The sequence below is a fragment of the Malaclemys terrapin genome, chromosome 2 (assembly GCF_027887155.1).
Source record: "Malaclemys terrapin pileata isolate rMalTer1 chromosome 2, rMalTer1.hap1, whole genome shotgun sequence".
Classification (NCBI taxonomy): domain Eukaryota; kingdom Metazoa; phylum Chordata; order Testudines; family Emydidae; genus Malaclemys; species Malaclemys terrapin.
Genome location: NC_071506.1, coordinates 264,004,791 through 264,145,439, shown reverse-complemented (window position 1 = coordinate 264,145,439; position 140,649 = coordinate 264,004,791). Strand labels below are relative to the sequence as shown.

At 43.0% G+C, this 140,649-nt stretch overlaps 3 protein-coding genes across 8 annotated transcripts; 2 read left to right on the top strand and 1 right to left on the bottom strand.

Moving 5' to 3' along the window:
* The first annotated feature begins 12,916 nt into the window (after nucleotides 1-12,916).
* GTPBP4 (GTP binding protein 4) lies at nucleotides 12,917-33,614 on the top strand. The gene is made up of 17 exons (XM_054021025.1): nucleotides 12,917-13,023; nucleotides 15,503-15,673; nucleotides 17,370-17,473; nucleotides 17,553-17,689; nucleotides 19,087-19,187; nucleotides 19,560-19,652; nucleotides 21,991-22,182; nucleotides 22,272-22,337; nucleotides 23,359-23,448; nucleotides 25,078-25,188; nucleotides 26,609-26,686; nucleotides 26,811-26,862; nucleotides 27,492-27,592; nucleotides 29,556-29,753; nucleotides 31,008-31,073; nucleotides 32,517-32,660; nucleotides 33,439-33,614. The coding sequence occupies exons 1-17, from the start codon at nucleotides 12,976-12,978 to the stop codon at nucleotides 33,589-33,591; spliced, it is 1,905 nt and encodes a 634-aa protein (XP_053877000.1). The 5' UTR covers nucleotides 12,917-12,975; the 3' UTR covers nucleotides 33,592-33,614.
* A 1,452-nt stretch (nucleotides 33,615-35,066) lies between these two features.
* On the bottom strand, nucleotides 35,067-61,544 carry IDI1 (isopentenyl-diphosphate delta isomerase 1). Of its 3 annotated transcripts, none has more exons than XM_054021029.1 (5): nucleotides 61,475-61,544; nucleotides 43,531-43,694; nucleotides 42,387-42,479; nucleotides 38,387-38,517; nucleotides 35,067-37,512 (listed from the first exon to the last, which is right to left on the bottom strand). In XM_054021029.1, the coding sequence occupies exons 2-5, from the start codon at nucleotides 43,670-43,672 to the stop codon at nucleotides 37,195-37,197; spliced, it is 684 nt and encodes a 227-aa protein (XP_053877004.1). In that variant the 5' UTR covers nucleotides 43,673-43,694; nucleotides 61,475-61,544; the 3' UTR covers nucleotides 35,067-37,194. The 3 variants fall into 3 exon arrangements, with proteins under 3 accessions (XP_053877004.1, XP_053877001.1, XP_053877003.1); XM_054021026.1 differs by lacking the exon at nucleotides 61,475-61,544 and adding an exon at nucleotides 46,614-46,798; XM_054021028.1 differs by lacking the exon at nucleotides 61,475-61,544 and adding an exon at nucleotides 45,928-45,983.
* A 12,926-nt stretch (nucleotides 61,545-74,470) lies between these two features.
* WDR37 (WD repeat domain 37) lies at nucleotides 74,471-138,626 on the top strand. Of its 4 annotated transcripts, XM_054021022.1 has the most exons (15): nucleotides 74,473-74,677; nucleotides 81,568-81,599; nucleotides 84,540-84,717; nucleotides 90,652-90,748; nucleotides 94,433-94,528; nucleotides 94,689-94,753; nucleotides 99,934-100,069; nucleotides 101,716-101,787; nucleotides 103,902-103,946; nucleotides 106,735-106,811; nucleotides 113,082-113,319; nucleotides 113,908-114,049; nucleotides 131,229-131,363; nucleotides 131,725-131,839; nucleotides 135,328-138,626. In XM_054021022.1, exons 3-15 carry the CDS (start codon nucleotides 84,580-84,582, stop codon nucleotides 135,457-135,459), a joined length of 1,488 nt encoding a protein of 495 aa, XP_053876997.1. In that variant the 5' UTR covers nucleotides 74,473-74,677; nucleotides 81,568-81,599; nucleotides 84,540-84,579; the 3' UTR covers nucleotides 135,460-138,626. The 4 variants fall into 4 exon arrangements, 3 of the variants coding, with proteins under 3 accessions (XP_053876997.1, XP_053876998.1, XP_053876999.1); XR_008444112.1 differs by lacking the exons at nucleotides 131,725-131,839; nucleotides 135,328-138,626 and adding an exon at nucleotides 118,540-118,659 and having other exon boundaries at nucleotides 74,471-74,677; nucleotides 131,229-131,319; XM_054021023.1 differs by lacking the exon at nucleotides 81,568-81,599.
* Nucleotides 138,627-140,649: the final 2,023 nt, after the last annotated feature.

The window sequence follows — 140,649 nt, the reverse complement described above, 5'->3', positions numbered from 1 at the left end:
GGGGTGTAACGCTTGTGCCAGGTGGTATTGGCCGTGACAAGGACGAGAATCAGGATCTCGGGGTTCCTCTTAGCATTGCAAAGCAGAACCAGCTGGAGCGTCCCGCACAGAAATCTGGGAAACTGACCAGCACGCCCCAAACAGGCAGCTTTTCCCCCGTCGCGAGCACTGAGTCTGAGTCTAACACACGAGAACTTTTATTTAGAGGAGAAAGAAACGCAGCATGAACTGGGGAAACCACCACAAGAGTGACTCAGCAGTATGTGAACTCTGAGTGAAACGCCCGCTCTACAATCCATTGGGCAGCAGCCCCTTGCCTCAGTTTCCCAGCTTGGGATGAGAGAGTCCAATGGACGAATGTCCCTTTGGCACACCCCTCCCATTTTCCCTCTGCTGTCCCCTTACCCGGTTTACGGGCCCAGCTCAGCAGAGTTTGAGAGTTCAGGGGGCGTTCGGGGGGGGGGGGTTCGCCTCCTGCCCCAGGGAGAGAAGGGGTGGGCCAGGGATGCCTCTGCCTCTGCTCTGCACCGCTGCTGCTCCATGCTGCCGTCTCTGCCTGGAGCTGCGATGCCATGCTGTGAGGGGCCTCCAGCCTGGAGTGAGTCCAGCTCTTAGTGACTTCCCTGGCTAGGGGGAACCTCGCTGCTGCTCCCCCCTGTACTGTCTTTCACCACAGCACCAGCTCTATGGTGCCCACGCAAACCGGCTTCACAGTGTTTTCAGCTCGAGGGATCACTGAGAAGAAACCAGGACTTCCAGCTGAGTCCAGTCAGCTCTGTCTTTAAGCACTGGGCAGACCCAACGTTTTGTAGGCGCCTTTCACCAAACCCACACACCCCATAAGTCTGGCTGCCCCAACAAACTGGTAAAGCAGCTTCCAGTGGATTCTGGCTGATTCATAGAATCATAGAATATCAGGGTTGGAAGGGACCTCAAGAGGTCATCTAGTCCAACCCCCTGCTCAAAGCAGGACCAATTCCCAACTAAATCATCCCAGCCAAGGCTTTGTCAAGCCGGGCCTTAAAAACCTCCAAGGAAGGAGACTCCACCACCTCCCTAGGTAACGCATTCCAGTGTTTCACCACCCTCCTAGTGAAATAGTTTTTTCCTAATATCCAACCTGGACCTCCCCCACTGCAACTTGAGACCATTGCTCCTTGTTCTGTCATCTGCCACCACTGAGAACAGCTGAGCTCCATCCTCTTTGAAACCCTCCTTCAGGTAGTTGAAGGCTGCTATCAAATCCCCCCTCATTCTTCTCTTCTGGAGACTAAACAATCCCAGTTCCCTCAGCCTCTCCTCATAAGTCATGTGCTCCAGACCCCTAATCATTTTTGTTGCCCTCCGTTGGACTCTTTCCAATTTTTCCACATCCTTCTTGTAGTGTGGGGCCCAAAACTGGACACAGTACTCCAGATGAGGCCTCACCAATGTCGAATAAAGGGGAACGATCACGTTCCTCGATCTGCTGGCAATGCCCCTACTTATACCAAAATGCTACCAAAATGCCGTTAGCCTTCTTGGCAACAAGAACACACTGTTGACTCATATCCAGCTTCTCATCCACTGTGACCCCTAGGTCCTTTTCTGCAGAACTGCTACCTAGCCTTTCGGTCCCTAGTCTGTAGCAGTGCATGGGATTCTTCCGTCCTAAGTGCAGGACTCTGCAATTGTCCTTGTTGAACCTCATCAGGTTTTTTTTGGCTCAATCCTCTAATTTGTCTAGGTCCCTCTGTATCCTATCCCTACCCTCTAGTGTATCTACCACGCCTCCTAGTTTAGTGTTATCCGCAAACTTGCTGAGAGTGCAGTCCACACCATCCTCCAGATCATTAATAAAGATATTAAACAAAACCGGCCCCAGGACCGATCCTTGGGGCACTCCGCTCGAAACCGGCTGCCAACTAGACATGGAGCCATTGATCACTACCCGTTGAGCCCGACGATCTAGCCAGCTTTCTATCCACCTTACAGTCCATTCATCCAGCCCATACTTCTTTAACTTGGCGGCAAGAATACTGTGGGAGACCGTATCAAAAGCTTTGCTAAAGTCAAGGAATAACACATCCACTGCTTTCCCCTCATCCACAGAGCCAGTTATCTCATCATAGAAGGCAATTAGGTTAGTCAGGCACGACTTCCCCTTCGTGAATCCATGCTGACCATTCCTGATCACTTTCCTGGCTACGCATCTGTGACGAACTGGGACTGTTCTTACTGTGGTCTTTGAATGCTGACAGGGGAGTGTGGCTAGGATAGTCTGCATTGGGGGATGGGAGATTGACCGGAGAATACCTGAGCATGTAACATGAGAACCCAGGAAGGGGTTAGAGGCCAGGTGACACCTTTGCCCAGGAAACTGAACAAAGGCTGTGGGAGGGGTCGCTGAAGGGAGAGTTTCAGGAGCTGGCTGGTGGAATGGCTGGGAGGCAGACAGGGCTCTGACCTCCCAAGGGGGCTGGGGTGCCCGAGGACCCCAAGATGGACCTAACTGAGGGGGTCCTGTTTTCTGTGCCTGCGGGACCTGTCTTGAACTGTGTCCCTGTCGTCTAAATAAACCTTCTGCTTTACTGGCTGGCTGAGAGTCATGGTGAATCGCAGGAAGCCAGGGGTGCAGGACCCTGAGTCCCCCCACACTACGTGACAGGATCACCCCCATCAGCTGGGCGTGCTGGGCCGACCCCATGCACAACAGGGGCAGCAGCGCGGCCACCCTCACGCTCTGATTGTGACTCGGGATTGTGGGGGCTTCTCACCTGTCCCATGGAAACGTGGCCAAAGGCGCCAATTGTCCCTTCATCAAAATGGCGCCATCTCCCACTGCTGCCAGCGGGGCTGAGGCCTGTGCGAGGGCCGCCCCGTCCCCACGCTCTGTCTGCATGTGGCAGGCAGGCTGCCCTCCTGACGCTGGCTGCCACCTCCCGCTGGGCTCCAGGAGGCTGAAGCCGAGCCCACAGGCAGACTGGCTGAGGCCATGGTTCAGGGCCTGGACAGCGCATGGGGACTGTGAGGGGATGTGGGGGGAAGGCTGAGCGGGTTGCAGGGGGATGTGGGGGCAGGGATAGGGGGCAGGCTGAGGGGGACAGAGGGATATGGGCATGAGGGAGACAGAGTGTGCAGGGGGAACGCTGACAGGGGTAGTGGGTGTGGGGGGCAGGGAGAAGGCTGAGGGGGCCGGGGAGTGTGGGGGGCAGGGGGAAGGCTGAGGGGGGCATGGGGATGGGGCAGAGGGGAGGCTGAGGGGGTTGGAGGTGATCATGTGGGATATAAGAGCGGCTGAGGGAGGTGCAGGGGCATGTGGGGGCAGGGGGCAGAAGAATGTGGGAAGTTTGAGGGGGCCGGGATGTGGGGAGCTGAGGGAGGCTGAGGGGGGTACAGGGGGATGGGGACAGGAAGGAGGCTAAGGGAGGCAGGAGGGAGGCTCAGGGAGATGTGGGGGGCAGGGGAGAGGCTAGGGTTTGTGCGCAGAGGACAGTGCTGGGGCTGGCAGATGGGGGGATCATGGCAGCTCTCCCAGCCAGGGAGGTGGGGTGGCCTTCCTCTCCCAGCAGCCGGGGCTGGGCTGTGCTGCAACGTTCCCAACTCTCAGGCAGGGCTGGCTCTAACTTTTTTGCCGCCCCAAGCAAAAAAAAAGAGTGCCGCCCTCCATAGCGCCGCCATAACACATGCCCTCAGCACTGCGACGCCACCCCACCCCACCTCCGCGGAGCGCTGCGGAGCCGAACACCCCGCCCCCCGCGAAGCGCCGCTGAACACAACCCCCTCCCACGGAGCGCTGCCGAACACCCCCCCCGCTGCTGAACACACCCCACCCCCGCGGAGCGCCACACCGCCAAACCCCTCAGCCCCCCGAGGAGCGCCGCGCATCCAAACACCACCCCCCCCGCGGAGCGCCGCCGAACACCCCCGCCCCCTGCAGAGCGCTGCCGAACACACCCCACCCCCGCGGAGCGCCACACCGCCAAACCCCTCAGCCCCCCGAGGAGCGCCACGCATCCAAACACCCCCCTCCCGCAGAGCGCCGCCAAACACCCACCCCTCGCGGAGCGCCGCGTAGCCAAACACCCCCCACCCCGCGGAGCGCCGCCAAATGCCGTGCCGTCGAACCCCCCCACCGAGCGCCACCGAACACCCCCCTGCAGAGCGCCGCGCCGTGCTGCTGAACCCTCCCACCGCCACACATATCTCCCGCCAAGCGCTGCGCCGCCAAACACCCCACCACCGAGCCGCGCTGCCAAACAGCGCCCCCGCCCCGTGGAGCGCGCTGCCATGCCGCCACCCCCCCCCGCCCGGAGCACTGCTGCCGAATCCCACCCCCCCAGTGCCCCCTACACACCCAGCCGACAAAACAAAAACAACCCACCCCACCCCCAGCGACCAAACTCCCCCTCCCCCCAAAAAACCCCACCACCCCAAGATTGGCCGCCCCTTACCAGGTGCCGCCCCAAGCACGTGCTTGGTCGGCTGGTGCCTGGAGCCGGCCCTGCTTTCAGGGCCTGAGTGCGAGTCCCGGGCTTTGGGCACCAACAGGAGGAGCTGCCGTGATAGTGGGAGAAGCTCCTTTGACACCGTGATGTTCAGGGCTGGGCCTGCGGGCAGAGCTCTGTGCGAGAGCCCCAAGGCTGAGGGCACAGACCTGCCCTGCTCTCCCCGCGTGTCTGACCCCATAGCAGAGAGGGTGCCAGGGCAGGGCACGGGGGACCTCAGCAGAGGAGAGGGCGGCAGGAGGCAGAGGAGTGTTGCTGCTGGGTGCAGACAGTACCAGGCAGTGGCTGGCAGTTCCCCTGCCTTACCGGGAGGAGAGGGGAAGTGGAGTCTCCATCGGAGCAGCCAGCAGGAGCCGGGCATTACAGGCTGACTTTTCTACCTGGGATGATCACACCCATTGGCCGGGGAGTCAAAAGCCGGATGTAAAAACATGCTCTGATTTGTTTTCTTTTTAGAAGAAGGAACCCACCAACCTCACTGTTCCTTCTCCCCCCTCTGGTGAATACTGGGTCAGCCGCACGGACAAGCCAGTCTGCTGCCTTGTTTCAGGGCTCAGTTTCTTCTTCAGCTGAGGAGAAAGGAACCATGGAACAGCAACGTAACGTCACAGTCCCCTTCCCCACCTGTCCCGTGGGGACTTCTGGCCTTTAGAGCTACTGGTCAGGGCCTCCCCCAGTCTGCGGGGGGCCCCAGGGCCTGCTGGCCTCCTCGCAGCCTCTGCTGAGGCTACAGGAGAGAGGCCTCTTCAGTTTGCAGAAAGAAAGAAATCTCTGGGGTGAGCACACAGCAGATGTCTGTTTTCCCAGGGCCAGATGCTGCCACCTTGTCAGTGGAAGGGCCCGTGTGACCTCTGACCACAGATGAGGGAGGACGCCCAGCCTGGCTAGACAGATTCCTTCGTGCCATGGCTGGGGACAGAAGCCTGCAGCCAAAGCTCACACTGCAGGAAACAACCTGCAGAGGCCTTTCATCTCCCCAGGGTCAGACGTCACCACTAGGAGAATGTGAGCGCCGGAGCACTGGGGGAGCTGGGCTGAGATAGCATCCCAGGGCACAAACACCTGTGTCAAGTCCATTCGGATTCCACGCTCAGCAAAGATGCAGGGAGCTGTGCGGTCAGGAGAGGCGCTGGTCAGAATTTGCCAGTGGAACTGTTTTTCCATCAGAAATTGCCAGCTTGTCAAAATCCAAACGTTTTGTGGGAACACGTCGATTTGGAAAACCTTCAGACAGGAAGCAGGCAGGTTTCGCACGGAAAGCTGCTTGGCTCCCTGCCAGCTCACCCGCCTGCCTACCTGCTTGACAGGCTGATGGGGGGCCTGGGCTTCCAGGCTGCTGAGAGAAGCCCTGGCTCCCAAGATCCCAGGGTCCCCGAAACCCTCTCCTCGCAGGGGTAATGTTCTGGTTACTGCACAGCTCTAGGAGGAGGGGAGGTATCCGATGCCCCACAAGCCACCAATCCTCCCTGCCAAGGTCCCAGTAACTACGATAGCCTGTGAGAACATCCTAACCTTTAGGTCACTTTCCCTGCCAGGTGAAAGGGTGCGAGCTGGACCCCTCCCTGCCACCAGAGTCCAGCACTGCCGAGAAAGCCAAGTGTGGACTAAACTAAGCCCCTGGTTAACTCTTTCCCAGAGGAATCCAGAAGCCACTGATGATTGCAGGCTACATGGTGACCTCTCTCTCAGGTCACTCCCCCATCCTGGAATAGGGGTCGGTGAGTCCTGGACGAACGCCGTTCAGCTGGGAACATGCTCCCCCTTCTCGTGCCGAGGACTACATGAGATGGGTGTAGTGGGCACTCCCGATAAAGGGGACAGTGTGACAGCTGCCTTTCAAATAGGCCCCAGGCATGGGGGGGCCACAGCACCCAATTCCTCTGCCCCCCCCAACTTTCTTCGCTGCTTTAACGTACAATCACAACCTGCTTCGCGGACACCTCTGAATCCTGAAAGCCCTAACGCTCCAGGGGAGCAGGCCATGCCCTGCCCTGCCCTGGCTGCCCTGGGTGTTACCTCGGAGGGAATCGTTCCAGATTCCAATGGGTGGCAGGTCCAGGGAAGAGCCTTATCTGGGGGGAGGCTGTACCAGACCCGCCCGACCCAGGCAGGCTCCCAGGTACTCTCTGCTCGGGGCTGATAAGGCTCCTTAGCAGTTTCTCTCCAAACAAATTCCAGTTCAAGACACCTGAGAGCTCCACAGCAGGGCAGCATCCCCAGAGCGCAGCAGGGCGGGGGTTAGGGGGAGCAGTCGGTAGCAGCACCTGCCCCTCGTACGGCAGGAGCGAGAAGTGCCAGCCTCTCTGCACAGAGGAGCAGCGTTCAGCCTGAGCCAGACGTGCTGCGGTGATGGGTAAGAGCGGGCTCGGAGAGCCAGAGGGTCTGTGGGGCAGCGCTGGGCCCTTCTGCTCCGCACTAGGGCCGGGTGGGCGTGTTCAGCTGGGATTGGAACCCACTAGCACTTGTGGGTGTGAATGTGGGGCTGGAACGCAACGTGGGGCGCTCCCCCCTTGCCCGGGGGTGACTTGGGGGAAGGGCAGAGAGACACCTGGGCTGAGACCCCAGCTCCAGGGAGACAGTCACCCCGGCCCAGCCGGGTTAAATTGCCCAGCTGTGTGACAGCCCCCCCATCCCCAAGGGGTCCCGTCCCCCCCCCCCAGTATGTCACAGCAGGGTAATGTGCGTATTGAACGGCAGGGGTTGCCAGAGACTGGCTGGGAGAGGCCTTTGGGGATGGAGGAAGCAGCACTAAGGTACATGCCAACCTCCCTACAGAGGAGGGGCCGTGCCCCGCAGGTGTGGGGCAGGGAGCTGGGACACTGCGCGGTGGGTCATTGTCTGGCCCAGGCCCTTCCTAGCCGGAGGCCGAGGTCGAGGCATTCCTTCAGGTCACCTTCCGCTGCAGCTTGGCCACGGGCCCCCATAGCCACTAGCCCAGCCAGGGATCCCAAGTGGGGATTGTCACGGCTGGCTCCTCCCTGCCGCCAGTAGCTCTTCACTGCCAGGAAATTCCTGAAATCCTGTGTGCCCCTCCCCCACCCATCTCCTGGGGCTGTGAGTGCCCCCCCGGACAGCCCCTCCCCCCCGAGCTCTGAGTGCCCCTGGCCAGTCCCTCCCCTCAGCCCCCCCCAACTTCCTGGGGCTCTGAGTGCCCTCAGCCAGTCCCCCTCCCACACCCCGGGGCTGAGTGACCTTGGCCAACCCCCATCCCTTCAGGAGGAACTCCCAGTACCCACCCAGCCCCCACACCTCAGGGTTCCCCTCCCTGCGGCTCTGTGGCCATACCCCGAAAGGGTGGGGACAGGTGTTTTGCTTGATGGTCTGCCTGAGTCACAAATACTATTTGACCTGCCCCTCTCCACTGTTTAAAGACAGAGCTGATTAGGCTCCATAGATAGTCTTTTGTTTTGTTTAGTGACCACTACAGCTGAAATCACTGATAATCAGGTCTAAGTGCTTAGACCTGCGGTGGGACAGTGTTTCTGTGGAAGAGATGGCCCAGACTGCACTAGCAACGAGGTTACCCCACTGAGAGCTCAGCTGAAATCACTGAGAGCTGGGTGGAACCTCAAGAGACCAACTCGCAGAGGTCACAGTGGCAGGTGGCAGCAGAAGGTGACGGCACAGGGCCATTGGCAACAGAGTGATGGAGTGAACGGTGGCACAACAAACAGCAGTGGCCAGAGTGAATAGTGAGCAGCTGAAGGAACGAGCAAGATGCCTTCTTGCTCCCCCACCTGGAAGGTGAACTCATATGAAAGCACCTCTGAACTCTGAGTCTCCACTGACCAAGGACAACACTGGTGGCTGTTAAGAATGCTGGAGATACAACACAGTTCTTGCGAAAAAACATGGCTGTGGCATCATACTTTCTATTTAAGTAAGAGATACCACACACTACAAACTGGAGGCCAATGTTAAGTGCATTGTCACTTGTTCATCCTGAAGCTCAACACTGGTTCTGAACAAGACCAGCAAATGCTCACTATCTTTCTGGCAACTGACTGGCTAGAAGCACGTTGTGCAATAGTGAAAGACTCAACAGTTGAAAAAGTGAAGAACTCTCTCACCACATTCAAAAAATTTGCATACATGGCTGATGAATGCACCGATGCAAATGGGCATCAAGTATTAAGTCACTGTGTACATTATCTTGATGTCAGTGGTAGGCCAGTAGATGCATTTCTAGATGTTCAAGTTATAGAAGACACATCAGCTGCATCTGTGACAACCCACATCTTAGAAGAGTTAAATGCTTGTCAATTGGTCCCCAAACAGATGGCTGCTTGTGCATTTGATGGAGCTGCAAACTTCTCTGGAAGATATGGTGGAGTACAAGCTTTTCTCAGAGAAAAGTGTAACCCTAATCTCTCCAATACACACTGCAGAGGCCATCTATTCCAACTAGCACTAGTACGAGCTGCAGACTCTTCAAAAGACATTAAAAAAGCTATAAATGTAATGTCTTCATTATATTCGTTGTTCAGCAAGAGTCCAAAAAGACTGAATATCTTGAAAAATATAGAAGATACACTGGGACTGAAGTTCAAATTAGTCCAACCTGGGAAAACCCTCTGGCTTTCTCATGAGGATCCTTGGCTGTTGTCTTAAAATTACTCCAGCCGTTATTACTGGCTTTGGAAAGTATCTACCAAGATGGGATGGATCTAAGTAGTGAGGCTGGCGGATTACTTTTGCTACTACGTTCAGAGAAGACTATTGCCATTTTCTCTCTTGTAAGTCTACTGTTGAAACCACTTGAGTCATTAAACAATGCCATCCAGGCATCTGCTACAACAAGTAGTAGATCTTTGTCCAGCAATAGAAGCTACATTTGGATCAATCAGAGAGCTATCAATTGAAAAAGTACTGGAAGAAGCAAAGACTTCAGTCCAGAAGTTGACTAATGAAGGCATTTATATTGAATCCTTAAGGGAAGAGGACAAGGAGTGTTTGTTAAGACAACTGAAAAAGTACACAGACTTGATTTTTAAAAATCTACAATAGCGACTTCTAGATTCTACTCAACCTCTTTGTAGCTTTTACAGATCCCTGTCTTATAAAACACCAACAGTTGAGTGGAGTGAGGTACTACCAGCAATGGGGATGCCATGTGCTCAGGACAGAATAGAGAATTTGAATACAAATTGACAAATGAATGAAGATTTTACTTCAACTTCTTTTTTATCATCATTTGTGGCTCGACCCAATCTTTATGCTATGTTTCCTGGGATGAAAGAAGTACAAATTCATCTCTTGCTACTTCTAGTCACAACAGCTACAGTTAAGCATTCTTTTTCATCATTGAATAGAATTTTGTGTTCTGAAAGAAGTCGCCTTCTGCCGGATCATGTGAATGAACTAAAGAACATATCCATTGAAGGAATGGAGGTACTGGCCACATGAGAAGCCACCAAAGATAAACGCATTGCATTCAAGAATTTCATTAACAGAGTTGTGCAAAATTATAACAAGAAACCAAGAAGGTTGTAGATGTAGATGTAGTGCTTCATAGAAGGCTTGTGTAGCCAACTTTAATTTGTGTGATGATTTTAAAACGCGAGTTAAATCTAATAAAATGGTCATGAAAAAGTTTTCAGCTTTTACTATGGTGCCGTACAGCCCACCTTCACCCTTACAGTCTCACCCCTCATTGGCCCTGACCCTCCCTCTCCCCGTAAATTTGAACACCCGCACTAATTTCAATTCCTGGGGAAAACACTGCATCCCATTAACTTACATCCAAGAGTTTTAAAAGAGCAGGAGCTTGCTGGACAATCAATGTAATTTTTCAATAAATCTCGGACTACTGCAGAAGTTCCAGAAGACTGGAAGAAAGCTAATGTTGAGCCAGTATTGAAAAAGGGTAAACAGGATGACTTGCATAATTATAAGACCGACACTGATCAAGGGCAAAATAATGGAACAGCTGATATGAAAGGAGAGCAATATAATGCCAGTCAACCTGAGTTTATGGAAAATAGATTTTGTTAGGCTAACTTTATTTTTGATGAGATTACAGGTTTGATTGATAAAGATATTAGTGCTGATGTAATTATATTTAGATTTCTGTAAGGCATTTGACTTAGTGCCATGTGACATTTTTAGCAAAAACCTAGAATGAGCCAAAATGTACATGGCACACATTAAATGGTTTAAAAATGACTAACTGGTCTCTAAATGTAATTGTAAATGGGGAATTATCAAGGTGCAGGTGTGTGTTTAGTGAGGTCCTATAGGTCTTGGTTCTTGGCCCTACACTAATTAACAATTTTATCAATGACCAGGAAGTAAACATAAAATCATCACTGATCAAGTTTGCAAAGGACCCAAACAATGGGAGAAGGGTAAGTTATGAAGATAGGTCACTGATACAGGGCAATCTGGATCAGGGGCGGCTCTAGCTTTTTTGCCCCCCCAAGCACCGCAGTCAGGCAGCTTTCGGCGGCACGCCTGCAGGACGTCTCTGGTCCCGCGGCTTTGGCGTACTCGCCGCCGAATTGCCACCGAATCCACGGGACCGGCGGACCTCCCGCAGGCATGCAGCCGAAGGCTGCCTGACTGCCACCCTCACGGCGACTGGCAGGGCGCCCCCTCCAGCTTGCCGCCCCAGGCATGCGCTTGGAGTGCTGGTGCCTGGAGCCGCCGCTGATCTGGATTGCTTGGTAAACCAGGCACAAAGCAACCAAAATATGCCTTTTTATATGGTTAACAGTAAAGTCATTCATCTAGGGAACAAAGAATGTAAGCCCTACATACAGCAGGTGGGACTTGATCTTGGGAAACTGTCATAGTTAGGGTTACCATACGTCCGGATTTTCCCGGACATGTCTGGCTTTTGGGGGCTCAAATCCCCGTCCGGGGGGAAATCCCCAAAAGCCGGGCATGTCCGGGAAAATCGGGAGGGAGGGAGGGCTCGGCCGGGGCCTCTTTGGCCGGGGCCGGTGCGGGGCCGGGGGCATGGTGCCGGGCCGGGCGCGCGGTGCCGGGCCGGGCTGGGCGCGGGGCCGGGCGGGGAGCCGGGCGGGGAGCCGGGGGCGTGGGGCCGGGCCGGGGGCCGGGCCGCCGGGGGGTGCGCTGGGCCGCGGGGCTGGGAGCCGGGCCGGGAGCCGGTCCGGGGTCGCGGGGCCGGGGAGCCGGGGGGTGCGCTGGGCCGCAGGGCCGGGATCCGGGGGGTGCGCTGGGCCGCGGGGCCGGGAGCCGGGGGGCCGGGCCGGGAGCCGGGCCGGGGTCGCGGGGCCGGGCCGCCGGGGGGTGCGCCGGGCCGCCGGGGGCCGGCAGTGCTGGGTGGGCCGGGGGTGGTCGGCCGGGGGCCGGCACCCCAGGGCCCGAGCCGACCCAGGCTGGAGCCGCCGGGGGGGCCAGCCTGGGCCGCGCCTCCTCCCCCCACACCCCCCCTTACCTGCTTCAGGCTTCCAGCGAATTAAATGTTCGTGGGAAGCAGGGGAGGGGGCGGAGACTTTGGGGAGGGGGCGGAGTTGGGGCATGGGCGGGGCTGGGGGCGGGGCCCCGTGGAGTGTCCTCCTTTCGGAGGCACAAAATATGGTAACCCTAGTCATAGTAGATAATCAGCTGACCATGTCTGTGACCAAAAGTGCAGTTAATGCAATCCTTAGCTGTTTAAACAGCTGGATCTCGGGTAGGAGTAGAGAGGTTATTTCACCTGGTGTGCCCACGGCTGGAATGCTGTGTCTGAGGCTGGGGTCAGCAGCTGCAGAAGGAGGGTGATCAAGTGGAGAGGGGGCAGAGAAGCACCAGCAGGGTGTGACTAAAGGATCAGAAAACATCTCCAGGCAGGAGCTCGATGGTTAACCCAAGCGAGGGTTCAGACGTGACTGGACCCGCGCTGGCCAAGGGGCGGCGGCAAGTGGGGCAAATTGGCCCAGGCCCCGGGCCCCGCAGAGGCCCCCAGGAGAATATAGTATTCTATAGTATTGCAACTTTTTTTTCTGGAAGGGGCCCCCGAAATTGCTTTGCCCCAGGCCCCCTGAATCCTGTGGGCAGCCCTGCGCTAGCCTGGCAGAGAACGGTGGGACACGCGTGGGGCTGAAGCCAGACCCATGCAGTGTGGCACCCAGGCGCACAGTTAACAGCAGGGTGCTGGGCCCGGGGGGGGGTTGTTTTACACGGGGATGGGGGGCTCCATCCTTCCCAAGGGTTCGAGCCAGCTGGACCGCCTCAGTCGAGGCAGGCGCTGAGACAAGGCGGCTGCGGCCAACTGTAGGCATCAGGTCAGACTAGATGCTCCCGCAGCTTCTTTCTGCTTCACCGCCCCCCGTTCCGGCCCCATTCCCGGCCGCACAGTCTGGCCGCTGCAGTTCAGACCGCCACGGCAGGGGGCGCTGTGCCCAAGGCGCGCGGCTGACAAAGGGCTGATATTTTACCTCTTGGCCCGGGCTGAGTATCTCGTCGGAAGTCTCGCGAGACTGTACGCGGTTGTTCCGGCCCCGGCCAGCCAGGCAGGCAGACACGCGCGGAGGTTGCGGCCATGGCGCTCTACAACTTTAAGAAGATTATGGTGGTTCCTTCCGCCAAGGTGAAGCTCTTCTTCCATCCCCCGTCAGCGCCATCGCAGTGGTAGCGGCGGGGGGCGCGCGCCTTTTTTCTCTTACCGGCCGCTGGGCGGCAGCTCGTGCTGAGCTGGAGCCATGTGCCGGGAGCGCTGCCCCGTCCCCAGCGCGTGGGACCTTCAGTGCCTCGTGCCGCCTCCGGCCGTGTACACGGGGGGCGGAGGGACTGGGACGGGGGAGCGTGATGGACACGGGGAGCCGGGGGAGGAGTTGAGGGGACCGGCACAGGCCCGGGGCCCAGCAGAGGGGTGGGAATTGAGGTGGTGGGGGCTGGGGCCCAGCAGAGGAGTGGGAATTGAGGTGGTGGGGGCTGGGGCCCAGCAGAGGAGTGGGGTGGGGGAGGAGGAGTGGAGTATTGGGCTGCGTGCATGTCACAGGCACCCCTGCTCAGTGAAACTAACACAAGAGCGGGGTGTCTCTCTGGTGTGGGTAGATCCAGCCACCCCACCCCCCCCCCCCATCCCTGAGTGCAGTTCTATTCCAGTTGTGATAGAAAACCACCTCAGCCCAACAGCCGGTCTAGTCCTTGGCTTGTCGTGGTGGCTTCAGGCTGATTTCACAGAAGCAATGTTTGCACTGAACACGTGTGATGGTTATCAAATATCACTGTCTTGTGCTTTTCTAGGGAGCTAGCAAAGTCTTCGTCAAATTTAAACATAAGTACACATTTTCTGTAACAGTCTCTCCTACATTGCAGAAACTTGGAGCTTGTTAGTCTTTAAACCAAACTACAGTTTGACAGGCAGGAATTTTCTAAATTGTAATCCTGACTGTTACTGACTTACTGTCTGGCCTTAAACAAATCCTTGTCTGTACCTCAGTTTCCCTTTCTGTAATATTTAGTTACCTGACAAAGATTAATTACTCTATTTAATATTTATATACTGTTTTTAGTATGTAAGTGCTCAGTATTAACTTACAGGGAGAGAAATTAAACAATGAAAATCTGCAACACAAAGGGTAAAGGACTGAACATAAGGTACTATCACAAGTAGTGGTTATAAGAAATTCATTGTCTTATGATAATCTAAGTTATCATCACTGCTATGTGTGTAATCTTGAATATGCAGGAGAACTCCCTTAATGGGACCTATTATTCATGTTTGAAATGTGAATAAAATTGTCCTAGTTAAAAAAAGACTTGAACAAATTTAAGATTAAAAGAGGTAAATTCTTGTGACTTAACATAGCAAGTCTCTCTCTAAAGGCTCTGTGGGGGATAGCAATATAAAGTGGTTACATCCAAGAGAGCTTATAAATTTTGGTTTTCTCAGGACAGTCACCTTTTGTTTTTCTTTCTGGCCATCTCTTTTCTAAATTCAGAACAGGCCTGCTTTCAATCATTATTTTGAGCTTCAGAAGTTCTGTGCCATTTTCAGAGGCATATGTAAATACCGATGACAATGCTGATGAGTGTCTGCCTCCCTCTTCTCCCAACCTTTCATTACCCCCTCTTCAGAGACAGTTGCTTAAAATCTGTGAAAATGGTTTGAAATTGGCTTTGGAGTTTCATCAGGCTTCAAAGCCTGAGTGGGGTGGTCAGATTGTTGGAGAAAGGACAGTAATGTGCATATTATAAGGAATTGCCCCAACAGGAAAATATAGAGAAATGTTTATATTAACAATAACTTATTGTTTCATACAGTATCTGTTGTGAGAGTATGCAGGTGCTGCACACACATAACTCAGTACACAACTCAGTGTGGGTCAATAAAATACCTGGACAAAAACCAAACAACTCCTCTCCCCCTATTTAACATTGTCAAAAGTTGAGTGGGGGGAGGAAATGAAGCCTTTCATTATGATCTGTGCCTCACCAAACTGGGCCTCTGACAAGCCAGCAGAGAGGGAGGGAGCTGTAGAGATTTGGGCCTTCAACTGAACACCTTATTGCCCACCCCAATCAGTTGAGATCTAGCACTGATAGTGGATACATTGCAATTCCCTGAAAGAATGTAGGAAAAGGAGGCTGTCTCTTAAAATAGCTGAAATGAACACTGGATAAAAGAATGAAAGGTTCTGCTTACAAACTTGTGGGTGGTGCATGGGACTGGAGGTCTGAACTTAATTTAAATGGAAGGACTTGTTTAGATATTTTAAAATTGGAGTGACATGCTATCCATGTTTTTTTACTGATGCCTCTGAAGCTCCACAACAGCTTTTTTCTTTCAAAAAACTTGGTTATCCTACACAATGTGCAAAATTCTTTACTTCTACAACAATGATAGAAAGTGGCTGCATTGTATTCCATCAGCCTAATTGCAGGTAAAAGTGCGATGTGATATATGAAGTGTGTACTGATTCTTTCAATAACTACTTAAGTGTCATTTTAAAACACTTAACTGCTCTGTTTTTCTTTTCTAAATAACTTTCATATTAGAATATGGGTTCTTAGTAATAAGTAATACAGTCTTTGCTGATAATTGTACTTTTCTTTAACTGCAGGACTTCATCGATCTGACATTGTCGAAGACTCAGCGAAAGACTCCGACAGTCATTCATAAGCATTATCAAATCCACCGCATTCGACAGTTTTACATGAGAAAAGTTAAATACACCCAGCAAAATTACCATGACAGACTCACCCAAATCTTAACAGATTTCCCAAAATTAGATGTAAGTGACTTTGGCAATTGATAAGTGAAAGAAAATGTACCTTAAATTCATCAGATCTAACGCTGTGACTGTAAATTGTGGTCTTGTGAGGTTTTGTTGGCTATGCAAAATCAGGCTGACTTATTACTTGGATAGGAGACTTCGTAAGAAAAAATTTTATCTGCAGGAAGAGGTATTGATAACCCAGGTGGCTCTATTTCTTTTGAGTAAAGTTCTGAATCAGGGCTCGAACAGGGTTCTAGGGCAACTTTTTCCAGGAGCTCACGTCTTGTAGACGAGAGGTAAAATCAAAGTCTTAACAGCTAGTGGTGATTAAAGGTCTCACAGCACTTTTTCCAGGAGTGGGAGTTTTAGCACTAACTTCTAGATACATTTAAATTTGATAGAAACTTCAGTTGAATGGTGGGTAAAGAAATATAGGCTGTTAAAGGACTTTGACCTCCTATTTCTAGTGAAAGGTGCTAAAGGCTTGGTCTACACTACCCCCCTAATTCGAACTAAGGTACGCAACTTCAGCTACGTGAATAACGTAGCTGAAGTCGAAGTACCTTAGTTCGAACTTACCTTGGTCCACACTCGGCAGGCAGGCTCCCCCGTCGACTCCGCGGTACTCCTCTCGCCGAGCTGGAGTACCGCAGTCGACGGCAAGCACTTCCGGGTTCGACTTATCGCGTCCAGACTAGACGCGATAAGTCGAACCCAGAACTTCGATTTCCAGCCGTCGAACTAGCTGGTAAGTGTAGCCAAGGCCAAAGAAACATAAGATATTATTATTTTCACAGTTATTGCCATCCAAATGTTTTGTAGGAAAGAATGAGCATCCAAATATAGGTCTGATCAGTGTGTTTACAGTCTAATGCACTGGTCTTGCAGTTGGAGCTGTGCAGTCTTCAGTGACTTCAGTTGGGCTTTGTGTGTGCACATGAATCTGCCTGTACTTAATCCGATCCAGAATTGAGACCTTAGTTTGCGTGGGTTTTTTTCTGACTTCTATTTCTAATGGCTGATCTCCATTACAAAGTTCTGAAGTACAGCTTCTGTATTTGCCTAACTAGTTTGGCATCTATGTCATGTGGTTAAGTTTCTAAAAATAAAGCACGTAGATGGGTAAAATATTCTCTGATTCTTTTACACAGAGATGAAGGGATGTGTTGTAAACTCTCTTCAAAAAGAATTGATGTGAAGAAGGTGCACTCTTCAAATGCTGATGAGTTTATTCAGGCATGAAAAATTGTCTGCCTAAAGAAAGATGAATCTTACGGAATTTAGGGTTCAGTGAAAGAGAGGAATTACTTTGCTGTGTTCCCACAATAGCAGAAGAATGTTAGAAAAAAGGCTGGCACTATACAGTATGCTTGCAGTTTCCCTCTATACAATATAATCTTGCATTTTTTTTTCCTTTTTAACAAAAAATATTCTTACAAAGGAACAGGCACAAGCAGAACTTTAGCTTCAGTCCAATGAAATATAAAGCAGGAAATCAAAGTTATGGAAAAAAACATTCAAATGTACGGATAAGCAGATTTTCTTTAGAGAATTTTAAGATATGGAGAATTGTCTTCAGTTTGTACTTGTCAGCTGTACCACTGGCTTCTTGTATCTATAAAAAAGTTGAAATTAGTAGTAAGAAGTCTTTACGTTCACGAAAGAAAACATCCAGAAAAGGTTTTGATTGATTGATTTTATGCTTTTTTAGGATATCCATCCTTTTTATGCAGATTTGATGAATGTTCTGTATGACAAAGATCATTACAAGTTGGCCTTAGGACAGATTAATATTGCCAAGAATCTGATTGACAAGTAAGATATCTTAACTTATTTTTCAGTGGCTTGTTTTTGTCATAACAACAGATTAACCTTTTCTTTCCTTCCGCAATAGTGTTTCTAAAGATTATGTGCGCCTGATGAAATACGGTGATTCCCTTTATCGATGCAAACAGTTGAAACGGGCAGCTCTGGGACGTATGTGTACAATTATCAAAAGGCAGAAGCAAAGTTTAGAATATTTGGAACAAGGTACGTATTGCAAATATGGTAAAATGAAGCATTTTGAAGAGAGAATTTAAAATACAGACTTATGCATGAAGACTTTTTACCAATTGTTTTTATAAATAGCATCTAACCTTACTTTAACTGAAAGAGGTTTGAGGAAAATTTTTTTTTCTTTTTTCAATTTATTTACTTTGGGAAATTATCAACATTTTGTGGCTAGTTAGTTTCACTATTTCTCCTGAATAGTTAATCTAATACACTGCTTTTTCTGAGATTTTTTTGCATAGCAAGAGGGGAGGGAAAAACATTTTTAAAAAACAGGAAAATATAATTGGCAAAAGTAATTGGTGCAGGAGCCTTTGAAAGATTAAGTACCTTGAAGTACTCTTAGCTTGTTTCTAAAACTGACTAGATTTCTTGTTATTTGTAGTGGTGTTGTAGCACTGTTGGTCCCAGGATATTAGAGAGGTGAGGTGAGGTAAAATCTTTTATTTGGCCATCTTTTGTTGGTGAGAGAGTCAAGCTTTTGAGCTTACTTGGAGCTCTTCAGGTCTAGGAAAGGTACTCGGAGTGTCATAGCTAAATGCAAGGTGGAACAGATTGTTTAGCATAATGATCCCCTGAAATGTGTTAACTACATTTGCTAAACAGTCTGTTCTACCTTTTATTTAGCCGAGACACTCTGAATACATTTCCCAAACCTGAAAGAGAGCTCTGCGTAAGCTCAAAAGCTTGTTTGTCTGCAACAGATGATGGTCCAATAAAAGATATTATCTCACCCACCTTGTTGACCATGTCTTAAATATTGCATTCACAGTTAATTACGTTTGTACAGTGCATTTTTCCTAGTATTTGATTTACTTTGACTAAATGATATAGGCTGTCATCATTTATCTGTATCAATTCCCTGTGTCTGATTTAATAGAGGCCAAATATTTTTTTATACGTTCTTCTCTGTAATCCTCTTTGCCTCTTGTTCACATTATATCTAATTGAGGGGGTGATGTGTTAATTAAAATATAATATTTACAAGAAACAGTCACACTTTATATTAAGGTTCCATTTGTAAATAGATTATCCAGGTTAATAAATGTTTTCATAAATGGTTAATTGTTAAAGGTCCAATTAGGTTGTTTATAACCATCTAGAACACCTTCTACTGATGTACGTATAACTATAACATATTCAACTCATTCTTGTAACATGCTTTTTTAATAATTTATTAACACTTTATGAACCACTTACAAACGGAAACTTAATGCAAAAATATGTCCAAATTAAATGTGGTTTCTGAATAATGTTGTTTCTGAATAAAATCAGAAGCTTTCCCATCTACAAAGAAAGATCTTCCCTTCTATTTTAGTACATTTGAACTTTATTTTATCACCATGTAATTCAGTAAAGCTTTTTAAACTTTTCAGTGCGACAACATTTGTCCCGGTTGCCAACTATTGATCCCAATACACGAACTCTTCTGTTGTGTGGCTACCCAAATGTTGGAAAATCGAGCTTTATAAATAAGGTTTGTGAGTTTGTTGTAAAAAATATTACTTTAAAGTTTAAATAATTTGAAATATTGGGACTCTTCCCAAGGATCTTAGCTAGCAGGTCTCTGTACAAGGTTAGGGATTTAGTATGAATCTCAGGGCTGTAGAAGGAAATGGAAAAACAGATTTATTTTTAAATCAATTTATTGTATCATAAGCTTCCCCAGCGTTGTGAAATCTTTCTCCCAGATAGATCAAAAAGTGTATCAACCTTCTATAGAAAACCATTGAGAATAACCACTTTGATGTAGGAAAGGAAGTGCATTATAATTGATATGCTGCTGTCAGGAAAATAATTGTCTCAGTAAATGAAAAAATCTTTATTTGGGGATTTTTCTTGTTTTAAGGTGACAAGAGCAGATGTGGAAGTGCAGCCTTATGCCTTTACCACAAAATCCCTCTTTGTGGGACACATGGATTATAGGTATCTGCGTTGGCAGGTAAGAGCTATTGCTAACTTACTGCTCTGTTTCCACAGGACTGAATTGGTTAGGATCCTGTTGCTGTTGAGAATACCATTTTACTTGCTGATGGCTGTTTCTAAAGTACTGTACCTAGAGAACTGCTGTGTAAGAGCTCTCTTTACATAATGTGCTGAGTAAGGTCAGCTATCAGAAGCTATTCTAAAAATGTAGATCCTGGGGTTTTTCAGTTGCTGGGAGGGACAGGGCACTTGAATAACTCCTGAGGAGTAATGGAAAGTGATTCATCTCCAGACTGGATCAGGTCAGGGCAGGTCTCCCTCCCTCTGATTCAGTCCAAGTGAAAATGCACACAAACTACAGGTAGTCTTTCCTTGTATTACTTTTTTTCTCTGACTATAATTTGAAGTACTCAGTCTCATCTTATTTTAACATGAATACTATTGTCTTCTTACTCATTTTTCATGTTCTTACTTCGAATGAATTTACCAACTCGTGGCTGAAAGGAAACAATATGTATAGTTGCTATTGTCAGCGTCTATTCTTTTAGGTTTTTATACCAGTATCTGAGCACCTTCTAGTAGTATATTAAGCCACATAACTACACATCTGTCATACGTTGTTCTCACATTCTTTCCCCAGCGTGAGAAGCATGTGCAGTAGAATGTCTTGTTTTGGTAGTCTCTCTCTCTCTCTCAATATACTTGTTGCTATGTGTTTCTGTTAGAGAAGGCAGGTCAAAGAAATGTGCTTTGCACTTGAAGCAGAAAATGGTGAGGTTCCTAAGTCCTTGGAAGTGTTCATTCCACAGTCTCGGACTGCCCCCAGAGAAAGTGCACACTCATGCACATACAAGCTTTACTCTTATTGTTAAGAGTTCCATTGTGCCAGAAGAGCATGGGTTACTCCTGGGGGAATTCTGCACCACCACTCGCGCGTAGAATTCATGTCCCCTGCAGATTTCTTTGCTTCCCTGCAGAAAATGATGTGGAAGCATAGGTAAGCTGTAAGAGTGGTCACGTGCTCCACCCCAGCAGCGCTGACGTGTCATTTTGGGTGCCCGGAGCAGCGGGTGGAGAGGTAAATCACTGCGGGGCTGGGGATGCTCCGGCCGGTGGCTCCTACCCTGCGCCGGGCTCACTTGCTAGTCCCAGCTGGGCTGGGGGTGGAGAAGGATGGGACTGTCTCTTCCCCCTGCTAGGAGTAGCTGGGGCTATGTCAGACCCACCCCTAGACTCTTTCCCTGCAGGAAACTCCGTACCCCCCCTCCCACCATTTCCTGGCCCCATCACTCCCCAGTCTTGGGGGGGACAGGTCACTATGCGGGGAGCTGCTCTCCCATCCGCTCAATCCCATGCATCTGGACCCCCTATATCCAGACCCTCACCCTGCCAAGCCCACCCCCCTGCATCTGTACCCCCACCCCTGCACTCAGACAGCCTGCCCACACTTGAAGCCCCATCCCACTAAGCCCCACTTCCCCAGCACCTGGAACCCCCTGCTGAACCCCATCTCCCCACACCCAGACCCCTCTGCTGAGCCCCAGCCACCTTCACCTGAACTCCCCACCTAGACGCCTGCACACAGATTGCCCCACACAGAACCCTCTCATCCCACACCTGTATCCCCCCACATGGAGCCCCTCCACACTTGAATCTTCCTGGGCTGAGCCTGCTCTCCCCACATCTGGATTGGGGGCCAGGGCTGAGTGTGCATGAGAGACTCTATTCCTCTCGCTTACTATCTTGGTGCAGCAGGTGTGGAGGGGCAGGGCCCCGGAGTGTTTTTGGGGCAGGCCCAGCCCTTGTGCTCTGTCAGGGTTGGATGCAGCCTCACCACTAAGTCCATGTCCTGGGGGGAAGGGAGGGCTGCAAGGGTGATCCTCCACCTCTGTGCAGCCAATGGCCTGTGCTCCCCACTAGCATGCTTGGAGCATCCACATTTATTTATTGACAAATAAAATATGCAGAATTTTAACATATTATGTGCAGAATTTTTATTTTTTTGGTGCAGAATTCTCTCAGGAGTAATAGTTGTTGATCACGGTCTTTGTCCTGTAGCTTTAGATGTTTGTTTAGATATTCTGGGGCCTGGTCATGGGGGGCTGTGAAAATAAGGACTGAGACCTTGCACTTGATTTGATATTCTGTGGGAAGCCAGTGTAGATTGCAGAGGACAGGTTTGATATGTTCCTGCTTTGCTTCTTTCCTAACCAATAAGCACAAACATACTGTGAAAGATTGATTGGTCCATATCACTTTTCTCCCTTCATCTCTAACCCCCACAATCGTATTACTTCTGTGGCTAATATATGTTATGTTAAGGTGTGAGCTAATTATGTTAATCTGAATTTTAGGTGGTAGATACCCCTGGTATTTTGGATCATCCTTTGGAAGAGAGGAATACCATTGAGATGCAGGCTATAACAGCGCTTGCACATCTTCGTGCTGCTGTGCTTTTTGTAATGGATGTGTCTGAGCAGTGCGGGCATAGTCTGGAGGAGCAGCTAGAACTCTTCAGAAATATTAAACCTCTATTCGCTAATAAGGTAGACCTGATTTACAACATTAGTCAAATCTAATTTTTCACAATATGAAACAGTAAGCTGAATAATATTGTTTACTTTCTTTCTATTAGCCTCTTATAATTGTAGTGAACAAGTGTGATGTGAAGAGGATTTCTGAACTTCCTGAAGAAAATCAGGTTAGAAGGCCTTTTCTTCTTTTCATAATTTACAAAAGCATTTTATGCCTCTTTCGTGGAATAATATAAATTATAATGTGCACAGGTGAATTTCGTTGTATAACTTGTTAATTGGACAGTTTAATAACCCGATGAAGAGTAAGTAGGTCTTTAAGTCTTGATTTTTGTTTTGTTTTTTAATCGTGAATACTTCCGGTGGCTGTGTGTGTGTGTGTGTGTAAGAGAGATTAGCCTGATTTTTTTCATAAGTGCAAAGCACCCAGAGCTCCTGTTGATTTCATAGATAGTAAGGCCAGAAAGGGTCATCTGATCTGAACTCTTGCATAACACTGGCCAATGAACCTCACCCAACAGTTTCTGGGTAGAGACAACTGAGTACTAGTGTGAGGCACACTGTCTTGAACTGTCTGAATGGAAGTTATGGATGAAGCAGTATCTGCACACACAGGCCTGATTTTTCATATGCACACAGGTTACCCTGATTTTCACAAGTTCTGAGCACGTATCTAATGTATATTTTTTTCTATTTGTTACTTAACTTATTATTTACATCTGATCTCCATAAAGTATTTATGTATAAAAGATGGTCTATGTATAAAAGTTTCTGTAGTTCCTCTTTAGGAAAACATCAATTAATACAATTGTTCAATAATGTCAGAAGAAATTTTTATTTTGAGATGAGATTAGACATTTGACTTTGGTTAATGAGATGGAAACTCTGATCTTTAATAAATAATCAGAACATACTTTATTTTTGTTTCAGAGTAGCAGCCGTGTTAGTCTGTATCCGCAAAAAGAAGAACAGGAGTACTTGTGGCACCTTAGAGACTAACAAATTTATTAGAGCATAAGCTTTCGTGGACTACAGCCCACTTCTTCGGATGCATATAGAATTCTATATGCATCCGAAGAAGTGGGCTGTAGTCCACGAAAGCTTATGCTCTAATAAATTTGTTAGTCTCTAAGGTGCCACAAGTACTCCTGTTCTTCTTTTTATTTTTGTGTTCTGTTTGTTTCTCAGAAAATGTTTGAAAATTTAGAAACAGAAGGATTTCCTGTCATAGAGACAAGTACTCTAACAGAAGAAGGTGTGATTAAAGTTAAAACAGAGGTGAGTTTCTTCTTTCACTTACACAAATTTTGTTCCGAATAGATACTTAACTTTTGTTTTACTGCTTGTGAATCTAGTCTTTACTAAAGTAGTGGACTGGTGCTCTGGCTTGAGACAGATATAGCAAGTTTTTCTGTGTATCTGAGGAACTATGACACTCGAATGTTCAAGTTTTGGGTTTCCCCTGGGACAGATACTGCCAGATGAGCAAAATTGTTCTAACTTTCTATGATGTGTATAAATGGAGATTAGGATGAGACAAGCAAGCATGATTTTTACTTCTGGCATATTTATTGTACAGTTTTGCTTACTGAAATGGCTTTATGAAAATTATTGCATTTTTTGAGGATCTCAGGGGGATGATAGCCACCCTCTCTTATCCCAGCATATAACAAAGCAGTAGAAGTAAAATAGATTGTAGGTCACGAAATCTAAAAGGGCAGAAAAAACTATGCATATTAAAATGAAAACCCTGGATCTAGATTTGGACTGAAGAGTTACTGTTTGAAAATTGTTAACTCCAATCCAGCAGTTCTCAAACTGTGGGTCGGGACCCCAAAGTGGGCTGCGACCCCATTTTAATGGGGTCACCAGGGCCAGCATTAGACTTGCTGTGACCCAGGGCTGAAGCTGAAGCCTGAGCTCCACCCCCACCCGGGTTGATGGGGCTCGGGCTCCTCCCCTCCGCTTCTGGGGTCATATAGTAATTTTGTTGTCAGTAGGGGGTCTTGGTGCAATGAAGTTTGAGAACCCCTTCGAATCATTGGTTAGATTTATATAAATTCTATGTAGTGTCTTTAATCATGGTGAAATTGCTATGTACTGGGAACTTCTCCACTGTCTTTCAGATATTAATCTTAAATTGACTACTTGTTCAGATGCTGTTTGGTCATTTCTTAGACCAATGTATCTCTTGCTACACAGAAATAACACATGAGGAAATCCCATCTACTTTGAACTCTTGTCCCATCAGTCTTTTTGTTAGCAGGGATAAAAAAAGATAGTCATTAATTTGGCCCTGCTTTTGGTCTGGGCAAGCAGAGAATTGTTCTCAGCTAAAAATGAAACACTCCCACTAGGTATTACATAATAGCAAAAGCTCAATTTTGAAAAGGTCCTGTGTATCTCTAGAAATAAATCTGAAGACAGTTTGTTTTTTGGGAACCATTTTCCAGACATTACTCATGCCTTACATTGGAAACTATTTTCAAATTCCATATCCAAGATTGAACAAATATGACAATCAGATCCTTAACTATAATTCATCACACTTCCTTGGCATGATTTTCCAGATTTCTTAAAAAAAAAAAAAAAAAAAATCTTGACTGAGATTTTTTTTCTTCTATAAGCCTTTGTTGCTCTGATTTTTCTTTCTGTATTGCTTGTAGATTCTTATTATAGGAGATTCCATTCCCATTTAGTTATGGCTTAAATATGAATATTGTTACATAACTGCTCTTGATATTTTTTTATTTTAAAACTCAATACAAGCATTTTGGGGGGACGGGGACGACTGTGTCTTAAAATGGGATTTGAACTGGGTCTCCATAGGTGAAAAGCCAGTGCATTAAATCAGGCTGCCTTCTCTCCGTCCCTGACAATAATTAATGACACTTTGTACATTTTTAGGCCTGTGACAGACTGTTGTCCCATCGTGTTGATACCAAAATGAAAGGAAATAAGGTGAATGAAGTGCTGAACCGACTACATTTAGCTGTACCAAGCAAAAGAGATAATAAGGTAGGTTATTAAAATTTTGATATAGTTTTCAGTAGTCTTTGAAAATCCTTCTTTGCTGACTTACTGTGGGGATTCATTTTGTTGGAATCCGGTGAATTTCAGGATTTCAGTTAATGTATTGGCATAGTGAATTAGTGTGACATTACCCAGGGTACAATCTGGACTGATGGATAGCTGTCCCCCCTCAATTCTCAAACCTGAGGTGTCTTTTACGCTGCTTTGCTGTAAGAGCAACCACTCCTGGTCTTCTCCCACACAGCCTCCAGCATGTAAATCACTCCCAGCTATACTGTATGAGTGCTATAGCCAGCCACTGATGAATTACACTGCAGGGCAACACCAGCAAACTCCCAGTGCCAGACTTTCCACCCAGAAATGTGCATAGTGTACTGACCAGTACTCCTGGACAATACAAATTAATTTAAAGTCCGTCATTTTGTTAATAGAAAATAATATGCACGAATCTTGTTATCCCAAATGAAGTTTTCCAAACACTTCAATCCAAATACGTACTGGTTCAAATAAAACAATAAGAAAAGTTTATTAACTACAGAAAGATAGATTTTAAGTGATTACAAGTAATGATGCATAAAAGTCGGTGTTGGTTGCAAAGAAATAAAAGGTAGAACATAACTCCTAACTTAAGCTAAATGAATTAAAGAGAAACCTTTGCTTTACCACATGCTTTCTAAGTCTTACTGTCTGGAATCCTTTCAGGCAGGACCCCTCCCCCAGTTCAGTGTTAATTTCCTTGTCCTTCAGGTGGTGTTGATGCCTTGAGTAGAGATGAAGGAAGAGATAATTGGGGGCATCTGTTCCCCTTTTTTCTATCTTTTCATCCTCTTTGAGAATCATCTCCAGCTGGGATTCAAGAGACAAAGTCTGTGGGACGGGAACTTCTAGCTGTTTTGTTTGTTTGTTTGTTTTTGTTTTGCCAAGATGTACATTTCTCACTCACGCCCTTTTTCCTGCCAAAGAATGGCCGCTTCACCAGGGATAGTCCATTTAATTTTGTTGAAACCTGGCTGAGGCATCAGTTTGCCTTTTGATTTTGAGGAAGCAGTTTGTGCCTGCTTTTCTAAACTTGGAATATGTCTCAATGTTATGCAGTAGAATCTTATAACTTTACATACAATATTGCCACACACATTTTATCAGGATAAAATGATCGGCACACTGAGTTTTCAAATGATATCGCTCAAGGCATATTTTGTAAAAATCCATTATAGTTTTTGTAAGAAGCGTGAACATAAGGATACAGACTGTCACAATCAGTGAAGATTATTGAAAATTTTTCTTACAGAGAAATGTATAGTGACAATGTTTTATTTGCATTACAGAAAATTTGGGATTCCCACATTATATTAAAAAAGAAAAGAATCACATGCTTTTGTGATCATGTTTATTGCATTAATTTCAGGAAAGGCCACCTTTCATTCCTGAGGGAGCAATAACACGTAAGAAACGCATGGAAGTAGATGCACCTAAAAAGAGGAGGGTAAGTGGCTTATAGAACAGATTTGACACCCTTGAATTGAGGAATTAGTAGTGAAATTAAAAAAATCAAAACAAAAGAGTGATAATTGAAAAGTACAATATTTATGCTATGTATGTCTTTTCAGGAGAGAGATCTTGAAGTGGAAATGGGAGATGATTATGTTTTGGATCTTCAGAGTAAGTGTTGTTCAAGTCTCAGTATAATTATTTTAAGAATGAAATTGGGCTGAAGTTGTCTTTCTGTGTTTGTAGCAGAAAGTTTCAAGCAGGAAAATCTTATCCTAACTATTTCCACCTTAAGTGTCCTTGCTGATATTTTAGTGAACACTACCAGACTTTTTCTCTAATTCCAAATTTGTAAAAATTGGCTTTCTGCTCTCACTTGTGTTGTGATGTAATTTGGAGTGTCTTCCAGTTTGTAGAATTACTGAAACAGAATGAATGGCTTGATGACTCAGCTCTTCTGTTTCTTTTGTCCTGCTTGGACATATCTGATACATATTCAAGCATGATCCTTGACTTAAGGGAAATAATTGATTTGTGGAGAGAATAATTTGGTGTATGCTTTTTCACTTGTATTACTATTGCTCATTATTTGTGTTCACATGCATCATGACTCTTTGACAAGACTTCCAGTGTAAAGTTCTGTGTGGCACAGATTCTGTATGTTATCAAATTCTTACTTTTTAGAGAGAGATTTGTATTTTATATTATGATGCAAATCTTTTCTCCCATCACAGATTTTTCTATAAAATGTTTCAACGGGTTACAGTATTGGTTAATTTTTGCTTAATTTCTTTTTTTAGAATACTGGGATCTAATGAATTCATCTGAAAAATATGATAAGATACCTGAGATCTGGGAAGGACATAATATAGCTGATTATATTGATCCAGATATCATGAGGGTGAGCTTTACGCTGTTTGTTTTACACTGTTGAGGATATTCTCTCCTGTTTTCATTGAATTTAATTTTTCTGTCTTCAAGAGGTCTGAATCAACAGATTGTATAAAGTTAGTAAAACTTTAGTTTATTTCTCTTCTGTTTTGCATGCATAACTGATAAATTTTCTTGAATTCATAAATAACAAACTATAGTTTTGTAACTTTTCTTAGTGTATTCTTGGAAGGAACACAATATTTATCATAGGTCAAGATGATATTTTCATACTGAGTGGCAGTTTTGTCTATAGTGACTCAGCAAATAGTTTGCTTTGCCTTGCCATCAGAATCAATGGAGATATCCCATCTCCTAGAACTGGAAGGGACCTTGAAGGTCATCAAGTCCAGCCCCCTGCCTTCACTAGCAGGACCAAGTACTGATTTTGCCCCAGATCCCCAAGTGGCCCCCTCAAGGATTGAACTCACAAGCCTGGGTTTAGCAGGCCAATGCTCAAACCACTGAGCTTGTTGTTCTCTTTTTCATTATAACATCTTAAAAAATAAGGTTTGTTAGAGAACTTGCATTCCTGACTCTGCAGTGACAGAGGAAACAGAGTGATCATAATTTTTGTAGTGAATTATTACTATTATTATTATGCATTCACTGCCGGAATATACTGTTAAAGTAGTTTGAGTGTTAATCCTAAAGTGTTTGACGGCATCCTTTTAATTTGACTAAGCAGTAGAGAACTCTGGCTGTTTTCGTTTCTGTTTCATGATGATCTTGTTGAGCCAAGGAGAAATAACAGAGAACTGACTCTCTGGAGCTTAGATTGGTTAGAAGGATCATCATATAGTAACATGAGTTGCTCCCTTCTTCAAGAGCTGTGTGCGCTGCCCTCTAGCGCCCTCTGGCCCAGAGGGTGAGACTGACATTTGGAAATTGAATCAGGGTTTTTTTACATTGAAACAGTCTGACCACAAGATTGTGATAGTGTCCCGTTTAAAGGTAAACACTATAAACAAGATGTTTCTGATCCTAAATATGGACTGTGACAGACTGAGGATATCCTGCAGTATCCTGGACAAGCCTTATGGAATTAAGATCAACTTTAATGAATTAAGTTAAACCTTGCTGAATTAGGTTTAATATCTTTCAAGTCCATTGTATTAAAAATGCAAGAGTGTGTGTGTGTGGTTGTGGAATTGTATGTAACTCCTAGAGGAGGAGGATGCTAATATAATTCCTCCAGTTATCAGCCCTTTGAAGTCCACCCCCTTGGACAGGTTCACATATATTAGTTCAAACTGGATACTCCAGGGAACAACAGACAGAGGATGGATTTTTGGATAAATAACCTAGTTTTAAATAGGCTCATGGCCTTCTTTCTGATCCAGCAAATGGACAAGACCACTGGTCCACAGAAGGCCCCAATCCTTAGGGAAGGATTGGAAGGACTGCACCTTCTAAGGCTACATAAGACGGTGTGCTTGTTCTGAGCTGAAATGGTGATGAACTTGAAACTACAAGGAAACCTCTTGGGTGGGGTTTGGAAGGGCTGCTTCTGCTGGAGCCAATATTAGGTTGCGGTGATCTCTGATAAGCTTATTAGTATGCATGCAAGTTTTTATTTTTAATGTTTTCTCTGTAGTGCTTGCTACTTTAAGAATAAAATAGACTTGCATTAAAAGAGCTGTGTGGTAACTGTAACAAACTGGCAGTCCCACTTTTAGCCATCTCTGAAGAGAAAGCGAGCAGGTCTGTTTGGACAGCCTGTCTCTGCTGAGATAACACGATATTGTCGGACTGTGCAGCCTGGAAATATTCTGATCAGACGGGAGTCAGACACAGGCCTCCAGCAATGGCTGGGGAGCTGAAAGCTTGAGAGTGGGTTCCCTTCATGGGTCACTGCAGGGAAATACAGGTGCAGTTGCCTTGAACTGTGACACGAACAACTGGTTTTTCATTTGATCTCTTTACATTTTAAGAAACTGGAAGAGTTGGAGAAAGAGGAAGAGCTGAAGCAAGCTGCTGGGGAATATGACAGTGAACCAGAAAGTGAAGATGAGGAAATGATGGAAATCAGACAACTGGCACAACAGATTCGAGAAAAAAAGAAACTAAAAATTCTGGAATCCAAGGAAAAAGATACTCAGGGTCCAAAAATGCCTAGGACAGCTAGAAGGGTAAGTGTAAAATACCTTCAGTAATATAGTCTTGTTCATGGATAATATGCAAATGGAAAATTAGGGTGTGATTTCAGTTACAAGATTCTACCGATCAATGTAGCACTTTCTCCTGTACCCTACCCTACCCCGCCTTTTCTTGCCAAAAACAGGTTCAGAGAATGCCACTAGAGCTCTAGGAATAGCTACTGTGGTGGTAGGTAGAGATGTGGAAATATGAGGGAAAGGGTGGGAGCCTCCATGGATCTGGCAAACTATATAATAGAGCTGTAATTCCATTAAGGGGATCTGGTGATGTCATAAAAACACTGAAAACCTAAAACAGAATTATGGCAGCATAAACCTAAATTTGTCTGTTTTATAAGAAGTGGAACTGATCTCCCCCATGGCTTCTTCCCTGTTGTTCTGCCCCCCTCACTTCTTTCCTGCTGCTCACTCCCTACCTTCTCACCTCTATATTACCTCTGGGCCTGTTGTGTCCAAAACTCTACAGTGAGTTATGTAGGTCATGCCAGTCGTACCGTCACATTATGATATATATGTTATAGGAATTTATTTACAATTTTTGTAGTGGGTTTGGTTTTCCCTCTTCACCTGCAAACCCAGTGTTCTTTAGTTGTCATGAGTCTAACTGTATGTGGCTTACAGAGAGCCATGAAAACCTCTTGCAATTATATAAAATAGCAATGTATACATAAAAATGTCACTAACTTAAAGTCTATTATTTTAGACCATTCCTGGGCTGGAAGTGATTGCTAGTTCCCTTTAGGAAGTTTGTGAAACTGCCTTTCCAATTATATAAAGCAGCTGTGTCTAGCCCAACAGGGTAGCAAGAAGTCATATTGTAAAGCTGTGACATTTTTAGAAAACTCTTACTGTCCTACGTTAGAATGTTGCCAATAGTGGGTATGTAATTTTGGTAAAAGAGGGGAATTTTGCACACTTTGGGAAGAGAAGGAAATATTTATGTAACAAGTTGATTTAAAAAACAAACAAACAGCAAAACCTGGCAGCTATTTGAAGTTGCTGTAGAGTTTGGAATATTAAAATAATCCCATGAAGATGCATTAGTGGGCAGAGAGCCAGTAAAGTGATCAAAAGTGCATGATAAATCACATGGCTCTTCAATTTGTCGTATATGTCCACATCATGGTGTGTGTATGTATAATATATAGACGTTTTGTTTGATCAAGAAAACATACAGAAACACCTTTTTAAAAGAAACATTTTCTTTATTATCTTTTTTTTTTTTAGGTCCAACGGAAGATACTAGAGAAGGAGATGAGCACCCTTGGTCTTGACATGGCTGGTAAAGATGAAGTAAGACTTTTGCTAATTAAGTATTACAAATGTATGAAGAGTGAGGGTTTGAAAATCCATTGGAGTTGGTTGCTGAACTCCTTTTGTATGCCTTTGAAAATCCCCCTAAAACCTCAGTCACATCTGCAGTTGATAAACTGAGTGAACGGAACCATTAATTCATGTGTAGACATGCAGATGATCTGTTGTTGCTTTATCTGGCTTGAGTGATCTATACAGTTATGCCATGCTAGTTAACTAGAAAAGATTTCTTTGCCATCTTTATTCAGAATGATATACTTGTATTGGCACTGCTGTCTTATACTAGAACACTCCATGTTGATTTGGGTGGGATTCCAGCTCTCCAGAATAAGCTTAATGTACGAGAGTCAACTCTGGGGATACAGAATTAAAGAGCAACAGTTTTTAGTATGTTTAATTTTTGAGGACATAATATTTATTAGGATAAATGCCCATTAAAAATGTGGCTTAAAGACATTGACAGATTGAACACGCTCATCACACATCAGCACCATAAATTACTGGGTTTTAAGTAAGACAAGGTGGGTGAGGTAATATCTTTCATTGGATCAGTGTGTGCTGGGGAAAGAAGACAAGCTTTCAAGCATACACAGAGCTCGTCTTTAGGCCTGATGTTAAGTTCCTGACTAGCACTTAGCAGGTAATGCAGTCATGGAGTAAATTATCCATCCCTGGATTTTGGGGTCCACTTTATTGTATCACAAGATCCCACCACCCCTTTTTATACTTCTGATATAGCACAACCATATACAGAGGTCTCACATGAGACCCAAAGCCTTCAGATAATGAGGGGTTGAGATGTTAGGAATAATTAGTGGTGCCATTATACATTTGAAGCAAATACTCAGGGTCTGCAGAGCTTGGAATCCAGGTTTATTTAGCAGCCATATTTCCCAAAGGCCTGCGGTCTCAGCCAGACTCTATAGGGGAAGGAGCTTAAGACTTGTGTGGAGTGATGCTGGTCGTAGTGACTTTGAACTATCACTGCTCTATCTATGTGCTCTATCACATAAAGCTACCAGTAGCTACCTTAGTCTGGGTTTCCCCACTGTGTAAAGTAAATTTATTTTGTTTTTGCTGAGCTGCTGTAAGCTTTAAAATATATCATTCAGAAAAGTGATCAGATAATAGTCATCTACCTCAAAAGTCTGGTGCAGAAAGCTAGACACCGTGGTATTTTAGGGGAATCAGTATGAGAATGTTGAATGTATCATACTAAGTGCATGTTGGTGATCTTTTGCATAAGAATTGTTGGAAATACAGCAGAGAACTTTGATCAACAGTTGACTTAAGGACTTATCCAATGGTCTTTAGCTTAATGAGGAAGAGCCAAAGCCACAGGATGTCTTTTTACAATGATTTTTAAATTATTCTACTTGAAGTAGACAATAGCATCTCTAATGCTTCCTTTGTGAATTTCAGGCACATTACATGATCCAAGCAAGAAGATCCAGGAGTGTTACTAGGAAACGTAAACGTGAAGAATCTGAACCCCCTAAGTCTGCAGCACGCAGTCGCAGTTCCTCTCGCACACCACGTGACACTTCCGGTCTGCGAGATGCAAAGGTTTGTTTTAGTTCATTAACGTTATCTAAACTTGACAGTAACTGCTACAATACATGGTCACATTTACAGATATTTTTAATAGAATATAGATGAGGATTTACTATTTGTACAAAGTTTCAAATGATCTTCAGTGAAACTTTGCTCTGGTCTCTTTTCAGTATATATTTTGTGGAGGGATACGTCTTCTCCATGATTTAAAGTCAGATATTGATCTGATTCCTTATGCACACTGAAAACTGACAACATATAAAGATAAAATGTAGTAATACAAAAAGGTTTAAAACTGTTTTTCACAAAACGTATTTGGTAATGCTCCGATTTTAATAAATTTATTTTTAGACACCTGAGAAGGAGAGGCAATCTAAATTGAAATGGAATTCATTATTAACTTCACACATCTCAGAATCTGACACTTAAATCCTGTGTCTAAATGTTCAGATTCCCAAACCTATCATTAGGTAACTCTTAATATATTTGGAAATAGGATGCTAGCCTGAGTTTTTCTCACAGAAGGAATTTCTAACTGAAATAACTTTGTTTGGAAAGGAGATTCGTTTCCCTTTTGTCACTTTTTCTTACATGTGGCCTTTAAAACCCTCTCTTTGTCTCTAACTGCGGAGATGATGTTTGTGCTTGGCCTTGGCCTTCGTTTTGATATCTCCTTCCTGACATTCTGCAATTTGGGTTTGCTAGACTTTTAAATAGAATTTTGTTTCAAGTTTCTTGCTTAGGAGAAGAAAGAGAATCTCTCTTAAATGTTTATTTCTGTTTCAAATAGATGGTGAAGAAGGTTAAGACTATCATGAAGAATTCTCAAAAGAAAATGAATCGCTTGGGCAAGAAAGGAGAGGCAGATAGGCATGTATTTGACCTTAAACCCAAACATTTACTGTCTGGGAAAAGGAAATCTGGTACAACACAGAGAAGATAAAACATTTTTCTGAATTAAAACTACTTTGCTGTCCTGTTTTTTTTTCCCCTAATAAAAACTAGACCATATAATCTGGAAACAAAAATAATTATTAAAGAAATGCAGAAATCTTTCCTTGGGTAACTATTTAGATCTAAATGTACAGAGGGAGAGTTTGACATTTTGGTTCCATAGTCCAAAGTGGGTTAGTAGAACCATGGGAAATTGATATGACTATCACCACTAGAACCAGAGTTTTGAATGGACGTCAGGTTGGCATCAGTCCAGATGAACCGTCTGAATAACTACAGAAGTTGAGGATATTAAACCCAAATGGACTTGAGATGTTGTCATAAGAAAATAACCGTAACGAGAAACTTCACATTAGCTTGGCCAATTAAAATGGTCTTAAGGATATTTTACATCACAGTGGTTCCAAAAAATACATTATTAACAATAACAAAATAACAGTAATATTTAGCATTTTGCCACATGCACAGTATTACAAATAGCTTGTTATATGAGATTACATACTTATTCAGCACATGCAAAGCTGGAGATTTTAATACTATCTTAAATTTAAAAAAAATCCAATGCTATTGAGCACTTAGTTTTTTTAATGATCATGATTGAAACATTTGCTTGTTTCTGTACTAATTTGCATATGACTTGTTAAATGAAAAATAGGAAAGAATACATGTTCTTTAGTAAATCAATAGGGTCTGTTATCTTTGTTCTCAGCTCAGCAGGAGCTTGTTTCATTTATTGTGTTAGGGCACTTAATTTACACTGTAAGGCAGAGGTGGTTTTTTAAATGAGGTACTTTTTGCAGTAATAGACGTAAAACAAACTCTTAAAGACTTCACGTTGGGGAGCTTATGCTTAGACTTTCCAAACTATAGCGGAGCACAGTGCTAATTCTCTACAATCCTAAAATAAAATAGCAAGTATATTTTCTCCTGGCTCTGGGAAAACTGTTGCTGGTCAGAAGGGCTGAGTGATACTGGCTATCTCTATCTGACAACCAAGCCCCTCTTCCCCACCACGTCCCCAAACACACACACACTAGCCTCATTATGTATAGTATAAAGTAAGAAAAAAGCAGATGTTAAAACCTCCAGCACTAGTATAAGGAAATATTTTGGCATAAGAATTTGATTAAAAAGTATGTAATAATTTAAAACTTGCAAGAGTATAATGTTTAGAAAGGGGGGACTAGAACTTTGCCTTTTCTACTCTGGCCAAAATCAGGGCAAGTTTAGCTATAGTACTTTGGTTTCGACATGTTGAAACTTTGCTTGTTGGCTTTCAGTATTTGTTCCAGGCAAGGTGTACTCTCCCAGTTGCTGAATCTGCCACTTTTTATGCCAAAGAGGTAATCTTGTCTTGGGTAATGCAACTGGCAATTGCATAAACTGTCACTTTTATCCTAGAGTGGTTGCCAAGAGTTTTACCCAATGTGACCATCAGAGTCGGACAGAGAAAAGACACAGTGATAACTTGTGAAATTTTATTTTCGTACGTTCCTACAACTACATTGACTTCATTGAAGCAGAATGGATTTTACAGAAGGCAGAATTTAGCATTCAGTTTTCAATGCCTTTAGAGCTCTTACACTTAAATGTCTCAATTCAGATCACACAGAGCAAAAAAGCTTATCGTCTTCTAGTTTTGGTTTGAAAAAACTAGTACCTGAATAAACAATATTTTGGTTCAAACGCTTTTAATATACACATCTTTATAGCAACATGCCTCTATTTTAGTGTACAGTATCAGCCAAAACAGCTGTCCTTAGAATCTCTCAATAATTCAAATCATACGTGTTTTGATATTCCACCATGATCCACTTGTATGAAGTGTGAGACTTACGTAACCACAGTAGGCTCAGTTTTGTGGGGTGGCAGTTCCATTTTGGTGTCCACAATGTAAACTGAAGGGGGGGAAGAGGAGGAAACTAAAAAACCAGGAAAACAGTTGGCTAAAATTAGAAGTGAAGAACAGTGTCAATGGTGGCTTGACCCACAACACAAATCACTCTAAGGTTCATGTAAAGGACAATGTTTATTTTTGTCATCAGAAGAATTTCAGAAATGAAGCTACTTAATTTTCTACAACACTTCCAGGGTGCTTCATTAACGATAAGGGAAAAGATGTCACGTGGTCACAAGGTGTTACCTTTAACTAAACCTTTCAAGAAAAGGGTAATAGCGCTTTCCTTGTGCTCTGATTCTAATGGAGAACCCTCAACATATTTTTACTATCTTACACTGTACAAGACTCCCATCACATTACCAAGAGTAATTTTAAGTGCATTAAAGTTCAAAGAACGTGGTGAATTACTAAGGTTCTTATATTTGCATTCTAACAATGGTTACGTTTCACTTCTTTCTGTGCTTTTAAGGACTGCAGTTAACAGCCTTGTCATTCACTTTTTTTAGGCAAGAACAAACATTTCCATTTTAGTTGTAGTTGCCTTGTATGAAAACATTTAAGTTGAAATTCCATTTTTTGCTTTATAATACCAAAAAAATGTTAAGTTATTAAACTTAGTGGAAGTCTTCACTGATATTAGTATTCTACTTCAAACTTATACAAAAGAGCACAGGAACCAGTCACTCCAGGTGATTTTCATTTAACTTAGCTAGGAGTTTATGTAACTTACATTTTCAAAGGAACACACACTTTAAATTTTCATTACAACTTCTAAATATTACTGAGACTGGCATAGTTGTGAAGTTTGTGATCTGTTTACTTTGTGCATTTGATGGCATTTACCTAGTAAATCAGCTCTCTCCCCTCCCCCCCCCTCAATGAAAGATGAAGAAATGCTAGTTATACTGTGTCCTTGAACTAGTATAAATACAAGTTGATAAAATTCCTTTAATTAACCTAACTACCGAAAGCCTCTGGAAGGAGAAGTCTCAGATTAACTGCCAGTGGATGGGTGTTTACATCAGAAGTGGCACTTATTTACAGTCACAATGGAGACAACTAAATGGAGTTAGAGACTAGATTATCCTCCATTCATTGCAGAGAATCACTCCCGGTCAGGTTATAGGCACCACACTGGAAGGCAATGCAGGGAAGCTTACTTTGCTGTTGCCTATTTGTGTCTATCTCCTTGTACAAAACTCATGTCTGCTAATAAACCTCATTAAATGTATTTCAGTGCCCCTCAAAATAAAGGCTTACAATTTCTTTTCTACATGGGCTTTCTTAGCCCCAAACAAGTTCATACTATATCTTCTGTTATTTACTTATCATCAAGGTTGGCTTTACACTTGAAACTTTTTTCAGCACTTGGGTAACACCACAGTTTGCCTGCCCTGAAAAGATGACTTAAGTTTCCTATGCTGTCAGGCCAGCACCATTCAGCAGCTGTAAATTAACTAAAAAAAAAAAAAAAAAAAAAAAAAAAAAAAACCAACCCCCACCTCCAACCCAAAAAAACCCCAACCCAACTGCCACATCATCACTATGCATAGGTACAGAAATTCCTACAACAGGTACTGCTGATGTACCATTTTTGTCAGTATTCAAAACCTTAAGGATTAAAAGTTACCTTACTGCTTTTAAGACAGCATCCTACTGTTACCCCTCACCACTACATTCACTTAGAGCTTTTTACATTCTGTGTATTTTTTCATGATCCACAAATCTATTTAAATTATGCAGGTTATCCCACCATTTAAAAAGAAAAGTCTCTGCAATTAATTTGAACCAAGGAGTAATCTTGATTTCATTTTTTGATGCTTTTTCCAAGAGTTGTTTTAGTTCTTCCTGTGTCACATAACAGTAGCTTTTGATCTCATTTGGATCAGGATTCAGTGTTACATTCTTCTGCACAAACAAGATGTAATCAATTTCATGTTCTCCCCAGATCCCATCAGAGCGGGCCTTGTAGTGAATTCGCGTTAGATAGAAGATTTCTTCTGGAGTTACCTACAACCAAAATCCTTAATTAACTAATCAGTAAGAGATAGGGAGATACAGCCAAGATATTTTAATGAATATATTTTGGAAGTGGAAAAAAACAAAACAGTTATGGATCACCTTTCTGAAGGGACACTGTCAGTTTAAAAACCACTCCAACATATATTTTTGGTCTGGAAAAAAGTTTGAAGCTTATTTCTAATACACAAATACAGAGAAAAATGCATAACTTTTTTTTGTCCAACTTGGTGCATGTGACAGCATGCCTGTTGAGTTGGCTTCACTGTTTCCCTATACAGCCGTATGCTTTCTCGTTTTGTGTGGGTTTTTCTACATGGAAACAATAAATATTTTTAAATAGTTAAGTAATTAAAAAAATCCAACACTGCCATGGGACTCAGGGACAGGCATCCTACTTGTTATTCCTTTTATCTTTCATAATTGAGTAGGTACAGCAGCCCTACCCCTCATTGCCAATTTGTATTTTTAAAATCACTGAAATATTGTTGGGTGACTAAGGTTGGTGATTAAATGTCCTTTCCCATGTTAGTAAACAGAGGATTTAAACTGAAATGAGGAAGTCTTACTTTGCACCATGTTATTTACTTTTTGCCTTATATTTAGGTTGAAGGAAGAAGTACTCCTGAAGGATCCTTTAGTAGGCAGTTAGACAAGACTTTTAAAATCTGTGCCAATTGTCTCACCAATATTTACATCTATCCCTAACCAACTGGACCTACAAGGTTAAAAAATTCCTCTTCAGTGTAAGCTTTTGCATACAAGTCATAGCTGGTAGTTATTTTGTGCCAAATTCAAAAGTCTATTTACTGTTCAACAATTTTTCTTCAGGTAAATTATAATCTGTAGCAACACCCTCTATTACCTGTTCCAGGGGAATGCCTAACTCTGCTCTTAATCGCCTCTGTGCTGCTTGCCGAACACCCTGGGCATTATTTTCTTGCAGTTCTAGTGGGGTGCTCAGTGGATGGCTGCAACAAGTGTTGGTAAAACAATCTGTAAAAAGTTGGTGTACAGTCAATGTTCAGAACAGTAATATATGTTGCAGAAATCCAGTAAAGAACTAATGCATCACCAGTCAGCATGTTTTTAAAAAGATGTCTGCAATACCCTCCACCTTAAACCCTGAGCATCTATTCCTGCTCCCTTTGTTTGTATTTGACAAAAAACAGAAACAGATTTCCCCATATCAAATATTTCTAACAGAAGTTAAAATTAACCTGACTTTGCATGTTAGTGCCTTATTTGTGCTGCAGTATCACCTTGGATAACAAATGTTGTCCCCCCTGAGGATCTCATCCACTGTTGCAAGATCAGCAGGCAAAATCCTGTAGACTTTACCTGGAGTGTTTGAAAGTTTGATAAGCAACAGAATCCAAAGGATACTCTCCAGCAGATGGTGCAAATCAGCTCTGAAGAGGCAGGACAAGTGAGTATAAACTGCAAATGCTGCTTGCTTATTTAGGGCTTTCCTATACAAAACTTAGGGCTTGCTTGTCTTCACTACTGGCTGATCAATATCGATTTAGCAGGTCTTCTAGTGAAGACCTGCTAAATCGACAGCAACGCACTCTCTGGTCAACTCCTGTACTTCAGCTTCCCGAGAAGACTAAGGTAAATCGACCGGAGAGTGAAAACACCGAGGTAAGTTATTCATGTAGCTGGAATAGCGTAACTTAGGTCAACTTATCCCAGTAATGAAGACAAGTCCTTAGCTTGCTGCAAGCTGGGGGGTAAATATACCCCATACTAGCCTGCTGCCGCACACTGAAATTTCCCCAGTGCATTTTAATTTACTCTAGTTTCAAAGGGAGTTAGATCAAGGTGCCCCAGGGTCCATATAGATACTTAATCCATGGCAGGAGTAGAGTCACACCCTAGCTTGCTGCAAACTAAGCAGATGCATAGACAAGCACTTAGATTGGTAGAAAAGAGCATCCACCCACGGCACTGAATGTTTTCACATTAATTACAGATATTGGAGCATGGTAAATGCTTCTAGTTTACCAAACCAGTCTAAATAATCATTACAACCCAGGTGCAAAGCACTTAAACACATGCTTAAATCCTACTGACCTGAATGGGATTTAAAGCACATGCCTGAGTGCTTTGACTGAAGCAGCAGTCTCATAATACAATGAGATTTTTCTGGAGCAGACAAGATTTAGACATTTTCAAGTCTAAGATGAATTTCAGAGTTCTAAATGGAAACAGGCATATTTAGGTTTCTCTGTAAGTTGTCTTGCCTATTGTTTTGACATTAGTAAAGAACTAGACTGTGAGAAAACAGACCAAAACCGAATTTTTTTAGTAAAAAAAGGGAAGCACCAGAGAAGGGGGTTGACTTATGAACAGGTATAGAGAGGGAGAGGTGGGAAACAGCCCCTCCCCCCAACAGAGGGAGCAAGGAGAGGTAGCAGAGCCAGAAGGGAAGAGGCGGGGCCAGAATCTCTCCCCTTCTGGCCACGCTGCTCTGCCCCCAGCCTCCGAAGCAGCTGCAGCTCAGGGGCTGGCAGACTGCAGCTGTGCCGCTCGGCCCCGCCCCACAGAGCAGGCTGTGGCCACGCTGCCCAGCCTGCCAGAGCAGCTCCAGCCAGGCCAGAGACATCCTCCCTTGGCCCTCCCCAAATAAGGTGGAAAGGGATGGGATGGGAAGAGTGTGGGGGCCCCGGGCTAGGGGTGGGATCATGTGGGGGGTAATCACTCCCCTGACTCCCAGCTTCTCCCCCCCAAAAAAATTTCCCCACCAGTTGCTGTCCCGGCCCATCAGGGTAAGCAGCTGGCATGCTGGGACACTTTGTTTACCTAGATTTACCTCCGTCCCTGCGGACACTAGAGGTAAACAAACCATCTCGGCTCCCCCCCAGCGGCTTATCCTGATGGCCCAGGAACCAAAGTCTGCTGACCCCTGAATTATAGGTTCGGCTTATGAACAGGTTATAAAAATTTTCCATTTTTACTTATCCATCTTGGTGCGGAGGGGGGTCAGCTTATAAACGAACTGGCTTCTGATATAGTATATACGGTATGTTTGCTTGCTTTAACCTGTCAATAATGCTTATTTCTTTTTCCCAGGTAATAAACCTTTAGTTAATTTGTTACAGAACTGCCTTCAGGGATTGTCTTTGACATGAGATCTAGAGCAGGGGTCTCAAACACGCGGCCCGCGGGGCTATTTCCTGCGGCCTGCCAAGAGGCCCCCTCCCCCCCACCTACCTCAAGGCCAGGGGTGGGCAAACTACAGCCCGTGGGCCGCATCCAGCCCACGGGATTGCCCCCCATGGCGCCGCGCCGCTCCCTGAAGTGGCTGGCATCATGTCCCTGCGGCCGGGGGAGGGGGGGGGGGGAAGCAGAGGGCTCTGTGTTGCCCTGGCTTCCAGGCACTGCCCCCCAGCAGCTCCCATTGGCCGGGAACAGGGAAGCGAGGTCAATGGGAGCTTCGGGGGAGGTACCTGGAGGAGCGGCAAGCAGCACGAGGAGCCCTGCGTTTCCCCTCCCCCAGGACATGGTTCCAGCTGCCACACCCCACACTCCCTCCTGCACCCCGCACCCCAACTCCCTGCCCTGAGCCACCTGCTGCACCCCAACCCCCACCACACCCCACACCCCTCCTGCACCCCACACCCCTCCTGCACCCCACACCCAACCCCCTGCCGAGCCCCCGCCGCACCCCTCCTGCACCCCACACCCCAACTCCCTGCCCTGAGCCCTCTGACATACCCTACACACCCTGCCCTGAGCCCCCTGTCACACCCTGCACCTCAACTCCCTGCCATGAGCCCCCACCACACCCCTCCTGCTCCCTCTGGGGGCAGGGAGGGGGCAGAGTTGGGGTGGGGACTTCGGGGAAGGGGTTGGAATGGGGGCAGGGAAGGAGTGGGAAGAGGCGGACCAGGAGCGGGTGGAAGGGGTAGAGTGGGGGCAGGGCCAGCAAGGGGTGTGTGTGTCAGTGATGTGGCCCTTGGGCCAATGAACTAGTCCTCGTGGTCATTTGAGTTTGAGACCCCGAACTAGAGTACCAATTGATCTGGGGCAAGTGACTGGCTTCTTGGAACTGGGAGCAACCTGAATATTTTAGTGTAAGTGACCATTTATCACTAAGTCCAGCTTGTCTGGACAGCAAGATAGACCGAAGAGTCTAAGGGGACTGTGACTCCATGGTAACACCGATACAGTGATTCAGGAGTTCACTTATGTTACTGGCTTGGTGAAATCTAATTATAGTACATACCAACAGTCTGGGATGTCGGTTCTATTTTTGACAATCTGCCCTGAGATAGGCCCTCTCAGTTGTGAGCCACTCTAGACAGTGTGATAGGGGCACTGTACCTTTTGATCAAAAGCAGTATTTTTGCTACCTCGTGGGTGGGGTGGGGTGGAAAGAGAACCACTAAGACAGCAGGATCAAGTAAAAGGAGTCAGTTATTAAATTCAATTCAGGATCACCTTTCAACAGCTAAATATTTTTTTCCTGAGAAACTTCAGTTGCACTTCTTTCCAAGTGGAATCTAAAGGATTAAATTCCATTTGTACAGGTAGTTGCATGGCTTTCCCACTTTGTTTCTTAGCTCTTCTCTACTGGAAAAGTTACAAGCACTCTCTGCACCTGCACAAACATGTCTGTACATGTCCTAGGACAATCTCTCCCTACAAGCCTCTAATCCATGCTATAATTATTCTCTAATGCAAGAAACTGACGTGCCTATACATTGACTTCATCCCCTGGAAAAGCCCAAAACTAATGAACTCTCTCTCCTCTCCCCAAGGAAACTGATCTTAAAGTCTGTAGAGGAAGTAATGGTGGGAAATGAGAGAGAGACACAAACACAGCTTTTTACCTTAGCATGAAATGTTTACATACTAACCTGGAAAAGTAATTTTAGCATCTGATCTCTGCTGCAATAGCAACTTATCTTCTGTATTGAATAAAAAAACACTGAAAGCTCGGTGCAATAATCCTAAAACAGAGACAAGAACCATGAATTTTAGTCTCTGAAATAAAAGATTTAAGAACTGCAAGTAGAATAGCAAAGATCACAGAACCAGAATAGGTTAATCTTTTAAAGGTTTTTTTTCTCAATCATATGTGCTAGAAACTTTTCTTAAGTAAGAAGTGGAAAAAAAGAAACACTTTCGATTTTGTATTTTGACTTATGTTAAATGTTAACTTTTCCTATTCCCAAACATGCACAAGTCTCTAAGTATCTGCTTCCAATATATTATTGCAATTAAGCTCAACATCGCTGAAGCAAGTTTATCTATGGCATGTTTGGGTAAGTCACAACCGAAGCTTAGTCCTTACCTGAGATTTTATATCAGAGAGAGAGAGAGAATGTAGAACAGGCTGTTAAAATCCCAAACTTAACTTTGGAAGACATCCAGCTCTCACAATAATGGGCATGGAATAAGAAGTAGAATTTAAAAATAGAACTTCCCCAAAAATGTTAGCTCTCCGTCCTTTTGCAGGACAAGCTCCTTACTTTTTACTGTGAGTACACAAGAGCAATCTGCAAACCCTTACATGCATACCATGTACTGGGCCACCAAAAAATATAAAGATAAGCATTCAAGAAGTATACAGACTCATGTTTCCAGTAGACACAACCAGCATATAAGATTGAGACAAATTCCCTTTTAACACCCCTCTATAAAGTGGTTACATTTTGCCATTTGAAGAAAAAAAAAAAACCCTCCTAAAATAAAAGTTAATTACTGTCTAAGACTTTTATTTTGTTATAATAGATCTATTACTTAGATTTTAACTTATAAAATATAAGCAGAGTCAAAAGCATCTAATACAGCACCTTGGCTAACGTTCATGGCCACATGTTCCTAGTACTATTGTCTTTATTCTCCCTTCCTTATTGCCTCCAATTGTTTGTTGTTCCCACTGTAGCATCTTGCTTTAAAATTAGATTGTAAACCCTTCAAGGCCAGGTTTGTGGTTTTTATATATATATATTGCACACAATTATTGTTAACATGATTTCCTATCAATTTAAACTGTACCTTTATCAATGTTTTCATTCAGATGGCAGTTTTTCTTGGTATCTGCACCAATCTGCTTGTCATTTTCATCAATAAGGATACACATCTCTGCCAAAAGCTGCACCTGCTGCTCATCAAGATTATCTGTATTTACTTCAGGCATAGCTGTGGTACTTCTCTTTCCACTGAAAACAGTGATCAAAAGAGACAGTCACTTGATGAGACTGAGAGCCAGCAAATTTAGAACAAGTTAGAAAGAATACTTCACACATCACATGTTCAGCCTTCAGAATTTGCTGTGGACTCTAATACTGTGGATAGTTTTACAAGAAGTTATATTTATCATTATTTTGTTTAGAGAAGGATAAGCAAACCTTATTCTGCTAAATGTAAATGGATTGGCACAGAGTATTGACTACCCCACAGTATGTACTGTACTGCAATATTAGCGAGATGCTTTATGGATTTTTGTCACTCTCCTCTGAAAGAGCAGGTATTAGCCCTAGAAGGAGGCTGGATATGTGATCTGATATAGGAAATCCTGCATCACATGCTACAGATCAGCTTGGCCAAACCAGAGTCAGTGAACTAATCATATGGCCTGGACCAGATGTACATATATGTATGTGAAGGGGACACAGTTGCTTCCCAGATAAAAACACCCAAGGACATACTTGAAAGACAATGGGGCAATCTATGAGGTTCAAGGACCCAGTCTCCAACAAGTTGCAAAGATTATTTTCAGGGTGGATTTGATTTAAATTTCTCACCTCTATATAGTATTTATTTATTTAAAAACATTTTTGCTGTTAACAAGCAAGTTATCTGTGGAGACACAAATCCACAGTTTGAGAGCTGCAAAACTAAGCATCTCTGATGGCATCTTCTAGACTGAGCACTGAGTCCCATTGGATAGATTGAAAGATTAACCTAAATAATCTATACAGAAGCCCCTGGAGTCCCATAAAATTGGGTTCCTAATCCATGAACTACTGGAACTCATTTACAAAACTTTTCTTAAACATTCCATGAATATATTGTCTCATACTATAGAATTAGAATTTATAATCCCTATTCCATGATGAGATATCTTAGAGCTATAATGTATCTATCTTTAGATAGATTTTTTCCTCAAAAAGCATTACCAAAAAATCTGATTTAAATAAAAAAAACAATCTTTTTTAAAATCATTTTTATCCACCCTGATTGTTTTGCCAAAGCTAGAGGTTACCAGATCAAAGGACTATAAACAGCTAAAAAGTTACATGATTCTTGCAAAGGAGGGTGGAGTTGCCAGACTGCTTAGGGCGTTGTCAGTAAGCTCTGCTAGGGAGACAAATTGAGACAGAGAGAGGCTCAATGGAAAATTCTATAGGAAGTCAGATCTACATGTGAAAGATGGTTAAAAATCTGATAAGCTACACATGTACAATCTGTTTTATTATTTTTTACGATTTTTTTTTTCTGACATGCTTGCTTTAAGGAGGTTGTTTGGTCACTGATCTACCATTGTCATTGCCCCACAGAGGGAACAGAATTGCAAAGTCTGGACATAAATCAGATCTGCTGAGATAATCAACCTAGGGTCCTGTCAGAGTGGGACAATTGCATGATTCCACCCTGAGAGACATGTGACAACTACAGGCCTGAAACCAAGAGGGCGCGTGCTTAGAGTGTACATCTACACTGTGATAAAAATAACTCACAGCACTGGGTCTCCGAGCCAAGGTCAGCTGAGTTGGGCTAACGGGACTTGAGCTGTGGGGCTAAAAATTCCAGTGTAGATGATCAGGCTTGCGCTGGAGCCAGGGCTCTGAGACCACTGTGAGATATCTTTTATCGCAGTGCAGCAATAATGAGAGAGAGCAGGAGTCTGAGGTGCAGTATGCCCAGAAACTGTAACGTGGGGCAGTGTATTCTAAACCATTTTCTAATTAAACAAATACCTTTTTCATCCTGTTTTTTTCCTATGCCCAAAGTGCTGCAAGATCTGCCCAAGATGTGACAAGTTTATACAGAGACTTTATTCTCTATACAAATCAATTTATACTTTTTAAAAAGGAATTAAAGTTAGTTATAGGTGATTTGTCTTCCCCTATGGCTCCTACAACTGACTGAGGGTTTTGCCCTCACCTTTTGCTATTTTTAAAAACGGTTTCATTTTTGCTTTGTGACAAACCCACACTCCCAAGTGGAAACAGTGATGACGACTAGACAACGAGTACCATCAAATGCATCAAGGAAATATTTTCCTTTAATCTCTCTCAGTTACAGGGACCTGCTTCTCAGTATTGCCAGCAACACTGAGAAGCAGGTCTCCGACTGAGGTATGAGTTAAGATGATGGTTAAGAGAGATGATCCGAATTCTCTATGTGAAGGTTAGTTCCACTGCAGCAGTGCTAGCCTCACGCACCAACCTACGCAACAGCATGAAAACATCCAGCACAGAAAGATACTCCTGGGCCCTCAGGCTGGGACCAGATGAAGTGGATGAGGAGTTACAGCTAAGGAGGAGATTTGCCCACATTAGAAAGAGCCAGGGGTGTAAAAAGCCCTTCCATGCAAAATCCCCTCAACCCCACCTATATCAATCTTATAACACCCCCCCTAACCTCCTGTTCCCCTTACACTCCCAACGCACCCCAGTCCCCAATACCACCCATCCTCCCTTCCCCAACACCCCATCTCAGACAGCCCAGTAGAAGACCCTATAGAAAGTCAGATATACCAGGGTCTCCCAATCCTTTGACACCCCCCATCCTATCCCGACACCCCCACTCCTGTCCCCCCCCAAATCCCCACCCCCTGACACCCCCACTCCTGTCCCCCCCAAATCCCCACCCCCCCATCCCCTGACATCCCTACTCCTGTCCCCCCCAACATCCCCTCACGGCCTCCTATCCTCTGGCGCTCCCAACCCCCCCCCCGCCCCCATCCTCCAACTCCCCCGCATACCCTACATCACCACCCCCGTCCATACCATGCCCCCGCTCTGCTCCCGTTAGCGCCCCCCCATACTGTTCCCCCGCCGCTCCGTTCCCATTACTCCCTCCCCCCGCGCCCCCGCCGGAGACGGTGCGGCAGGCGCCGCCGCTGCACTTACCCGACGGGCAGTAGCGGGGTGGGAGCGTGCAGGACCAACCTGCCAACCGTAGTGCCCCGAATCGCGCACAGCGCGCGCCACATCGCCCGTCACCCCGCTCCCGCCAATACCAGCGCCCCGAAACCCGCACGTCACCGTATCGCCCGATCGCGCCACCGCACCTCGGCTTCCGGGCTGGGCTGTGCTCCAGGTAGCCTAGCCAATCAGAGCCAGCTACCGACTAACTTGAGAGTAGAGGGAACGGGTACAGCCAATGGCGAGCGAGGGTCAGGCAGCGACTGACCAATGGGGAAGCGAGGATTAGGCTGCGCGTATGGCCGTGGAGAAGTTTGACCCTGTGTCTTTGCCGTAGGCAGGAGCTGCAGAGTCTACGGGGTTAATCATTAACCCCCGGCGGTGAAGATGAGCTGGAATGAGACTGAACTATGAGCAGTGCGGTGCTGGCCTGGCACGGCCTGGGCTGTGGGGCCTGAGCCTTTCTTCACAATGGAGCATTAACTCTGAAACCTACAGAGGGGACAGCAAACTTCAGCATTAGGAACTATCATGCCACTAACGGCCATTTTAGCAAAAACATCCAGCGAATGTATTTATTCCCCATAATCCTGATCTGTGACCATGCTTTAGGTGTCCCCCTAAAAAAATGCTGTGGGAGCTGGGGAGGTTCTTATTTGCATTGCATTAGCATGTAGGCACCCCTGATGTGGACTAGGACCTGGTTGTGTTAGGTACTGTACAAACACAAAACAAAAAGATTGTTCCTACCCCCCAAAGAATTTACAGTCTCAGACAAGAGACACCAAGGAGATACAGACATAAGAGGGTGCATAAAGAAATAGTGAAACAATGGGGCTTCCTGCAGAATTTAGTTTGATTTTGCTGCAGATATGTGAGTTCTTGGTTAGACTAACCCAGGGGTCTCAAACACGTGGCCTGCGGGTGGAGCTCTCCCCCACCCCCCCGTTATTTCCTGTCACCGCCAAACTGAACTCACCCTGCCCCCCTGAGTTATTTTCTGTGCCTGTTAAGCTGTTAAATGTTTGGGGCCACCCCCACGCGCCCCCCCCCCCGGAGTGTCTCCCGGCACCCACTTGCTGCCTCCTCACTGCCCCGGAGCCTGGAGCCTGCAGCACAAGTTGAATCCGCTCTGCTCTGCAGGCTGCCGGCTTCCAGCAGGTCCTAGTGTCCCTCTTCACTAGGGCCAGGGCAGGCTGCCCTTCCCCTGCCCTTCTGCCCTAGTCCTGAGCCTCTCTCTTCAGTGAGGTGCTGCCACCCTGGAGTCGCTCTAGGTAAGCGGCGCCAGGCCAGAGCCTGCATTCCAACCCCCTGTCCGGAGCCCCCTGCCACATCCCACACCCTCCCGCACCCCCAACTCCCTGTCCTGAGCCCCCTGCCACACCCTGCACCCCAACCCCCTGCTGCACCTCTCACCTCTTCTGCACCCCAACTCCCTGCTCTGAGCCCCCTGCCGCACCTCGCACCCCTCCTGCACCCCACACCCCGATTCCCTGCCCTGAGCCCCCTGCTGCACACCTCCTGCACCTCAACGCCCTGCCCTGAGCCCCCATCACACCCCGTACCCCTCCTGCACCGCCTGAGGGCAGAGAGGGGGCAGAGTTGGGGTGAGGACTTCGGGGAAGGGGTTGGAATGGGGGCAAGGAAGAGGTGGGGCAGGGGGCGGGGCCGGGGGCAGCAAGGGGTGGGCATCAGTGATGCGGCCCTCGGGCCAATGCACTAGTCCTCATGCGGCCCTCGTGGTCATTTGAGTTTGAGACCCCTGGACTAAGCAATACAATCATCATATGGAGTACTATAAAGCTATGAAATTAAAGCACATATAGGCCTTTGCTTATTAGAATTAGGGTTTAACATGTTTAGTTATGTGAATAGTGTAAAATATGATGTTCTTACTTGCTCATGTCCTTGTTTTTAAGTGCTTGGATTTGTAAATGACATGCTAAGTTTACTGTTGCTTAGCGATGTTAAATAATTTTGAAACTAAGAGGGTTTTTTGGGTGGGTTTCCCAGAGGGTTTATTAAATAAAATGTATTCAATAAAATGTGAAACAATTAAATGAGCTGTTCGCTAAATTAAATTAAAGGTGATGCACAAACCTCTAATGGCTCCTGAGTACCATTGTCTCATTCAGTGCACACTCACCAACAAATTCACATAGCTGCTGACATTCCAAAGAGCTCAGCGTGGACAGAGTTCACCACCACCTGTGGGCCTCTCCCCTAATTCTGTAGGTTGGAGTGTCTCACAGCTAATGCCCTGATCCTCTCATAAACTCTGCAGAGATGGACTCCTGCACTGCATGAGCCCTAATACCTTAAGGCACTTGAGACCCCAACACACATCTCTGTGGTATACGAAGTGTCCTAGTTTTTTCATTTTGAAAATCTGCCCACATTCCTCAGTTGCAAAGTGCTACAAATGGAGTGGATACCCCTTCTTAGCACCTCTCAGTTCTCAGCAAAAAATTACTATTATCTGAGAGTTGCCAATAAGCAAAAGGTAGATTTGCAGGGCTCCAGCTGCAGAAGGAAGCACTGGAATGTGTTAAGGCCTGACCCATGGTGCCAGGACAAAGTGCAGGTCAGAGAGCGCAGCAAGAGGTACCACGCAGCCCTACAGGCCCCCATTGCCCTGCTCTCCATGGAAACGCTCCACACGCGGGCTGCTGCACCCCGCCCCGCCCCCCACTGTCCTGCCTGCAGCCTTACCTCCTGTGACATTCCACTCCATATGTTTTATGAAAATATGCTTATGAATGTGAATATAATGTAACTGGAATATGCTTTATGCAAAAGATCTCTTGTAAGGTATCATAACAAAGGTTATAACCTACTGAACCATACCTATTTGTATGTATGTATCATTCTTGTATCTGAAGCTAGAAATATGAAGTATAACTCTGAGGTCCTATTGTAATTATGCAAAGTATGGGCCATTAATGGTGGTTGAGAATCTTGATGGCTCCCATCCCCTGGCTCCCAACCCCATTGACTAGGATAATTGGTTGTGAATGGGTTTATTTACCTGCAAGCCTTCCTGTGTACCTGTGGGCTAGCCTGTGGGTAATGAAGAATGCGGTCTCACAGGACATGTGACCATGTCACATGATACTGGAATCCATCTTAAATCTGGTACTTGTCCATTTAGAAGGAGGGGTGGGGACCCAGAGAAACAAAAGAGTCCCGCCTTGTGCCAAAACTATAAAAGGGGGTGGAACAGAACAAAGGGGCGGCCAGTCATGAGAAAACCCCTAGTTTCCACTTAAGATGTCTGCTGGAACTAACAAGGACTGTACCAGGGGAAAGGACTGGGCCCAGACTAGGAAGGAGTCTAGTCTGTGAAAGAAGCTTATTGGAACATCTCTGAGGATGAGATTTTATCTGTAATCTTAATGTATTAGGTTTAGATTTATGTGTTTTTGCTTTATTTTGCTTGGTAATTTATTTTGATCTGTCTGTTATTACTTGAAACCACTTAAATCCTACTTTTTATACTTAATAAAATTACTTTTGTTTATTAATGAACCCAGAGTAAGTGATTAATACCTGCGGGAGCCAACATGCGGGAGCTGTGCATATCTCTGTATCAGTGTTATAGAGGGCGGACAATTTATGAGTTTACCCTGTATAAGCTTTACACAGAGTAAAATGGATTTATTTGGGGTTTGGATCCCATTGGGAGCTGAGGGTCTGGGTGCTGGAGGCAGGTAACCTGCTAAGCTGCTTTCGTTAAGTCTGCAGCTTTGGAGGTGTGGACCAGACCTGGGTCTGTATTTGCAGCAGGCTAGTGTGTGTGGCTCAACAAGGCAGGGTTCTGGAGTCCCAAGCTGGCAGGGAAAACGGGCTGAGACGTAATCTCAGCACGTCAAGTGACAGACCCAAGGGGATCTCTGTGACCAAATCCGTCACACCTCCCAGCTTCCCTTCCTAGCCCTTAGCACCAGGACTCCAGCAGGGCTCCCCCTATGGGTGGGGATGTGGATGCCTCAGCACATTGTCTCTTGTGAGGGTGGTGGGTCCCCAAAAACAGACCAGTTAGTGGGACTGCAGCAGGGAAGGAAGCTGTGGAATGTGCTAAGCCTGAGAGCAGGATGCATCTTAAGAGCACAGGGAGAGGTATTGTGCACATCCCAGCACTTCCTTCCCTAGCTGCACCCCTGCAAAGCTGTCTGTGGCCAGGACCCTTTTTCCAAAAAGTTGTCAATAAGCAGCATGCCTGTTGCCAGTAACTGAATGCCATTAACGTGACAGTGTGATGGGGTATACAAACCCCATAGTGGCAACAAGGGATTAAGGAACTGCTCTGGACTCAGCCAGCCCCTCCCAGCTACACCTGCAAGAGATGCACAGATTGGGGGAGGAGTTAAAAGGGAGCAGAACAGCTCACTTGGTGATAGACCATGGCAGAGAGTAGACCTGTAATTGCTAAGGGAAGGCAGCTGCTCAAAGGTCCCTCCCTGAGAGAAGGGAGGATCTGTTTCAGGTACACCCTGAGAGGGAGGTACTTCCCCATTCCCCCCGCCCCCCCCGCCCCCAGTATGAACTCTGTTTGTGTTAATTCCCGTTTGTGTTGTTTATGGACTACCCTGACAGGGGAGAGACTTGGAACTGACTGGGCCAGAGGGCCAAGTCACAGGAGGAGGCAACTGCTACCCTGAGAGGGAGTGCTTCCATGCCAAGCCTGGACATGAGGAGGCATCCAGCAGTGAGCTGACCCGCTTCACACCTCCTTGCTGCAGACTGAACTTTGGACAATAGTGGGGTGGTAGGAAGTGCCCAGGGAGGGCAGCCTTAAGGTGCTCCTGGGTGTTAGACCTTACAGATCTCACAGGGCCCTGGAGGGGAGTGGGAGGGCTTGGGCTCCCCTACCAAAACCCTTACCCCTTAAGTCCTGACCACTAGGCAGTGCTCCCCATGAGCACAAACCATCACATACAGGCAATGAGAAGGGATTGGTTCCCAACAAAATGTTGCTATAAACCAAAAGTTGTTAATAAGCATTTATTTAAGCATCATCCACTTAATTAGTTCTCTTGAAGGTTGCAGAAATACATGACTGGATCCCCAGTCATAAATTCAGTTTGCTTCCTCTTGTCCAAACATAGCCTATGCTCCACTTCCTTCACCTACCCACCCGAATTATCCATCATAACCCTGCCATCTTTTCCTCATGCCTCAGCACCTCTCTGCTATGCTACTTAATCCCAATTACATGAAGTCATGGTGATTCGCCCTCCTCTTCTGCCCTAACACTCCTGGTGTTATCACTACCCTGTGGTGTAGCCTCTTAGACTAGGTGAAGACTCACATTTCACTTTAATACACAGCAAGACACATGGTCTTGTGATAAAACAAGAATAAGTTGATTGATAAGGAACAGAGATTTAAGTGCTGCCAAACAAGAAAAAGACAGGTATGATTACAAACAACACAAAATACAATATGCTTTCTAGTGTCTAAAGCTTAACAGAGGGCAATGTTTGTCTCAGGCAACTTTGCACGTACAGTCAGTTCCCAGAGACTTCAAACCACATGTTTGAAGGATCCACCTCTCAGATTCCAAGAGCACTAGCCTCTTTTGTGCCTTAAGTGATGTTTTCCCAAAGTCCACTGTCTCTGCCTCAAGAGCCAAGAAGACTTCCTGGGACGCAGGCTCTGTCCCCGGGGTGTGCTCACTAAACTCTCTTGTTAGCTTGATGGCTTTGTTTACCTTCAATGTACTTTCATTGTCCTCTGCCTGTAATCAAGCCAGGCAGACAGGTAAATGTACATTTCTCAGTCTAGGGCAGGCTAGATGTATGCACTGCCTCCCAAACACATTTAAGAACATATTTCCAGCACACATATAACTGTACACAATCTGTACATACCTCACACAGTAATTTTCAGAACCAGTGTATCACCAGTTTACATATAATACCTTACAAAATTCCTTTTATATACATATGACAACAATGTTGGGGTAGTGAGTGTGTCAGGCCTGATACAAGTAACAATATAGTGCAGGCATGACCAAACCGTGGCTCACGAGCTGCATGTGGCTCTTTGACAGGTCAGCTGTAGCTCACGGAGCTTGGACTTCAGCCCTGTGGTGGAAGGGGGTGCCAAGGCTCGGGGCTTCCCTGTGACAGGGGGATGAGCCAGCATTTGTGGCACCAGCCCTGTGGGGAGGGGGGGTGCTGAGGCCCGGTGCTTCCTCCAAAGCAAGGCGCTCGCAACTTCAGCCCCGTGGGTGGAGGGGCGCTGATGCTCAGGGCTTCCCCCCGCAGCAGGATGAGCCAGCGCTTGCGGCTCCAGCCCTGCAGCGGGGGCACCGAGGCTCAGGGACTCTTAAATCAATTTCACGGATAACAATGACATCTTCAAACTGTAAGAAATGCAAGTATGAAGAAAAAAACCGAAGTTTTCAGCCAGAATGGGAGGAAGATTTTGCATTCACTAGTAAAGGTGGCAAACTCCTGCTGTGCCTAATCTGTAATGCATCGCTCTCTCACTATAAAGCAAGCAACTTGAAACATCACTACGAAACGAATCACAATAACTTTTCGTCTATGTGCCGTCCTGGATCAGAATTAAGGAAAACCAAGCTAACCACATTAAAATACACCTCAACAATCAACAGACACTACTTTCTGCATTCAGTAAGGAAGCTGACACAACAACTGAAGCTAGTTTTGTTATGGCATTGAATATCGCTCGTGCTAAATGTCCATATTGTGATGGAGAATTTGTTAAGAAGAATATTACAGTAGTTGTTGCAATTTTAGATCCAAGTAACACAAAACTTCAATGACTAATACAGCAAATTCCAATTTCGTGCCACACTACAAAGAGGCGGATCTCCCAGATTAGTGGTGATGTTGCAAAGAACATGCAAAATGATCTAAAGAATTCTCTAGCATTCAGCCTAGCTGTCGATGAATCCACAGATATTCAAGATAAACCACAACCAGGAATATTTATTCGCTATGGTTCCACAGATGTAATTGTGAAAGAAGAAATGTTGGACTTAGTGGTGCTAAAAGAAACAACTGGTGGTGTTGACATAAAGAATGCACTTGACAACACATTGACAAATGCTGATGTACCAATGGATAAACTTGTCAGATGGAGCACCTGCAGTGGTGGGGAAAAAAGTAGGCCTTATCGGACTCTTGAAAAGCGATCCCAAATTTCTGGACTTTCTCTCTGTTCATTGCATCACCCATCATGAACATCTCACAGGCAGATACTTCAAGTATGAAAACGTTATGAAAACAGTCCTAAAATTGTCAATTTCATCCGCTCAAATGGGAAGACTCATCAACAGTTCAAAAATGTTATTTAAGAGCTGGATCTTGAAGACAAACCTAACGACATCTCTTTCTACTATATTGTGAGGTGGTTATTAACCAGCAATATCTTAAATAGGTTTGTGGAACTGTTGGAGCCTATTGGTGCTTTCCTTGAAGAAAAGGAAAAGTCCTATCCACAACTGAAAGATGAGCAATGGATGCAGGATCTGATCTTTTTCACTGATATTACGCAGCATCTGCAAACTCTCAATTTGGCACTCCAAGGGAAGGATAAAATTATTTCTGACCTTACTCAGACAGTCTTCAGCTTTCAGAACAAATTAAAGCTTCTGCAAAGAGACATAGTGTCAAGAGACTGCAACCACTTTCCCCATCTCAAGAGTAGGGTAAACACATTCCCTGAGATCTAAATAGAAGATCACAAACTCAAGGAATACAGAGGTAAATTACAAGGACTGCTTGATGACTTTCAGGCCAGGTTTTGAAGACTTGCAGAAGCTGAGATCCTGCTTTGCCTTTCTTGCAAAGCCATTCATGATTGATGTGATCAATGACGGCTGCCTGATTCCCAAAACCGTGGTTAACAGAACCATCTACTGTAGAAATGGAACTATTGGAACTCCAGGAAGACCAGGCTCTAAAGATGATGCATAAATCACAGTTTACAATTGAGTTCTGGAAGCAAGTGCCAGGAACGAAGTGTCCTCAACTCAAGAAGACTAGTGTGCAATTCATTTCAATTTTTGGCACAACATACTGCTGTGAATCGCTGTACTCTGTGATGAAGTTCATAAAATTGGAACATCGTGCAGTCCTTACAAATCAGTATCTGACCGAGCTCCTCTGTACCGCCTTGACAATGTATCAACCAGATTTCTAAAGACTTACGACCAGGATGGAGACCAACGAGGCCTCTAGCTCTAGCAGAAATTAGCCGTGACACAGTAAGTAGGATGTTCATATTTTAAAAAATACACATGTAGAGGTTGTGCATGTCTTGTGGCTCTCGAACGTCTAAAGATTATCATATGCAGCTCAGAGGGTCAGTAAGTTTGGCCATGTTGGTATAAGGGCCCATGGCCAGTTGGTAGTGAGGGGCTCTTAGTGTCACCCCTTACTTCTTTTGTCACCTGTTCCCAGCACCTCTGCTGTCCTATGATGCTCCTTCTCAGAAGAGTCTCAGCCCCATACTCCTAGTTCCTTTCCCCTCAGCTGGGTTACTCCTCTCTCTCCAAATCACCTCCACTATTTCTACAACCGCTACCCCACGTGAATAATATATGGAGATCTACCTAGCTCATAGAACTGGAAGGGAACCTGAAAGGTCATTGAGTCCAGCCCCTTGCCTTCACTAGCAGGATCAAGTACTAATTTTGCCCCAGATCCCTAAATGGTCCCCTCAAGGACTGAACTCACCACGTTGGGTTTAGCAGGCCCAAGCTCAAACCACTGAGCTATCCCTCCCCCCTTCTTTGGGCTCTCTGCTCACAATTCTCTCAATCCCTGTTCTCAACCCCTCATGCCCTTTCTACAACCCCCCCCCACTATCCCCAAATTCATGCTTCCACTTCTGCCTTTTTTTGAGCTCCCTCTTCCCTTCCTGACCTTCACAAACTCATACTTCCAATTTGTCCACAGCCTCTGACAACTATTAGTTGTGCTGATGGTCTCTTATTTCCCCTAAACTTTTGAAGGGAGAGTGTTATGACAGATAGCTTCCCCATACGGTGCTCTGGAGTATAACACTACGCTTATATATAGGGCAACCTCTAGAAATTGAGAGACCAGCATGTAGCGGGGTGGTTACGCGCTCCTGACCCGAAAGGGGTTAAAAGCTAGCCCTTGGAAAAGGCTGGGGCTGGGAGCCTTAGGCTGGGCTGATTGGGAGGCAGCCTCAGCTGTGGCCACGCCCCAAACAAACTCAGCTGGCAGGGAAGCCAGGGGCAGACACACAGGCTCTCTTTGGTCTGAAAGGGTTGCCTAGCAGAAAAGGTAGTGGGAGTGAAGCAGGGCTGGGGCAAGCCAGATGAGCAGGGGAACTCCTGGCTGGCAACTCCCCAGGCTGCACGGCCTGGTTTAAGGCCTAAAAGGGTATTGGGTGGTAGAGGAAGGCAGCAGGTCTGAACCCCCTTGCCTGTGATGAGTGGCTTATACTGCAGTCTGTCCCAGCGAGTAGGGCTAGATGGTGGCTGGCAGTAGCCCAGACTAAGGTGGGGTTAGTGAGCAGCCAGTATGCCCCTCGGCCCGCGCCGCTTCCAGCAGCTCCCATTGGCCTGGATCAGCGAACCGGGGCCAGTGGGAGCCGTGATTGGCCGGACCTCTGGACGCGGCAGGTAAACAAACCGGCCCGGCCCGGCAGGGGCTTTCCCTACACAAGCGGTGTCCCAAGTTTGGGAAACACTACTTTAGATAATAGGAAAACCACGACATTGTGATGGGGCTAGGTATAAAGGCAAAAACAAAAGAAGAGCAGCTGTATTATTAGAAGTAATGGTCTACAGTTACCACATGGTCCAACAGCATGTGGATATGGCAAGGGCAGCAGACAGAGGACCCATGTCAAATCCTAGAAGCACGGCAAAAGCATTGTCAACCCACCAAAAATATCATGTATGAGCTCTGTGTGGCTCAAAAGCTTGTATCTCTCACCAACAGAAGTTGGTCCAATAAAAGCTATTACCTCACCCACCTCGTCTCTCTAATATATGAAAGGTGTCTTTACAAGAAGTGTAATTCGGAATCTGGAGAAATAACATCAGTATACTACCAAACTGCACAAAATGGATGACTCATGAGGTTATTGAATCTTAAAAGATAAACTAATTCATTCTAGATTAGTAATAGGAACAAAAGATGCAAGAAATTGAAGCAGAATGCTTAGACTACCCACATAAGCTCTTCCAAGAGCCATAGACACATGCAAAGCTAGTGAACAAGCTCGCATCCAAATGTACAGAATAAATGGTGCAGCTGCAGAGATAATTCACTGAGTAGCAGAAGGAAACCATGAAATTAAAAAGAAGAATACATCTAAATTTATGCAAAAATAACTGCATAAATACAAAGCACAGGAAATAAACAAAATAGAAAGAAAGACTTGTGAGTATTTTGGAGAAAAATATGATAATGGAAAATGCCCTGCATATGGGGGTCACATGCAATAACTGTGGCAAAATAAATAATTAAGCCAAAGCTTACAGACAAGAAAAACAAAGACAAAAAATGCCCCTTATCAAGGAAGCAAGCAATGATGCTGAGGATGAGATTTTGCATTTATGACATTAATGAAGTGCAAAACAGAAAAAAAAAAATCAAGATTTGTAAAGCTCAGATTAATACCAGATGCAACTACAAGGCACCAGCACACAAACAAACAGGACATTGAATGCTAAATAGGAAAGTCATATTAAAATTATCTTATGGCATGAGCATAACACCTCTATGACAAAGCAAATTACAAGCATAATACCAAGGAAAAGTACAGGATGAAATTTATCGTAGTACAAACAACACAGCTCAGCTAAAACAAGTGAATGCTTGAACCCTGTGACACTAAACCTAAGACAAAGCATTAATATAACAGACACACAAGCAAAATAAAAAAAAAACCATATCTGGCAGACAATGCATTGTGGCATCAGCAAAGCTGCTGAAAAATTACTAAGATAACTTTGAAGGACTGGGAAGTCCTCCAGGCATGTAACACCTGGAAACAGATAAAATGATTCAACCAGTACAACGCCTATCTCACAGAGTACCCATTGTATTCAAAGAAAAAATAATGGGACCAATAAAGCAAATGAAAAAAGAAGGCATCATTGCTGGAGTCACAGCCCACAAGTTGGATAAGCAGCATGGTAACAATGAGAAGCCAGGCACAGGAGTGGCAGAAGCTCCCTAAAAGTATGGGGGGTCACCGGTGCCCAAACCGTGGCCCCATCCCCCTGCACTGCCCCTTCTCCCCGAGTCCCCACCCACATGCCACCCATTCCTCCAAGGCCCTGTTCTCACCCCACTTCATCTCCCTGAGGCCCCGCCCTTGCACTATCCGTCCCCGAGGCCCTGCTCCCGTGATGCCTCTTCCCCCCAAAACCCCGCCCTCCACTCGCTCCTGTCCACCGCTTCCCTTTCATCCTGGCCCTTGGGGCCAGTAAAATATGGGAGGGTACAGCCTTCCCACTTTTAAAAGTGATGGGGCCCTGCCCCCCCTTGTTCCAGCATCCCTGGCAAGGCAAGCTATACATTTACACAGACCTGAGCAATTTAAACAAAGTACTAAAAAGAGCTTACTATCAAATGTTTACTGTTGAAGAAATATCTGACTTGGCAAAAACAAAAATATTCTCAGTACAGTACTTGATGCCAGACATTGGAAAGTGCTACTGGATAAGGTAAGCACCTAAATCACCACATTTTGGACACCAATAGGTTAGACACATATGATTGAGAATGCTGTTTGGAATGAAACCTGAAGTGGAAGAATATCAGTGCCCCTAGCAAGACATACTAAGAGGGCTCACAAGGAGCAGCATCATGGCTGATGGCATTCTGGTGTCTGGATGTGGAGATAATGTGGTGGAAGCTGTGTCAGATCTTGACCACAACCTCATCTGCTTGCTAGAAAGGGAAGTAAAGCTAAAAAACAACATGAAATTCAAATTGACTGCCGTAGCATACATTGGACACTCACCAACCACACACAGGCTACAAAAAGACCCCCAAAAAATACATGTAGTACAACAGATGCCCACAGCAAGGAATATCAAATCAGTTCAGAGACTATTGGGATTTGTAAACTAGCTGACAGTGTTTCATCAAGTCTTTCAGATGTGTGTGAACCCCTGAGGTATGATGCAGTATGGACATGGTTACCTCAACATGATGCAGTCCTCTCATGTATCAAGGAGCTGGTGACCAAATATCCCACCCTGAAATACTATGATGTGAATGAAGAGGCAACCAGGGCTTGGGACATCACTCCCACAAAAGGGAAAGATGGTAGCATTTGCACCAAGGTCACTATCACAAAGGTATCAGCCAAGCTATTTATGTGCCAGTTTCAAGGCTGAAAAGAATCAGTGAATAAATTATACAAGACAATGATTTACAAGTGTTCATATCCGTCATTCTGTCAGGCCGGCCAGACACCAAAGGGGAAACCTCGTCAACTGCCTTTCAAGAATACTGGAGCTGTCAAGATGAGTTCAATATGCAGTATAGCATCATATATAAGGCAGTCGAATCATAATACCCAGACCACTGAGAACAGAAATTCTCTCCAGAATACATCTGAACCATTCTGGAATAGAAGCCTGTATCTGGAAAGCTAGAGATGCCATATATTGGCCAAACATGACTAAAGATGAGAAGATGTGATACATGTGGGAAATGCAGGCCAAGCAGCAAAACAAAAACAAAAAGGGTGTGTGTGTGAAAATATACAGCATCCCCCACAGACTTGGAGCAAAGTAGGAATGGACTTTTTCACCACACACCATACAAACTATTTCATTATTGTATATTACTATTCAGACTTCTGGGAACTAGACAAACTGTCAAACACTACCACAGCAACTGTCATAGACAAAGCAATGAAACATTTCAGCAGGCATGGTGTGAAGGAGTGTACCAGCCTTTTAAGGAACAGACTGGAGCCTACAACCAGAACAACCTAGATGTAATCAAGGAGGCTGCCTGCCCTGCCCTGGGCCTGAGGCTGTTGAGACCCTAAGAACCCCATGATGCCAACTGGCAAAGGGTTCACTGTTCGGTAACAGCAACTCCTATCAGGCTTGATAAACTCACTGCATCTAACACTTTGCGTCATAGTATTTATTTATAAAGACTGTTGTGAGTGACCTTAAATGAAAGCTAGGATCACGCTGGTCATTACTATCATTGTGAAGTGTATATACTGATTACATTGAAAAAGCTATGCAAACACACTGCAAATAGATAGATGACAAATGGGTTTTCTGCCAGACAAAGCATGCCTGTCCCTGTCTCTGATGTAAATTAGCATTGTAAAGCCAACACAATGGAAGTCCCATTTACATGTGAAAGTCAACAGGAAAAACAGGTCTACCGGGAGATGTGAAAAAACAGGACTATGGAAAGACATCTTGAAGCCAGCACCCCTGGAAGGAAACCATAGGAGTCAGGCTGTCTTTGGGGGAGAAATAATGAGTTTTGGGAAATATAAGATGAAGGAAAAAGCCATTTTATCATCCTTCACTCAGGAAGCAAAAAGGACAGTGCTTTCAGCATTTATGAAAATCAGATCTTGGCCACGTGGTAGGGTTACCATATTTCCACAATCAAAAAAGAGGACACTGGGGGGGGAGCCCTGCCCTAGCCCTGCCCCCATCCACTTCCTCCCACTTCCCACCCCCTACGGCCCCCCTCAGAACCCCCAACCCCACCCTGCTTCTTGTCCCCTGACTGCCCCCTCCTGAGAACCCCCCACCCTAACTGCCCCCCTAGGACCCTACCTGTCCCCTGACTGCCCCGACCCTTATGGGTGGCAGGTTTGTAGAAATTTTGGTGGTGCCCAGAACCCGCCCCTACCACCTACCTAAGACTCTGGGAGGGGGGTTGGGTGGGGGGGAAGAGGTCTGGGTGCAGGTCCTGGGCTGGGGATTAGGGTGCAGGAGGGGGTGAGGAGTGCAGGCTCTGGGATGGAATTTGGGGGTGGGAGACGGTGCAAAGGGAGGGGGTGCAGGCTTTGAGAGGGAGTTTGAGGGCAGGAGGGGGTGTGTGGGAAGGGGGAGGGGGTTTGGGAGGGAGTTTGGGAATAGGAGGGGGTGCAGGGGTGAGGGCTGTGGGTCTGAGGATGAGGGGTTTATGATGCAGGAGGGGGCTCAGGGATGGAGCAGAGGATTAGGGTGCAGGGGGATGAGGGTTGGGTCTGAGGATGAGGGGTTCATGATGCAGGAGGGGTCTCACGGATGGAGCAGAGGATTGGGGTGCAGGGGGATGAGGGTTGGGTCTGTGGATGAGGGGTTCATGATGCAGGAGGGGGCTCCGGGCTGGGGCAGAGAATTAGGGTGCGGAGGGATGAGGTTTGGGGCTAAGGATGAGGGGTTTCGGGTGTTGGAGAGGCTCAGGGCGAGGGTGGAAGGGCAGGGTAAGAGCAGCCTACCTTGCCATTAGTGGATGGGGGGCACTAGGACCCTGGGGCAGCAGACAGCAGTTGCTGCCGGGAGGGCGTAGGAATGTGCTACTCTGGCAGCACAAGCAGGCACGGGAGAGGGGCGCGCTGCTTTCTTTCAGCCAGGGACGGGGCGGGGGACGACCCGCGAGGGGGGACACGCGCAGAGGGGGGGTGGCAGGTGGAGGCCGGGGCCCGCTCCAGGCAGGGCCGGGGGAGAGACCCAGCTCCAAATATTGCTGGAGCAGGGCCCCCGGCCCTGGATATTGCTGGAGCTCAGGCACCACAAAAGAATATAACCTGCCGCCCCCCCTGACCCCATATTCACACCCCCACCCCCAGACAGGCCCATCCAACCCTCCCCCTGCTCCCTGACTGCCCCCTGGGACTCCCCTTACCATGCCCATGCTGGTCAGATGCTGGCTCCACGTGTAGGCAAAACATGCTGCCGTTGGGGCTGTTTGTGTCGTTACACCGGGCTGCAGGCAGTAGGGGGGGAGCAGGGGAGGGGCTGTGGCTGCTGGAGGCCAATGGGAGCGGCTCAATCAGGCCCAGACGCCCAATCAGCCGCGCCGCACTCTGCATGGAAGGGAGGGTGGGAGGGGAGGGGGGAAAATCCCGGACCTTTTAACCTTGTTACCAATTCCTCCCGGACGGCTATTTAAAGACGCAAAAGCTGGACATGTCCGGGGAAATACGGACGGATGGTAACCCTACCATGTGGGCTAGTGGCACTGGGAGGTTTTAGGTGAGAAATTGCTTTCAACAAGGATTTTAGCCAGTTAAAAATTAAGTTTAGACTTGAAGAAGCGTGTTACACCTTTTTGTTTTATAAGTAACCTGTTGTTCTTATCCTTGCTCACTATCTGTTAAATCTTAATCTCTGTTAATAAACTTACATTTATTTTCACTGTAATTAGTTTACAGAGTTGTGCTCTTGTGAAGGACCTGATCCTGATTGGTATTAATCAAGCTGTGTACATACTGTCCTTTGGGGACAGCTTACCTGGTAATCACCGTGAGTGTCCAGTGACAGGGGCTAGATACTGCAAGGAGTGCTCTGGTGTTCATGTGTACTTAGGACTAGCTTGCACAGAGAGGGTGAGGAAGTCAGTAGCTGTGGCACCAAAGGATGTTGGTTTCAGGGAGCTGAAGCACAGCAGGCACAGACAATATTGTTTCACACTAAGGACAGGTAGTGGTGAGTTACTTCACAACCCTGAGTTCCCTTTTGAAGAATCACAGCTATTTAAACAGGAAAGGTGGTGACGAGAAGCTTTGCAGGTTATGGTCTTAGGTTCCAGAGGACTCATCTGACTGGGCCCTGGGGGCTTTGTTTGATGACTCTAAGGTTGGGAGCTGTGAACCAGAGTCTTGAGGTAAGGGCCTTATGAACTTTAAGACTGTTCCTTCCCTGAGATCTTCTTAAAGGAAACATATTAGTTTTGTTTGTTTTTTACCTTCCCCTTCCTTGAACTGTTAACACCTGGCATCCCAAACTATGTTTGCTCAGTTTACCCAGGAATGGAAATTCGTTCATATCACACCATCACCATAACACAGCCTGTCAAGTGGCAAAGCTGAACGGGCAGTTAAATTGCCAAGACTCTACTAAAGAAAGCTGAAAAAAACAAAGAAATTTTATGGCAGGCCATTCTTGAATGGAGTAACACGCCCACAGAATAATTTAATAACAATCTGGTACAAAGCTCGATTTCAAGCTGCACATATATCCTGGTTCCTATAACCTCCGCATTACTACAAACAGTAGTGGTGGAAGGAGCAACAGACAAAAAGGAAGAGAGACAAGGCCAAAGCTACAAAGCTAAGCTAAGACCTTCCAGAATTACAGCTGGGAGACCCTTTTAGGATCACATTATTTCCTCAGAACAAATCATGCCCTTTGGAAGCAAGCTATGCTTGTTGAACAGATAAATCCTCATTTATATAATGTAGCTATGAATCGGCATGTATTGCACTGAAGTCACAAACGAATACATTTACCCATGACCCTGCCAGCAGGTAGGGATCTTGGGGGACAATTACTGCACTGGTGGGGGGCCGGGGTGAAGGTGAGGTATGGGAGAAGCTCCACATGAGGCCCCTTTAGGGTGCCTGTGGCAGATTTACCCCATGGGAGAGCACACTGGACAGCAAGCATGGCAATGCCCACAGGCCCATAACGATATTCGGGACCTGACAGCTTCTGGGCCTGATTGTGGACAAGGAGGTCCTTTTGGGACACAGTTACGGCCACATGGTCTGAGGACACAGAGAGGGTAATCTCAATAGGGTTGGTGGGATTCCATCGAGCCAAGGTGGGCCCAGAGCCCAACCAGGCAGCCAGGGAAGACACCGCCTGCTCGGCCTCTGGTGTCCAAGGGGTTTTAACGTTCCTGGCATATCATTGCAAAACAGATAGTTGTGGCAACAAAGCAGCAGGGAGAAACTGTCTGTGATAGTTAATTACACCTAACACATGCTACACTTCACGTCTGGGGAGAGTTACCCCCGGGGAAAAGAATTTGTGAGTGGGTGGTAAGTTGAGTGGCGTAGCTGTCCCTTCTCTACAGTAAAACCTAAAAACTGAAAGGTAGAAGTAGCAGTGAGGACACTTTTAGGCAAACTGAGGTTCCACCCATTGGTGGATAAAGTGGCCTGAACCTGTTCAGTGACCTTTTGTACTTCAGTTGGTGTGGTGCCAGTTATAAGAATGTCGTCCACGTAATAGACAATGTGAATGTTGGGGAGGGATGGTACCTTCTCTAATGTGCAGGTTAGGGCTTCGCTGACACAGGCAAGTGAGTTTTTGTACCCTTGGGGGCACGCTTGCCATTGATACTGGGCTCCCTGGTAAGTGAAGTTTAGGAGTCCCTTGGGGTCATAGAGGGGGATCTGATAAAACTTATCTTTTAGGTCTATTGTACAGGCCCATTGGTTAGTGTTATCCAGTAGGATAGTGGGGATATCCCATTTGGCAGCGAATGCTACTGACCGTATGTGTTTGTTAGCAGCGCAATAATCTATAACCATGCTATACTCATTGGTCTTGTGTGGTTTTGGGATTCCCCATGCACTGGACAAGTATTTGCTCGCTGACACACGCCAAATCTTATTCTCATTGAGCAGTGTCTCAATGAGCTGGGCAATGTGTGGTTGACCTTCTGGGGCTGTGGGTATGGGTCTGTATTTCCAGGGTGTGGGATTAAGCAGTTCGGGTTCGTGGGGAGCACTGGTACCAGATAGGGTGACAGGCAGTGCCTCGAGTATGGTTTCGGCCAGCTTGAAACGCCGTAACTCCTTGACGCCGAGGAGGGGCATGGGCACCACTAGTGCCCGAAATGTTACTGGTGTGTGGTTTATGTATGCATGCACCTTTACTTCTGGGCGGGGCTCTGTGTTATTGAGGCCTTGCACGTAGATAGTGTATCCTGTGGGGGTGTGGGGGACGTGAGGGGGAATAATGGACACCTGTGCCCCCGTGTCCAGCAAAAAGGGGATGACGAGACCCTTGTCAAAAACTAGCAGATAATAGGGGCGGGGGTCCCCTGGCCGGGAGCTGGCTGACGCCAAGCACCCGGCCGTTATCCGTTTTTTGGCTGGGAAGATTCTAGTCGCTCTTCCCATCCCAGAGCTATGGCCAAGGTTTTTTGCTGCTCACTGCTGAGCTTACGTACAACCTCCTTAGTGAGGCCTTTATGCAACAAGAATCCAAAAATTTTCCGTTCTACGAATGAACGCTCCGGGTGCTGTGATCTGGGCTGTGGGCTGGTGTGTGGTGGGTGGGAACTAATGGGTAGGGCTTGGGCTGAAGGCCACTTCACCCTCTCGAGGGTCTCATAGAGCCGCCCCATGGGGCGTCCAGCATACCCCCATAGCCACAGAACTGTTCCGGTGTCAGGGGTGGTACTGTTATCCATGGCTAAGTCAATGGCAGCTTCATTTATGGGTATTTCAGTGGGGTCAACAACATGCCGGAAGGCATTAACCTGGTTAATCTGAGCCTGAGTTAATCCTAGAGGGTGTTGGGCAGGGGACCATAGCATGATGGACCCCCCCTGCGATGGCACATCTTAGGGAAGAGAGGTCCTTGACACTTCCTTTGGGGACTTGGATCCCTTGAAGGGATTGCTGTAAATGGAGGAGGGCCAGGGCTGGGGCAGTTAGGAGCCATGCGGTGTTAGATATTACCGGGCTCCCTGAAAGACCCCAGGACCAGCTACTGGTTCTGGCTAGTACTATGCCCTCTTCCCTATCCACTAGCTCCTGTCCATGTTCCAGGGCCAACCGGCCTAGCCACAGTAATGGCGGCTCATTGGCTCCCCTAGCGGTGTCTGAGATGAACTCCTTCATCTCTGCTTTGGAGCGGGGCCGGAATTCTGTGACCTGTGTGGAGTTGCCCTGACCATCAACCTTTATTCGGCTGATGGATATAGGCAGGGCCTCACTGGAGGTCACAGTGGGTGGGAGTGTATGGACTTGGGCATCTGGTGGGGTGGAGGGTAGGGTATAGCGGGGGTTTTTCGAGGGGGAGTGGGGCCTCTGGGTGTACGTATGGGGGTGGGTGTTCGGGGGTTTCATTGGGACTGGGCTGGCTAGTGGTAGATGGTGGCGGCCCTTCCTGGCTGGGCTGGCTAACGGCCTCCTTGGCCGAGGTCGTTAGGGCCCCATGTAAAATGGTTACCTTATCAAGGGCCTGGGCCAGTATTTCATAGGCAACTGTGGCCACCTTTCGGGGTTTGTATACATCAGGCCACAGTTTCTTGGGCTTCCGAACCCCTTCTAGCTTCTGTACCAGGTCCGTTAGTATTCGGTGGGCGGGGAACCCCTGTAAAATTCGGGGTTCAGGGGTGAGTTTAGATGGGGTCCCCCCGCAGGCTTTCATGACCCTCCCCACCTCCCTCCAGAGGCGGGTAGGATCTGAATCTGCGGCTGGCTCTCCTGCCTTAGTGCAGGTTAGCCGGAGGCTGGAATCAGCAGGGCTGGCCCTGAATGTGGGGTGACAAGTTAAAAGGCACCCCACATCAGTGAGCCCCAGGTGGGTAGTGTATACCCTGGAGCTCTGGCCACTGCCAATCATGCAGACCCACTCTAGGGCCTCAGGCTGCTGTTTACTTTGCAGCGAGTGGTACTGCAGGTGGTTAGTTTGATCCTCATCTGTCCCAGAGGTCTTGTCCTTCTTCCAGGGGAGGCAGCAATTGTTACCCCAAGATCCTATTCGTGATGCCATGACCCTGCCAGCAAGTAGGGGATCTTGGGGGACAACTACTGCACTGGTGGGGTGCAAAATAAACTTTATCAAGAAAATACAAAAACAGGGAAAATTCAATAGTGAGAGGTATGGGGTTTGTTAAGGAAGACAATTGGGGAGGGGTTTCTTTTAGTAAATAGGATAGAGCGTTTCAATGGTGGGGTACAATACAGTGGGGTACAATACAGTTGGTAACCAATTAACACTGAAGTATAAATGTAACAGGTAGCTAACAATTTCTATGTAAAGAGTGTGTCACAGCAGCATATAACCAACTAACAGTATGGGTAAAATGTGTTAACTAACCAACAACTTTAGGTAAAAAATGTGTCACAGTGATGTAAATGTAAAATGTGAGGTATGTTAGAGAGAAAAGGGGTAACCAATGGGGTTTTATGCTAGACTTCAGTAATACAATTGCGGTTTGGCAGCAGTAGGAGCGGGGTGAGCATGTGGGGGAAGGGATTAAAAGAGAGAGAGAGAGAGGAAGAAAGTGGTAGAGGAATGAGGTTGGGGGATGGGGAAGAGGAGCACGTGGTGGAGGGAGATTTAAACTCAGGGAGACACAGAGCGCAGACAGGCTGCAAGTTTAAACAGCAGAGAGACAATTATACAGAACTCAGCAAAATCTTAACTATTATTTAACTTAACCAAGACTACACAAATTAGCAAGTAACAAAACACAATGCAACAATTCTTTAAGCCTAACTTACAGAGTACAATGCAAGCAATTTTCTAAACCTAACTTAACCACAACTATGCAAAATGAAATTACAATTTATCTAGACTAAAGGCTAAATCTAACCTAATGGGTGCACCTTATACTAGGGGTAGTTCCAGAGGGCAGAGTGGTGTGTGCCCAGGACACAGCTTCAAGGCGGGGGGGGGCGGGGTGTTTAACTAGTTTAACTGCAAGCAGGCTTATTTCTAGCAGCAAAGGCGCTGCGGAGCTAGAAGCAGATTACAGATACAGACCAAGGAGTTAGCTTGGGTCTGCCTGCTGACCCTGCCAGCAGCTAGAACAAGGGGAGTGTGCAAGAGGTTTTTCCTTCCCAATCCCCAAAGCAGCAGCAGGAACAGCAGTTTCAGCATCAGAGGACGCAGAGAGGACTCGATTCGCTTACAATAATCAGGAGATCTCCAGGCACAAATTCGTTGTTCGTGGGAGGGGAGTTTAAAAACGGCGGTACGCTCAAAAACAAACGAGAGCGGGGAGGGGGTCCCCCAAAGACCCCTAGCTGATCAGACCAGGTGGCAAAGCAAGGACCTTCTCCGGGGGTCTGATCAGAAAATGTCTGGTTTTAAGGGCAAATTCAGGCAGTTTCCCGCCAGTAACTTTGATTGGTTCCCCTTAATCCAGGGGAGGAGAGAAGGCAGGGAAACTGCAGGTAGGCACAGGACATGTCTGGGCAAGTTCTGAGTCACAGGTATGACTCATATGCTCAGCTATGTGGCCACTTTAGGTCTTGCATACCTGGGCAGAGCACCCTACACCGAGCCGGGTCCGAACAAAGAAGCTAGACAAAGGAGCGAAAAAGCCCCCCCCCCCCCCCTCTGAGCAGAGCAATGGCTCCAGTCAGTCTGCACAAGCCATTTCCATGAGCAGGGCCAGGCTGTGACTTTGGTCAGTTCCATGGCCTGGGGAGGGGGGGTGGCCACTCAGCACAAACGGAAAGGAATCCAGCAGGGGGACAGCTGTAACAGACAACCCACTATAAACACAAGACAAAAATATGTCCTTGGAGGACGGTGAAATGTGCACTCTGCTGACACTTGATCAGCAGGACACGGAAGGGAATACAGGCTAACAAGCAACTGACAGACTCTCAAAACACCACACCACCCAAAGAACCAAATGCAAGGCAGTCTTTTATCATCACAAGACACGCACTGTTTCTAATATTCAACCACCTGTAAGATGTAGACAAGACCTTGTACGATACTAAGGTGTGAAAGAACAAACCTCCCAAATCCAGAGGAAAATATCTTAGTTGCCAAGCAAGTTAAGAGTTAATCAAAAGAACCCCCCCCCCCACCACTAATGTTAAATTGTATGATGAGATAGATTTTAAGGGAAAGCAACAGACTATTAACTATTTAAGGAGGTTATGGTATTTGTTTAATTTTGCTATCTCAAATGTGGTAAAGGGGATGTTACAATAGAGAGTACCCCTTGTTGAGAACCTGTAGTCTGATAATATGCTTATGTGTAGGAACTAGAGAACACTAGTTTGAGGAAATGCTTGACGAGAAAGGACTGTACATGTGGAAGAAGGAATAAAGCCTGAAAGTTGCATTGTCTTGGCCTTCTCTCTTCCAATGCTTGAACACTGAACAGAGGGGGCTTTGCCTTCTTCCTTTAGCAGGTTTTAAGAACTTGAGCCCAGGAGATGCAGCTCTCCCTCCAGATCCTCTTCTTAGTTTCCTAAGTCCAAAGCCAAGCTACTCCGCAGTGTTAGATGTGGCCATTCGGGAAAAGGGAAAGGAGGGAGTGTCTGCTTTGCCACCTGGTGGCTGAGGCTGAGAAGCAGTAATAGCTGCAGTTCTGCTCCCTAGCAGCTTCTACAGGATATCCCCTCTCTGGCTCCCAGGTCCCCAAGTACCACAGGGATGGTTGTTACATCCTTTGTCCTCCTCTTATTGCTATAGGGCCTGATTCTGCTTCCATTTACAAATCCTGCATCATCCTGTTGCTGTTGTTCCATAGGAGAGAGAGAACACTCTCTAGGCCCCTGCGACAGGACTAAGGGTATTGACTCAGAGGGGAAGGGATGCACCACATGTCTCCAAAGCCTCCACCAAATATGGAATCTTGTGGTCTGCTTTTTAATTCCTGGATGAATCCATATGCAGGTGGAAATACTTGGGGTGAAGGGGTTATCACAGTGTATGGAGTGGCTCACAACTGAGAGTGCCAACCTCAAGGCAGACTGTCAGAAAACAGGTCAGACACCCCAAACTGGTGGTGTGGTCTATAATTAAATTTCCCAAGCTACTAACAAATGTGAACTCCTGGATCACTATACCAATCTTACCACCGAGTCAGAGACAGTCCCCTTAGACTCCCCAGACTCTTACCACCCAGACAAACTGGACTTTGTGATAAGAGGTCACTTATACCAAAAATCACATCATATCAGGTTGCTCCCAGTTCCAAGAGAACAGTCACTTACCCCAGATCAATTGGTACTCTAGATCTTATACCAAAGACAATGCTGGTAGCCAATTCTATAGTAAACTAACTAAAGGTTTATTAGCTAAGAAGTGAGAGTTATTGAGGTTAAAATAGGTAAAATATATGCACAGGTGAGTGACAGTCTATAATTCTCAATGGTTGCAGAGATGTAGTAATCTGCTAGTTTTCCAAAAGTCTCTCAGGGCCACCCAGAATAATTCCGGAGATTTCCATTTTCTTGTTCAGCTGTTCTGCCTTCTTAGAATCCAAACAGTCCAGAGATGCAGGATCTTTCCTTGAATCCATACTTATAGCTTCTTCTCACAGAAAACAGCTGTTTCACTACCCACGTGGGCTTTTCCTTTGATGATGGAGTGTGAGGAACGCATTTTGAGTCTTTGACCTCCAATCATCACACACAATGACCACTTGTTTTGAAATTAGCACTTTTCTGTTACAGTTCTTCAGTTGCATTTCACAAGGCTTCTTTCTTGTTTGATGGGTTATTTAGTTAAAGCGGTATTCACAATGTAAATGTTTGCTATTACATTATTATAGGATACAGGTAAGTGAAAACAATGCAAGCAACTTCACATAAGTTTTCATGAAGTTTAAACACAAATACACTCTTATACATTTAACAATTACTTTGATCTATACTAATACAAAAGTGAATTGAACTGGGGCTTTGGCCTGAGCTGGCACCTGGTCTTCCAGCATCACAGGGATAATTATAGTATGGTGGTGACTGGGGTAACTGGAGTAGGGTAAGAGAGTCAGGAGTCAAACTGAAAAATGAAGTGATGGGATTCTATTCATGCTTCACTTTGCATGCTCCCTTTCCTGGGGATCCTTGTTGTCTATGCAGTCTCCATTTTTCCTCATATCTTCTTGAAAGGCTGTATCCCCATTTCCCCCTGTAAGGTCTGAGGCCGTTTTCTTTAGTAAGCAGAAGCCACATTAGGACAGCAGCAGTCATGAGTTAAGAAGCAGAAATCTAAATTGCATCAAAACAGTGCACTATTGGGCTATTAAGAAGGTGCCCCTCTTAATAGTGCCCACCATCACCAGAAAAAGAAACATATCTTAAGATGTATAAGGAAAACTTTATTTGATAGCATTCTGTCTGGCAAGGAATCACTTATCAACAGTTGTGATTGTTGTTGCCGGCCCAGAGTGGGGCAACAGGGTTCGTTGCCCAGTGTGCGCCGCACCAATAGACACACCAGGGTGGAGAAGCAAACCAAATTTATTCAAGAGCTCCGAATAGGCACTAGGAGATGTGTCTCATGTCTCAAATCAAGCACAGCAAATACAAGCAAGTTTCCCATTTTATATTACAAGCTGTTTTATTTAATCTATTTATAACTGACCTCGGAACCGATTGCAGGAGTGGGCTGATAAAGTTTGCGGATGATACGAAGGTGGGAGGCGTTGCAAATTCAGAGGAGGATAGGGATATTCTGCAGGGAGACTTGAATGAGCTTGTGATTTGGAGTGTCAGAAATAGGATGAAGTTTAATAGTGGAAAGTGTAAGGTGATGCACTTGGGGACGACTAATAAGAATTTTAGATACAAATTGGGGACGCATTGGTTAGAAGTAACGGAAGAGGAAAAGGACCTAGGGGTCCTAGTAGACCGCAGGATGACTATGAGTCGACAATGTGACGCGGCGGTAAAAAAAGCCAATGCGGTCTTGGGATGTATTAGGCGAGGTATATCTAGTAGGGATAAGGAGGTCCTGCTTCCGTTGTATAAGGCGCTGGTGAGACCTCATTTGGAGTACTGTGTGCAGTTCTGGTCTCCCATGTTTAAAAAAGATGAACTCAAACTGGAACGGGTGCAGAGAAGGGCGACTAGGATGATTAGAGGAATGGAAAACCTGTCGTATGAAAGGAGACTAGAGGAGCTTGGGTTGTTTAGTCTGACAAAACGAAGGCTGAGAGGGGATATGATTGCTATCTTTAAATATATCAGAGGGGTAAATACAAGGGAGGGAGAGGAATTATTCCAGCTTAGTACTAATCTGGACACGAGAACGAATGGATATAAACTGGCCGTGAGGAAGTTCAGGCTTGAAATTAGACGAAGGTTTCTGACCATCAGAGGGGTGAAATATTGGAACGGCCTTCCGAGGGAAACGGTGGGGGCGACTGACCTGTCTGGTTTTAAGATTAAGTTAGATAAGTTTATGGAGGGAATGATTTAATGGTCAAACATAGTAGCCAAAGAATACCAAGCAATGGTAGGTAAATAATATAATGGCTAACAGGGGTCAGGCTGGAGACTCTTGCCTAAATGCTTGGGGTCTTACTGATCGCCATATTTGGGGTCGGGAAGGAATTTTCCTCCAGGGTAGATTGGCTGAGCCCTGGAGGTTTTTCGCCTTCCTCCGCAGCATGGGGTAGGGATCACTAGCAGGAGGGTCTCTGCCAATTGAAGTCACTAAACCCCAGGATTGGGGACTTCAACAGCAGAGTCCAGGGAAGGGGTAGGGACGATTTTGTGGCCTGCAGCATGCAGGGGGTCAGACCAGATGATCATAATTGGCAGGGCCGGCTTTAGGCCGATTCAGCCGATTCGGCTGAATTGGGCCCCGCGCCAAGAGGGCCCCGCGCTGCAGCTATCAACCCCGCCCCGCCCCCAGCTCACTTCCCCGGCCCCTCCTCCCCTCCCTTGAACGCCCCTCCCCCTCCCCTGCTTCCCGCGAATCAGAGATTCGCGGGAAATCTGAGACGAAGCAGGGGCGGGCCAGCAGCACGAGGTAAGCTGGGGTGGGGGCGGGAGAAGGGCTCCGGGGAGGCACGCCCATCCCGCAGGCCCCAGTGGCTCTGGCCCGGCTTGGCTCCAGCCCGGCCCAGTCCCCGCGGCTCGGGGCCCCCCGTCCCCCCCGCGGCTCGGCTCGGGTCCCCCCCCCCCAGCGCGGCTTCCGCGGCGCGGCTGGGATCCCCCCCACCCCTGGCGCGGCTTCCGCGGCGCGGCTGGGATCCCCCCCGGCGCGGCTCCCGCGGCGCGGCTCGGGTCCCCCCGTCCCCGGCCCCCCGGTGGCGCGGCTTGGGTCCCCCCGGCCCCCCGGTGCGGCGCGGCCCCCCGGTGCGGCGCGGCTCGGGTCCCCCCCCCGGTGCGGCTTCTGCAGCGCGGCGTGGCTCGGGTCCCCCCCCACCCCAGGTGCGGCTTCCGCGGCGCGGCTGGGATTCCCCCCAGCGCGGCTCCTGGGGCGCGGCTCGGGTCCCCCTGGCCCCGGCCCCCCGGCGCGGCTCAGGTCCCCCCGGCCTCCCGGCGGCGCAGCGCGGCTCGGGCCCCTCTCCCCACCCCCGGCGCGGCTTCTGCGGCGCGGCTGGGACCCCCCCCGCCACCCCCGGCGCGGCTTCTGCGGCGCGGCTGGGACCCCCACCCCCACCCCCGGCGCGGCTTGGACCCCCCCACCCCCGGCGCGGCCCCCGCGGCACGGCTAGGGTCCCCCCGGCCCCGGCCCCCCCGGCGGCGCGGCTCGGGTCCCCCCGGCGGCGCGGCTCGGGTCCTGGGGGCGGGACTTGCAGCAAGCCCCGCCCCCAGGAATCGGGCCCCGCTCTTGGTAAAGCCAGCCCTGATAATTGGTCCCTTCTGACCTTAAAGTCTATGAGTCTAGGAGTCTGTTTATGTGCAAGCCTTTGTTCTGTTTTTCCTTACCCCTCCCTTCCCGACAACGGTTACAGCAGGCAGTACATTGTGGCATGTGAGAAAAGTTCTCGTCCGCATGCTTATCTTCGGCCTTGTAGGTCCATGCGTACGCAGTCTCCCCCCCCCCTTCCCCATCCTTATCACTACATTTGCTAGTTTGAGTGAAACTGCAGCTGTCTGCTAGAAAAGCTGACTGTTACATATTCTGCTTTTAGGCTGGTTAGCATGTAGGCAGGTTAAAGTTCACAATATGGAGTTACTGTGGCTCACTTAGACCCAGAGCAGGGAGGTTTCATTGGCACTTATGGCCTTCCACCCCTCCGAGTTACCTGGTAGCTATGCCTAGTGACGCCAACATTGTGAAATATATACTTTATTGTTTTTCCTTTATGATCCCTGCTTCTCTATTGTTTATCTGTGTGGTTTCTGATTATTTGATTGTTTCTGTCTGTTGCATAACTAATTTTGCACGATTAAAATTAATTAAGGTGGTGTGGTCTGATGGGTTAAAAATTGTTTTGTAATGGGCTAAGATTGGTGAAAAATACTGTTTTGTACTTAGTTTAAAATGATTGGTTAAGGTATAGCTAAGCAGGACTCAAATTTAACTATATAAACTGGGGTCCAAAAGGAAGTTCTTTGCAACGTAACTCCAGGACACAGCCTAAGATCAGAGTTGCCAGATCTCAACACATGCCAATCACATGTGTGACAGAGTGGGGAGTCAGCCTGGGCAAAGTCTATACTGCATTTTACCCTAAATGCCTGATCCCTAGTCTCAGTTAATGCAGCGTTTGCCCAGGCTGCTGGTATCACCTGTGTTGGGAGCTACACTGTGATTTTTTTTTAAAGTATTGTTACAAAACCTAATAATTAAAAAAACACGTTTAAATATATTTAGGCAGTACTTAAACTGTTAAAACATTATGTATGACGTAGTCTCATTTTCATATTTAATTATACAAGAGTTCAAAATAGTTTCCCCTTCCTCACCCCCATGGCAGTAATAAACCAGCATTAACTGCTCGCTAAGGTGCCCAAGGCATGCATACCCTCTGGCTTGGCGTGTGCACACGCTGCCCCACCGAGCTGTGCAGACACCGACCCCTACTAGCCTGCGGGCCGCTCTGCGGCTGCTGTAACCTGCGGCCCGAACACCGCAGACAATAACCTCCTGGTCACGTGATCTAGACTGTGGCTGTTCCCCGGCCCGCTCCGCTCCGCCCCGCCCCGGCCCTGCCTGCAAGCTACGCTCTGCGCAGTCCCCCTTTCTCTATGGTGCGGGTGGAGGCGGCGCTTCCGCTCGGAGCCGGATGTTGGCGGGTTTCTCTTGCGAGCGGTTTCTTGGTTCTTCTCAGCTCTGAGACTCTCCGGACCCCGGCCCAGCTGTCATCTCCTTCTGCGTGTCCTGCCCCCTTCCGCGCTAGGCCCCGCTCCCGCCCGTCCTCTTTTCCCGTGTCCGCCACTTCCTCCGCGGCGCTCACTTGCGAGTCGGCCCCGGCCGTTGGTGACAGGTGAGTGCGGGGGCCTCGGTTCCCCCCTCCCCGATCCTCCGCCATTTTCCCGCCCGAGGAGGCTGCCCCCGGAGTGGGGACGGGCGAGGCGGCCGGTGGGGGAGAATTTCAGAGCAGTTCGTACCCTCCCCCGCGGCTTCCTTTCCCCGGGACATCCTCCCTTCTCTCCCCGTGGGGTGGGGCCCTCGCCGTTCCTCTGCGGCTGTGGGCACAGCCGCCTCCTTTCTCCCCTCGCGGGTGGGTGACGGTGGGGAAGGGTCTGAGCGGGCCCTGGCTGTGGGTGAGGGGCGCGAGAGCGCTCCGTAGCGGGGTGGAGGGGATGTCACTGGGGGGGCACAGCTAAGGCGGCACAGGTGATCTGAGCCATGGGTGAGGGACGTTGCCAGGGCCCCAAATGCTGTGACGATTGGGGTTTTAGACAGGTTGAGGATGGGCCCTGGCCGTGCCCTGTGAGCTCTTTACTGTCCGGGGCTATTTGATTTTACAGTTGTTGCCCTGAGCTGCAGCAGAAATAACCTCCCCATTTCCCCTTGCTCAGGGCTGAGTGCTGATCACATGTCCAGTACATGAGGAACAAGCTGTGTTGAAGAATTTCCGTTATTATATTTTATCTGTTAAATGACGTTACAGACTCCACATGCACAGCACAAGTCAAATGCTGCCACTGCTCAGTTAGCATACAGTACAGCAGTGTCATCAGGAAAAAGTTTATGGACCCAGGCAAATCATTACTCTTCCGAAAATGGCATAAAGATATTTTAACTGTGTTTATAAATTAGGCTTTTAAAGCTTCACCAGCTATGTTTCTCCCTCTTTCTCTGGAGTGGTCCCTTTGGAAATGAATTTCCAGGAGTTATCAGCATGTTTACACTGTTAAGTGAAAGGAAAGGTGTTTCATTTCCTTCCTAAAATTGGGAAATAAAAAAGCTTTATACAAAGACTAGAATAAGTGTTTGTGTTTCAGGAATTAATGCAGGTATTGTATCCCTAATTGTGTTTGTGGCAAAAACTTTTACATGTCTTATCTTTGACAAATTGGAAATGCTGTGAAATTCAAAAGTAGACACTTAATGTAGTCATCGTTTTAATACGTCCATGGAAGGTTTATCTAATGAACTGGCATAGTTCCTTTGAATTTATTTCAACTCCACTGAGTAAACCTTTCAGGGAAACACAAATGTGTGGTGTTAAAAATATTCCTTCATTACAGCAAAATCTCACTTCATTTATATATAACAAGTAGGTTTAGGAAAAATGAGTACCTTTTACTATGTTTGCATGATAAAAACTTGGTTTCATCATTAACATACTTAGTTTTAGGAAGCTTCCAAACTGCACTCTCTTTTCTGTTGTTTTGTGTGCTCTTCTACAGTTTGGTTAGGTAAATGCATCATGCTAGGAAAGGCTTGTGTACAAACTGGAACCAAATTAACTAAATCAATTTTAATTCACAACTTTAAAGTTGTTTCATTGCAAGTCTGTGTGAAGTCTTATTTCAAATAGTGTCCCATTCTAATTTAATTTAAATTGTTCTTTTCCCAATTTAAATTAAACTGAAATAGGAAACTCTTAATCTGAAATAAGTATCCATATGTAGATTTGCACTAAAACTGGGGATTAAAACTGATTTAGTTACTCTGGTTCCAGTTTGAGTATAGACCAGCCCTTTGTGTCTTAACTAACATTAAATGTAACTTTGTCCTTGATGTGGATGAGGACAGTTGTTTAAAAATATGAAGAACAGGAGTACTTGTGGCACCTTAGAGACTAACAAATTTATTAGAGCATAAGCTTTCGTGGACTACAGCCCACTTCTTCGGAAGAAGTGGGCTGTAGTCCACGAAAGCTTATGCTCTAATAAATTTGTTAGTCTCTAAGGTGCCACAAGTACTCCTGTTCTTCTTTTTGCGGATACAGACTAACACGGCTGTTACTCTGAAACTTGTTTAAAAATATGTTAGCTGGTTGTAGTTAACCCTAGAGATTAGTGTTAACCATGACCAGATAATGTGTTCTTAAAGATCACTTGTCCATGTCTACACTAGTTACTAAATTATCTATCATGTTCAGTAAAATATATTAGTACTGTCTAATATAATGTACTTTTCCAGTGGAGCTGTGGCCTAATGCTGCACTTCATTTTAAAACTTAGTTTGCTTAAATAGATTGTGTGTACTGAAACTGTTTTCTCAAACATGGGATGAAGTGGTTAGTTTGGAACAGAATACTTTATTCACATGGTAATACTTGCATAGCTTGCCAAAGTGTAAAAATGACAGAATCCTAGGATTGTTGTAATAATATAGAAATATTCTGTTCATCGGTAGATCTCAAAGTGCTTTGTAAAGGAGGTAAGTGTCAGATGGGAAAATGAGGCACAGAGAGGTATATTGACTTGTTCAAGGTCTCCCAGCAAGTCAATGGCAGAGCTGGGAGTAGCCCCAGTAAGGTGCTCTATCCACTAGGCCATCTTCTCAAGCATTTGTCAGGAGAGACTCACAGTATGCTAGGGGTTCTTCCAGGAACCATTGGTCATTGTTGTCTATTCCTGATTCATTGACAGATGCTACATTATGTGGCGTTGAGTCTACAGTCTTTTCATAATTTAAAGAGCAGTGCTCAGTTTGGATGTTCTCTGGGTTATGTTTGACCAAGCTTTAGAGTTTCACTTAATGTTTGAAGTTGGGAGGATTGGGCATTGCAGTGTTTGTGTGTGCCATTTGAATAATGTTTGAGTTTTTGTGATGCATAGTGGATATGTTAGAGCGCTTACAAATGCTTTGAGACAAGGTGTTGTATAAATGTTGGATTATTCTTGCTAGTACTTGAGTGAGTTTACTGAGAAGTATTAACCCTTGGAGAGTCCTTGCTATGTGTTTTTTGTTAACTCTTTAACCAATAAAGCACAGTAATCCAATAGCCAAGTAATGTACATAAGAGGTTTATTGCTGTTAGAGATTAGTCTATTTAAAAAAAAAAATCTTAATAGCATAATAGCAATTTAGCTACTGAGGGTTTTCAACACCCAGATACACCTCTGCCTCGATATAACGCTGTCCTCGGGAGCCAAAAAATCTTACCGCATTATAGGTGAAACCACGTTATATCAAACTTGCTTTAATCCACCGGAGTGCGCAGCCCTGCCCCCCCGGAGCACTGCTTTACCGCATTATATCCGAATTCGTGTTATATCGGGTCGCGTTATATTGGGTTAGAGGTGTACTGTTTATCCAGTACTTAACACAGTGAGGTCCTGGCCCATGAATGAGATGCCTAAGTTCTACCCAATAAGAATAATAACTCCTCAAATACTCATAGCCTTTGTATTCACCTGGATTCCTCATTGCTGCTTGATGATCAAATAGCTGTAGCCATAAAAAAAAGAAGCCCTTTTCCGTTTGATTTACAAGAAGACTGCACCCTACTGTTAGATTTGCATTGTGATGCATGAATTTGAGACATCCAGAATTGTTTGGAGGGAGGTAGTTTGTATCTTTCTAAGAAATTAAAATCTGTTGAAATAGCATGGAGGCCACTTAAACATATCTTACTGGAATATCAGGTAACAATTCACTGAAGAAATGTTCCTTCAAAACTCTTGGATAAAGCTATGAGGTCACTGTGAAAATGTCATTAATATGAACTAGTGTGCTGTTGGATAGCCAGTGTTGTACCTAGAGAGGTGAGCTTTATTTCCAGGGCTTTGGAGCAGAGCCCGGAGCTGGAGTGCGGAGCAGCAGGTTTTTGCCTAGAGCTGGAGCGGAGCCGGAGCACAGCGCCAAAGCCCTATATTCTGTCAGTTAAATTGAAGCAAAAAGATGTGCTATGAATTTGTCTACTGGGTAGATTTAGAGATTTGTCCACCTTCAGTATATCAAAATTTTACATTTTCTAGGTCTAGCTGTTGTCAGAGGCTAGATATTGCACTGAGACCATATTTAAAAAAAAAAAAAAAAAGCCTTCAACACTTCTGTATTGCTATTCCAGGTGAAAAATAATCCCTTGAGAGAGAATAAATTCATACATTTAAAAGGATGGTGTCACTTTGCTTTACAGTGGGAGGCACTGAGTTGGTATCATGTCAGGTAGAGCATTAGACTGAATCTCAGGAGACCTACGTTCAATTCCTAGCGCAGTCATAGACTTGCTGTGTGTGAGACCTTGGGCAAATAATTTAATCTACCGTTTGTGTCAGTTCTCTATCTATGAAATAGGGATAATAAGTCCTTGCCTTCCATATAATTATGAAGCACTTGGATACTATGATGATGAGATCCACATAATTGTTATTGGATGATAAATATATGCTTCAAATTTCAGATAGGCTAATGAAAGTTGGAGCCCTGAGATGGGTCTGGGGCAATATTTACTGCCTCTTCAGCACATGGGAATGGGGTCTGGGCTTTTCACAAGTACATTGCACTTGCACTTCACGGGTGGGTTCTCTTCCTGTCTTTCACATTGGCCTTTGTCTAGTTGGCTGAGTCCTCTGGCTAGTAGCTGCCTAGTTAACTTTTCAAGCCATGGCATTTATAAAATTTATAACAGAGTCATTCGTCAGCTGGCCTAATGGGAAGTTCACAGTTACCATCCCTGGAGAGGTTCCTTTCTCCTTTATGACCCTTCTAAAAGTAACTGAATGCTGAAAAAATGTAGTAGGTTGATATAGCAAGTAAATATGTTGTCACAATAGCTACTGAGAGTTTACACTATCACAGTCAGGGTTTTAAAGAAAACTGCAATGTTAGTTATGCCATAATTAAATGTATGTATTGTGTATGTAATGTTGAAATTGTCATTGCCTGCGTTGCAGTCTATAATTTTGTTTTCTAAATTATAATATGCTACAATGTATGTTGAAACTAAATTAGTCTTGTAATAAGTGTCAAGTAGATTAAATATTTGATCACCCTTACAATGATTATCCTTAGCTTTAGCATTGCTACTATAATATCTGATATGGCATAATGTTTAAATGTGTATTTATTTAGAAGAAACAACTATTCTTTTATCCTAAAAAGCCAGTTGGCCTGACTTTCAAATCTGCTGCATGCTTGGAACTCCCACTGAATTCATGGGAGCTGTGAGTGCTCAGTGTCCCTGAAAATAGTGTTCACAGAGTACCTCAAAATGGAAGCATTTTGTTCCTTCTAATTCCTAGAGCTATATGCACACTGAGAACATAGCTGCATAAGCTAGGAATTAAATTAAAAACTTTTGTTAATTTCAAAATCCGTCACATATAATGAAAGGCTTGCCAAAAGTAATTAATCACTCTTATTTTCAAACATGACCTGTGGGAAAACAATGACTTAAGTGTTTGACATCAACATATTTCATGGGACTTTATTTTAGCAATTATCCTCCTGTTCAACAGTAATAAGGAACTTTCAGATCTACTTTATTATGCACTGCACACTAAATAGCTAGTTATTATTCTGAAACTTAAAGTTTGATAGGGAAATATTCAAAAGTACTTAAGGGATATAGGAGCAAAAGGTAATGGGACTATTAAGTTCCTTATTTGCTTTTGAAAATTTTCCTCTAAAGTATTCAATATCAAAATAGACAGAATTAACAAAATTGAGCAGGGAATGAGGAAAATGAACTTGGTTCTTAGGTAAAAGAGATCTTGCTGCAAACTCTTAACATTCTCCCTGACCTCCTCCCCGTTTTTTCCTCAACTCTCACGTTGTTTTGAATTAACAAAAAAGGAGATGCAGTGCTTTAGTCATTCCATCTGCACTCTGACACTTCCTACAACGGATTTCCTCTCTGGCTTGCAGCAACAAGCTTGCCCTTTGCATTCTTTCCTTTCATTACACAACTTGTTCAACTCCTGAACAATGAACAACAGAGAAGAAAAATGCAAGCAGAGTAGGTTGATTGTTGCAGTGAGTTACTTTCTGAAAAGAATGAAAGTCTAATTTTAGTTTGCACCTTCATTTGAATTAGTGATTGCTGCTTCATCATCATAGTCCAATAAAGCACAACAGTAATTTGTTACACGAATCTATTCCAACTCTAACAAAATACTATAATTGAGTCAATATATGGTAATTTTCAGTACAGTAAGGTAGGTAATAGTGCTTTACTTCCTCACATTTTAAAATATTTATTAGTCATATCAAAAAAGGATAATTGAAATATATGAATAATATGGCATTGTAAGAATAGGTGATTATTCACAACATAGGCTGTTCTCTAGAGTACATCATTTGTCCCTACTTGTGCTGATTGGTAGCAAATAAGTTTGATGCACATCTTTATTATGTCAAGGCTTTGACTAATCACTATGGGAGAAAATACTATCCAGGCATTTATTATAACACTTGAACTGTCCCAAGCTTCTCGACAGAATGAGTATAGATAATCATTGTGCTGATTTTATAATACATGTGTATTAGCACTCAAACAGCATTCTAGCTGCATTTGAAACAATATTGCATTATTAGATCCTGCTGCTGTTTTCAACAGATTGTTTATTCTCGATCAGCTGCCCCCCTTTTACACTAAGAATTAGCTTTGAGAAGTTCCATTTGTTTTGGGATCAGGGTTCAGGAGGCAAGTGGATCATTGACCCATGCTGGCTCTTCAGCCAGGTAGCTCTATCAGCAGAGGAGAGATGGGTATGGCTCTTTTCAAATCCTTGATCAGCAGGAAAAAAAAGCCAATATACTTGACTAATCAGACTAACTATATAACATGACAATTTTAAGTCTTTCTCCTTGTTTGGGGGTCAAATATGGTGCTTACTATTGACGTGTGGTTATTATTATTTTTTTTTTAAGTCTGGCATGTTTTAGTTACTAAAGAGTTCAAGCTAAAGATGTGAAAGACTTCGGTTTATGTGCTGTTTTACTAATCAATATTTAATATGGTTTTCATAGGATATGTAACATGACACTGATACTCTGGACAGGTAACTTTAATTGTTTGAAAGCATTACTTAATAGGGGGCATCCAGGTAACTGCCAGTAATGAGCACCTTTATTGTTTTATGCTGTAGGATCATATAGCCAAAGATCTTTTTTGTGAAGCCTACACCAAAGAAAATATAGTTTATATTGTGATCACACATTTACCTTTTTGACTAAAAAATCATTTTTACAACTTTGAAAATGTTTTCATATTTAAAACATTTAAAGGGATACTGTCAACTTAGCTAATTCAAACAGTCAATTGTTTAAACATCTTAAACCAACACATACTATTTAAATTAAAAAAAAATCCTTAATTATCGGGGTTTTTGTTGTTGTGCTTTGCTTCTTTACTCAAGGTTTTTATGGTGGGCACGGGAGCAACAACTCTGAATGTACTTAAGCTGGTCTCTTCTATTTCCCCTCCCCTCCCTCTCTATGCACAAGCTTGCCTGCTGCCTCTTCAATGTCCGCTTTGCTGCTGCTGTACTAGTAAACACCTTCATGCAAGGGCTGGGGAAGAGTGTGCATGTGAACTGTCTCCAGAGTAGTGCATGAGTCTTGTGGTTGTGCTGGTGCATGAGAAAGCGAGTGTGCAACTGATCGTCAGTGAAAGTGTTAAAATGCTATCAAGTGGACAAAATAAACTGAAATAGAGAAATATTTTCCTCTAATCTTTCAGTTATTGTAATATTAGGTATAACAGTAGGTACACATTTTTCAGAGAAATGATTTTTTTCTCCCAGTTGACTGTATCAAGTTATTAGTCTGTTTTTTTTCAATGTGAAAACTATTGGGGGAAAGAAGTCTAGAAAGGACTGTTGTGAAGCAGTCTGTAAAGACCTATCAAAGTGAAATACCCTGGCAACACAATGGCAGATGAAAATTAATAAGCCGAGGGGGTGCACATTGAAGGGAATAGTGTAACCTCAATGCTACTATCTAGGCATCCTTGTTGATCAAGGACAATGACTTGAAGTGAAACATTTAAAACTGATGAAAATAAATTGTTGGGTGTATCTTAACATCAATCCTATTTTTATATGTAACTAAGTTTCCTTTTATGTGATAAATAAAAAAGGAAACTTGGGTGAAATGAGAAATATCCTACACAAAAATACAGTTGTCTCCTTCCTCCATGCATCCCAATGATTTTGTGAACCTGGTTGTGACTAGTTTCTTCTAATAAACTACAGACAAAAGAGAGTGAGGCGGCAATATGAAGTACACAGTGAGACTTAGTGGAAGCATTTTAGTGATGCCAAGATCCTGTTGTAGCCTGAGTTTTATTTTAGATTCATTGTGGGTTTGGTACTGGAAGACAATTTAGTGGGACTCCTAGAACTGAGATGATGCATCAAGGGGCCCAAAACCTCTAAAAAAAAAAAAAAATTTGTATTTTAAGTAAGAAGAGTGAGTGTGTGTGTGTGTGAGAGAGAGAGAGCGCATTCAAGCCTTAACTAACAGTTGGAGTCCATCAGATTTTTTTTTTTAACTACAGCCCGCTTTTTACACTGTTTTTTTTTATATATATATATATACACACATATAAAAAAATCAGAGCAAATTGAAGGACATTGACTATTTAGCCCATAATACTTTTCAGTAAGTTACTTTTGTCATTGGCTGAATATCTGATAATGCAGGATTTAAAAATGCTGAAAACCAAATGAGTTAACATGTAATCTTGTAAAGAGTGTGACGGTGCTCATTCCTAGCTTGCTCACGCTTTAGTATTTTGGCAGATCTTTAAACTGGAGATGGCAATGGACTTGATTTAATTTTTCTTCTGATTAACTTCTTTAGGAAGTTCAGTTAATAGCTCAGCCTTAATAGCTGTGCCAACTCTGCTCTCCTTTTGCTCTGCAGACTACTGCAGCTATTCTTTGGGTTGTGATTACTTTTTCAGAAATCATTAAGGCTGGAGAATGAATAATGTTTTCAGTTACTTCAATGTTACATTATCAACAAAGTTTTAAATCAGTGAGAACTTAAGATATTTGAATTGCTTTATAGTAAAACTGAGATTGCATGAAATTAAATGTTTTGAAACTGATACTGAAACCAGTTTTAAAACAACTGTTATAATTCCTGGGTTTTTTTTCAAAATTAAACTAAATTTTTGACAACAAAGTATATATTCTCCAATAGTTTATGCAATAAATAATTTGATTTTCTTAAATTGAGAAACACCGTGGGTCATGCATAGTAAATTTAGCTGAAGAGATACTGTCAGGTATATAACTTGGCTTTTGTTTAAACAGCCTTAGGAAACCTAATATTTATAGAAATTAAATGAAATTAACTATAAACAAATGTGAAACTGACAAGGCTAGTTTCTCTATACAAGCTGAGTGAATGTTGGAAAAACTAGATTTTCAAATTTTTCAACCTTATTTTAAATTACTAGCATTAGAGGTAAAAAGCAAGCATGCTAATGTAATTGTGTAGACTAACAAACAGTGGTTTTGTATATTTGTAACCTGACAGTGTCCCTCAATTATCAAGTCCCTGTACTTTCATTTTCCAGCTGGGTTTTAACTTGCATGTGTTTCAGTGAAATACAATATGAATATTGGCTGTTTCCTGGAAGCATTTTGGAGCTATCTCTAGATTTTAATTTGGAAAGTGGTTAGTAATCACAAGATAGTGAAATTATTGTTTTCATTTTGCAGAGGGTTAGTAATGAATGAAAAAGTGCAGTGTAATGTGATTCCATTCCCTACTTCTAATTATTCAGATGCATATATTTAAACTTTTAAAAATTAGTTACTTAAATTAGAGTTGTAACTTTAATAGAAATCAGTCCCTTCTGGAAGGGCTTAATGAAATCTAAAACAAAACTAGAATTCAATAGACCTAAATGTTTCCATTCCAATAAATACTTTTTATTGTGGCCTGTTTATGTAGAGCAAATTGTAATGCTTAATACTTGTCCTTAGTTTATCATAGGCGCCTCAGTGAAGTTATTTCCTTGAAGTAATGCCCACAGAAAGTGGAAGTTGTGCAACTGCTCGGCAAGCAAAGCAGAAGCGCAAATCACACAGTCTTTCTATACGAAGAACCAACAGTTCTGAGCAAGAAAGGACGGGATTGCAAAGAGAGATGTTGGAAGGGCAGGTAAACTAACAGATTGATATTCAAGAACTAATTTCTTAAAACTCTTTACAAATAAATAATGGGACTGTCTTATTTCTTTGTGTACAGAAAAATAAGTACAGACTTAACTCATGAAGAATATCTAGTTAAACTGGAACTTTAAGTGGACGATGTTAATGGAAAAACTTTACAAATTATGCTGTAATACCCTGCCATAAAAGAAATGCCCCTAAGAACATAGCCTAGTCACATTTATTGGGAAACTGGTTTTAACAGTCAAGCCATGTTAAAAACTGTGTGTACAAATCATGCTCCAGTATAAATGAGATCATTGTGCACTTCCTTTAGGGCAGGGAATGGCAAATCCAGGATTCTTGTGTAACCTTCATTTACCTGCCCAGAGCTCTGATAACAGATACAAACTTGACTCCATTTTAACTTGAAGTGATTTTGAATGCTTTAGTAACACACTTGCAATAGGAATGTAGAGTTTGTAAGGAAATGAGGTGGGAAGAACATAATGCAAGTAAGTTCCAAACCGCCATTAACTTCATATACTGGGCAATATGGACTTGGCAAAGAATATCAAACTTCTAACTGGATTGTCCAGGAGAGATGACTGAAATATTAAAAACAAAATATCAGAAAAAGAAGTCTGAACTTCTTTGTAGTCACAAATCTTCAAAGGAAAAATAGGTCTAACTGTGTGAGGCTCTCTGAAAAGTTACTCTCTCTGAGGAGACAAAGGTATATTGCTTCATTTTGCTAGACAGAAGCAAAAATCCTTGTAACATTATGGGCTTGATTACTCATTTAGAGTTGGTAACGAGCTTTTTCTAAGTTTTGGGTTAGTTTGTAACTTATAAAGAAACCTGTACTGTGTTTAACTTTATAGTTAGTCTGTATTTTTTCAGCTCATTATATAAAACATCCATTTTTGTGTGTCTCATTTTCTGAAGTACTAAGTAGGTAATGTCCTTTTTGAGACTATTTTCTTACCTTCCTTCCTGACGTAAACAAGCAGTGATAAGGGACAGCTGAGATACTGGCCTAGCAGAAAGGGCACATTGGATTATTTTGGATTACTCCAGGCATTGGTCTAAAAGCAACCAGGACAACAAGGGCAAAGCTTGAGAGGTTAAGAGCTGCTGACATTTTTACTTTTATATGGTAAATATTAAAAGAAATTAAAGATGGGTTGTTTTGTTTAAAATCAAAGAATACAAACAGTTAGCAGGCTGTTAAGCTAAGGGTATGCCTACACAACAATGTAAGCATAGGGTTAGTGGAACTTGAGTTAGCTGACCTGTATCAGGGAACCCTGGGCTTGAGCATCAACATTACATTTTAACCCTAGGTTAAGGATTTTCTGACCTGTACTAAGGCTCTTTCTTTAGTTGTAGGCTCCCGGTAAACTTGCTAAACTCTGCTGACAAACACATGTGTGTGATACTCTCTAATAGCTGGTCTACATACACACTTTTAATTAAATCTGTTTCATAAAACAGATTATTTCAGATCAAGTCTGTGTGTGGAAACTTGTATTTCAGAGTAAAAGTGGTTCAAGTCATTTTTAGCTAACTTGCACTAAAGGTAACTAAATTAATTTAAATTCACATCTTTTGTTTCAGTACAAGTTTGTAGACCACATTTGATTTGTCTCCTTTCTTTAACAGTTGTTCTTGTCTATCCCCAGTCCTGTCTTGTCATAGATTGTGCTGGAACATTAAATTGTTGGGTTTTTTTGTTTGTACAAAACCGAAGTAGTTTTTGAGGCTAGAGGTTGATTAAAGGTGGCGTGTATATTGGGTCATCTAGTCAATCCCCTTGGTATCCTGATTAGATGAAATTTTATTATTTTATTAAAATATATGGTAACTTGTTCCATTGCTGAAATTTATTCTCCTCTCCCCCCCAACCCCCCAAATTTCTAACCTAGATTTTCCTTTCTGTGGTGTTTCTCCAGTATTACTTGCTCTGTCTTCAGTGATTGCTGACTGTAGTGATTTCACTTCTTGGTTGTGTGCACTTCCCCACCAAGTGAAGTAAGCTGTTATTGCCTCTGGAGAAGCCTTTTATCCTCAGCCTAAGCATTCAGATGAAAGACTTTCTCCTTAACAGCCTTTGAAGCAACTGACAGTGCAGCCTGTTGGTAGTGCCCTTTTCCCTGTTGGTTGATAGGTTCTGACCTAGATTTTACAGTGCTCCTATTTTATTGTCCGCTTCACAACAGAAGTTGGGACTACACTCACTTGCTTTTGTTGCCTGGTTCTGTTTTCCTTTTACCTGATACAGTCTGCTCAGTGTGCTCTTTGTAGCTGCTTAAACTAGGAAATAGAGGCAGAGGTTTGAAATTTAAATGATTAAAAATTTGGATTTTGCCTCTTCACTTTTCTTTTTATAAAAAGTTTTGTGATGAATCCCATTCTGAAGTTTGCAAATTGAAACGTGAGTCTGGAAGTTAGTTAATATTCTCGATGTAATTGTGGATATGTTGCACGTATTGCATATCTTAACCTAAGCTCGTCCAGGTGTGCATAGCATGGACCGGTAGGTGAGTTAATGTTAGATTATTTTCAGTTTTCAGCCTTAACGTTGCATTAACATAGGATTATGTGGATTTAAGAGATGCTGTCACTTGGTGGTCTTTATCCTATTTATAACATGTCTTGCTAGTTCCCATTTTTCCAGAGACATCACCATTTGGAGTGTCTGATAAATCTATCTTTGGAGAAACTTAAGTTTGCTTACTTTTTACTGGCAATTGGAACACCTAGGCAGGCGATTGTGGTTTAAGGGCTCAGAGTTTTGAGCTATGCAAATTATTTCCCATCTGCTTAAAACACCCACAGGTATTACTAAATTTGCTTCTTTATATCTTGTGAGTGTAATAATTCTCACTTTAGTGAAAACTTCTCTAAAATAAAACATACAGCTGTCAAACTGAAAATGTAACACAATTAATAGCTCACCTTCAGTTATTGTGTAATATCAACAACAGAAGAAAGGAAAGAGAAATGTCTCAGCCATAGTGCAAGGATGTTTTACAGTTAGAGACATAATGAATTGCAAAATTGTATATTTGAGTCTAGGTAACTGATTTGCATAATCATGGTGTATAGCTGTTTTTCACTCTGTTCTGGCTATTCATAATCCTCCTTCTCTAGTACACTTTGTATTTAGCAGTTCTAAGTAGTTTGTCTTCAACAGGCAGTTGCTTCAGCTTCACTGCATCTAAAGAGATTCCAGCATGTATGAGAGAAGATTAAAACAAAAAATGTCTTGTAAAACTGATGAAAGTGAAATGATATATTTTAAAGAAGCTAAATCCTTTTGATTCATTACCTACTTTCTTCTGTTTTACTCACCATCCTCTCAATAAGGCAGCCAAAGGGCTTGGTAGCAGAATTTATTTGTATTATGAACAGCACACAGAAATCCCACTGCTCAAACAGAGTGTGAGAAAATTGCTTGTCCCAAAGACATTACTATCTAAATATATAACACGTAGAGTGGGAGAAAAGTACTCTGTATCCCCATGTTGCAGATGGGCCAATGAAACAACAAGAGATTTGCCCAAGGTCAATACAGGAATTCTGTGGTAGAGCTTAGAATTGAACCTAGATCATTTAAGTCCCTGTCCAGTGCTTTTACCACAAGAACACCCTTCCTCTCTTGAATAACTGTCATATTTGTGTATACAGGGGAGTATCCCAGCTCATCTATTTGAATTCAGTTCTGAATACAGCGTAAAGAAATGTTGCATTTACTATGGAGAGAAGAGCCTTGATGATCTGTAGGGAGGGAAGGAGATTATTAGAAATAATGAGATGAAAAGAGAGAGGAGATGGAGATGGATGATGGGTGACCAGAATAGCTAACTGTTCAAAGTGAATGGTTTTTTTTTTTTTTTGAAATTTGGCAACCCATTTTGTTTTATATATATTTAATTTGATACTTTGTTTAGTACAATTGGAAAGTGCTTCCTGTTTTAGGTAATAACCACATCTTAAGCTAATAAACTCTTCAACTTTTTTAATTCATTTTTTGTACTTCCAATGTCTGACTACTTCATAAATTGGAAACACCTTAAACTATATAATATAACATGCACACTTTTAATTTATAAAACCATTTACACAGGAAAAAACAAGCAGCATCTTGGTATAAATTGCCCTCTAGCAGAAAATAAGAAATTAATTTAACCCAGCAAGTTTGATATTTATCCTTTACAGGCAAAAGAGCGTGAAAATTAAGCCATTATTACATATGTGTAAAATACAGCCCAAGAGTTTTCTTGCTTGTGTTTTACATTACAAATTCCAGTTTTCCTCTGTACTGGAGAATGGGAGAACTGCTGAGATTGATTTAAGAGATTGAAATTGGTGCTGTAGTTTCCCTTTTCCAAGGGGAGGTTAGTCAAATTGTTTATACTTTTGAGTTGTTTGTTGACACCTGATTAACTGAAGACTCCAGATTACTAGGTGAAAAAGCTCTTTCTGAAAGCGTAAACATCTCCTCCCCTTTAAGTTAGGTCTGGGAAGCTACACTTAGGTTTCAGTGCCACTCACACTTGTGAGTCTTGTGTTTTTGTTGAAAGTTGGGAGAATAATTTTCTTATGGTGGTTAACATGGGTAGGTTTTGGGGAAAGTTGGTGGATTTCCCCCCTTTTTTAAATGGGGATTTGAATGAAGAGAATTTAGAAGGCATTAAGGTAGCATAGAATGATACAAAAGGAGCAGTGGGACCAGGAGGCTTGAACAGAGTGACGGTAATGCGGAGGAGTAGGAAGAAATGAGCAGAGACGTGGTAGGCAGGGGATAGCTGTGCAAAATCTTGAAGCTGAGAATGAGTAAATTTTGATGTTGAAGCTGAAAGGAGACTAGTAGAAGACATGAGAGGGAGTGGTGTTTATCTTGGAAAAGAAGATTTTAGCTATGGCATTTTGCATAAACTTGAGCAGAGTAAGAGGGGCTGTAGTAGTCGGTGTAGGAAGCAAGAATTTTCGCCATGGAGGTGTGGATGACTGAGATTTTGAGATGTCAGGAAATCAGATGTGACTTGCTTACAGCCTGTGTGTAGGGAGAGACCTGAATAGAATCACAAGTTGAAAACTTGAGTAATTTAGAGGATGGTGATATCAAATCTTGTAGACGAGAGGAAAATGGAGTCCAGTTTTCAGCTACACTGCGTTTGGGCTGGTGCAGAAACATTACATGCTAGATTGACTCTATTCCTATTCCCTTTCTTTCAGTTCAACTTGAAAGTTTATCTTGGACAAAGAAAATAAACTCCCTTCTCTTCAATTTAATTTCCAGTTTTCCAGTTATCATAATGCAGCATTATTTGGCATGCCAGTACTGCTGGGGAATGTTTTGTTAAAAGCAAACTTTCCTTTGGAATTTAGATTAAAAAAAAATCTCATGCAGCCAGGAGGGTGTGAGTTGACAGCAGTTGAACTTGTGATTCCAAGAAGTCTTGGGGTTTCAGGCTTTTAATTATTACAGCTAGAATTACTTGAAGAATTTAATGTTTTTACTTTTGCCCGTGTATCTGCTTAAAAATGTAATAAGAAATTAAAATATGTGGTATAAGATATAAAACTTCATAGGTTTTGAATAGCTTTATAAATACCAGTTAAAAATTTCAGATCACCACAATGAAGTACCATATTTTGTCTTACTCTTCAGCATCAGACTAAGTGAAAATATAAGCATGCTACAGTAGAAAAATAATGTAAATGTTAGACTGTGATTTTTTTGCATTGCAAGCTTGCTGCTCTGCTAACAAACTAATGTTTAGAAATGATTTTATTAAAACTAATGTCTTTGGTCCTCAGCAACACAACATTCATATTATATCATAACTTCAATATTTACAGAATTAACTGCTGATAGTTTTTTAAAAACTAAACTTAAAACTTGGTATCAGTGTTAACACTTTTTCCCCTCTAGGATACTAAACTTCCTTCATCTGTTCGAAATACACTTTTGGAGCTTTTTGGGCAAATAGAGCGAGAGTTTGAAAACCTTTATATTGAAAATTTGGAATGTGAGTATGATTTTCTTATAACTTGAAAACAACTATGTGGAATTAGATTATAGTAGGATTCATTGTGGTCATAAAATACTCTGTATGCTAGAAAGTAATGTACCCTTATTTAGAACGTTTCAAATGGCCCAAAATCATATCCCTAAATTGGAGTCAGCCCCTTTTCTGAAAAAGTGCCTTGGGATCTTTTCCCCAAGGAGTTAGGACTCCTGTTGTGTCTTACCTGAAAGAGAGAACTCTGGCAGCGTTGTGCTCCTTAGCACCATACTGGGGAATTGTTTCAGTATTGACTCAGAAGGGAAACCTGCCGTCTCCCATATCAGCAGTACAGCTTCCTGCATGACACAGGTGTTCTTAGAGGTCTCCAATCAAGGTATTAATTGGACCTAACCCTGATTAGGTTGTGAGATGAGATAGGATTATAGTTCCAGTATGTCTACAGGCCATTATTTTTTGTTAGTATGGGCTACTTTAGTAAAGAGGATTCACAATACATATACACCGCTACCTCGCTATAACGCGACCCGATTTAACACGAATTCGGATATAATGCGGTGAAGCAGTGCTCGGTGGGGGCGGGGCTGCGCACTCCAGTGGATCAAAGCAAGTTCAATATAACACAGTTTCACCTATAACGCAGTAAGATTTTTTTGGCTCCCGAGGACAGCGTTATATTGAGATAGAGGTGTATTAGCATTATGCAATACCTGAGGTTTCCTGATTACTTAGTATATTATACACAAAAAAACATTAAAAGAACATTGTTGTAAAGTCAAGCACTCAAAACTTGGGAAATGCCTAGGGTCTTGTTGAAAAAAAGTATGTGATCATATAATTTAAGTGCATCATAATGCATATACACAAGGGCTCAAATTAAGGTTGCACAGCAAGCCTTAATTCTGATATTTCCTTACTTTTGATTGTTCAACTCTGCAGCCTTAAAGTTTTTTGAACAGTGTGTGTGTAATTTCTTGGTATTTTTAAAAAGCAAACCGAAAAAAAAAAAAATTCTGGCATCTAGTAGACATCCACATCATTCATTAGCAGGGTTGGAACTTTTAGAGCCCCCATACACACCTTTGTAATTAGGAGTAACTGGTAGCAATAGTAGATTGCCATCCTCCGTGCGAATTAGCACTAGAGGAGAATATGGGACATGTTGCCAGTGGGTTTTGCAGGTATTTTCTGATGACAGAGGAATGATGAGACCAGGTTGTCTTGGGTTCCAGAGTCTGGAGGGGACTGTGCTCTCCCCTCTTTTCCCCCACAGTATGACCCCTTCTGTCCCACTCCCTCCACTCCAGTCTGTCCCTGTTCCAGTTCTCTCTTTCCCACCCTGGCTCGGTGTCTCAATTCCATTCTACTCATCTAGCTAGTCCCACTCTCCACTCCTCAGGCTTCTCATCCCAATCCCAGTCTCCTTGCCCAGTCATTCCCAGCTCCTTATCTCCAGCCGTTGTGCCCAGCCATTCGCAGTTTCCCCTCTCAGCTCTTCATCCGGTCTCTGTCCCCGCCCTGGCCTACCATTACGTCCCATGCATGTTCCCCATCCCAAAGCTCCCTGTCTAATTTCAGTGTCCGTCCCATCCCACCCATATACACACACTCCTGCTCTCACTATCAGTCTCCTTGCCGGGGCGCTCTCTCCCCAGTTACTTATTAGATATGTCTCCTCTTCCACCTACTGGCTCCCAGTCCTACTCTCCTTGTCCAGCCAGTCCCTCCTCCCTTTCCCCCTGGGCTCCTTGTGCCAATTTTACTGAACCAACAGGTCTGCTTTGTCTCCCTCTACATTCAAATCCACCAGCTTTCTCCTCCATGCTGCTACCTGCTTATAAAAAAAATTTATAGTACAAATGGTGAGTGTGGGTAGTTTAGAGAAGTAATGGTAAAAGTACATTGTGCAATACTGGATGCACACAGTATCAGAGGTGATGTTGAGATTTTCATTCATGTTGTGAACATAGTTTTTTATGCTTACATGCAAAAACTACTTTTGTATTACAGTAAATGTTTATGGAACACTTGAATGAAACACATTAAATGTATAGTACAAACATCGAATTCTTCTTTTAAAAATAAGTTAACCTTAATTAAGATACTTCTAGGAATAAAATGCATTACTGCTGGGAGAATTCTGTGCCAAAAAATTAAAAATTCTGCGCACAATATTTTAAAGTTCTGCTTATTTTATTTGTCAAAATAACATACAATCACACCAGTTTCAATTATTTTTAGTCATTTATTTCAAAATACCTGTCAGTGAGTATGTTTGTAACAATACAGACAACAAAGGTTCAGGAAATGTTTTTTGACAAATTCCTTACTAGGCATATTAATACAGAACTCTGAGTAATAATTCATTTAAACTACAATACAGAACAGTATTTCCTGCACTCCATGAAGCAGTGCAAAGGCTGGGGGGAGTCAGGGGTAACGGAGGAGCTGAGGGAGAGGGATGTAAATTGTTGGGAAGGAGCCTGGGTGTAAACTTGGAGGGTTGTTTGGTATGGGTGGGGAAAAGTATGGAACAGGGTTTTTGTGGGGACAGGGAGGGATTGTTAGGGAGCTTCTCCCATGCAGATCCTGGCTGACCCCTAGCCTCTCCCATTCTGTCAGGCACATCTGCCCTGTCCCCATGTGTCCTTGCACACCAAATGACTCTCCATCCCAGTCAGACACCCACTTCTTCCATCCCCATATGGCCCTGCTCCCCTGTCCCCATGTGTCTCTTTGCCCCCACACAGCCATTTCCTCGTCCCTATGTGTCCCTGAACCTCCTTCCCCATCACCCTGTGGACCTGCACCTCCACTCCCATTCAGCCCCTGTCCCAGTCTGTCCTCCCCCACTAGCCCTTATGAGCCCCTGTCTGACCCCCCCCCCCCACCAGCATCCCCATGCTGTCTGTCTCTCCATAGCCCCTGTCTCCTGACCTGTGAAGAAGGCTCTGCAGGCTCTTTCTCTTCCCTAGCTGGCTGGGAGCTGCTGTGTTCTAGCACCACAGCGCCCTATGGTGGGCAAAAGGTGGAACTGCAGGAACACTTTGGCAGAAGCTTTTTTGAGCAAACAATTTAAAATATGGCTCATTAATTATGTGCATACACAGTAGCGCAGAATTCCCCCAGGAGTAATGAGTGTTCTTGTTTAATCTTATTAGCTTCAATATGCTGTTGCCCTACTGTATCTTTTTGATTTTCAGCAATGCACTAACTTCAAATGAATAGCATACAGAAGGAAAAACTCTGCTTTATAACTGAATAGAACCTAGAAATGACTTGCTAATTGTGGATGAAATAACTGCTATGAGGCCACAGACTTCCATTCACTTCCTGAATTTCCATTTTTTGAATGGAGTTAGTTTGATGCATGGGTTCTACACTCATTACAGGTATTGTCCTGTTAATGTTCAGTCACATCTGCTAGCAAACTGTAATGAGAAGTGATGAGACTGTTTGGCAAAGTTTCCTTGGAACCTGGGTCAAGGTTTATCTTTGGTTGGGAAGTTCAGCATGACATTTTGTCTTTGTTTAGAACATGCAGACTGCTTTTATAAGATAATAAACTACTTTTGTGACTCATAACATAAAATAGATGACGAAATACCACGAAATTCCTTAGAGTACAGTATTTTAATTATGTGCTTTTAATTGCGTATTTATATTAACTTTTTTTGCTACTGTTAGTACGTCGAGAAGTCGATACACTTAATGAGCGCTTAGCAGTTGAAGGACAGACAATTGACGGAGCAGAACTGAGCAAAGGACAACTGAAAACAAAAGGTAAGATAAATATTAACAAATATTAGGTTTTCTGTAGCTTGCTTTTCCTACTTAGCTTAACAATTTACAATTTCGTTAAAGGGAATTAATACCATTGCACAAATAAGTTAACAAACCTATTACCCGAAATATTTTCCTTTGAACTTATTTGTCTCAACAGCCAGTCATAGTACCAGTCAGCTTTCACAGAAATTGAAGACCACTTACAAGGCATCTACCAGCAAGGTAGGTGACAAACTAAACCTCTCCTTAATGCTCATGTGTACTTATGAGACTAATGTGGCTGTTTTTACATTATAATGTATTGTGTGTTAAGTAGTATAGTTCCATTTCTAAATAAACATGCCTAGTAAAGAATAGTATCTATCTTGGATTCAGCAATTATCCCTCACTACAGAAGTGCTATACTAAACTTCTGTAAGATACAATTTTTAAGAAGGCTAATAGAAATTGGAGTACGGGGGAAGGGATTTTATGGCAGTGTAAACTACAAAAGAGTTATTGTATTTTCATGTTGAAAATACAAAATTAAATAAGTTTTGACTCTGAGGACTTCTTTGGGAATGACCTCTAAAACTATCCTTCGAAGGCCTTGCAATTGAATTGGTTTAAACTGGTTGATTGTCTATGTAGTGTGGTTTTGAGCTTTGTCCTATCACAGGTTGTCTATTCTTGAGCTTCAAGTATATGATAATGGATAGGTTCCCAACCTCTCCATCATGCTCCTTTCCAGTTGGCAGATAGGCACCCCTTCTTGTACTATCTCTCTGCACAGTTGCCACAGTCTTCCCATTTATGTCCAGACTTTGACATTTCTCTCCATTTTTGGTCTTATTTTTCTGTGTTTGTCTATTTTGTGTGTTTTTATCTACCCGTCTTTTCTCCCTCCCATTCCCAAACCACTAGGTGTCTACACGCTGCTCTTTTTTTGCTTGGTGTGAGGGTCATTCATTGGTAACTTCCTGGGGAAGGGCAGCAGAGGTGTTTGCAATGAAAAATGGTGCCTGACCTTGTAGATTAAATACATGAACTGTTCCGATGATTAGCTGCATTATGTGCTGCTGTGGGAGTAGAGAGGCATTGTGGGAGGTTTTTACAGGCACCGTTTACTACTCTACTTGTTAGTGTGGGAGCATGGATACAGTATGGTGAAGCATTGAAGCATACTGTCAGACCCTTGAATTGGTCTGACAATCGCAAAGGCCTGCCAACAAGCTGGGAAAACGTTAGTATAAGAAAGTAAATGCTAAAAATTAACACACTGCTAATTTTTTGCATGATTCAAAGTTAACATTTTGTATATAAGCTAGATAAATAAAAAGTATAATGATGCACTGGGCTGACTTTAAAGTCTGTATTTAATGTGCATGGATTTTTTTAGACAGAATTCATATACAGGGGGGAAAGAGGATAAGAATGGGATATTGTTTTTTTTATTATTTAGTTCAATCTAACAAGATTGTTCACTTACTCTCTGAAGACTTTTATATAGTTCCTATTGTCGTGGATCAGTGTGCATGCACTGATGTGATGAGAATATACCCCCATTTTTTGTAATGCATAAGTTGCAAATTCTTTAACTAGGCTAGTTAAAATATGGGCAACATAAGATTAGTTGTACAGCTATTTTGTTGTCACAGAATAGTATTTTTCATTTTGATGAATATGCAGAAATTACTGTTTGTAAAGCAGGTATTGAATACTTATCTTCTCTTAATTGCTTGCAATGTAGCACTCAAATTCTTTCCTAGGAAAAGCAGGTGGATCTCGCAACTTCTACGTGGGAAGCTGGGAAATATGGGGTGGAGACTCATGGGTAACTGCTTTGCTTCCCAGTGTGCCAGTATGCATGTACAGCTGAGTAGTGGTGAATGGTGGAACATGCAGAATCTCATAATTTTTCATGGGTATCATATCTGTCAACTGTGCCATGTCAGAAGACTTTACATTCTTCATTGTTACTCATTTACTGCTTTTACTTGTAGATAAAAAACAATGAATCAGAAGAGTAAAAAAGACTGCAGAGCAGGTAGCATCTCTTCCCACTGCATTCTGCAGAGTTTAACCTCTGCAGTTGGTGGGAGTATGCTCATTTTGAACAGTCACTTTTTTGAGTGGGAAGGTAGTCACTCTTTGGCTTCTGTAAAACAAAGAAACTATAATGTGCTTAGAGACAGAAATTCAAGAAAGATATACATAATAATACCTGGTTAAGAAAATAAAACTTCTCTTGCACTCAAACTCCATAGGAAAATCTGCCAAAATGCTGTAGGATAGCAAGTGCATGGCTAAGTCAGAGGGAATGGAGCCTCAATTTTCCACTTTGAGTGTCAGACTGCTGTATTGTGCTTCACTGATCAGGTTCTTCAGTCTTCTTTCTACTTGATGCTGTAGTGTAGTTAAATGCCATTTTGACATTGGCCTTTCGAAATGGAAATAACTAGTAACTGGTTTACTATTAAGACGTCAATACAAGATCAATAAGGTGAGAGTGAGCAGTTCTATGAAAGAAGACTTTATCTAAAATATCTTAAATAGCAAGTGGTAGGACATATTTTTAATAGGTAAATCCCAAATTAATATCTACATAAGGTATATTTGAAAGTTTTCTCCTGTGTAAAGTCCTTTTTTAATCGATTCAGTGGTATTTGAATAACTTTTGCTTCCTATTTGCACTGTTGTTCTTGAAGGTGGAAGTAGTAAAATATTCCAGTAAATAAAACCACCTGTGTTTGAAGTAGGAGAAAGCAAAGGAAAACAGATTTGGTTTATCTCTTCTGTAAAAATAATATCTGGTACAGAATTCTTATTCCTGAGTTTTAGCTCCTCAGTGTGGCACAGTAAAAACTGCCCAGGCTTTAAAAGATTTTTATCACTTGGTCTTGGGTGTGAATCAACCATCAGTGGTGGCCACACACCAATCTGACACAGGCACAGCTACTGTGTTCGAACAGTACAGTAAATTCTTAATTGGTGGTCGTGGGGCGCTGGGAAGGCTCCTTCCAGAAAACTAAGACAATCCCCAAAGAACTCATGCATAGAAAAAATCATGACTCAAAATCAGAAACCACAAACTTAGAATTCTAACATAAACACCACCTGAAACAAACCCATCAAATCTGTGGGAAGTGCCAAATGGTTTTCAGAGAAGCAGAATGAAAAGGTAAATAACTAGCTCTTCCTTATGGGCACCATTTTTTACACAATGCTTTGTCTTGAAGAGTAAGTAATTTAAGGATTTTTCTAACAGAAACATGTAGCAATGACTACTAAAAAGGGCTTTAAAAATGAAGGTAAATGCCAGATGCTCAAAGTATGGTGTGTCTAAGTACATGGCTTGACAAGCCTGCCTTGTTGAAGCTCTTTTCCAGAGAGACTTTAATGACAATGGGAAGAAAATGCATAAGAACTTAAATTGACAGAATCTTTTTCCAAAACTGAAGATAAAATTGCTTTGCCTAGGTTACTTTGTAATGACATTTTCAAGAGGGGAGTGTGGGCTCAAGAGCCAAAAGGTGTGTGTGTATATGTAACTTTGAAATTTGATAAACAGTTGAGAGGTATGTTAGTCCTCTTTCTGTAACTTACTTCTACTATTCTGCTTTGCATACATGGCTCCATTTTGTTTTAAGGAGTATATTAAATCTGAAAGCTGCATTTTAAGATTGTCTTGAAGGTTTTATGATTAATTCTGCAGTATGGTTAAACTACTAATCTCTACCTTGTTTTGTGAGGATTAACCTGTTTCCTTTTAAATGCATCCTTAAGTGATTGTTACTTCTGTTGATTTGAAGCTGTTCTGTTTATTAACAATTTAATTTTGACTTTATAGAGGATTTCATCATTAGAAGACAGACATGCAAAAAAACTTGGAATATTTTAATTTTCAATATTCTTCCAGGCTTTCTCTGTTTTTATGACGTCTCTCTTTCCTGGAACAATTTCACTTTGTTTTAATCACGTGATATTTGAATGCTATGTCTGCCTAGCTCAAAGTCATCACAGATTAATAGAATTTCATTCTTAGTAATATTTTTCCTGAGTAAAACCTCTGATAGAGGAATTTCTTTGTAGCTGAAATGTAGAATTAATTATTTAAGATCCTATTTGCTTTTAAGTCCAGACATTTTAGGATTTGAATTAACCAGTGTCTGACTACATAACTTAAAATATCTGTTCATAATTATACTTCTGTTAAGAATTTTTTCAGGATGTATCATTTACAGAGTTTGTATCCAACTTTGGGGTGCCATCTTCCTCATAGTACACTCGTTAAATGAGCCCCAAAGCTTGTGAAAATGAAGTAGTACCTACAGCATAGATGAGCAAAGCTTGTTTTTATCCCCTTTGTATTGGGGGATTTTCTGTTTATACATGCTTAGTTTCAGCATGTTTCTGGAAGTCTGTCATGTTCCGGCAAGGCAAATTGTATTTCTATCTTGCTTTCTCTTCTTTATATACTCCACTTCCCTTTGATCTGGAATTTATCCAATTCAGATACCCTAATATGGATGGGTCACCATTGTTTTCAGCATTCCTGCACTAATATAATTATTTATTTTCCTGTAAGATGGGTATATTTCCCCTAGGTTCTGTTATCTGCTTTCTTGTTCTGTTAGTGCTTCTCTAAATACTAATTTTGATTTAATAAAAAGTTGTTCATAACAGCACTGAATCTAAGGGAATGTGACCAGCAAGTGGCTCAGATATAACTTTGTTAGCCTCTGATTTTTTGACACTTTTGTGAAAAAATGCTTCATTATCATGCAAATAGAACTGCCTGCATATGCTTCCTGCTTAATTCTTATATACTGCAAAATGTTAAAGATTTAAAGCTAATTGAATTTTTGTTGCAATTTTGAAGAAAAGAAGTGGCTCAACATTTTTGGATTTTTTTTTTTTTTTACACATTTTTGGCAGCTCTACATATTGTATGGAAACAAATTTCCCCAGACTTATATAATACAATACAGTTCACATCAGACAGCAAAATACAAGCTATCCTCAGACCCTCAGGCACATAACCATTTGTGGGGAGGGGAAGGGAAATTCTTTTAGCCAAGGACCTCCTACCAAACTGAATGGAAAGTATAGACATTGGGCCAAATTCTGCTCTGTGGTATCTGTGCAATCTCATTGTATTACATTATTCTAACCCAGGACAAAATGTGTCCCATTGTCTTTATAAGAAAACATCTAGTGCATATGCATCGAAAGACTTATTTTTCTGCAGTTAAAGGTCAAGAAACTCTTGAAAAATAATGAACTATAAGAAAAGTGAGAGCTGATTATAAAAATCTTATCTATTTATGTTAACAAAGGCTGTGCATACTGCCTTTTTGGGGGTGATTATTAATTATCTGCAGATTGATAGGAAAAATAAATTGTTCTCTCTGCTGTTATAGATTGTATCCAGTTTCAAAACTACAACATCAAGGGCAATCTGTCAACTGGTGAAGGAGTATGTTGGCCACAGGGATGGTATTTGGGATGTCAGTGTCACGAAAACTCAGCCCGTGGTGTTGGGGACAGCATCTGCTGGTAATGTTTTTTGTTTTAACTCCGGTATCTCTCACAAAATGTTTGTGTTAGATTCAGTAAGAAGTGTAATTAAATTTAAAGCATAAGTGAAAGCTTAGTTGCATTCTATATATGAGAATGTCTTCATGGGTCTTTTATGTTAGATCTTAATTTAATTGTATTTGTTTGGCTAACAGTCCGTTCAAGTAGTTTATATAGTTACCCTGATAACAGAATTATATTAAGGAGGTTCAGCATCTTAAACTCTCTAAACAAAATGAAATGGATTTATCTGAAATTCTGTTTAGCCTGGGCATATGTGGGAAAGTTCAAGCATCCTAGTTGGGTGTTAGCCGTCAACCCTGTGTTAGCGGTGATGCACTTACAATTTAATGGCTATTCAGTGTGCTAAAAGGAATGCATTTAGTATCATTTAAGGAGATCCTTTTTTTCCCACTCAAAAGTCCTATAAGGTGGTTTCGGGTTGTCGTTAACTTTGAGGGTACTCACCTGGGATACCACAACTGAGGGAGATGACTTATTGTTAACTGTGTACATATAGCCTGTGTCTGGTTTTGTGTATGTTAATGAGCCCTTTGGGAAGCAGTATCATTAATATAGTGATGACAGTTCTCTTCTTTGTTCCTGTGCGATCCAGAGGTGCAGTAGTGATTGCTTCCATACATTTAATTGTATGGTGTCTGAGCCGTACAATTGAAAGTAATCCCTGGCTTTTAATGCTACTTAAGCATCTAGAAACAGCTGAAGGATCTGTAAGGATCACAGATTGAGGACCTTATTAATACATATTCTTTCTCAGTTGAGAGGCAGATACTACAGCCATCAGTTCACACTTAAATATTTTTTTGGCAGCACTAGCATCCCCTCCATATGAGCCCCTATCTTGGAGGGGCACTGAGAAAGTAAAGCTTTGTTACTTCTAGGCTGGATAATATGTTCTAATTGGTGCTACCTTAGAGAGTAGATCAGCATGTGGAGATGCTTAGTGGTCTTTAGTGTATGGAGCCTATGTGCACCACAGACTGAACTGGCTATTGCTTCTAGGTACAAATGAGTTGTTTTAATTTACAAAGCCCTGTGTGTTTTAGGTCCTCATTGAACTTAGAAACATCCTTTCTCCTTTTGTTGCATCTCTGCAACAGATCAGCCTGGATGCTCTTTACTTGCAATCTGAGGACTCCTATCTGTTGAAAGGCCTTCTTGAGTGAATGAAGGAAACACTCTTGTGGGTTCCGTTTAAGTTGACTTATTTTTTCCCCATAACTTCAGTTGTGCAGTGTTTTTAATGGCATAAAAACATCCTAAAATTGATGGGTACATAGTTGCATTCGTCTTTTTCTAAGTAATAGAATACAACTTCTAGAAGTAGATCATGCCTGTTAAAACTCATCTCAAAGTAACTTGATTTAAAGGAGCAGTTTCCTGTTAAATTTTATAATTGACACTAACTATTTCAAGTTGCAGTGAATGGAAACTTTGAAAATACAATGCAGCTTTCCTTTAAGTACTTAGTCAATTGAAGCTTATTTTATTTGTTGTGCTAGCAATTACACTTTTCACTGTAAGACTTGTATAATAGTAGTTGAAAAATAAAATTTTGCATATGCTTGAAATGCTTACACATGCTTCTGTTTTAACCTTTGTAGACCATACTGCCTTGCTGTGGAGTATAGAAACAGGAAAGTGCCTTGTCAAATATGTAGGTCATGTTGGATCAGGTAAGAGCATACGAGGTGCTTGGAGTAGTGTGTGTATGTATGTATGTATGTATACGTATACACGTTAATCTTTCTATAATGGCTTCCATTATAAAGGTTCCCAACTCTATTAGAAAACTCCATTGTAAAGGTTTCAGAGTGGTACCCATGTTATTCTGTATCAGCAAAAACAATGAAGAGTCCTTGTGGCACCTTAGAGACTTGCACATTTATCTGGGCATAAGCTTTCGTGGGCTAGAACCCACTTCATCAGATGCATGAAGTGAAAAATACGGGAGCAGGTATAAATACATGAAAAGATGGGGGTTGCTTTACCAAGCGTGAGGTCAGTCTAACGAGATAAATCAATTAACAGCAGGATACCAAGGAAGGAAAAATCTCTTTTGAAGTGGTAAGAGAGTGGCCCATTACAGACAGTTGACAAGAAGGTGTGAGTAACAGTAGGGGGAAATTAAGTTTAGGTTTTATAATGACCCAACCACTCCATCTTTATTCAGGCCTCATCTGATGGTATCCAGTTTGCAAATTAATTCCAGTTCTGCAGCTTCATGTTGAAGTCTGTTTTTTAAGTTTTTTTTTGGTTGAAAAATTGCCACTTTTAGGACTGTTGTTGAGTGACCAGAGAGATTGAAGTCTTCTACTGGTTTTTGAATGTTATGATTCCTGATATCAGATTTGTGTCCATTATATTCTTTTGCGTAGAAACTATCCGGTTTGGTATGCATGCATGCATACATTTATTTAGTTTATATGCAGAACACTTAAACATGATGAAGGTCCTAAATTATCATGTTAATACAATTCTCATTGACTTTTTTATCTTTGTGTATAAACTAGTCTACATAGGTTTATGTGGCTAATAGTTTTAGAATCATAGAATTGTAGGACTGTAAGGGACCTCGAGAGGTGGTCTAGTCCAATCCCCTGCACTCAAGGCAGGATTAAGTATTATCTAGATAATTCCTGACAGGTGTCTGTCTAACTTGCTCTTAAAAATCTCCAATGACGAAGATTCCACAACGTCCCTAAGCAATTTATTCCAGTGTTTAACCACCTGGACAATTAACAAACTGTTATGTGCTCCCCTCAGTCTTCTCCAGACTAAACAAACCCCTTCCCTCATGTTTTCTAGACATTTAATCATTTTTGTTCCTCTTCTCTGGACTTTCTCAAATTTTTCCACATCTTTCCTGAAATGTGGCACCCAGAACTGGACACAATACTCATAGTTGAGGCCTAATCAACACAGAGTAGAGCAGAAGAATTATTTCTCGTGTCTTGCTTATAACACTTCTGCTAATACATCCCAGAATTTTTTTTTTAATTTTTTTGTATTTTTATTTTTTTGCAAGTGTTGCACCGTTGACTCATATTTAGCTTGTGATTCTCTCTGACCCCCAAGATCCCTTTCCACTGTATTCCTTCCTAGTCGGTCATTTCCTATTTTGTGTATGCGCAACTGATTGTTCTCTCCTAAGTGGAATACTTTGCATTGTCATTATTGAATTTCATCCTATTTACTTCAGACCATTTCTCCAATTTGTCTAGATCATTTTGAATTTTAATCCTATCCTTCAAATCACTTGCAACCCCTCCCAGCTTGGTAACATCCACAAACTTTGTAAATGTTCTCTCTATGCCATAATCTAAATAATTGATGAAGATATTGAACAGAACCGGATCCCACTTGATATGTCCTTCCAGCTTGACTGTGAACCAGTGATAAATACTCTGAAGGAATGGTTTTCCAACCAGTTATGCACCCACCTTATAGTAGTTCCATCTAGCTTATATTTCCCTAATTTCTATATAAGAAGGTCATGCGAGACAATATTAAAAAACTTTCAAAAGTCAAGATATATACATCCACCGTTTCTCCCCATCCACAACGGTTGTTACCATGTCAAAGAAAGCTGTTAGGTTGGTTTGACGTGATTTGTTCTTGACAAATCCGTGCTGACTGTTACTTATCACCTTATTATCTTATCACCAGCCTTCAGGATAAAATTTGACTCTTCACTACTTTACAAATGTTTTTACTATTTAAGCTGACTTCTTTTCTAAAAGATTTTTTCCCGTAACTTTGGCCTAAAATTTGGTTTTGTTTTACGCAGTAAATTCTATAAAGTTCCATCCAACGGAGCAAGTAGCTCTTACAGGTATGTAGAATTTTTGTTTCATACATTGTGTTTGTCATAAGAAAGTAAAAACAAACCACTCTTTTTACTGTAACACTGTGTTAGCTCTTGCTGAGTAGCAGATATTTTTGATGTTATCCCCACCTTTCCCTCTCCAATTCCCTACGATTTATTAACTCATTCTAATTTAATACGCTTTTGGTGCAGAGATCATGTCTTTTCTGATTTGGGAAATATCTAGTAGTCCTTAGTGTGCAGATGGGAATAATAAATATCACATTGCCATTTTACATTTTTATTTTCTATTCTAATTTTCTTCAAATAAAGAAAAAACTAATGATACTTTTTAATATTAATGAAGCAACTATAGACTTCAAAAGGCAATAATGGAAGGATATTCTCTGTATAGTGGCTGATGCAAGTTATGAGTGTGACAACTTTCTCATTGGCCATAACATCATCAGTACAGCGTTGTGTTCAAATCTGGAGGATGTGGTTAACCCTATGGTTCATATGATTCAGCGACAAGGTGTTAGCTTTAGGATTCAGGAGACTGAGATTCAGTTGCCTGTTTTGCTACAGGCTGCCTGTGTGACCTCTGGGGCAAGTTACTTAATATCTCTGTGCCTTACTTCCCCATAGGTAAATGGGCATAATGGAACTTCCCTGCTAAACAGGGGTGATGAGAAAAAATGTTTTCAAGATTGGGAGGCATACAAGGGTTCTGGGGACCATATACATATCTATGAAAGTGAATATTTCTTCCCAGCCAATCTTGTGGTGGTTTTTCTCTAGCATTTATACTTGACTCTGCTCAAGTTTAGAGTTACATAATAGCAAGGACCATATCAAAATCACAGGTCCATTTAGGTCAATTTCACGGGCATAGAATTTTAATAATTGTAAATTTCATGATTTCAGATGTTTAAATCTGAAATTTCAATGTTGTAGTTGTAGCAGTCCTGACCCAAAACTGCGTTCTGTGTGGGGGATTCGCAAGGTTTATGTTGGGGGGTCGCAGTATTGCCACTCTTACGTCTGTGCTGCTGCTGGCGGTAGCGCTGCTTTCAGTGTTGAGCGGCTGGAGAGTGGTGGCTGGTGGCTTCAAAGCCCAGCTCTGAAGGCAGTGCTGCTGCCAGCAGCAGCGCAGAAGTAAGGGTGACATGGTATGGTATTGCCACCCTTACTTCTGCGCTGCTGCTGGTGGCGGCCCCCCTACAATAACCTTGCAATTCCTCTCTCCCCTCCCCCCCAGTAGCCCCTTTTTGGGATGGGACCCCCTCCCAGGTCTCCCCCATGAAAATCGGTATAGTATAGGACATCACATTTCATGGGAGAGACAAGATTTTATGGTCTGTGACATGTTTTTCACGGCCAAGAGTTTGGTAGAGCCCTAGTAATAGCAGTAAGGTTGAATATTGTTGCAATTATAAACCTCATTTTCCTTTCTCCAAAAGCCAAAGCTGAGTTTTCTCTGTTTAATCTGAAGTTGCTCAAACAAGCCACTTTTGAGATATGGGATGCTGAAAAATGGCAAAGTTCTTAACCTCTACACCAGTGGTTCTCAAACTTTTCTATTGGTGACCCCTTTCACATAGCAAGCCTCTGAGTGCGACCCCCCCCCCCCAACAAATTAAAAACACTTTTTAATATATTTAACATCATTTTAAATGCTGGAGGCAAAGCAGGGTTTGGGGTGGAGGCTGACAGCTCGCGACCCCCCATGTAATCTCGTGACTGCCTGAGGGGTCCTGACCCCCAGTTTGAGAACCCCTGTTCTACATTGTCCTCTAGTGTGAAGTGAATTTATAACTGAAAAAAATAAACCTAGAATGCTGAAGGTAGGAAATTATCAAATAAAGTTTTAACACCAACCTTTATTATGCCCTTGTTTCTACCAATCCTCCTCCTCCTCCTAGCATTTCAGTGTAGGGCCACAATCCTCACTAAAACATGCCAGAGAATACTCCTCATCTAGATCTACCAACCACATGTGCTGGAGATTCCACTATGAGCCAGAAGCCATCTCACTTCATACTTTCTCATAGGGGCAGTAACAGAGACCAGCCTGTACCTTTTTCCTAATTACATAGATGGGCAGCAGATCCCACAATATCCTGTGCACCTTCACATGAACTTGAAATCCTCATGGAATGTACCTTGTATAGGCCACGGGTGTGGGAGAGTTATCGTTGTGCAAAGACAGGCTATTGTTTCTAATTCACATATGCTATCGAGATTTAGGTTTCCTTTATGCAGCAACCGGTAGGTCTGTAGCCTTACAGAATTTGATGCTACATTGAGCTACTCAAGGTAGAAACATATTTGTTGGTTTGGATTCTACTTAGGATCAGACTTAATGTTTGTGTCTGATGATAAAAATCCTTGGATGACAATGAGAAAGAAGAGGGGGAGAAAATTCCTTTTTATTTCCTAAAACATTAAGGACACAACATCAGTTGTTTTACTAATATAAAATCCATATTTAAATTTGCTAGTAACATCTTAGTGTTTTGGAACAGAAGACTAATAAAATGTTGGAAGCATACACTATTTTCAATGGTATGTTTTCCCTAAAAGAAAGTGAATATTTTCATTTTAGGAGTAATTAAGTTGGATTACTTCTCCCCTTTCGCGTAATGAATCATGTTCTCAGCAAACTGTCAAGCCTGAGAAACAACCATTTATGCTGAGTCTTACCAAAATTTGTTAGAAAAAAGTGTTATTCATGCAGCATAGCCAAAATGTGAAAAAACATTTTCTTTATTGTGTTTATGGAAATATACTTATTCAGTTTATTTCTGTGCAGCATCTGGAGACCAGACGGCTCACATTTGGAGATATATGGTACAGTTGCCCATGCCTCAGCCAACATCAGACTGCAATGTAAGCAATAAACTTACACAAACTAAAAATTGATCCTAGGGCAACTTCATCCAATTTAGGTGGTATGATTACATGTAGAAGTGTAATAAACACTTTTATTTAAAGGGATATTTTCAACTCAAATTTGGCCCAAATGTTACATTTTTGTAAAAAGACAATTATAAAACTCTGTGATCAATAGATTAATTTCTATGGCCTTCCTTTAGTGCAGGTGTAGGCAACCTTTCAGAAGCAGTGTGCCGAGTCTTCATTTATTCTCTTTAATTTAAGGTTTCGCGTGCCGGTAATATATGTTAACGTTTTTTAGAAGGTCTCTCTCTATAAGTCTATATTATATAACTAAACTATTGTTGTATGTAAAGTAAACAAGGTTTTCAAAATGTTTAAGAAGCTTCATTTAAAATTAAATTAAGGCTGATCTTACGCGGCCAGCCTGCTCAGCCCACTGCCAGGCTGGGGTTCTGTTCACCTAGGCCTGCAGTGGGCTGAGCAGGGCGACTGGAGGTCAGGGCTGGGGGTGTGTGGGGGGGTGCAGGGCAAAAGGCTGGGTGTGGGGAGGGTTCAGGGCAGAGGGCTGGGGGTGTGTGGAGGTGCAGGGCAAAAGGTTGGGTGTGTGGGGGGGTTCAGGGCAGACGGCTGGGGGTGTGTGGAGGTGCAGGGCAGAAGGCTGGGTGTTGGGGGGAGGTCAGGGCAGAGGGCTGGGGGTGTGTGGGGGTGCAGGGCAGAAGGCTGGGTGTTGGGGGGAGGTCAGGGCAGAGGGCTGGGGGTGTGTGGGGGTGCAGGGCAGAAGGCTGGGTGTTGGGGGGACTTGAGGTCAGGGCAGAGGGCTGGGGAGGCGTGGGGGGTGCAGGGTAGAAGGCTGGGGGTATGGGGGTGCAGGGCAGAAGGCTGAGTGTGTGTGGGGAGGTCAGGGCAGAAGGCTGAGTGTGTGGGGAGGTCAGGGCAGAAGGGTGGGTGGGGTGCGGTGCAGGGCAGAGGGCTGGGGTGCTCGGCTCGTGAGGGTGCTCCCAGCTGCTCAGGGCAGGGGGCTGGAAGGGATATGCCCTGTTCTACCCCCTTCCCCCAGGTCCGTCCCTACCTCTCTCTGCCTGCTCTACGGAGCAGTGAGCACGCTGCCGCTCTTCCCCCTCCCCCTCGCAAGGGCCATCCCGGCAGGGAGAGGGAGGAGAAGGGGCAGAGGGGCCGGAATGCACCAAGCTGTGGGAAAGAGCGGGGGAGGAGGGAAATTTGGCTGCCACAGGACCAAGCTTCTGCCTCCTGCCCCCGCAGGGGAGAGCGGTGGGCGGGGGGCCGGGACACTCTTCTCCCCCCCCCCCCCCCCCCACACACACACACTGCTCTCCCCTGCGGAGGCAGGAGGCAGAAGCTTGGTCCTGCCGCAGCCAAGCTTCCTTCCTCCCCCGCTTCTTCCCCCAGCGTGGTGCTTTCTGGCCCCTCCGCCCCTTCCTCCTCTCACCGGCAGGCAGCCTGCCATTCAGAATCGGCTCACGTGCCGTGTTTGGCACGTGTGCCGTAGGTTGCCGACCCCTGCTTTAGTGTTTCCAAGCCGTATATTGCAGCACTGAATCTGAAAGTGCAACTGATTTCATTAATTTTTTTTTCCAAATGAAGAGAATTGCATAATTAAACAGAATAGTGACAAGTAAAATTTTGCCTTGTAATCCAAAATATAATTGTTAATAAAGTTGTATAAAATACGATTAAAGTTGAGTGCACCTCTAACCACTTTGTAAAAAAAAATTGTGTAAGCACAATAGTAGGTTGTTCATGGGTCACATATGTATCAGTCTTAACTAGCATGAATAATGAACTGGTATTCAGGATTTAGCTTTATCTTGTATCCATTCATCAATATTTAGACTGAATTCAGTAGAAGTTCACTAATTTGTACTAATAACAACGAAACCTATTATGGATTACCAAACTTTCTGAATTAGTCCCTGATCCTGCAAATGCTTAAATACATCCATCCATGGGACTATTCACAAATGTAAAATTACTCACATTTAGTGAGTCTTACAGTATCTGGGCTTCCGTAAGTCCCAAATTCAGCAAAGCACTTATGTATGGGCTTCAAAGAGTCTTAACTTTAAAACACATGTCTAAGTGTGTGCTTAAGTTCTTTTCTGAATTGGGGCCTTAGAGAGCAAATATAATAAGGATAATGCTTCTATGTATTTCATTATTTTAGTAAGTATAGATCAGTTTTAGTCTGTTTTTTATTTTAAAACATTATACAGATGTACTATCGTACATTTTCTAAAAGTAGTGTAATATTAGTAATTATGGTCTCACTTCAGTCTTTTGCTATTAAATCTTTGCCAAGAACTAGGGAGAGACTGTCAGTTATTTATATAGTTATATAACAGACATCTGCTAACTTAATTTTGCTAATCCACAAAGCTGCTGTGTTCTACTGTACAGATTCTGGTGCAGTGTTTTATTTGAACTGCCAGATAGACAAAATCTAATGAGACTAAGCTCCATCAATGTATTTGAATGTGCTATACATGTTGGGTATGTCTACACAGCAGAGTAAAACCCATGCCAGCTGACTCGGGCTGTGGGGCTGTTTAACTGCTGTGCAGACTTGCAGGCCTGGGCTGGAGCCTGGGCTCTGGGACCCTGCAAGGTGGGTGGATCCCAGAGCTCAGGCTCCAGCCAAGTGCAGAAGTCTACACAGCAATGAAATAGCCCTGCAGCCTGAGCCCCGTGAGTCTGGGTCAGCCATGGGTTTTTCTTTGCTGTGTGGACGTTTCCTTTTAGCCTGAAATGTACCAGCTACCACCCTAGAAACCCTAGTTTTTTGTTGCATGTATAACTTAAGGTATGGTCTTCCATTGTATGCGGTATCTTCACCCACCTTTCTGGTCTATGGTACTAGTGTATCTGGATTTCAGGCCCACTCTGATATCTGCGACCTATGTGTAGGGTAGGTTAGATGGTGTACAGGTTAATGTCCAGTCTGTCCTTGGAGCCTAGGGTATGTAGGAATTGTCAGTGTGATAATGGCACAGTAGGCTTTCTGATTTGTGAGACTAGTCTGTTTTAACTCTGATTCTCATGCACTTGTGCTGCAGTGTTTTGATTACAAAAACTGTAAAGGAATGTTTCATTCCAACAGTTTCTTTGACATGTTTAAAATTTCAGTGTAAATGCTTCTTAAAGGTATTTAAAACCTTATTAATAACTGAAATTTGGGGCCCAAAGTGCTAGTGTTTTATTGATTTTTAACCACATAACCTTTTATCAATCCCTCTAACTTTATCAAACCAAATACTCCTACTTAAAAAATAAAGCTGTGTAAAAGTATGTTTAAACTGGATATTTTGCTAGTGGATTTCTGTGCAAAGAATCCTATACCCTAGTTCCAGAAATTTGGGGCAAAACATAATAGTGAGCTAATATGTGACTTAGTCAAGTAATGAGTGAATATGCAGTTAAAACTGTCAGTATTTCTATTGTAACCTTCCATTTTTAGTTGTCTGAATGCGGCCATTTCAGATAATTTCTCACTGATTTGTCATGGCAAATATAAATTCCCTTTCAAGTTTGCAAGGATCTATTTTAGATTTTCAGAGAGAGAGCCCCTTTCCCCTTTGAGTTTAGTTAGTGGCAAAGGTTGGGTGGAAGCTTTTACCAAACTCAAGGTGAAAATTTTAATTATATATGGTGGTTTACTTTTTTTGACACTTTTCGTTTTCCAAGAGCTATACAAATGCTCCTCCTAGCACCCAAATCTGTTAGGAAAGAAGTATTTTCATTTTGCAGATGAAAAAACTAAGGGGATGTCTACACTGTGAAGGCTATACCAGAATAGCTACAGTGCTATAGCTATGCTGGTATAACCCTGTAGTGTAGACACAGCCTCCACTGACAGGAAGAGTTTTTTTCTATCGGTGCTGGAACATCTCATCCCTGGGCAATGGCAGCTAGACTTAATGGAAGCATTCTTCCATTTACCTGTTTGTGTCTATACTGGGAGTTAGGTTGGCATAGGTACATCGCTCAGGGATGTGGATTTTTCACATCCCTGGCCTATGTAGCTATGTTGACCTAAATTTTAAGTGTAGACCAGGCCTCTGGCACGGAGGTTGATTTGCCCAGGGCTAAAAAGGGAATTATTGTCAGAATGAAGTATAGAATTTTAGCGTTTCTAGCTCCCAGTCTCTTGCTGCATACGCTGGGCTACGCTTGTGTCAAAAGAAATGTACGTTTAGACTTACACACCCTGGCAAGACCTTCTGATATAGTAATTAATGTAAACTTGTAATTACTTAACATAAACTACAAGTAAAACTAGATGCTTTGATAGCCTCTTACAGGTCTTCCTCTGTGTAAGGTGCTTGCTAGATAAGAATAGATGTGGTACAGTACTAATTTTAAATTTGTAAGTCTATTTATACTTTCACTACAATGGGAAAATCTCTGTTCACAAGAGATTGGCCACTAAACAGTGTATTTAAAGATTACAAATATTGCAGGATTTTTCTTGGTATGACCAAGATAGCAGGGAAGCATTGCGGGGGTGGGGGTGGATGACTAAGGGTAAGTAAAGGTCTGTTGAAGAGTTAAAGGAGTAATAGATTCATAGATTCCAAGGCCAGAAGGGACCATTGTGATCATCTAGTCTGGTGTCCTGTATAACACAGGCCATAAAACTTCTCAAAACAATTACTAGAGCAGATCTCCAAAACATCCAGTCTTGATTTAAAAATTGTCAGTGAAGGAGAATCCACCAGCACCTTTGTAAATTATTTCAGTGGTTCATTACTCTCACTTAAAAATTATACACGTTATTTACATCTAACTGGTATGTGTGCACCATCCATGCATTGATCCCATGTCTTGTGGCTCTCTCTCATACCTTGTTGCACTGTGTGTGCGCACATTCATTTCATGTCTTGCTGGGTGTGTCACTAAAATTGGATGCTTTCGCTTACTCCCACCTGTCTTCCCTGCATCCCCAGCCTTTTCTGCATGGGAGACCAAACCCCAGTATGATTGTGGATGAGAACTGGGGAAGTTCAAAAATTCACAGACTGACATTTGACTTGCCCAGTGTGTGGAGGAGGAGTGGAGTGTGAGGGGGAAAAGAGTGTCTGGTGTTTGATCTCAGCTCATTATAAGGCTCAGGATTCTGAATCTCTCTGACCTCCCAGATCTTGGGGGTGTTGGTAACTCGGTAGGAAGATGCTGGGGTGTCTCTATTGGGGGGCTGCCTGGGAATGTGGTTTGGCCCTGGGTGCTATCGAGTCCTGTTCTGTTATGTGGTGGGATTTGTCAGCAAAAATGAAAGTAAAATGAGAGAGACTTAGATTTGGTCCCCAGGAAGCTGCTTGGCATGCTTTGGAGTCCGGAGGATGAAGAGACTCGATGGGGAGCGAGGGGACCCCCAAAGCTCAGCCCTCTGGGGAGAAACTGCAGTTGAGGAGGAGGCACCACCACCATGTGCAATCAAAGTCAGAGGAGTCCTGGGGATGTAGCCACCGGGCTGATCAGGAGCCCAGCCAGCCCTGGTGGAAGTGCTTGGCCCTTGCCTTCCTCCTGCAACCACAGACCCCCAGGAAAGGAGGCTCAGCATTGCCTGGTGCTGGAGGATACAGGGGGGATCTGATTTGTAGCTGGGATAAGACGCAGGAGTTGCTGTGGGATGGGAAGCGGAGCAGTTGCTTGTGTCGGGGAGGCTCTGGGATCCTAAACACCAGCTGCAGACAGGCCACGTGGAGTAAGAAATGCGGAGGAGCAAGGTCTATGGTGACTGTGACCTGATGCCTCCTCCTAGACCCCTTTCTGCCTTCACATCCTCCCGTCTCCTGACTTTGCCCCTTACACCTCTCTGTGACTCTACACATACTTGACTTCAACCCCTCTGCTTCCCCCTACATTCCCTCAGTAATACTGTAAATGCTATTTACCCTAATTATTTAGTGCTTAATCATAATATACAGCTCAGTGTCATCTGAGAGATGCATAAGTTCTAGAGAAATATAGTAGGCTACCACTTGGTAATGCACCCTACAAAGGCTTTGCTGGAACAACTATACTGGTATAGTTATACTAACAGAGCCCCTTAGTGGAGATGCAGCTTATGCCAGCGAAAGGAATACTCTACAGGTAAACCATCTCCCCTATGTATAGCTGTCTGTGTATTGTTGTTGGTTTTTTTGCTGGTATTGCTATGTCAGGAGAGCGTTGTGTGTGTTTGAAGTACAACTTCCCATTAATAAATAGAAAAATTGTTCATATTTATACTTTTGTGATTAACAGCAAATGTCTGGGGAAGATGAAGTTGAGTTTTCAGATAAAGATGAACCTGATGGAGATGGAGATGGTTCCAGTGACTGTCCCACTATCCGAGCTCCTTTAACCTCCCTGAAAAGCCATCAAGGAGTAGTCATAGCAGCTGACTGGCTGGTTGGAGGGAAGCAAGCTGTAACAGCTTCCTGGGATAGGACAGCAAATCTGTATGATGTGGAGACATCTGAACTTGTCCATTCACTAACAGGTATCTCTTTGCTTATATGAAAGCTTTTTAAGATTGCTGGTTTGTTTTTTAGTAATGATCACTCTTTCCAGACATCACAATCTTCTGGGTGAGTAATGTGTCTTTTGGGGGCAGGAAGAGACTTAAACATAAAGCTTAAGCTACAAGGAGGAGCATAAATATTACATCACTATTTATGTATGATATTCATTGAATGCCATGAACATGTAATTATTCTCCTTTGAGCATGTGTTAAAATGTATAAAATTGAGCAATTGTTTTTGAAACTTAGTGCAGCAGTTTTTCTTAGTACTTCTTAACAGTTTCATTTTTCATACCTGTGCTACTTCAGGTAGCAGTAATATATGACTACTTAATGGTCAGATGAAATGACTATTCATGAAATGACTATTCATTAAATTGTAACTTTCAAATACAGCTCTAAATGTCTACCACAGCAGTAACATTACTAATTACTATTACCAGACCAATTACTGTTTTTTACTGTTTTTCAAAAATTGTGTCTGATCAGCATTTCATTCCAAATGTTTGTGGAAATGAAAAGTCTTGCGTTTTCGTTACCTTATATGTTCTCATCTGTGGTTGTAGGGCATGACCAAGAGCTAACCCATTGTTGTACACATCCCACTCAACGTCTTGTGGTGACATCATCACGTGATACAACCTTCCGTCTGTGGGATTTCAGAGATCCTTCTATCCATTCTGTGAATGTCTTTCAGGGCCACACAGAGTAAGTGACAGTTGCTTCACAGGTTTTTTACATATTTAGAAGGGATGAATGTATTGAGTTGATAAACTGTACCAAAAGATTCCTGTACTTTTTGTGATATTAAGACCATCTTTGTGTTAGTTTAGGAAACTTTGCCTTTCACAGAAACCCTTTAATACTGTCTTGCAAATGTAATACTGTGGCATTTAAATACTAAAAAAGCAATAATTGCACTTGCTGTGTTGTTGCTTACACAATAAGTCTTTTTTAATTAGGCATCTTTAATAAGTAGTTCATACTCTTTACATTTAAATTTATTGTAAATTCTTGTTTAAGCAGTGCTGTGTGTAGTTTAGGAACACTGCTGTAAAATATTAAGAGAAATTTCCCGTCCCTTATTTGTTGTAATCTTAACAGTGAAATAAAGGTGACTTGTACAGAACCAAGAAAACAAATTAAAGACATTTTAAGTTTCTATACTCCTTTTTCATTTTGCAGTCATTTTTAACTTCACAGTTTATACTTACAAATTAGAAGCATGCAAATATTTCAGACATTGTTTCATTTATCAAAAATGACTGATATGTTTTAACACCTTTTTGATGAGTTTTGGGATTTGATGCTGATCTGCTGGCTTCTACTGAAGATAAGCAGAAGTAGCTGTATGAGTCTCTGAATATGGTGGCGAACCATACCCTTTTTTGAAGTAAAACAATGATGAGGGAGGTGAGGAAAGCAGAAGGCAAACGTTCTAAATATCTTATCCAAATTAGAAAGTGGTATAGATTTAAAAGCCCTTGCTGTTTGCGAAGTTTGAAAGCAAAGCTTGACTACCAGAAGGTGTGCGTGTATGGGGGGAGGGTTTCCCAAAAGTTGAGCACTGACTTCAATAGGAGTTTTCTTTTATTCTCAATTAGATATTTCCATGTTGCTTAATAATAATTTGAAATTTTGCTATATCAATAGTTTTTGTAAGTGCCCACCTCCTTGTTCCAAACTCAGGTACACTATCTCAAGAATGTGACTTCCAAACTCTGATGGGTGCCAGTGTATCACAGGTAGCCATTTACTGATCTGTTTTTTCCTTACAGTAGAGTAGACCTAACCATGGCCTGAGGGCTGGAACTGGTCTGTGGCCTTGTTAATGGTGGTTTATACATAAGAGGAAATAGGTTTTGTGCTGCTCATACTCCTTCCCCCTGTGCTTTAATACTCACAGGTTATACATACAGAGCACAGAGGGAAGAAATGTGATTTGAAAATTAATGCTTTCAGGATGTCAAATGGCATGGATCTTGAGAGGCTGGAAAAAATGAAAAGGATAGAAGATTGAAGATGAAAAATTACCATCTGAACTATTGCAGATTGTGGTGGGGGCTATGTTTTTAACACTAGAGACAATTTTTGACCATTCTTTGGTCACTCTTTCTTCAGCTTCAACTACCACTCCTGTCTCCATTTGTCTCCTCTTTTTTGTGTCTCATTCTTTTGCATATTTGTCACCTTTAGAGTCTTGCATCAGAGTTTGGTCAGCATTATCTTACTGATTTGATATAGCACTTTCTCTCCTGCCAATACTGAATTTAAAAAACTCTTACTTTACTGTATATCAGTTATATTTTTATCTACTTTATTTTTGGTACCTTTTATGTCAAAAGAATGCTTTTACAGCCTTAGATCCTAGAGATGCTTATAATTCATACTTTGTGGAAGAGATGATGCTTTGCTCTAAGCAGGATATTATACCTGAGAGATATCCTAAGCTTGCTTGCAAGAGGAAAGCTCCGTAGTTCATAGATGACATACTTCTGGTCCATGTGTCTGTTTTTATGTGCTGCACATAAGTCCCACAATGTGCTAGCACAGCTGGGTATGCTCTGCTCCCATTATGTAGTATGAGAGCAGTTCTTTTGCCTTCTGGAATGAGGTATAACAGAAGGAATTGATGCAGGTGTAAGTAATCCCATTGTAGCACTGAGTATTTTATTAGGCTCACACATTAAAAGGAATAGTGCATTTGTCATGGTGACCAGGCTAGCTGCACCTCTGTCCCCCTTGTGATCTCTCAGTGTAGCCCATCAGGTGTTGGGCCTCTTGTATCTTTACCTATCCAGGTTTGGAATTTTGCAGTTCTCCCACTAGTAGCCCACGTCATGGCTTGGAGTACTTGTGTATCCACTGTTATCACCCAGAGGTCGGAGTTAGGCACCTGTGATTCTTCCCTTTGGAAGTCTTGACCAGTGGTATATAGTGACCATAAGCTTTCTTACATCAGAAGTACTGTTTTGTTTAGCAGTAGGAACAAATCTTTTAGAGAAAAAGGATTTTCAGTCTGCTTGTATGTCTGTCTGTCTTAAAGTCTTAGTACTCCTTGATGGTAATCTAGGTAGGCCTAACTTCTTCTTCATCCCCAACAGTTCCCTTTGTGTAGCTGGTTCCACTGAACAACTACAGGCTCTCTTGAGAGAGTGTCACTTTAAATTCTGGGAGTGGGTAGTTTTTTGTTGTTTGAACTGGTCCTTGGTGGTTCCTAGTCAGTACCAGTTTTGTAAGCTGGTTGAAGACAGAAGTAGAATCATCAAAGCTTGCAGTTCTAGCATTGTTACTTTAACAATTTTTTAAGTGTCAGTTGATGGGTGGGTGACTGGAGCAATCTCCTTTTTCCCTGCGTGTATTCCAGAATTTTTTTCCCTAAGATACTATTCACACAACATTTTCAAGAACTGTCATGCTATTTATAGGTTGATCAATTTGGGAATATGTAACCTATTTTTATCTAAAAGATCCAAGGGAACATACAAGTACTTTTTAAGAATTGATTGTGTATATATATAAAAATAGTGTGGGTGATGTAGATTGCGAGGAATAGATAGTATTCATATAAATGATTTAATTTGCCACTTTTGTGTGTTTCTTCCTGAAGTCACAGATGTTATTCCCACTTGTTCTGGTTGAGATTCAAAACTACTGTTGGATCCTGTTGGTACGTGAATCAGAAATAAATTTTCCTTCCACCATCAGAAGAAATGTTTTCTCAGTCATTTTTATCTTAAAGTGGGAGTAAAACTTTGCACTTCCTGTTCAGGTGGGGCCTAGCATCTGCTTGGTCATCTTAATCAGTAGGAGATAGTAAGTAATCTGAGACTAAATGTGAATTTCTGTAAGATTATAATTCCGAGGTATTCTGAATACCCTTCTTACCTATGCTATGTAGAGTGTTCATCACAGAGCCCTACAGTTAAATACTTGCAATATTTTGATCAAACTGCTTTCAGATCATCTTCCAACAGATGGCACCATAATCCTTTATTAAATGCTGAAAATGTTCCATGACAATACTTGGGCACTCAGCCTCCAGAAGAGTCCCAAATTTAGGAAAAGAGAAAACAAACCAGAATGAGATTCTCCTCAAACATCCATTGCTTTAGCCACTTAGGGCTGACACTACAGTTTCTCTGTTTTAGATAGGTTTATGCATCAAGCAGCTGCTTGTTTAAAAAAATTGGAAAGATGTATGAGAGAGGGAATCTAAACTAGATGTTACCATAAACAGCTTTTTTTCAGCACAATATTAAAACTCAAAATGTAACATGGTTTAAAAGTACAGTCTCTCTGTCCCTATTGAAGGAAAACGGTCTTTAAAATCACTTGTGTTCAAAGTATATCGTCACATGATTTTTGTTCGAGCATCTTTAAAATCATAAATTGCAGCTAACATGTTTCCTGACAGCTATCCTAAGTCTTTCAAGTTGAACATTGAATTATTATAATGCTGCACATGTGCTAAGCTAATTCTAGAGCATGTTACATTTTTATAAAAGCACTCTACATTAAAAATACTTCTTGAATTTTTGCGCTCTCGCTCGCTCGCACTCTCGCTCTCTCTCTCTCTCTCTCTCTCTCTCTCTCTCTCTCTCTCAAAAGGGTAACATAATGAAAAATTAGACTACCATTCATGTTTGATCCATGTAAACCAGACGTAATTAAGAGAAATCAGTAGGTGCAATTCTCAAAAGTAACTAAATCAGACTTCCAGACTTGATATCCTAGGCACATGATAAAATGCTAGTCTTACTTCCGAAGAATGCATCTGTTTTGGTGAGGAGTTCCAGTGGTTAATTACCTTCACAGTTTAAAAATTTGCACTTTATTTCTGGTCTGAATTTGTCTAGCTTCAGCATCCAGCCATTGCATTTTGTTTGCTAGATTGAATAGCCCTCTACTATCAAATTTCTGTTCTCTGTGTAGCTAGTTACAAACTGATCAAGTCATCTCTTAGCCTTCTCTTTATTAAACTAAACAGATTGAGCTTCTTGAGTCTTTCACTATAAGGCATTTTTTCCGGTCCTAAAATCTGTCTCATGGCTCTTCTCTAAACCCTCGCCTCCAATTCTTCAATATCCTTCTTGAATTGTGGACGACAGTACTGGAGTATTTCATCAGTGCCAAATACAGAGGTAAAATAACCTCTCTACTACTACTCCTCTTTCTTCCTCTGTTTATGCTCCTAGGATCTTATTAGCCCTTTTGGCCACAGCATCACACTGGGAGCTTGTATTCAGCTGATTATTCACGGTCATCCCCCAAGTCCTTTTCAGAGTCCCTGCTTCCCAGGATTGGAGTCCCATCCTGTAAGTATGGCCTACATGCTTTACATTTGACTGCTTTGAAATGCATATTGTTTGCTTGCAGCCAGCTTACCGGGCAATCCAGATTGCTCTGTATCAGTGATCTGTTCTCTTCTTTACTTCCCATGCCCCCAGTATTTTGATAATCTGTGTACTTTATTAGTGATATTGTTTTCTTCCAGGTCATTGATAAAAATATTAAATAGCATAGGGCCAAGAACCAGTCCTTGAGGACCTTGTTTGAAACAAACCACTTGATGATTCCCTATTTGCGGTTAACCAGTTTTTAATTCATTTAATATGTGCCATGTTGATTTTGTATGTTCTAGTTCTTCTTCGAGTGCTTGCTCATGTCCATTCCATATTAGGGGTGTGTGCTCACCACATGCATTGGTGCTGGAAGTCTTTCCCCTCAGCATTATCCGTAGGGGACCGGCTCTGGTGCCCTTTGGAGTGGCACCTGCATGGCATGGTATAAGGGGCGCCACCGGCTCCCCCCCCCCGTCCTCAGTTCCTTCTTGCAGTGTGTGAAGGTGCTGGAATGTCTGCTGCTTTGGCTAGCCTTTTTTCTTTCTCTGTTCTTGCGAACTTTGAAATGCTGTAAAATAGTTATATAGTTAGTAGTTTCTTAGTTATCCTTAGTAGTAGTTCTTGAATTCTTCGTTAATCCTGGACGGGACCCAGCTGGGGGTTGGGACATGCCCCGGTCCCCAGGCTTTAAGCCCTTCGCTCGCTGCAAACGGCCTATGCCCGTCAGTGATCCATATATCAGATGCCTAAGGTGCCTAGGCAAAGGGCACATAAGTGACAAGTGCCGTATCTGCAAGTCCTTCAAACCTAGGATGAAGATGGAGCTCAATATCCGTCCAAGAGCACTCCTAATGGAGTCGGCACTCGCTCCGGCACTGGAGCAGTGGTCCGACTCCACACCGAGTGTGACCTCCGTGCGTAGTGCTCCCGCAGTGCCGTCCACGAGCTGGCACCGGTCTCCCTCCATGGCTCCGCTTAAGAAGCCAAAAAAGACTGTGAGGAGAAGATCTCCTGCCTCCCGCAAGGAACAGAAAGGGCAGGGGGAGAGCCAAGACCCATGCCCGGCAACTCAACATTCCCCTCAGGAAGTCGGGTCCCAGCTCAAGTTGAGCGGTGCAGCCCACCCCATGCTTTGCCTGCGACTCCAGATACCGACACCTGAGGCCCTTCAAGCAACTCAGGAGATCCTGACGCTCTCTACTTAGAACATACCAAGCCTTTCTGTAAATCGACTCAACTCTTCATTGCTACAGCGAATAGAATGGTCACTCGGTGTCCTTGCAGAGGATTTCCAATTGGATTACCTTGTGCATAAGGACCTGTTACGACCTGGTGGGGGTTTTGCCACCACTGATTGTCAGAGACCACTCAACGAGAGCGCAGGTGTCTTCGGCGGCCTTCCTGGCGCACATCCCGATCCAGGACATCTGTAGATCCACAACATGGTCCTTTGTTCACACATTTACGGCACATTGTGCCATCACTCAGGAGGCCAGGGACGACGTTGGGTTCAGCAGAGCTGTGTTGCAATCTATGCGTCCGTGAACTCATACCCACCTCCAGGGGTACTGCTTGGGAGTCACCTAATATGGAATGGACATGATTAAGCACTCAAAGAAGAAAAGAGTTACCTTTTCATGTAACTGGTGTTCTTCAAAATGTGTTGCTCATGTCCATTCCATGACTGCCTTCCTTCCCCACTGTCAGAGTTTCAGGCAAGAAGGAACTGGGGGGGGGGGGGGGGGAAGGAAGCTGGCAGCACCCCTTATAACGCGCCATGCGGGTGCCACTCCAGAGGGCGCCAGAGCTGGTCCCCTACAGATACTGCTGAGGGAAAAACTTGCAGCACCAGTGCATGTGGCGAGCACACACCTCTAATATGGAATGGACATGAGCAACACATCTCGAAGAACACCAGTTACGGAAAAGGTAACTTTCTTTTTCTTAATTAAAATACAGTTTCGTATCAAGTCAGAAGCCTTGAATGAGAGCTGCTGAGTGCTCTAAAATCCACATGGTGACTCAAATTGTGGAGGTATGATGGAGGGAATATTGGAGTTGGAGCACTGCCTGAGCATTTGGAAGGGGAAATGAGGAGGAGAATGAGAATGTTGGAGGTACTGGAACTGTGCAGGGAAGAGTGGGGTAGAAGGGAGGGAAAAGACCAGTTCAGTGGGAGATGTTGGGGGCTTCAGCACTATCCTTCAATACTCCTCACTGCACCCGTGAAAGCTCTGTCCTCTTTCAAAACATGTCCCCACTGACTGCTTGTCCCTGCACTATACCTGCCTCCTCACTTTAGCACTTCAGCCTACAAGTTGCATTCCAGCACCAGCCTCTGTATGATGAGGGTTGAGAAGGGAGGACTAGGCTGTTTGGGACAAGTGGAGAAACAGGAAACAATACAGGAACAGTGAAGGGAATAACATACTGCCAGTGGCATTCAGTTACCTGGATAATCATCGCTAAGGAGCCAGAAGTGGTGGGGAGGAAGAGCTGGGCTGTGACCGATGGGGCTGTTGAGGAAAAAAAATTCTTTTTTAAACAAAGGGAATTAAATGCCAAAGAACTTTAACATAGAGTTAAGGTTGCTCAGTAGTGTATCAAGCCCTCACAGGACTCATTCAGATATGCTCGCACCTCTGAAAACCAGGAAATAGAGTTAAGGCACATGCTACTCTACAACTCAATCTTACTGTGCCCTCTTCGAGTGATACCCCAACATTCCAATAACATCCACACCCTTACAGATGCTATGGACTGCTTTGGGAACAGAGTACTTGAGCACTTGGACAAAGTCTAACACCTTAGCTCTAAGGCAAAACTTGGGGTTAGGTTAGGCATAGTCAACGTGAGTTGTCAGACTCACACTGAGCCTGCCTACTCCACACAAACCATGCCTTTACCCTTGACCTGAGGATTCCTGCAGAAACATTGCCTCTGCGTACCCCTCACTATGTACCAGAGACCAAAGTCGTGTGTGCCGCCAGACTGCTGACAATCCCTATAAGAAGACTACCTCCGTGTGCATCTGCTGATGCAAACTGCAGAACTCCTCACAGAAATGAGGCATACTTGATCCTTCAAAGTACATGTGAACTCCTCATATCTGTGACAGTTCTTCCAGTCTGCTCCTACCAATTCTTCCATCATTCAGTATAGCTACCTCAAAGACAGTGCATGCAGACAAATGCTTCCGTTGTTTTACAGTCAGAGGTCAGACCTTTGAAATCATGTAATTCCCATTACCAGCTTACCTATTTTCATACTCCAGCTGCAATATTATGTAGCTGTCTGTACTCAATTCCTATCTCCGATTCCCAAAGTATCATTACAGGATCTTTAGCTCTTCAGGAGAGATTAGCTAATAAAATCACACTGGAACTGAGGAACATTCGTGAGGGAGAGAATTGTGAAAGTTTGGAACTGTCAGAAAATTGTGACCCCCTCCTCCTGTTTGACAGTATAATAATTCTCTGTGGTGGGTCTAAGCAAAAAATACCAAGCTTTATTGGAAAAGAGAAATTGTGAAACTCTGGGAGTCTCTCTTTCTGTGAAAGAGAGCCTTTAAATTTCATTTCCTCAAGAGAAATGGACTTTAAAAACCCTTATTAATGAGGGGACTGGAAACAAATATCAAATGAGGCAGCTTCTGATGCCTATATTTCAAAAATGAGAGTGGCTGCCTTGGAGTTATGCTTTTAGGCGTACATTGACTACAGGTTTTGGGGCTGTCTCAAAAATTTCAGCAGAAACTAGAAAACCTCCTCTTTCTTGTAGAGGACCTGCTTCTGGGGTTTGAAAGACACATGTTAATAAAGCCACCCTTTGTCAACTGGGTGCAATCATCCAACCCTTGTCTTCTTTTCAGTATTTAGAATTAAAATTGGGCCTAGTGCAGTAGTAGGAATTCAGGGGTGTCCAGAACGTCTTGCAAATAACCCTTGTTGGTTCCAGCCCCATGCTCCCAAGCAGTACCAACCCTTTGTTCATGAAAGGTTATAGAACAGGTAAGCAATCAGTTTCTGACCTGGAGGATAATCAACCTTCTACCATCATTGGCCCTAATCTTTGGAGACCTGTGGGTGCTAAATATTTTTGAGGGATACTGAATCAGCATGTGGGAAAGCCCAACAATTTTCTCCCACCAAGTTCATGTGAGTACAGTTCTATCTGGAATATCAAATGATGGAAAAATCCATTCCGTTCTTGCAAAAAATGTCTAATCCATGCTACCTACAAAGTGTTGTGTATTTTTCCAGCTACTTTCTGATACCAAAAGTCCAATATCACCCATCCTGGATATTGGAGACTTCAGCCAGTATTTGCTCAATGAAAATTTCCAAATGAATGTGTCTAAAATGTAATTCCTAACCTTGCTGGAAATATCTGACGGTTATGTGCTTTTGAATGAAGTTCACCTCTGTGCAGAGGACCTGGACAAGGCCTATGCACAAACGAAACATTGCAAAGTCAGATTTAAGTTGACATCAATACAACTGGTTAAAGTGTGTCTACTTCTTGAGGTTATTCCCACTCCTCCACTCTGCTAGTGATGGCAGAGGCTTTGAGGCTTCGTTCTCCATTTCTCCTTCATCTGTGACTGCGTAGTTACTTACTGTCCCTGTGCATGGAATGCCCTCCTGGACTGGTTTGCCAGACTACTTTCTCATATAACCTCATTAAGACCCTCTCTGTTAATGCAATATCCATAAGAAATTGGTCAACTGTTCGTATATGTAACTTTTCTTTTTTCTTAAAACTTTTGGTTTCATGTTCTGTTCAAACCCCCTAATTAATACCTGTATGATCCTATTATTGTAACCCTTCGTCTTTCCTCCTTCGTTTTGTTTGTTTTTGTTACTCTGCTTCACATCTCATCTGTAAATGGATTAAGTGTTCTGGACAGGGACTATGTATTTTTGTCTGTATTGTAAAGAACTTGGCACACTTTTTTGAGCACTGAAAATAAGTTCTTAGCCCTGAACCCTGAATCTTCTAGAGTCAGATTTTCCATGTACACTTTCAGGGTCCTAAACTTGTACATATAAATTCTAGATGTTCATTCACAGATTAGACATATGCATGTGCAGATGACAACGTGCAGTGATGCTAACTTAAGACAACTGCAAATTGCAAAACAGCAGTATCAAGTTGTCTATACACTGTATATTTAGCAGTATGGTTTTGACTCTTGTCAAATTTAGGGTGTCTCCCCGATAGCTTCCTGACATTTCTGGATAGTATGGCCAACATATCTTGGATGTCTCTAGTGCAGTATTGAGAGTTGTGGTATCTTACTTGTTCTTGCACATTCTTCCCACGCACTTGTGTAAAAATAATTTCCAAGTTTGTTTACCTAGTTTTTATGGTCTTTTTAGAGTCCTCTGTGGAGATGTTGAGTCTTTATATTGGGTTCTAATACAGTATGTGCTCTGGAATATCATTTTCCTACTGCTTTCTAACAAGAATTACTACAAGTATTTGACATATTCCCTATGTGCTCACCCTTCCCCATCTTCTCTGTAGAGTTGGGCCATAATAGTTTCTTTAGTTTTTCGTTGCAACTGCAATAAAAAGAAACTGACAGTTGAGACAGTTACTGCCCATTAAGCCTCACCAGCAGGTGGGCTAAAGACTCTATTTGTACCAGTTTTGACAATATTTATAAGTGGACCAACATTTTGGCATTTGATAAGATTTTAAATTGATTTAGGATATTTGAGATACACATGAATGGAAAAGATCATACATTTCCTCCCCTGTCAGTAAATGGACACATTTCTCTCCTTTCATTTCGTTTCATTTCGTTTCAGCTGACTTGGAATAACTCCAATGAAGGAAAATAAAAAATTGTCATCACTTTTGCTGTAATAGTACAACACATTTTGGTTTGTAAACCAAACTAATTTGAAATTAATAATTAATGCTTACAGTGGGAAATTACTGTTGTCACCAAACTAATGGGGAAAATATTAAAATGTAAACTTAGCAAATTATTTCAAATTTATAATTTGAGATGTATAGATTTATAATTAGAATTTAAATTTGTCTAACTGTACTGTCTCTACTTTTAAATAATGAAATATGTAATGTTGGTTTTTATTGGGCGCATTACACTGAATTTTTAACTAGACATTTTCTTACATCGTTATGTCTGTCCAGAGAGCATAATCAAATAAATAATCTCAGTGCTTTCATAGTCATTTTCTATAATGGTGGTGTACAGCATTTGTTATAATTGCATTAAAATTAGGTATATGGAGGAGTTGTTACAGGAAATCTCCTTTATGTTCTAAATAATTATTTCGTATCTTATTGCTATACTATGGAATAACCAGTAATGCATACTATCTGAATTAGAATAAGAATCAATCATGTTAGAAACACCATTGAAAGAGAGCCTTTTTTGTGACTCTAGAAAATGAGCCAAGAAATTCTAATAACATAAGAACAGCCATACTGGGTCAAACCAAAGGTCCATCTAGTCCAGTATCCTGTCTTCTGTCAGTGGCCAATGCCAGGTGCCCCAGAGAGAATGAATAGAACAGGTAATCATCAATGATCCATCCCCTGTCACCCATTCCCAGCTTCTAGCAAACAGAGGCTAGGGACACCATCCCTGCCCATCCTGGCTAATAGCCACTGATGGGCCTATCCTCCATGAACTTACCTAGTGTTTTTTTTTTTTTTTTTTTTTTTGAAGGGTTGCAATTGTGTAGTTACTTTAAAAACGTGTTCATGACAGGAATAAAATGAGATGGGTTCCTTGCCTTGATTAGCTTACAGTTTACTAATAGGACATGTAAAGGGGCAGTAACACATCAGGGATGTACTACTGGGGTGACAAAACAGTGGGGAAATAAGTGACAAAGGAGGAAGTTTAGGATATTTTGGGAGTATAACTATTGGGTTGTATTCAAACTGTCATCACCTAGCCTTTAATTTATGATGGTCAGATAGGGAGTGCTCGGCCGATGGTTAATGGTAGATGTGCACTGGCTTTTTTACTTTTTAAATAGTTTTTTGTTTGTCCTGTGCTGGAGCTGCTATTAGAAAAAAAAATTACTTCCAGCTTGGCTAGAAGGGTTCTAGTCTAAATTTATCTAGAGAATAAGTGCAATGAGAAATACTTCTTTTTATCTAAGAGAAAATTTTTTTTTTCAACTGTCATGTTTCTAGGTTTTATAACTTGTACTTTATATAAACATGGTAATATCTTTTATTGGACAAACTTCTCTTAGTGAGAAAGACAAGCTTTCAAGCCACACAGAGCTCTTCTTCAGGTCTGGGGAAAGTAAGCAAGAGAAGACCTCTGTGTAAGCTCGAAAGCTTGTCTCTCATCAGCACAAAATGGTCCAATAAAAGATACTACCTCACCCACCTTGTCTCCCTAATATCCTGGGACCGACCGACTGTAACTATACTGCATTTGTATAAAAATAACACTTCTGAGTAGTTATTTATTAAATAGCAATAAATCAGTTAATCACGATGTCCAGGTTGTCTGTCTTTGTAAGTCCAATTGCAGAAGGAAACTCAACTGGCTGGCCTGAACGAAACCCTAGTACCTGGTCATAACTTCTCACAAAATATTTAGTCTTCAAGACCATACAGGCATCTTCCTCGATATGAAAAGCTGTATTATTGTTATTATGTTTAACACTTTCTAAAATAGTGTGTACTGCAAATAAAGGAAACGATAGTGTTAATTTTTTTTGATATGGTGCCAAAAAGCATACTGTATCAGCATTTCATGGTCCAACATTTTCAACATCATTTTTTTTCCTGTGTGTGAAATTTCAGCAGATTGTTATGCAAAATAGTTTTGTGTCTCTGTGTGACTGGGGAGACAGCTGTTAGTCCTAATGAGGAGTGCTAGCATCACAGTATTTCCGTTGATTGAGACCCACGGAGGGAGCAGAATGTTCCAGATCAGGCAGTGGTGTGTGGTGAGAAAGTGCCACGCTGTCAGCTGGAAGTATATGCTCGGCTGCTCGCTACGACAAGATAAATGAGTTTTGCTGGGGTTTGGCAGAGTCTGAAGCTTTCCTGGAGAACAGTAGTAGCACACCAAACTCCCTGTGGGACCCACAGTTTAAGGTGTCATAAGACGACTGCCTCTTTGCCAGTTTTTTGTCCTACAATGCCTGTCATCCTTTTGAGTTATTAAAAACCTAATGTCTTTTAGCATTCCATTAACACGGGGTCTAATGATCTTTTGTTGATGCGTTTTATTAATTTAGCCAAGGGGATGTTAACTACAGTTTTAACTTGGTTAGAACCACTTAAAGGCCAGTAATAACAGAAAAAGTGAGAAGTTACTTAATCTCTTCCTTTTTTTCTTTACATTAATATTTTGTATTCAGTGCAGCTAAATCTTGATTTTTTTTTTTAATTTTTATTTTTTACTTCTAGGTCTCCAAATCTTCGGTGCTAACACATTAACTGGCTGCTTCAGCAAATCCCCTGACTTCAAGTTCTGTTTTAGTTTGTAACTGAAAAACATTGGCTTTTGTTGTTCCTATTTTGTCTAAATTAAAGAACCTTACAGTTTGATGTGATTTTTACCAGTCTCATATCAAAAAAAGCCCCAAATTGGAATAGTAGGAAGTTTCAAATGAGCTATGATTTGAATTGTATGAGAACAGCGCAGCATCGGCCCACACTCTTAAGCCAATGGTATTATTTGTACCCATTTCTGAATTTAATTTACAAGTAATTTAAATGTTTCACTGAATGCGTTCCACCTTAAAGAAACTTAGGCTTGGTTCTTAGTAAACTTGTTTATCTAGCAGTAGTTTAAGCGCTGATAATTTACTGCTTGTTGTCTGTCTGCAGGGAGGTGGTGGCAACTGCAGCTTCTCTGGGTATGTCTACATTGCAATTAAAAACCTGTGGCTGGCCCATGCTGTTGAATTGCAGTCTAGATGTTCAGGCTTGGGCTGGAGCCTGGACTCTGGGACCCTCAGTTAAACAGCCCCTTAGCCCGAGCCTCACAAGCCCAAGTCAGCTGGTATGGGCCCACTTCATGTGTCTGAAACGTACTCTCTTTGCCTCTCTATTGAAGAGATCCAGGAGGGGAACGGTTCATGTGGTGGAGGGGGAAAAATCTCATTGGGTGGCTTTTGGGGAAACCTTATGACAAACTTACTACCGAGGAGTCTCTTGGTTGCATAAAGAGCTAGTGTAGCATCATACAGAAACCATATATTTGTAGGTTATACTTTGGAGGAAAGATTTTCTACTTGTTTAACTCTGTTGCATGGTATGGAAAAGACATGTACCATATAAAACTCTCTAGCCCAATAGTGAAGTAATTTTACCATGAAAGGGTATTCATCCCAGTCATCTAGGGCACCTATTACTTTGCTGTCCAAGGGCTCCATCTTGCTCTTGTCAGTGGGAGCCAGATTGTGTCTTCGGTATTTGTGACCCCAAAGTACTGTGTAGGTGCATAGATGCCGCTATTTTTGTGCTGGGGAGCATGGAGTTCTGAAGATTAGGTTGTGAACACCTTTGATTCATGCTGTGTAAATTTCCCTGGATAGCTTAGTTGCACTCTAATAGTGCATTAAGAAACTTTGTATCATTAATACAGTGGAGTTGAGTCCTAATTAGAGTTTAATTTGATGTCAATTTAAATTAAGAGGGCTTGCGTAAACTGGTCCGTTGTGACCTGGATAGTGCTAATCTCAATCAGTAGTCTGAATAGACATGAAATCAAATTCTCACAGTACACCAGAAATGACAGGAACAACTGACATCTTAAATTAAAATTACTAAATTCCAAAAAATTGATGTGCCTGACCTCAGCTACAGGATAGGTCATTAAATCACATCCATGGAAACTGAGCTGAGAAGCATACTTTAATGATTTAGGAGAGGGATGAAAATGCCTTGAGCACATTGGATAGGTGGAAACTAGCCAACAAATTTTTAGTTGAGAATTTGTGTATGTATTAATGAAATAAAATTGAAGAAATAGGCCAAAACCCCTGAGATCTGTCATTTCAAGTTTAACAACTAAATGTGTATTCCTTTATGGTCACTTTTCATAACATTATCATCCTCCATTAGCGTTCAGCAATATATTAGACATTCTGTATTTACCTTTCTTGGCAACATTGTTCTTCCTTTAAGGGGTGTGTGAATATATGTATATATATTTTGTTATCATATCACAGATTTAGGTATAATGGGTCAGATCCTAAGTATCAGTAAATGACTGGGTCCAGTATGATCATTTACCATTTCTTTTGCTATATGATTATAAAGCAAGTGGAGAAAACTAATGACTGATGTCAAATCTTCTAGTAGTATCTGAAATGTGTCTATATACCATTACACTTACATGTCTGTACAATAAAATCTAAAAATATTTTAAACTAAAACATTTTCTAACATCTGATGTCTCTAAAGTAGCTTAATTTTCTTCCTGATGTAGACAATACAAATGACTAAAGCAGTACAAAAATTCAGTTTGGCAGGAAAAATATAGAAACTTGGGTCTTGGGTGATTAAAATGTTCTCAATTTACCTTTAAATGTAGTATTCATTCCATTTTAATTAATACTTTAGTACTTTATCTTCTGGAAAGATGACCAGCTTGACTGCAGAGGTCTTCATTAGAGATGTTATGATTTGATAACTAAAATTAGAGATGGAAGACTGGGCAAGTTGGTAGAAACTATAGTAATATATGGAGATATACCTATCTCATAGAGCTGGAAGGGAGCCTGAAAGGTTATCAAGTCCAGTCCCCTGCCTTCTCTAGCAGGACCAAGTACTGATTTTGCCCCAGATCCCTAAGTGGTCCCCTCAAGGATTGAACTCACAACCCCTGGGTTTAGCAGGCCAATGCTCAAACCACTGAGCTATCCCTCCCCCCCTAAAGAACAGAATTATCAAATGTAGATAAACATGATTTATTGGGGGAAAAGTTCAACACAGTTTTTGTATAAGGAGAAGTCATGCCTCACCAGTCTATTAGAATTCTGTGAGGTGTCAACAAGCAAATAGATAAGGGTGATCCAATTGATGTAGCATACTCAGATTTTCAACCACCCTTTGACAAGATCCCCGCCAATGGCTTTTGAGGAAACTAGGCAGTCATGGAGTAAGACAGAAGGTTCGTTTATGGATCAGGAACTAGTTAAAAGATAGGAAACAAAAGATAGCTTTCAAGAGAGAGAGGTGAACAGGAGGGTCCTCTGTACTGGGACCTGTGCTGTTCAGTGTATTCATAAATTATTTGGAAAGGGGAGTGAAAAGTGAAGTGGCAAAGTTTGCGAATAAAAAAATTATTCAAGATCATGAAGTCCAAAGCTGACTGAAGAATTACAGGGGGATCTTACAAAACTGGGTGACTGGGCAACAAAATGGCAGATGAAATTCAACAGTGATAAGTGCAAAGTAATGCACATTGGAGAAAATAATCTCAACTGCACATATATACACATGGGCTCTAAATTAGCTTTTACCACTGAAGAAAGAGATATTGGAGTCACCATGGACAGTTCTCTGAAAACTTCAGCTCAGTTCGCAGCACCAGTCAAAAAAGCTAACAGTGTTAGGAACCATTAGGAAAGGGATAAGATAGAAAATATCATAATACCACTATATAAATCACAGTGCCCCCCACCAGGATATAATAGAATTGGAAAAGGTTCAGAGAAGGGCAAGAAAGTTGATCAAGGGCATGGAATGGCCTCTGTACAAGGAGAGACTAAAAGTATTAGGGTTGTTCAGTTTAAAAAAGAGACAAGGGTGGACAGGGACATATGTTAAAGGTCTATAGAATCATGAATAGTGTGGAAAGAATGAATAGAGAAGTGTTATTTACCCTCTCTCACAATACAAAAACCAGGAGTCACCTGATGAAACTAGTAGGCAGCAGGTTTAATACAAACAAGAGGAAATATTTTTTTCATACAACATATAATTAACCTGTGGAACTCGTTGTGATGGCCAAAAGCATAACTGATTTCAAAAAAGAGTTAGATAAGTTCATGGAGGGTAGGTCCATCGATGGGTATTAGCCAAGAGGGTCAGGGATGCAACCCTGTGGTTGGGTGACCCCAAATCTCTGACTGCCAGAAACTGCAAGGGGAGGATGGGGTAGATCACTCCAAAATTTCTACTTAAGCTCTGGGACTGGCCACTGTTCGAGACAGGATACTGGACTAGATGGACCATTGGTCTCACCTGTATGGCGGTTCTTATGACCAGTTAGTTTCTCTAGTCTATCTGTACCAGTGGAACATTTTCTTCTACAATTTTGTTTTCCTAGTGCTTTGTCCAATCTAACTTTATGTCCCATGTGACTTGGCTTCCCTGATTTCCACTGACAGTTTATTCAAAGTCTCATGTCTCTCACTTGAACACTTTCTTAAGTTTTAGTCACTTTGGTTTAAAATTATCTATTGCAAATTACACATTTAAGAGAACATAAGAACAGTTAACAGAAGAACTTGAAATCAAGGTTCCTTAGCTCTTCCTGAAGCTTTGATTATTATTCTTTTTTACTCCCAATTGTTTAGCACCGTGACATCAGCTGTTTTCACAGTGGGTGACAATGTTGTTTCGGGTAGTGATGACCGTACTGTAAAAGTCTGGGACTTGAAAAATATGAGATCTCCTATTGCTACTATCCGTACAGACTCTGCAGTGAACAGGTAAACAATCAATTGAGTTAACCTTAAAAGTTTTCAGTTAAAATGTATTGAACCTGAACTAAAATTCAATGATCAAGAGTGAAAACAAAGCTTGGGTTGGATTTGTAAAAAGCCTTCTTAAAAAGTAGATCATTTTGCTTTCCTGGAATTTCTGGTGGTAATTGTGCATCCATGTGCATGTGCCATAGATGATCAAGCTTATTCCAAGAAAAAAAACTTAGCTGTAATATACTCATTATAGTGTTAAATTTAATAGTAAATATTCAACCACCTCACTGTCAATGAACTCAGACTTGTACTGTCAAGTCCTATTTGTCAGTCTCAGTTTTGTACATAACCTACTTTTATCTTTTCTGTGCAGGATTAATGTAAGTGTTGGCCAAAGAATCATTGCCCTTCCACATGACAACCGTCAGGTTAGATTATTCGACATGTCAGGAGTGCGATTAGCACGGCTCCCTCGCAGTAACAGACAGGTAGCTGAATTTCTGGACTGAAAATGTTATCAGTTACTGAAAATTAGCATTTAATACAAAACATTTTGAGTTTTCTAAATTTGGGTAAATCTCCTTGCAAACTTTGGAACAGATAAATTAATATATTGTAATTTTTTATTTTTTTTACTGAATCCACAAAATATGTATGATGTATATCTTCAGTTTAGCTGGTTTCACCTTGACTTCTTTGTGCTGAAGTGTTTCTGATTTTTTTTAATGTTATAAATGAAGTGAAGAATGCTTAAATACCACTTGAAGTCTAAATGTAGAGCATATCTTAGAACATGGATCTGCTCTGAGAAATGACTGACTACATAACATCTTGAAGTTCCAGGTCTCTCAGTGATTGCTTATTAAATTTGTTTAGTTTACAAGTAAAAAAAAATGTTGCTGTCCATCCTGCAAACTGAAGTTTTTGATAGTGATATTTTTTTCCCATGCTTGTGCTAGTATCCATTTTGTACTTGGGACTTGGCAATAGAGCTGATGTGTAGGTTAAAAAAAAAAACCCAACATTTTTCTCTCCTTTTGTCTAGGGGCTGTAGTGTTAACCTGAATAATGTAGTAAAAACAGTCATGAAAAATTTAGCTAGTATGACTGATAATAGACACAAAATAGATCTGAGTAATAAGGTGCCACTTTTATATAGTCACTTGTTCTAATAATAGCTACCATTTAAAATTAGAGTAAACTTGCTTAATACTGCAATTCTATAGCATCTTTCAAGCATTCCATAGGACCTTAAAGCATGTTACAAACTCTGCATCTCACAACATTCCTGCAAGGTACATGAATAGAAATCACATCACTTGCCACTGAAATGCAGCCCACTCTGGGCGTGGAATGCAACAGCTGTAAAACAGTGCTGCACAGTTTAAAAGAAGGGCTTTAAGAATAGCTTAACCATAAGGAACAGGGAAGGGAGTATTGAAGTGTCAGTATTTTGGTTTGGTTTTTTGATGCTTCAGCCCACAGTAATGATCCTTGTTATTTGAGGGATGGCAAGGATTCTGTTTGGGACTGCTTGCTAATTGATTTGAGGGGTAGCTGTTGTGAGACCTTATTTTTCTTCAACAATGAGACTAATATGATTCCACAATAGTATTAGCCCTTCTTGGTTAAGAGCATGAATGATCAGAAACCAAAACCATGTCGCTTGTGAGTGCAGAGCCATTGGAATGTCACTGAACAGGCTGCTATTATTTTTCTTACAGAAAGTAACTTTTGTTAATACATTTTTTAAAAAACAAAAGTAGATTAAGAATTCTGGGTTGAGCAAGATCAGTAATTAGGTAGGACCCAGGGTGCTGGTGATTCAGTTGGTGATACTCTTTCATATAAGCCAGTATTACCAGTGCCCCAGCATGGTTTTAAGGGATACTGTCTTGCTGAAGAACTTACCTTTCAGGTGAGACCAAAGGATCCCTATTAGGGTACATCTACACAGCAAAAAAAAAAAAAACCCAATAACCATGGCAGTCTCTCTCAGCCTGGGTCAGCTGACTTGGGCGCATGCTACAGGACTAAATTTAGAGGTGTAGACATTCAGGCTTGGACTGGAGTGCAGGTTTTGATACCCAGTGAGAGTGGAACGGTCTCCAGCCTGAGCCCAAACATCTCCACTGCTATTTTTAGCACTGTAGAGCAAGCCCAAATCAGTTAATCTGGGCTCTGTGATGCTCTGTCACAGGGTTTTGTTGTTGAGTAGACACACTCTTAGGGGACAGTGTTTGAGAGAGAAGTGGTGTTGGTCAGTTTCTGTCTTGTATTTGGTATAACTAAAAAACGTTTTGCAATATACCATTAATCCTGTTTTTAATTCTAAAATGTATCAGGAAAGCAATTCAAGCAGATCGCAGCAAAGCAGTTCAACCAAGGATGTAATACTTAAATTGAGGATTTTCATGCTACTTGATAGATATTTAAGATTATAGAAATGCGGTGGGGATTGGAAGTTTTTCATAGTTTCATGCTCTTGCTGTTAAATTTGTAGATACATTTTTGCAGGGAATAAGTAAAAGGAACAAAGTCCTTCAGAACTCTTGCTGTTCTGGAGAAACCATATTTACAAATCTCTGAAATTATTTCTCTGTAGGATGTAGATTTTTCTACACTGTAAATGCTCCTTTAGGTTAGTAGTACTTTAGTAGCAGCAGCACAGATCTGTTCAGTCATAGTAAAATTATTGTGAAACTTTCTGGAGAAAGTTATTTATGTCCAAGGCCTGCTTTTCTAAACAAAGTTATTTTCTTTCATGATATTCCGAGAGATCCACATCAGACTTCATAGCTAAGGTTCCGTGTTTGTCACAGAAGTCACGGATTCATATGTGGCTGGCTTGGGAGCTGTCTGAGCAGCTTGGGCAGCCCCTAGGCCAGGCGCACAGACTGCTGCTGGGGAAGTCTCAGCCCCTGGCCCCCCAGCTCAACGCTGGGGATTGGGGTGTGGGGCAGTGCTTACCTGGTGGAGGGGCTCCCCGGAAGGGCGACAAGAACTCCTCTCCCTCAGCTCCTAGCTCCACATGCTGCCTCTGCCCACAGGTGCCGCCCCCGCAGCTCCCATTGTCCGCGGTTCTCAGCCAATGGGAGCTGCAGAACTGGGGTTTAGGGTGGAGCAGAGGCAGCACATGGAGCTAGGAGTTGAACGTTGCTGCATCCCAGGAGCTGGATAGGGAACCTGTCCCAGCACCCATGGTGCCCCCACCGGGCCACGGCCCCCCAGCACTCATGGGGCGGCCCCTGGAACACCCCATCCAGTACCCGCGGTGCCCCCAGGGTGGCCCTCCCCCGTCCCACAATGTTTTAGTCAGGGGTATATAGTAAAAGTCATGGACAGATACGGGCCGTGAATTTTTGTTTACTGCCTGTGACCTGTCCATGACTTTTACTAAAAATACCCATGACTAAAACATAGACTAAAACAAGAAGTCTGGTGACACCTTAAAGACTAACAGATTATTTGGGCATAAGCTTTCTTGGGTACAAAACCTTACTTCTTCAGATGCCACCGGACTCCTTGTTGTTTGTGGATACAGACTAACACGGCTTGATATTTGACACCATTCATGGCATATAAACTTTCATTTTACAAACTAACTTGTTCTTGAACAGGGACCATTGACTTACATTTTTTTTGTGCTCTAAAACTTGCCAAATGTACTTCATTATATTTGAGCGCTATTTTTTTTCTGATAAAAGTATGCATGGCAAGAGAGTGACTGAGACTTTTTAATAAAAAATAAAAACATTTTGTATTCTGTTAAACACTCGAGCTCAAGATACTGGCAGGTTTATCCTGGTGTGACTTTTTAGATAATATAAAAAAATCTATTTGAATAGGTTTATTTGGTAAATGAAAACAGATACTTGTATCAGTTCATCATGAATTAGTATAGTGAATAGGTTGCTAATTTAAAACCTCTTTCTTGTCTAATGTAATACTAATTTATTTATTTAAATTGTAATAGGGCCATAGAAGAATGGTTTGCTGTTCAGCTTGGAGTGAAGACCATCCAATATGTAACCTATTTACCTGTGGGTTTGATCGTCAGGCGATTGGCTGGAACATCAACATCCCTGCATTGTTACAGGAAAAATGAGATGCTGGAAGAATTTTTGCTTTTGTTGCCATGGACTTGTAAACTTTTGTTGTTGATGCAGACTCTTCTGAATATTAGTCTGCCTTCATTGTAAAAGTTCTCCCTTAAAAGGAGCGCTTTGCAAATGTTATTGTTACCACATCGTGCACCATTTGCATGTAATGTACAGAAAATGTGACTTTTTTTAAAAATTAGTTTGTCTTGTGTATGAACTTTTATATCTTAGCATCCACTGGTCAGTTGAAAGGAGTTCACTGTTCTATAGAGCACATAAGTGTTCGTAAGCTATTCAGCATTTGCTAGATGAACATTAGGGCATTACATTTGTGACTTTAATGTGAAATTTATATACTTATTGTGAAGAATAGATAATAGTCTACTGCATTTTCCATAATTTTACATATCTGCCTCGTGTTAAAAGGAATCTGCAGGGCTGAACTTCAAGAAGTGTGAATTTCAGTAATAGTATCATGGTAAACATTTTCTTGTTTGCATCTGTCTGAAGTATGATTTTTAGTGCTGCAATGTAGTGTAACTTCAACTCCAATTTTATTCTAGTTACTGGAGAAATAACATGGATTTGAGAGAGAAAAAGCAAGCAAACTCTTATAGTGTGCACAGAATGCTACATTAAAACATTCACAATGTTTTTGCACATTTCTCTTGAAAAAGAACAAGAAAATGTTCATTCTGCCCTTCATGCATAAAGCTCATTCCAATCTTATAGCATTTCACACTAGCAAAAATCCAGAATATTATGATTCTAATCACTGAAATCTATTCAAGCAAATTTTAAAGCACTTTAGTTTATAGCTATTGTTATAAACCATTTATGAATGTGAGTTGACTTATATAGGAAGGATTTGACACTTTTTGGTTACCTACCCAGAAAGGAAATTTTTTGTTTTTACACTTTCAATGAACATATTTTTAAATGGGTTCATTTCCCTAGTTTTATTTTGAGCCAGCATTATGTAGTAAATGAGTGCTACCTCAAAAAATGAATTTCGGTCAGGATAGGTTGAGTCTTTCCGTAACCTTGAAAAAGTGCTTTTGGTCTGTGTCTGAAATACTGTCTTTAAGATGAAGAAAACAATTATGCCAAATATGTTTTTTAAGATGATTAATACTTAAGGCTAATGGGGCAATACCACAGATAAACATCACGTGTCATCTTTGTTCTTGTAGCTCTAACCAGGGCTGCTGCAGTCCCTTCTCCATTCCAGAGGGAATAATTCTGTAGTTTTTCCCTCCTTACTCCCAAGTGATCTTACACTGGCTTTGCTCCTCACTGTCTTTAGCCTTGTTGTACTGGCATTGTGTTGAGTTATTGCCAGCTGTTGCTCAAATAAGCAAATGCATGTGGCAGCTGACATTTTCAGAAGGAAGAGGAAGGCTGCTTCAGACAGACCTTTTAGCTGCCCCTAACTGTCTGACATATCACAGCATAAGATGAAAGATCAAAGTAATTAGATGGTGTCTTTTTATATAGTAGGATGTTTAAAGTTGATTACCATAAGATATTAAGTATTATGATCTTTTAATTACATTCTTATGATTATATGAAACAATAGCTGAGCTGGAGTCCTCTACAGCACTGTTTAGATTGAAGTTGAGAGGCTGATTTGTTAACCATATCTTTCATTCATTAGTATATGAACGCAAAGAGGTGGAATAGGAGGGGAGAATAAGTGCACCATTAAGTAATTATTAAAAAATTTGGGTCCTAACAGTAAGCTGAAGCATAAAACAATGAAAGGATAAGAAGGGGTGAGACACTATAAGAGAATGTATGTGGTGACTTCATAGAGCAGAATGTCTTCAAATAGCTTGATTTTTTTCAGAACACTGGTTTGTCTGAGTTTCAGTATATATTAGACCGTGAGTCTTTCATAATTGCCACACTTCTATACCTGCTAGTGAAAGGTTCAGGTGATCAGCTGTAGGCTTTAACTGCTGGTATCAGAAGACTTTTATTTAAAGGACAGTGTCACAGTATCTACGGTAATTGTCAAGTAGTTTTTTGTTTCTAACAATTTGGAAGATTAAATTTAAACTCTCATCAGATTTTTTTTTTACTCTCTAGGGCATACACACTGGGTTGGTGTTGGGCTGCAGACATGTTTTTTTACAAACAAGACTAAAACATCTTTTTGTTAGAGAGGAAGGAAAAGAAACATAAGCATGGATGCAGTCTGGATACTTAAAAAAAAAAAAAAAAATCCACACTTTTGCCATGTGCACCTCCTGCTAATAGAATCAGAGCAATTCCAGTTTGCTCCATATCTAGTATCCTGAGCAATGATTAACCATTTCATTTGCATGGACTTAACAAACTTAAGTTGGAGAAAAGGTTAATAGTGTGATCCTACTATCCTAAACTGTATTTAATATATACATATGTAACACAGGGCCATTGGATTATATGCAGTTTAATTGTCATTGCGTCCAGTGGCTCCTGGCCCTTATATCACCAGAGGGATCAACCTCCGACCTGAGAAAGGAGTATACACTAACTTATTTTCTCTGGGGATGGATTGGAGGAACCAAGCAAGGTGCTAGAGACAGGTTCTCAGGAGCAGACTAATTCTTAATCAGTTGAATGACTGTACCATCTTTTAACTTTTATATATTCTACTACTTGGATGTAATATTGAGGCCATAAATTTCCCCTTCCAGTAAGGCAAAGATTGGTGGTGGACAATGTTACACTGACTGAACATGTGTAAGCATTTCAGTTTTGGCCATGCATGGAATCAGGAGTGTTGTAAAGAGAGAATCAATGCTGAACTAATTATATCCAACATTTCATAAAATGGAGGAAAGTTGCTATATTTTCATTATTGATGCAGAACTTCACTTGGATGCATCACTGGACAAACACAAAGATATTTTGCGTCAGGAAGGGGGGGGTTCCCCATAAGCAGTGCACATTGGTTTTCACAGACTCAAATTCTGTACATACTTTAGAGTGAAAATAATTTGGTGTGAAACATCTTATTTGTTATCTAAGTCTGTGAAAGCCAATTTCTTTTGGGGAAAAAAATCCTGAATTTATAAATATGTGAAACTACTTGTTTTTATTGACTTGTATTCTGCTGATTGTTTTTAGATGTTTAGCGTTTTCTTCATTACAGTTTGAAAATGCATTAAATCATTCAACAGAGTTTTGTAACTTGCTGTTCATAAACTCTGTCCTTCTTACCTTAGTATTGCTATTACCTCAGTATTTCAGCCTTAAGGGAAAGCAATCAAATGATTCCCCCCCACCTAGGGCCGATGGGGGGGGAAGCCAGTACAAATTACTGGGGCCCAGTGGTCCGGAAGGGGGCCCGGCTTCTCTGGCTCCCCCCCCCCCCCTTGTCGGCCCTGTTTAACCCGTCCGCCCTTGCTGGGGGGCCCAAAAAACTTTTTTCACCGGGGCCCGAACCCGCTCTTGGTGGCCCTGCTCCCACCACCATAATTTTCAAACCTGATCCCTTTCTTCTCCTCTGGTTCAGTTTCCAAGGCAATGGCAGGCAGATTGCTGCTGTCCCTGAAAATATGACTTCTGTGTTGTAATTTGCTATGCTCACAGTTCAATATGGATTTAAAAAGGGCTCACATGTCTTATTTCAATTTTTTCCCAATTCCGTATAAGCAAATCTTTAATTGCATCTTGTTGCACAGGTTATAAACGCCCTCCATGTGACTTTTTAAAAAAAGTTGTATAAAATTGATTTCGTGCTTAAAGACACTAGTTAAAACGGATACAGTACAATTTTACTTTCTGTGTAGCACTCCTCTGAGTATCACTTTAGAGATGGAAAGAAACCACTGATATCACTTACAATAAACTGAAATCAAGATTGTGATCTTGTAGATTAGAACATTTGTGTAAAAATGAAGAATTACAATTGCTATGGAAACTCCTTGCAGAATTCAAATCCGTCCTAAAATGCTCATGTAGAGTTGTCAGTATCATGTAACCATTCCACATTGTTCTTGTCTGGTACCACAAGCTAAGCAGGGTCACGTCTAGCAAGCAATAGGATGCAAAACCTTCAAGGAGGAAATCCTAGAATACGTATGGGTTCGGAGCTCGGGATACAATAGGTGGCACTATTCTGACTTTCTGAACTAGTGGTGTTAATCGGTGTTGCTGGTTACCCCAGGCAACTGGAAGGAGGATCTTGACTGATTTGAATGCAGAGCGGGCAAGAGCCAGACCCAAGCAGGGGACGGGAGTAGATTGGGAGATGGACCCTATGGAAAGGGGAGTTACTGGGACAAGGAGCCTGGGGGATGGGGCAGAGTGGGGAAGGAAACTGACTGGGAGTTGGTGGGGGAGGGGGACTGGAACTGGCTGGGCAAGAAAAGTGGACTAAACCAGAGATGAGGGAGGAGGAGAGCCAGGATATGGTGAGATGACTGGGAGTATTGTGGGGGGGGGCATTGAATTCGGATGAGGAGCACTGGGAGAAAAATTTGGACTGGGAACCAATTGGGCGTGGAGAAATGTCATTGTGGGAGGGGACTGGAGAAACATTGCTAGAGGAACTGGGGAAGGGAGGGATCTCTGCCTGGGTGAGGAGACTAGGGATGTAGAGCTTAGGGCTGTGGGAAAACGGAATAATTGGGCAAGGGGAGTAGGAGTGGCAGGGAGACTGGGAAGAGGTATCTGGAGGGATGAGACTAGGACTTGCTGGGCAAGAAGATGGGAACTGGGATGAGAAGCCTGAGAAGTGGAAACATGGAGTGGCTAGGTGAGGAGAATGGGACTTGGATGTGGAGCCCAGGGTGGGAAAGAAACAGAATTGGGACAAGTTGGAGGCAAGAGGGCAGAATGGGTCTTGCTTGAAGAAAACAAGTGGAGGTCGGTACCTGCTATAGCATGCTTCTCAAGCCTGGAATGGAACCCAATCTTCTTGAAATCTAAACTTTTTAATCATGCCGACGAACCATGTAGGTGTCTGTAATGTGTCATGATAGGATTTCTATGTTTTCAGTTGCTTTTTTAAAAACCTAGGCAGCTATGCACACTAAACTAAGCTGAAAGAACATTAAGGTTGCAGAGTCAAGAATTTAACAGTTGGGAAATGCCAGAATTAAGACTGCATGTGAAACATTAATTTGGTCCTCTTGTTTGTATTATTTAGAGTAGAGTTGGCCAACAAGTTTCTGCTGGAATATTTTTCTGCTGGAAAATGC

Excerpts from the sequence above, each read along its gene's own strand:
- GTPBP4 (XM_054021025.1), top strand. The coding sequence starts at position 12,976 with ATGGCGCTCTACAACTTTAAGAAGATTATGGTGGTTCCTTCCGCCAAG. Across the intron at positions 13,024-15,502 it reads TGGTGGTTCCTTCCGCCAAG|GACTTCATCGATCTGACATT; the intron begins GTGAAGCTCTTC and ends CTTTAACTGCAG. Across the intron at positions 26,863-27,491 it reads TTATGTTTTGGATCTTCAGA|AATACTGGGATCTAATGAAT; the intron begins GTAAGTGTTGTT and ends TTCTTTTTTTAG.
- IDI1 (XM_054021026.1), bottom strand. The coding sequence starts at position 46,696 with ATGTGGCGCGCGCTGTGCGCGATTCGGGGCACTACGGTTGGCAGGTTG. Across the intron at positions 43,695-46,613 it reads ACCCCGCTACTGCCCGTCGG|TGGAAAGAGAAGTACCACAG; the intron begins GTAAGTGCAGCG and ends CACTGTTTTCAG. Across the intron at positions 38,518-42,386 it reads TGCTAAAATTACTTTTCCAG|ATTGTTTTACCAACACTTGT; the intron begins GTTAGTATGTAA and ends AACTTTTTACAG.
- WDR37 (XM_054021023.1), top strand. The coding sequence starts at position 84,580 with ATGCCCACAGAAAGTGGAAGTTGTGCAACTGCTCGGCAAGCAAAGCAG. Across the intron at positions 84,718-90,651 it reads GAGAGATGTTGGAAGGGCAG|GATACTAAACTTCCTTCATC; the intron begins GTAAACTAACAG and ends TTTCCCCTCTAG. Across the intron at positions 94,529-94,688 it reads AGGACAACTGAAAACAAAAG|CCAGTCATAGTACCAGTCAG; the intron begins GTAAGATAAATA and ends TTGTCTCAACAG.